The sequence below is a fragment of the Camelus dromedarius genome, chromosome X (genome assembly GCF_036321535.1).
Source record: "Camelus dromedarius isolate mCamDro1 chromosome X, mCamDro1.pat, whole genome shotgun sequence".
NCBI lineage: Eukaryota > Metazoa > Chordata > Mammalia > Artiodactyla > Camelidae > Camelus > Camelus dromedarius.
Window position 1 is genome coordinate 881658 of NC_087472.1, and position 127576 is coordinate 1009233.

Here is a 127576-nt window from a genome sequence, read left to right on the forward strand (position 1 = left end):
ATGCCCAGGAGTGGGACTCCTGGGTCCTACGGTAAGTCTATTCCTAGTCTTTATTTTTAATGGAGGTACTGGGGATTGAACCCAGGACCTTGCGCATGCTAAGCAAGTGCTCTACCACTTGAGCTGTACCCTCCCCCTGATGTATTCACTTTTGTTTCTTCTCTCTCCCTCCTCCTCTCTGACCAGCTGTAGTAGGAACTGGCTGACTAGTTCCTGCTTAGTCTTCATATCTCAGCTGAGATGTCACTTCTTTCCTGATCAGACTTTGTTAGGTAACCCTTCCTGGGTGCTCTTGTAAGACCTTAAACCTCCCCAATAGGCTACATGCCACATTATATTATAATTGTCTTTTATTTCTGTTACTCCCATCAGATTGTGAACCCTTTTCGAGGGCAGGGACCATGTCCAGAGGTTGCTAGTAGTGAGTCTTGGTATGAGGTCATTAATTCTCATATCTAAAAACATGAGAGTAGAGAAGAAGGGATGGACATGAGAAATGCTTTAAAGGAATACTTTCCCCAGTGCCTGCTCTACCATAGGTTTCTGTGATGCTTATTCAATTCAGTAGACACATTAACAGAGCTTTTTGACTGATGGGATATGGAGGGTGAGTTTGAGAAGGGATCTGACACTGATGAGTTCCTACTATGTGCCAGACTCTGGTAGAGACAGCAGAGTTGAAAACGGCATTGACTTGGAGGGGAGCAGGGCAGCTGAATGAGTTTGCCGCTGCTCAAGTGGTATTTAAGTGATGGCAAACGTCTAAACGGAGGCGCACATCTGGAGGCTTGTTGATCCTAAGCGACAGCACAGTACTCAGGAGCACAGTCAAGAGCACAGACACAGGAGGCAGACCCAGGCCTTTGGCCACAGCAGGATCTCAGATCTCATCATTCCAGTGCCACGGAGGTCCATTCAGCTGGGAAGATGAGGCCTGATCAAAGGTGGAAACCGACTGTCTCGTCATTTGGGGCAGAAGGATGACAGTGTGGTGGTACAGGAAAGGGCCCTTGGGACAATTCTGTTTGACTCACTCAAGCTCACCACTCAGTTGGTTTCTGCCTTTGGTCAGGTCTCATTTGGTGTGGACAGGAAGCTCATGGCAGGCTCATTGGCCAGAGGACTTGGTGAATCTTCGGCTGTCTTCCTTAAATATCATGTTCACAAAAGTCCAGGGTCCTGACCCATTTTGCTGAAGGATGGCCTTTTTATTTTCCCAGAAAAGGATACAGGATGCGGTGGGCTCCTGTAGTTGCTGTTGGGTTAGAGGCGGAAAGCTTTGGAGATGAGCTCGCATCAAAGGTTGTATAACCAACGTGCTCCTTTTTGACAAAAAGCTGATCCATCTGCTTTCTCTCTCACCCATAGCTAACAACAGATGAAATGAATTACCAGGAAATTGGAAGCCACAGCAAAGTGACTGAATCCATTCTCGTGGGGCTGTCCAAGCACCCTACCTCCCAGAGTGTTCTCTTCTGGACCCTGATGTTTCTCTATGTAGTAACTTTGGCAGGAAACAGCATGATCATTTTCCTGGTAGGAGTCAGTCCTCAGCTCCACACCCTGATGTATTTCTTCCTCAGCAACCTGTCTTTACTGGCTCTCCTGTTCTCTAGCAGTGCTGTACCACTGATGATGGCCAACTCTCTGCACAACTTCCCCACCATCTCCTCCAGCTCCTGTTTTGCCCAGCTCGCCATCTAAGCCTTCTTGGCACTGGCCGAGTGTTTCCTTCTCGCCATCATGGCTTATGACTGATTTGTGGCTATCTTAGAGCCACTCAGGTACAGCCTGGTTATGTCTTCTCGGGTCTGCGCTTTACTTGCTTTGTTTGCTTGGATGGCAGCCTTCCTGCTCACCATCACACCTGTTCTGCTCTTTCCCATCAGTTTCTGTGGGCATAATTCAGTCAATCACTTCTCCTGTGAAGTCCAAGCCATCTTCAAGCTGCTCTGTTTCAGCACCATTTTCCTGGAGGTTATGATGATGGTGTGTGCTGTCATTTCAATGCCAGTCCCTTTAATTTTCATCCTGATCTCTTACCTTTGTGTCCTTAGGGCTGTCTTAAGAATCCCCTCAACTGAGGCCAGGCTGAAAGCCTTTTCTACATGTGGCTCTCACCTGGCTGTGGTCACCATCTACTTTGGGACACTCATATATATTTATGTGAGACCTCAGACCAAAAAATCTCAAGAGGGGCACAAAATTGTCTCTATATTTTATGCAGCGGTGACCCCAATGCTAAATCCTCTCATCTATACCCTGAGAAATAAGGACATGACAGCTGCTCTCTGGAGAGTGATTTATGGGACCAAGTCCTGACGCCACACTCATGTGACAGAGCACTGGGCAGTAGTGGCCCTGGCAACTTTACACCTATGAGTGACATTTCTGTGGTAGGAAAGGACTTGCAAAGCATCTGAATAATGGAAGAAATCACACGAGGACAGAGATTTGATGGCATAAAAATCTAAAAGTGCTGTATGTCACGTGCATCCTAAATAAAACAAAATGCAAGTGCCATATGAGGAGAAGTAAGATAGTCAGTGTTCTCTGTATACAAAACCCCTTGCAGATCATTAAGACACAGAATAAATCCTCCAGCAACCAAACGGCCAAAGGACACAAACACGCGATTCAGGAAAGAAAAAACATTCACCCTTAAACAACCACAAAGTATCTCTTTTCATTTATCATATTCACAAAAATGAAAAATATTTATAGTAGACAGTATGGGTGAGAGCTTGGGAAAATACCATTGGGGCATGTAAACCGGCACCGATTTTGGAAGGCAGTTTCGGCAGTTACAAAAAGCAAACATCTGGGTGACCCATTTGGCTGGGGAGCTGGCCCTCAGCTGGAAGCAGCCTTGCCCTCTGAGACCCTTGGGATGGCTCTGGAAATATCCACACACGAACAAGATGTCAACCTCTGCCTTTTGGAGACTCCCGCGACTGCACATGTGCGGTGCTTGCCCCTGCTGCCCTCCTAACACCGGGGGCACCTTGGGGAAGAGGAAAGCAGTTTTTCCCAAAGGCAGCTCCTCCACCTTAGAAATGGCGCCTCTCGGTGGTTGGTCTGGAACACGTGCTCTTCTTTCTTCAGACTAGGGGATATATGGAGGCCCTTGCTTTTCATAGCTGTGGCCTTTAGTCATCAATTCCAGGAAAGGAGAAAAGACCCACTGTTATGAACTGAATGTTTGTGCCCCAACTCGTATGTCGAAGCCCAAAACCCTAGTGTGGTGGTATTTGGAGATGGGGCCCTAGTCTGATGGCATTAGCACCCTTGTAAGAAGAACAGACACCAGAGTGTGCTCTCTCTCTCTCCACCACGTACCATGTGGGGACACAGGAGAAGGCAGCCATCTGCAAGCCAGGATGCGATCTTTCACCAGAAACCGTACCAGCTGGTGCCTTGATTGTGGACTTGCCCGCCTCCGGACTGGGAGAAAGAGATGTCTGTTGTTTCAGCCACGCAGCCTATGCTGTTTTGTTATAGCAGCCTGAAGAGACTCGGGCAGATAGTAAAAGAACAGACCGAAATCGTACATTGCCATGCCACCCAGATGCATCTGTGTCACAGAAATACGGATATGCATATGTAACACATTTGTGCAAGAATGCTTGTTAAAGTGCTGTTTGGACTTGTGAGAAATTTGAATAAAAGCCCTAAGTGTCCATCAATAAAGCAATCTTTAAATAAACTACAGTACATCCATACTATGGAACTCTATACAGCTAAGGATGGCCCTACTCTATAGGGCTCTGGTTCTTCTGTGACCAGAACATTACCTGGCTACTGGGATATATTCTTTTTGTGATGAGGTCAGAAGTGCAAGAAGGGTGGCCATAATGCTTCCTAAGGCCCAGGATCAAATTAGCACATTGTTATTTCTACCCAGAAGAAACCATGAGTAGTAACACAACATATTTGACTATGGTAGAGAAACAACTAAAGATAAATAGGCAAGGAAAAAATAATCATAATTTCTGTAAAGACCAAGTGTCGCTGCCGAGGAAAAACATCCATTTTGGAGAGTTTAAGAAGAAAGAAATTTATTACATTGGTATTAAATAAACTTATATGATTCTTGGGAGAGCTGAATAAATGAACTGCACGCTGGTCTTCCAGAGAGAAATTCACAAAGTGGGACGCTGTCTGCCGCCAGCTGGTCTGGTGCAGTCTTCACCAGCAAAAAGGCTCACGGCCTGCTTCTCTCCGGGTTGGCTTGGCCTCAAACTAAGGTATTCTTTAAGTGAGTGCATCTAATTAGAAGAATCTAAATCACATCGGGAAACCTACCTGCAAAGGAGTCTGGGGAGGCACACTGGAAGGGGCTTGGGGTGGCCAACACATTTCTGTTGTCGGAAGACACAGAGATCACATTAGTATTTATCTCCCCACAGGTTTTGTCTACACATCTATACATATAGGTAAACTTTCATGCTGTCATCTTTCTCCCCTCTTCCTATTGTGTGCTACTCAGTCTTTCTCCCTGCCCCCTTGCCACGCCAAGCTAGCTGTCACTTTGGGATCACTGCAATTGCTTTTCTTCTGTTTGGAACCTCTGGCCCCAGACCTTCATTTCGTTTCCTTCTTTCCTTCCGTCTTAAATTTTGTGTGTAAAATATTTCAAACATACAGAAAAGTTTTACAGAATAGTGTAACAAATACTCACATATCCACCACACAAACTTAATCATCCTAACATTTAACAATATTTTGCTTTAGAACTTTCTGACAGCATGACTACTTTAAAATGAATAGCCACCATACCAAAAAAAAAAAAGATAACACAAACAAATGAAAGGGTAAGCTGCAAACTGGAAGAAGATATTTGCTATGCATCAAACTGACCAAACATTAGTACCTATATTCTAGAAAAATAAAGATTTTCTATCACCCTATCAGGGAGAACATGATGTCAACAGGCCTTACCACTGGGGAAGTTAACTTGGACCACTTGAGTTAGGTGGTGTCTGGCAGGTTTCCCCAACTGTAAAGGCACTATTTTTTCTTCAGCAAATCCTTCATCTCCCGGAGGAAGGCATATCAAAGAACTTGTGGACACGCTTGACACTGTGCATCTCTCCCACTTCTTGAAGTTTCACTCGCTCATTTTAACAGCCCCTGGTGAGTTTTGCCAGCAGCTATTATTACGCTGGTGTTCTATTGGTGATTTTTTTTTTGCAAAGATACAATAATTTGTTTTATGACATGTCACGTAAGTTATACAGTTCTCTCTCTGAGAGTTCCTCCCCCTGTAAGTTCGATATGTAGTACTTTCATTGCCCTTCAGTTTTAAATATTTCAGAATGTCTACCATTATTGGCTCTTTTACCAAGGAGTTATTCAGGAGTGCATTTTAATATTTCAAACATATGTGCGTTTGACTTTAAAATATCATTTTAGGGTTGTTTCAAATGTCATTGTATAATGGTCAGAGAACCTAGCCTGTATGATGTCGATTCTTTGAAATTTGTTGAATCTTCTTTTTTTTTTTAACATTTTTTATTGATTTATAATCATTTTACAATGTGTCAAATTCCAGTGTTCAGCACAATTTTTCAGTTATTCATGGACATATACACACTCATTGTCACATTTTTTTCTCTGTGAGTTATCATAACATTTTGTGTATATTTCCCTGTGCTATACAGTGTAGTCTATTCTACAATTTTGAAATCCCAGTCTATCCCTTCCCACCCTCCACCCCCCCAGTAACCACAAGTCTGTATTCTCTGTCTGTGAGTCTATTTCTGTCCTTTATTTACGCTTTGTTTTTGTTTGTTTGTTTGTTTTTGGTTTTGGTTTTTAGATTCCACATATGAGCGATCTCATATGGTATTTTTCTTTCCCTTTCTGGCTTACTTCACTTAGAATGACATTCTCCAGGAGCATCCATGTTGCTGCAAATGGCATTATGTTGTCGGTTTTTATGGCTGAGTAGTATTCCATTGTATAAATATACCACATCTTCTTTATCCAGTCACCTGTTGATGGACATTTAGGCTGTTTCCATGTTTCGGCTATTGTAAATAGTGCTGCTATGAACATTGGGGTGCAGGTGTCATCCTGAAGTAGATTTCCTTCTGGATACAAGCCCAGGAGTGGGATTCCTGGGTCCCATGGTAAGTCTATTCCTAGTCTTTTGAGGAATCTCCACACTGTTTTCCACAGTGGCTGCACCAAACTGCATTCCCACCAGCAGTGTAGGAGGGTTCCCCTTTCTCCACAGCCTCTCCAGCATTTGTCATTTGTGGATTTTTGAATGACGGCCATTCTGACTGGTGTGAGGTGATACCTCATTGTAGTTTTGATGTGCATTTCTCTGATAATTAGTGACATTGAGCATTTTCTCATGTGCTTTTTGATCATTTGTATGTCTTCCTTGGAGAATTGCTTGTTTAGGTCTTCTGCCCATTTTTGGATTGGGTTGTTTATTTTTTTCTTATTGAGTCTTATGAGCTGCTTATATATTCTGGAGATCAAGCCTTTGTTGGTTTCATTTGCAAAAATTTTCTCCCATTCCATAGGTTATCTTCTTGTTTTATTTCTGGTTTCCTTTGCTGTGCAGAAGCTTGTAAGTTTCATTAGGTCCCATTTGTTTATTCTTGCTTTTATTTCTTCTAGGAGAAAATTTTTTAAATGTATGTCAGATAATGTTTTGCCTATGTTTTCCTCTAGGAGGTTTATTGTATCTTGTCTTATGTTTAAGTCTTTAATCCACTTTGAGTTGATTTTTGTATATGGTGTAAGGGAGTGTTCTAGCTTCATTGTTTTACATGCTGCTGTCCAGTTTTCCCAACACCATTTGCTGAAGAGACTGTCTTTATTCCAATGTATATTCTTCCCTCCTTTGTCAAAGATGAGTTGACCAGAAGTTTGTGGGTTCATTTCTGGGCTCTCTATTCTGTTCCATTGGTCTATATGTCTGTTTTGGTACCAATACCATGCTGTCTTGATGACTGTAGCTCTATAGTATTGTCTGAAGTCTGGGAGAGTTATTCCTCCAGCCTCTTTCTTTCTCTTCAGTAATGCTTTGGCAATTCTAGGTCTTTGATGGTTCCATATGAATTTTATTATGATTTGTTCTAGTTCTGTGACATATGTCCTGGGTAATTGGATAGGGATTGCATTAAATCTGTAGATTGCCTTGGGCAGTGTGACCATTTTAACAATATTGATTCTTCCAATCCAAGAGCATGGAATATCTTTCCATTTTTTAAAGTCTTCTTTAATTTCCTTCATCAATGGTTTATAGTTTTCTGTGTATAATTCTTTCACCTCCTTGGTTAGATTTATTCCCAGATATTTTATTACTTTGGGTGCTATTTTAAAGGGGATTGTTTCTTTACTTTCTTCTTCTGTTGATTTATCGTTAGTGTAAAGAAATGCAACTGATTTTTGAACGTTAATCTTGTAACCTGCTACCTTGCTGAATTCTTCAATCAGCTCTAGTAGTTTTTGTGTGGACCTTTTAGGGTTTTCTATATATAGTAACATGTCATCAGCATATAATGACACTTTTACCTCTTCTTTTCCAATTTGGATCCCTTTTATTTCTTTCTCTTGCCTGACTGCTGTGGCTAGGACTTCCAGGACTATGTTGAATAGGAGTGGTGATAGTGGGCATCCTTGTCTTGTCCCAGATTTTAGTGGGAAGCTTTTGAGTTTTTCACTGTTGAGTACTATGCTGGCTGTAGGTTTGTCATATATAGCTTTTATTATGTTGAGATATGTTCCCTCTATACCCACTTTGGCGAGAGTTTTTATCATAAATGGGTGTTGAGTTTTATCAAATGCTTTTTCTGCATCGATTGAGATGATCATGTGGTTTTTGTCCTTTCTCTTGTTGATGTGATGTATTACACTGATTGATTTGCGTATGTTGAACCAGCCTTGTGTCCCTGGGATGAACCCCACTTGGTCATGATGTATAATCTTTTTTATGTGTTGTTGGATTCTATTTGCTAAAATTTTGGTGAGGATTTTGGCGTCTATGTTCATCAGTGATATTGGCCTATAATTCTCTTTTTTTGTAGTGTCTTTGCCTGGTTTTGGTATCAGGGTGATGGTGGCTTCATAGAATGAGTTTGGGAGTATTCCCTCCTTTTCAATCGTCTGGAAGAGTTTGAGAAGGACTGGTATGAGTTCTTCTTTGTATGTTTGGTAGAATTCCCCGGTGAAGCCGTCCGGTCCTGGACTTTTATTTGTAGGGAGGTTTTTAATTGCTATTTCTATTTCCTTTCTAGTGATCGGATTGTTCAAGTGTTCAGATTCTTCTTGATTCAGTTTTGGTGGACAGTATGTTTCCAGAAACTTGTCCATCTCCTCTAGGTTATCCAGTTTGGTTCCATATAGTTTTTCATAATATTCTCGTATGATATTCTGTATTTCTATTTTGTTTGTTGTAATTTCTCCATTTTCCTTTCTTATTTTGCTAATTTGTGCTCTCTCTTTTTTCTTCTTTGTGAGTTTGGCCAGAGGTTTGTCGATTTTATTTACTTTTTCAAAAAACCAGCTTTTGGTTTGGTTGATTTTTTCTATGGTCTTGTTAATCTCTATTGTATTTAATTCCAATCTGATCTTTATTATTTCCTTCCTTCTGCTGCTTTTTGGGGCTTTTTGTTCTTCTTTTTCTAATTCATTCAGGTGGTGGGTTAAATTGTTTATTTGAGATTGTTCTTCTTTTTTGAGGAAGGCCTGTATCGCTATAAACTTCCCTATTAGCACTGCCTTTGCTATGTCCCATAGGTTTTGAGTGGTTGTGCTTTCATTATCATTTGTCTCAAGGTATTTTTTAATTTCAGCTTTGATTTCCTCATTGATCCATAGTTTTTTCAATAACATATTGTTTAATCTCCATGCTTTCCTTTTTTTCTCCTTTGTTTCTCTGTTGTTGATTTCCAGTTTCATGGCATTGTGGTCAGTAAAGATGCTTGAGATAATTTCTATCTTCTTAAAATTGTTGAGGTTTCTTTTGTGCCCAAGTACATGATCGATCCTGGAAAATGTTCCATGTGCACTTGAAAAGAATGTATATCCTATTTTTTGGGGGTGTAATGCTCTGAAAATATCCACCAAATCTAGTTTTTCTATTGTAGTATTTAATTTCTCTGTTGCCTTGTTTATTTTCTGTCTGGAAGATCTGTCTAGTGATGTTAATGCAGTGTTAAAATCTCCAACTATGATTGTATTCCCATCAATATCCCCCTTTATCTCTGTTAGTAATTCTTGTATGTACTTAGGTGCTCCTGTTGAATCTTCTTTTGTGATCTAGTATGTGGCTGATTTTTATAATTGTCACCTTTCCCCTTGGAGAAAACCCTATATTCTCTATGTGAGTACAGGGTTTTTAACATGACTTTCAGATTGTTTAAATCTACATCCTTACCAATATTTTGTGCTTGATCTGTCTCTTTCTGGTAGAGGTGGGTTAGCGCACTATGATTTGCATTCTTTTTGGGGGAGTAGAAGTATTTACTTACATTTTATTACATACACAAATACACAGCTACACAGCTGTGGTCATATTAAACATCCTGGGAGTGTAGTGCAGGTTTTTAGTTTCTCTTTTTGTGTTGGTTCCTCCCTGCCCCACCACTCTGCCCACCTCCACTCTGCCTCCACATCACCCCTCCCACCCGACCCATAGATGACCAATGTCAATAACTCAATTAGTGACCTTTAATACAACCAAATACAGACATTGGTCTATGTACACTTATATAAATATACAGGTATTTTTTTGTCATTTGTGGCTCACATTATACACATTTTGGGCATGTTTTTTCCTCATTGAGTAACTAATATACATCTCTCCAAATTGACTGTCTTAGCTCTGGTTCATTCTTTTTAATGTCTGCGTAATATTTGCAGGTGTTAATTGAACTGGTTCCCTCTGTCAGTGATTCACCTCATTTCCAGTTTGTTTGTTTTGCCACCATGAGAAAAGTGGCAATGAATATCCTTTTCAAGTATATCTTTCCACCTGATATGGACCAGATGTGCAGACTCACTGCCAACATTTAGAAGGCCAGCAACTCTTACTGCTGTCAGGGAAGCAGATGAAAAAGTATTCCGGTCTATTTCAGGTGGAAATGGAAGCAACAGCACCTTTTTTGGAAAGCAGTTGGACAATATCTCTTCCTGCTGGGAATCATTCCCAGAGAATGAGAACTGCCTCTCTGCTAAGTCAGTTAAGAGCCAGAGGGTCTGGCAGGAGAGGGCAGTGGGGGAGAGGGCCCTCCCCTCCCATGCTCAGGTCTGGTGCGACATGTGGGGGTGCTCCTGAGGATGCCGGGTCTGCCGAGACCCCCTCCCCAGGAGAGCTGGCACTCCTGCCATACTGGAAGACGCTCTAGAGACCTCACTGTTGGAAAGCAACAGACACTGACTTAGGAGCTGCCTCCACTTCCTCTCCTGGCTGATGGGCCAATAGCTAGGGTTAAATAGCAGATCAGCCGACTGGGTAGGCAATGCTCATAGGGAGGAAAGAGCCTATCCACAGAAGGAATGCGGGTGTCAGCTAGCACATACTGGATACACAATAATTATCTGGCTTAGGGGCACTTTCTGAGGACACAGGATTTAATATCCCAGCAGAACCCCAGGAATTGGGGCTGACTTGCTGCCACGGTGGCTATGAGAAGCCTGGAGAAAGCCATGGAGTACAATGAGCGATATGGAAATGCCAGAGGCCCTGGCAGGTGGTAGAGCAAGGTGTCACAAGGCCAAAGGTGGTGGGCATTTACCAGCGGTGTGGGAATTTCCTCATGTGGAGTCTACCATGGGTGTTGCTTCCCAAGCCCAAGTTCAAAGGTCATGTTGAGAGCTTAAAAGCAGCCGTGGTGAGAGTTTATGCTCCAGAAATCAGCAAAGGCTAAAATCAAAGCTGACTGCTTAACATGTACTAGACCACTACCAGCTGGGTTGAGGCCAGGAGACTCCCCAGAGGCCGTGTTCTGTGGGAGGGCCCAGAGGACACCTGCTTCATGAAAGATATTGGGACTGGGCAACTGAGAGAGCACCAGCATCACTCAGCTTAGTGGTGGCCTCTTTGGAGAACAGGGATGACTACAGAAAAGGTGGTCATAGGGCTGGGCCCTGTGTTATGGTCCATCATGATGATAGGCCCCCGGCATAACAGAGGTCAGGCAGCAGCACATAAGGACCACATGTCAGGAGGCTGCCATTACCGTAATGACTGCCAGGGATGGATGGTCAGCCAAGGGGGCATGACCTGCAGGGAGTTGTGGAGACCATTAATAAAGCATGGCATCCCCAGGGCCAAAGCAGATGGGCAAGAATGGAGGAGCAGCCACCACCATACTAAGCCTCTATCCCAACTCAGTTCCCAGTCCTGAGCCAATTTTTACACCCAGAACCCACTAACTGAAGAGGTGGCTGGGTCCCCAGGAGGAAGGCCCCTGTAACACTATGACAAGCATCCCAGGCTTTCCCCAAAAGGACCTATGGCCATTGACTCAGGTGACTGTACACTGGAGAGAGGGGACTCTACGCAGACATTTAGACTATTGGGCACAGGGTCTGAGTTAATGTTGATGCCCAGAGATACAAAGTATCACCGTGGTCCATCATTAGACTGGGGATTGATGGAAGTCAGGTAATAAATGGAGTCCTGGTCAAGGTCTGGCTCATAGTGGGCCCACTGTATCTAACCAGTGGTCATTTCCCCAGTCCCCAAGTATATAATTGGAATTGAGACACTTGGCAGTTGGAGTAACCCTCACATTGGGTCCTTGACATATGGGCTTAGAGTTATCACAATGGAGAAGGCCAAGCAGAAGTCTATGAAACTGCACCCTGCCCATCTTGTTCAGGATAGTGACTCAAACACAACATGACCATGTGAAGGAGGAGGAAAAGACCCAATTGGTTTATGGTTGGGTTGGCTCAGTCTTTGTGTACAAACACAAAATGGATGGGAGCTGCATTCTAGCCACATCAAGGGGTGACCCTCAATGACAGTGTGGAGGGGAGACCTTCCTAATGGGCTGTGAGTGGAGCACCTTGTCATCCACTTGTGGGCAATGAGAAGTGGCCCCAGGTGGGAATATCCATCTGTCTGTCTATTATTGTCTGTGTCTGTCTATCTATCTAGAGTTAAATGATGGTCCCTCAAAAGATAATGTCCCCCAAAACATGTGAATGAGAACTTATTTGGAAATAGGGTCTTTGCTGATGTAATTAGGTAAAAATCTTGAGATGACATCATCCTGGATTATCCAGATGGACCTTGAATCCAATGACAAGTGTCCTTACAAGAGACAGAAGAGGAGACAGAGACACAGATGAGAAACCACATGAAGATGCAGAGATTGGAGGGATGCGGCCACAAGCCAAGGAATATCTGGAGCCAGCAGAACCCAAAGAGACTGGAAGGATCCTCCTCTAGAGGCCCTGGAAGGAGCCAAAACTTGCTAACACCTTGACTTTGGACTTCTGGCCTCCAGAATCGTGAGACGGTAAATTTCTGTTGTTTTTAAGCTGCTCATTTTGTGGTAATATGTTATGGCAGCTCTGTAATATGTATTAGCAATAGATAAATAGAACACAGATATATATGTTTATATATATATATATACATCTGTAATATGTTACATAATAATTATGATGTGAATATGATGTATTATATTTATGTATAAATTGTATATAATTTTTATGTTCTATAGGTTAATATATTGATGGTGATGGGAGGGAAGGCAGAGAGGTGGGAGAAGGCAGCAGGGCACGTGTTTGGTACTAGGGAGATGGTTGAGGTGGCTGCCCTTACTTTTCTCTAGAAGGTGAAGAGCAGTCTTCTGCTGAAGGCAGGAGAGTGATCTGGCAGCACAGTCCCAAGGATGCATAGAGCACAGAAGGTATGAAAACAACCCTGGAGATTCTCTCTGTGGGGGAGGGAAAGAGAGAGAAAATGGAATTGGTGATCAGTAATGTTTTCAAGACGAGTGCTGGGGAACTCATCTACAAAACATAAACAGACTCACAGACATAGAAAACAAACTTAGGGTTGCCAGGGGGGAAAGTGTGTAGGGAAGGATAAATTGGGAGTTCAGGATTTGCAGATACATATTACTATATATAAAATAGATAAACAACAAGGTCCTACTGTATAACACAGGGAATTATATTCAATACTTTATAATAGCCTAGAATGAAAAAAGAATATAAAAAGGAATACACACACACACACAAGTGATTCACTATGCTGTACACCAGAAATTAACACAACATTGTAAATCGACTATGCGTCAAGAAAGAAAGAAAGAAAAAGAAGAAAAAAAAAGAAGAAAGAAAGAAAGAAAGAAAGAAAGAAAGAAAGAAAGAAAGAAAGAAAGAAAGGAAGGAAGGAAGGAAGGAAGGAAGGAAGGAAGGAAGGAAGGAAGGGAGGAAGGGAGGAAGGGAGGAAGAAAGGAAGAAAGGAAGAAAGGAAGGTGGGCACTGGGTACATGAGACTTTGCTATGTCCTTTGCTATCCTCTTTAATATATTTGACATCAGAGTCACTGGGGGGCTCGGAGAAGGCATTAACCAGAGATAGGCAGGCCCTGTGAGGGTCAACCTGAGATAGGACAGTGTGAATTTATGCTGTGCCCAATCTGCCCTGCTCTGTCACTTTCTCCTGCAGGGCAGACTTCTAGACTCAGGGAAATCACACATCTATGGGCAAGAGGTGTTCACACAGTCTAGGCTTACATTCTAGTAAATCATCCAGGATAGGATGTGTGAGGGAGAGGCAATGTTAGACAGAAGAGTTTGAATGGGAAAGAGAAGAAGGGAGGTAAGTAGGAGGTGGAGGCCTGTTGGAGATGGAAAATTGTAACACTCGAAGGTCTTACAGAAACCCAGGAAGGAGCCACTCCTCTGATGTAAGGGCACTCAGCTCTAGGAAGCTTGAAACCAGCAAGTTCAGGGGAAAATATAACAAACAATTGTCATTTTCACACCACTCCATCCCCTGCTGTCCCCAAGCCATGTTAGATGTTTGGTGTGTGTCCTTGCAGATCTTTAAAAAATATGATTTCTTAAATATATGTATGCACAAACAACATACAGGATTTGTGGGGGGGGGATTTTAAATTTAGAATTGTAGCTTACTCTATATCCTGTTCTGCATCTTGCTTTACAGTCATCAGAATGCTTTTGAAATCTAGTTAACACAGTCTCGTTCATTCCTTTCCACTGTTGTATTTTAATCTAAGGAATGAATATGACCTGTGGCATCTATCCATTTCCTTACTCATGGGAATTCAGATTTTTCCTAGTTTTTCTTATCAGCAACATCGTTGGGTTGTGTCCTTATACACATCAGGTACCAGTGTTTCTCTAGATGTATCAGACTCTGCTGGATCGTAGAGAGAGTGGCCATTTTCAGTTGTAAAACTTGCAGTTCAAGGCAGGGCTTTGGAGCCAGAATGCCTCATTTCAATCCTGCTGGTTATACGACTTCACGGGCTGAATGACCCACTCAGTGTCTGTTTCCTCACCTACAGAAGGAGATAAGAGTACATACTTCCATCATAGGATTGTTTCAGGTTTAGTTAATATTTATCTGTGGCATTGAGAAGGGTGCCAGGAACCCAAGTGAGGGTTGCATAATTTGCTATTCATAGATTCTGCCACATTACCTGACAAGTGGCTGCTCCAATGTACATGCCCCCCGGCAGTGCACACAACCACTGGTTCCTTCATAACCTTGGCAAGTTTAGCAAATCAGATGAGTGAAGAATGATTTGTGCTTTCAGTATTATTGATTATCACATCAGTAATTATTGGTTATTGATGGTAAGCATTAGAATTCCCTGCCATTTGAATTAAGTCAGGGATTGGTAAACTATGAGTGTAACTTAACAGGACCCTATTGTCATTGGTGACCATCTGGTATTTGTCATGGCCTTTGCAAATGCTTAACTGTACAATAGCTTAAAGATTCTTTTCTCAGGCTCTTGCTGACCAGAGTTAGGCTGGAGAGGAGGGAGCCTTGGGTGGTCCACCCAACCCCTTTGTGGTGCCCTGCTTTTGCCCCCAGTGCCCTCTTCTTGACCCCAACACCTCAGAAATGGCAGTTGGGTGTTTTGTGCATCTTGCTGTGCATAACTTTCCCCATCTGTGCATGTCTGCAGTTATTTTTAGCCCCTTATGGTTTCCTCGTATCCTGTTATTCAAGGTGCAGGTCCCAGCCTGCAGCAAGAGGTCTCAAGCCTCAGCCTGCCTAAAATGCTGAAAGCATTTATCAACCTGGTTTTAAACTGCACAAGTTTTTCTCTAGAGTATTTTTTCACCAACCCCCTTCCTAAGCACCCTTTGCCTGAGGCACAAGAAGGGTTCCAAAGCGGGAGGTGAACTTCCTACCATCAGAGGGAAGGGGACCACTGCATCTGCAAAAACAACAACTTTGCAACAATGTGTTACTATGTGTACCATTTCTGTGGAAACTAGCTCCGCCCGTTGAACTGTTGAACTTTTACTGTAAAACCCTCTGCCTTCTTTCCCCAGCAGGTTCACAGTCTTGGAGGCATTAGCCACTGTGATCCCGTTTGCCTGGCAAAGAAATAAAGCTGCCTTTTCTACTTCATCCAAAACTCTGTCCTCGAGTCTCAATTCAGTAAGTGGGGTGCAGAGGCTGTGTTTCAGCAATATGGCCTGTGGCCCAAATGTAGCTGGCCGGCAAGTTTGTGCTGGAGCAGATTAGTGTACTTACTGGATAAGGCGACTTTCCTACCACAACTTTAGAGGCAGGCAAGTTGCAATGGGTCACTTGGTCTGCAGAGTAGAAACTATTTCTTGTCTGATGGGTCACAGAAGAGCTTTCCAACCCTGCTTTGCCTCGTTTGCATCCTCCGCTCCTTCACCTGGTGGGCTGCTAGCTCCCTTTCAGAATATGGGCAACTCTTTTCTGACCTGGACTGCTTCACACTCGCCACTGCATTCGGCCCTCACAAGCCCCAGTGGGAAGGGCTGCCACTTCCGCGTTTTAGAGATGGGAAACTGAGGCTTGGAGGCTGAGGCACCAGAGGAGGCAGAGCCAGAGCCTTAGAACCTGGAATTCGGCCCCCTCCCCCCCCCCCACCTCTTCAATCGTTGCTCTCCGGGCAACAGCGTGCCCCTCGCCGGAGGGCGGCCACGCTGCGCGTGCGCAGTGCTGCTAGGTTTTAGGCACTCCACCCCGACCCGACGGCTTCCAGGGGGCAGTGAGGGGCGTGCGGTCCTGGCCGGCCTGCCACAACTCTCTGGAGAAATGAGCTCCTCCGAGGATGATGAGGTGTCCGATCGGGAGCGCGTCTGGCCCAGGGCACAAGGAGGGTGGTGGTGAGGACAGGGCGCATGGACTGGGATCCCTGGGGTGGTGGAGGTGACAGTGGCCTGTGTGAGGGGTCCCACAGGGTGGTCAGGACGAAGGCAGCCTGAATGGAGAGTGGCCTGGATGAGGGGACATCAGGGTGGCGAAGGCCCGGCAGCCTGCTGGGGAGGGTCTCCCAGGAGGACAGAGGAAGCTCAGGACTGGGGACATTCTGAAAGGGAGTGACTAAAAGTGGGTTGAGAGGGGCTGTGGGTCTCCAGGGACCAACTTCGCCAGACCAGCAGCACTCAGACCCGGAGCCCTCCGACCTGCCATCGGATGAGTTCCCCATGACACAGCTCATGAGGGTGGGCATTGTCCTCGAAGAAAGAAGCCAAGTCAAGTCCAGTGGCTTGGATGATTCTGGAGATAGGCCCAGACCGGGCATCCTTGGTGGGCCGGGCACTTTCCTGTCCTCTGTTCCTCCCGCGTGAGCTGCAGCCGTGCAAGGGCAGTTTACCAGAGAGTTCGACATCTCTTCTCCCAACAAGTCATCATCTAAGAAAATGCCGAGCACCATCAGCGGGAAGAGAGGGGACAGGCCCAGCCACCTGCCATGGGCCACGCCTAGGAAGGAGGCGCTTCAGGAGAAGAAATCTCCAGGTGGCAGTGTCTCAAAAGTTGTCCTGGGGAGAAAACCCCAGGCCTACCTCCCAGGGGCCCCCTGGCACCGGCCGCCTTCCCGCCAGTCTCTGGCCTTCCAGCGCTTGGGAGCGCTGAGGAATGCCCCTGGGTCCCTCTGGGGCTCACGGAGCCCAAGCACAACACCGGGAAGACGCCTGTGCCCAGCAGGGCCAAGGAATGGGAACTGGTGGCCCAAGGAGCCTCCCCCCATGATAAAGAGCCAGCCTCAAAGGGACCAGTGAGTAGACACCCCACCCCGGTCTGCACCCCGACACACTCCACTGCTCACGTGCTCTTTCTGTTCTTTGAGATTGTCACTAAGATGCCAAATTGGGGTCACTGTAATCGAATCAAATGCTTCCTACGTCCCAGGTGCTGTTTTTGGCCTCATCCCCAGGGAGGGGCTGGGAAGGAGCGGGGCTGGCAGCCCATTAGCACCAGCCTCTCTGGCTAACTTAGGGTGACAGTGCTCAAGAGATTAGGTTTTTACTTCTCATCTCTTCCCTGCCTTACCCCAGGCCCTGAACACACACACACAAACACACATATCACTCATCAGTCAGAAATGTGTGTTTTAGCTTACAGCAAATAGGCCAGGGCCATCTCACTCATCCATGCATCATGGAGGATACAACAGTGGGAACCCAAGTACCAAGACCTCTCAGGTTCCAGGAAACTCAGAGCTTTTGGCCATGGCCCATGGAGGCATCAAGTCCGGAGGGTCCCCACCCTCAGGTAAGTCTACAGAGTTCGGTTTATAGGGAGGGGAGAACTCTGGCTCCATCACTGCGAGGACCTCAGCAGACCTGTCTGCCCACCCTGACAGCTCTCCCTTGGGGAACAGTGTAGGCAAGTCTGGCCTGGAGCCACAGCTCCCGGCTCCCAGGAGGGCAGGCTCAGAGGGAAGGGCAGAACTGCCGGGGCACCTTGTGCAGGAGGATGGGGCTGCCTCACTGCCCGCCCTGCTGGGCCCTTCCCGCCTCTCTTCTGGGCTTGGGAGTTAGATTTTGTGTTCTCTTTCTCAGTGACCGAAGGCCCTTTCTCTCCATCTGCCACGACAGGAAATGAAGCAGTTACCCCCTGGAGCACAAAGCTGACCCCAAGTAAGCGCTCTAGTCTAGGCAGCGGCGCCTGCATCTGGGTTAAAGGACTTGTTGCTCCCCTCTCGCCCCCCACCCCGGGGTGGGGGAGGCTACCTCCTTTCCACCCAAGGGCTCTTTCCGGTGTAACCACTAGCCTTTGGGGTGGGGGTGGGTACCAGGGAGGGAGGTGGGGACCGGAGGCTGAGACTGGACTAACCAGTGCCCTCTTCCCTTCCTCTGGGTTAGTGTCCTGCGCTGCAGATGGAAATCGGAAATCGGCAACCTGAAAGGCCAACTCGGCCTGAGCGGCCTCTGCCTGGGGCAGGGCAAGACCGGCGTCTCAGTGCAGAACGTGCAGAGGTGGGGGCCGGGGTGGGGGGCGTCGGCCCGGGGCTCCGCATTCTCCTGGGAGGGAGGCCGTCCAGCCTGACCCTGCGGCCCTCTGTGCGTTCACATCTCTCTCCCCCTCCTCTGCCTCTGTCTCCATTGAGAAATACATTGTTTGAAGCACATGTGCACCATGCCAACAAGCCCTAGCCACCTCATCTCGGCTCATTTGGAGAGACCACATTTATTTTCTCCCTTAGCCACTGCTTGGCAGGGACTGCGCCTGTTCTCACGGAACCTGAACGACGCTGCCGCACGCCGAAGCCGGACAGCTGCTCACAAGCTGTGCTTGCGTTTAGAAAACACATCCACCTTTATCTTGAGTGATGGGTGGGCGAGCCAGTCCCAGGGCCACGTCTCGCCGAGTTGGGGAGCAAGGGGGGCTCAGGTTGCAGAGTTACAGGCACATGGGGAATTTCTGGATCTCTGCGCCTGGAGCGTCTGGAGGTGCCTTTCTCCCTTCCAGCGGCCACGCAGTACCTCACTGACAAGTTCCAGATCCTTCGGTGTGAGTGGTGCACATTCCATACCCCTTCCCACAGTCTTGGTGGGGAGGGTGGCGGGCGGCCCAGCCAGAGGCTCCCCGCTGACTCTGCCATCTTCGCAGGTCGAACGTGGCACACTGTACACAGCCCCAGACAGTACCTTTGAGTCCAGGAGCTACAGCCCCTCTGGTTCCCCGCTTCTGCTCACCTGACTCTCATTGGAAGGGCCCGCCCTGCTGCCCTGCTGGGGCTTCCCTCTTCCTAAGGTTTAGCACAGCCTTTGTCCCCGTGCACTGCAGTTTTGAATTAAAGCACTTCTCAGATCCCATGGCCCACCTTCTCTCTGAGGGGTTCCTGGGGGGCCAGGGGGCCTGGGCCTGGGCTGGGCTCTGGCCCGTGTGCGCCGCGCTGGGCTTCCTCATCCCCTCTTACCAGGGTCTCATTGCCAACAGCCCTCTCCCAGAGCTTCAGCCCCTCCCCTCTCATTTGGATCTTTGCTCTTCCTGTCCCCTCCCCCAACCTCTGTGCAGGTGGCCGGTGGCCTCTCCTCCCTGGTCCCCGCTTCCCAGGCCCAGCCTTTTTTCTGCATTCATCACCTCCCATGGACACCACGCACACAGACAACTCAGCCAGAGCTGCCACGTCAATCTCAGTTCCTCTTTCATTCTTACCTGTCACTTCTTGCTCCTTAGTTTCTGTAGAGGGCGGGGGCAGAGTCACAGCCCAGCAAGATGCACAGCAAAAACGGGCACGTGACTGTTACACTGGCTCTGTCTGGGTCGACTGAGGAGACCTGCCCAGAGGCACTTAGAAAAGAATGGTCAGGGGTTCATAGCTTTCATGTCCCAGCCATGGCTGCCACTGCAATCTGGGTCCAGGTCCCACCCTGCCACCCTGTCAGGGCTCCACGTCATCCCGGGCTGCCCTGAGAATGGCAGGCCCACTGCCCAATGTCCCCATGCCTGTGGGCCTGGGCCCCCACATCTGTGTCCAGCCCCCAGTGTGTCTCCTTTGCTCGTATGTGCTCCGTCATCCTGTCAGACTTCGCTTACACAACACAAGCTCAGAGAGAAAACAGTTAAGAATTTCGAACACCAACAGTGAGTGTTGCACCAAGCCAGAGGGCTGGGGGGGGCCTTCTGACAGCAGGGCCCCTGGCAAAAGTTGCACACCCAGAAAGCCAGCCCTGGTCACATCTAATGACATCTAATAACAAGGGAAGCTGGGTGGGCGTCTTTAGCTGCGTGCTGATGTGCACAGGGGATACCTGAAAGAGATCTGTTTCCAAAAGGAAGGAGAGACTTGATCTGGAGGGTAATTTGAAGTCAACTAGTCAGGAAGAACGGGGGACACACAATCTTTGCTCCACAGCAATGGGCCGAAGCCCTCTGGTCAGGAAGAACACAGACACTCCCCCTGCAGTGGGGCAAGGTCTTTCGTTGGCCCATCAGGCAACCACTGGTCTGTCCTCTGGGAAAGATGTGTCCTCACACTGTCCTCTGTAGCCACTGGCTTTGTTATCTGGAGGTCTCTCCTTATCAATCTGTCCCTGAGGGCCAGGCCTGAAGTGAGCATCAGAAAGGATGCCCTGCTTGGAGGCTACATAGTGTTAGCGGCCTGCTACCTACTGGGGCACGGTGGTTTCTGTAGGGTCTGATCAGTCACTGGCTTTGGCAGGGCCAACTTGCTGTGTCTTTGGCTAAATGGTTCCTCCTAAAGACTGGTTGGCTTCCAGCCACTTCAACACACACAAATTACTAACCAACAAAGGTTTCAGGTCTGCAGCAGACAGCATCACCCTTAGAAGAACTGCATCCTTCCCCAGCTCTGCGCGCCAACTGCCTGTTCTACTAAGCTCCTCTTTCTCTTATACGGCTCCTCTGAAAGTGGCCAGAGACCGCCAGCATATCCCCAACATTTCAACTCTCTCTACCAGTTCCCCCAACATTTCAGCCCTGGACGGCATGTCAGCTGCCTTCCAAGCTTCTGTGGTAGGCAGTTGTTTTATCTTCTCAACTGTGCTGAAGAATATGTCACATACAGTAAGCTGCATCCATGAATGTGTATTTTTTGACAATTTCGGAAGGTTGTGTGTGCCCAGGAAACCAGCACCAGAGTAGCATCATGCTCCTTCCTCATGGCACCCAACTTGCAGCAGCCACTCATCTTCTGCCTTTCACCGTGGATATGTTGGCATTTTACATGAAAGGATCATCTGGTACACAGTCTTACATGTCTGACTACTTCCGCTTAGCATACTGACTTTCACATTCATCCACATTGTAGTTTTTATCAGTAAGTTGTCCTTTTTATCACTGAGTGTCGGGTGGACACGCCACATTCAGAGTGTTTCCAGCTCTTGGCTATTTTGCCTGAAGGTACTAGACACATTCGTGTACAAGTCTTTGTGTGGACATACAGCTTTCACGTAGCTTAGATAAACATCTAAGACTGCAATAGCTGGCTTCTTTGGGAAGCGTATGTTTAACCTTTCAAGAAACAAGCAAGCTGTACCATCTGGTACCCTAACAACAATGTGGAAAAGTTCAGTCCCTGCACATCCTGGTCAACACTTGGTTTGGCCAGTCTTTTTTTTTTTAATTTAAATTTTTAAAAATTTTATATTATTAAGTATGCAGCAGTTTCTCATTGTAGGTTTACTATGCATTTCCCCAATGACACATGATGCCAGGTCTGGTGGAGCTGATGATGAAAGCTGGCTAGTGTCAACAAAAATGTCACTTTCTCTACAGTGGTGGTGGCAGGGAGAGAGAGACACATCAGCTTTCACATCTTCCCAGGAGCTGGGCTAGTAGTCAAACCAGCAGGACAGAACCAAGGGGTCTCCTCGACGGACTCTTCCTCTTTGGTTGGAGAGGAGGCTTGGGGTGACAAGAAAAAGGAGGCACTTAATTGAGATGGGGTCTGTCCTGCTCATCTCCGCTGTGGTTCACGTCTATTTCTTTCAACTAAGCCTCAGAATCTTACACTTTTCCCTCCCTGGAATTGGAAAGCTCAGCGCTGAGCCACAGCCTGCGGTGCACGTTTCCAACAATATCATTGTGCGGAAGTTGGTTGGTCTGAATATGGAACTGAAAGATCCTGCAGAGGTGGGAAGCAGGGCTGGGAAAACCAGTCACTAAGGGGTGGGTTCTAGCCCTTGGGGCTAGATTTCTTCCCCCAATCAGAACTTGCCTGGATGTCTAAGCTGCCAGAAACCTCAGTTGGAAAGTAGCTGCTAAAACTTCCTGGCTCTGACAGCAGACTGCCGGGTTACTGCCCAGGAGATAACCACTGCAGCCATCATCAAAGCCTTTGCCTGAGGAACCAAGCACACCTTCTCAAGTCAGGCTCTTATTATTTATTGTCTTACATAAAGTGATGACCTCAAAATATTTTTAACATGTAAGTCTATGATTCATGATCACTCCTGTAATGCTTTATAGGTGACAAAACAACTGACAGAAAACACGTTCTATTTTACTGCCTTTCACTGCACTTTTGTTCCTACCGCTGGCACAGCAGTCCCACATCCTCATGTGCCACGGGGCCCGGCAAGCTACATCGGCAGCCCTGCAGGCAATTACGTTCTGCCAAAGGGGTGTGAGCCTGGACAACATGCGCAGTTACTGGGTCAAGGAAAGTGCATTTTAATTTATACTTCCTGTCAGCTGCACCTGCCTCCTCTCTAGCCCTTTTCCCTGGTGGGGGAATAGCCACATCTGGAGCTGCTGGATCAGCTGGAACAGCTGGAGCGGTCTTGGAACTAGAGATACAAGTCACACGTTAGTTATCAGCCCACCAGTTCTTCAGCCAGTTTCCTCAGATGATCTCATGATCAGAGCATCCCATCGGCCAGGGACCACCTTCCTGCTGACCTCTGCTTGAGAAACAGACTCCATCTTTGGAGTGTATTGTGGGCTCTCTTGTTCGAGCTGCCTAGACCAAGCGCAGGACCCAGCAGAGACGGCAGCTTCTGTGTATCTGCTCTGCTTCTTCCATTTATTAATAAAGTTTCCCCCTGGGATTTAAAAAATTGAGATATAATATACATAACATAAAAGCCATTTTTAAAACATTTTTTATTGAGTTATAGTCATTTTACAATGTTGTGTCAAATTCCAGTATAGACCACAATTTTTCAGTTATACATGAACATATATATATTCGTTGTCACATTTTTTTCTCCGTGAGCTACCATAAGATCTTGTGTATATTTCCCTGTGCTATACAGTATAATCTTGTTTATCTATTCTACAATTTTGAAATCCCAGTCTATCCCTTCCCACCCTCCACCCGCTTGGCAACCACAAGTTTGTATTCTATGTCTATGAGTCTGTTTCTGTTTTGTATTTATGCTTTGTTTGTGTTTTGTTTTTTTTTTTTAGATTCCACATATGAGCGATCTCATATGGTATTTTTCTTTCTCTTTCTGGCTTACTTCACTTAGAATGGCATTCTCCAGGAACATCCATGTTGCTGCAAATGGCGTTATGTTGTCGGGTTTTATGGCTGAGTAGCATTCCATTGTATAAATACACCACTTCTTTATCCAGTCATCCGTTGATGGACATTTAGGCTGTCTCCATGTCTTGGCTATTGTAAATAGTGCTGCTATGAACATTGGGGTGCAGGTGTCATCCTGAAGTAGGATTCCTTCTGCATATACACCCAGGAGCGGGATTCCTGGGTCATATGGTAAGTCTGTTCCTAGTCTTTTGAGGAATCCCCATATTGTTTTCCACAGTGGCTGCACCAAACTGCATTCCCACCAGCAGTGTAGGAGGGTTCCCCTTTCTCCACAGCCTCTCCAGCATTTGTCATTTGTGGACTTTTGAATGATGGCCATTCTGGCTGGTGCGAGGTGATACCTCATTGTAGTTTTGATTTGCATTTCTCTGATAATTAGTGATATTTAGCATTTTTTCATGTGCCTATTGATCATTTGTATTTCTTCCTTGGAGAATTGCTTGTTTAGGTCTACTGCCCATTTTTGGATTGGGTTGTTTGGTTGTTTCTTATTATGTCATATGAGCTGCTTATATATTCTGGAGATCAAGCCTTTGTCGGTTTCATTTGCAAAAATTTTCTCCTATTCTGTAGGTTGTCTTTTTGTTTTACTTGTGGTTTCCTTTGCTGTGCAGAAGCTTGTAAGTTTCATTAGGTCCCATTGGTTTATTCTTGCTTTTACTTCTATGGCTTGGGTAGACTGTCCTAGGAGAACATTTTTGAGATGTATGTCAGATAATGTTTTGCCTATCTAGGAAGTTTATTGTATCTTGTATTTAAGTCTTTGATCCATTTTGAGTTGATTTTTGTGTATGGTGTAAGGGAGTGTTCTAGCTTCATTGATTTACATGCTGCTGTCCAGTTTTCCCAACACCATTTGCTGAAGAGACTGTCTTTATTCCATTGTATATTCTTCCCTCCTTTGTCAAAGATTAGTTGACCAAAAGTTTGTGGGTTCATTTCTGGGCTCTCTATTGTGTTTCATTGGTCTATATGTCTGTTTTGGTACCAATACCATGCTATCTTGATGACTGTAGCTCTATAGTATTGTGTGAAGTCTGGGAGAGTTATTCCCCCAGCCTCTTTCTTTCTCTTCAGTAATGCTTTGGCAATTCTAGGTCTTTTGTGGTTCCGTATAAATTTTATTATGATTTGTTCTAGTTCTGTGAAATAGAACTGGGTAATTTGATAGCAATTACCTTGGGCAGTATGACCATTTTAACAATATTGATTCTTCCAATCCAGAAGCATGGGATATCTTTCCATTTTTTTAAGTCTTCTTTAATTTCCTTGATCAGTGTTTTATAGTTTTCCATTCACCTCCTTGGTTAGATTTATTCCTAGGTATTTTATTACTTTGGGTGCTATTTTAAAGAGGATTGTTTCTTTACTTTCTTTTTCTGTTTATTCATCGTTAGTGTAAAGAAATGCAACTGATTTTTGAACATTAATCTTGTAACCTGCTAACTTGCTGAATTCTTCGATTAGTTCTAGCAGTTGTTATGTGGACCTTTTAGGGTTTTCTATATATAGTATCATATCATCTGCATATAGTGACACTTACCTCTTCTTTTCCAATTTGGATCCCTTTTATTTCTCTCTCTTGCATGATTGCTGTGGCTAGGATAAAAGCCATTATTTTAAAGTGCACAAGTCAGAAAGTTTTTAGTATATTCACAGTTCTGCAACCATCACCACTACCTAGTTTCAGTACACATTCACCACCTCCAAAAACCCCTGTGCCCATTAATAGTCACTACCCATTCCTCCTTCAGCCTCAGCCCCTGAAAACCACTCATCTGTTTCTGTCTCTAGGGAATTGCTTATTCTGGGCATTTCATGGGAATGGAATTATACAATATGTGGTCTTTTGTGCCTGGCTTCTTTCACTGAGCATAACGTTTTCAAGGTTCATCCATCCATGTGGTAGCACGTGTCTGTACTTCATTCCTTTTTAGGGCCAAACAATATAATATTCCATCGTATGGTTAGACCACGTTTTGTTTGTCCATTCATCCACTGGTGGGCATTTGAGCTGTTTCTACTTTTTGACTATTATGGATAAAGCTGCTATGAACAATCACGTACATGTTTTATCGCAGACGTATTTTTGTTAAGTACTCAATGTTTGTGTCCCCCGCCCCAGATTCACATGTTGAAGCTCTAACCCCCAATATGTGGACATAGGGCCTTTGGGAAGTAACTAGATTTAGCTGAGGACAGGAGGGTGGTGTCCTCATGATGAGATGAGTGCCGTTACAAGAGGTCAGAGAGCTTGCTTGCTTTCTCTCTCTCTGCCATACGGAGACACAGCAAGAAGACAGCGGTTTGCAAGCCAGGAAGACAGCTCCCACCAGGGACTAAATAAGCTGGCACCTTGATCTTAAACTTCCAAGCCTAGCAAACTGTGAGAAATAAATGTCTATTGGCTAAGCCACCCACTCAGGTATTTTTGTTATAGCAGCCCCAGCTAACCTATACAATTTTCAATTCTTTATCATTATAAAATGTCTTTCTTGGTCTCTTGCAACAATTTTTACCCTAAAGTCTATTTGTATTAATATATGCATTTTTACTCCCTTTGGTTACTCTTTGTATGGTGTATATTTTTTCCCATTTTCTATTTTCAACCTATTTGCATCTTTGAACCTAAGGTGTATCTCCAGTAGACAGTATATAGTTGAATCACGATTTTTTGAAATTCATTCTGCCAATCTGTGCCCTTTAATTTGAGTATTTAATCCATTTACATTCAATGTAATTACTAATAAGGTAGGATTACATTTGCCACTTGGCTATTTGTTTTCTATATATATGTATTTTTTGTTCCTCTATTTCTCCATTATTGTCTACTTTTTTTGTTAAATATTTTCAGGTGACCATTTAAGTTCTCTTGTTTCTTCTACTAAAGTTTTTGAATTATTTTCTTAGTGATTGATTCCTGGTGATTACAAATAGCATCTTAACTTTTAACAGTTTTCAGATTTATGCTAACTTAATTTCAACAGCATATATAAATTTGCTCTTATATAGTTCTCTCCCCTCCTCCCTCTCTTGTGCTATTTTTCATCATATGCATTACATGTATAAGTTCATTGACACTGTTTTATAATTACTGGTTTATGGAGTGGTTTTTTTGAGTCAGATAGAAGAAAAGAGTCACAAACAAACAAACAATTATACTGTCTTTTATGTTTATCTCTGTAGTTGATTTTACATACCTTTTCATTTCTTTGCATGTCTCTTAGTGTTTGGTTGAAAACTGAACATTTAAAATATTTTAATGTGTCAACTCTGGAAATCATATTCTGTCCCCTTCACAGATTTTATTGTTGCTACTGTTTATGAGTTTTCTGAACTAATCCTGTAAAGTTTGTACTCTTTGTCATGTGTGGTCACTGGAGTCTCTGCTTGGTTAACTTAGTGGTCAGATAATGACTGGACTGGTATCTCTTTCAATTCCTAAAACCAACGTGTCTCCCGATCTTTGCCAATGAGCTCTTCACTACTCAGCCAGGCAGTTTACAACTCTGTCTTAGCTTTCACTTCCTAGTTGAATAGAGCTTCAGGTTTAGCCAGATTTGAGAGCTTAAGGTCTTCTCAGATCTTTCCCGAGTATGTACCTAGTCCTGGGCATGCACACAACACTATGCATGTTGTGGCCTTTTGGATTCTCAGGAATATGTCAGAGTTTTTCAAAGCCCCCTGTGGACATCTTGTTTCCCAGCTTTTCCTTTTAAGCTTTTTGGTTAGCCAATTGTTTTCCCAACTGTTATCCACTGCCTCAGATGGCCACAATGTTAAACTATTGCCTTTGATTGTTTCTGACTACCCACCCCCGACCAGGGAAAGGCTTTTTGCACTGGATAAGCTCCAACTGGGGTCAAAAAGACAGCCTTTGAGTGATGTCTTCCAGGGAACTACCAGATAAGTCAACTAACAATGATTGTCTCAGAATGAGACTTTGAAGGCTCTTCAACCCTGTACTACCTTCTCCAGTGTCTGATAAGCTTCTGGTTTTCACCATGATGGTAGGTTGCCAGTTTTCAAGGCTACTGCAGAGCTGGGGATAGGAATGAGACAAGTTAAAATGCCACAAAACTCACTGTTCTTACTGAGATTCACCTGATGATGCTGAAGCTGTTGGCCTGTGGACCACTTTGAGAACCACTGGATGGAAATGAAGTATGCAAATGGAGACTAAAGTGAGGCTAAGTGTCCTCTACTACAATACAAACACACAATTGGTCTCCTTTTTTTCCTTTACTAAATTCTGACCACTGAACCAACGGTATATGAGAAAGAGAGGTGTTCTCTGACTTGGTTGGACAGTAAAGGATGGGCCTGCCCCAAGGGATCTCTCAGTGTCTTTTCAAACCTGTGCTTACAAGGAGAAACACCTTTTCTAAATATAGTTTATTTTAAATCCCTGCTTGCCCAGTGCGTTGGGAGGAACATATTGGAAACATGAAAACATTTCTCCTTCCCAAGGGCAATTACACCACTTGTCTGTAACAAGTACTTCTGAGAATTGCCCTCCTAAGATCCTAGGAGTCCCTGAAGCTCTTTGGTTTTAACTCTTCCAACAGCAATCCCAGCCTCCTCTTGCCACCTTCTGGCCTCATGCCCACAGCTCTGCTCTCCTGTTTCCATGGATCAAGGCTTCTGAGAGTTCCCTGGATTCCTTGTCAGGAACTTCCTGGTGAAAAGGACAGCTGGTTTCCACAGGTAGCAGTGAACCCAGGTGGAAGGCTGGGTGCCTATCTGCCTATGAGGACCTGGATCTTGGCAGTTTGTCTTCTGTGGAATCAGGGGAAATTCTGTCCCCCTTTCCCTTCTGGGCTGATGAAATGGAGAGGGCCTTGGAGTAGGACAGCAGCCACTTCCTGGGACACTGTAGGAAGGAGACTTGTGGGTGTGGCAGGGGCTCCAAGGATAGAAGACACAGGCACAGAGATGAGGAGCTGGGAAGGAAGTGAAGGAAAGCTTCTGGCCAGGGGCTTGAACTTGCACCAGGAATGGCAGCTGGTGTTTCCTCCAGGGCTGGGGACGGAGCAAAATCCCTTTCCTGACAGAGGAGCAGAGTGTGGTTGGCCCTGAGGACAGAAGGCCATATATATGCCTCAGGATGCTGAGCTGACTCTGGTCACTCTGTGGCATGGTGGGGGGCTTTGGGTTCTCTTCCGGGGCATCAGGGCCAGGAGCAAGAGTGGTCTTGTGTTCCTGGACAGCCAGCCAATCCAGGCCTTCCAGATGACCCAGGAAAAGGAGCTGTCATCAGGGTGTGCCAAGGCTGAGCCTCCAGGTCTCAAGCTCAGTGATAAGGCCTTGTTGGCAGCTGTGTGAAAAGCATCCAGAAGAAGCCTCAACAGGGTGTCTCAGAATGGGGCACCCAATGGGGAAACTGGGGCCCACAGTCTGGCCTTCCCCTGGGCCAGGTCCCAAGGCCAGCTATGCCTGTGACACCAGATAGGGTTAGTCAGGCTCTGAGCAACAGACTCTTGTAACCAAGCTCATGGACCCCATCATACCAACCCAGGTGACACAAGAAGACTTGTGGTTGGGTAGACTTGGATTTGGCATTGGGTATTCAGCAGGCAGATGTCAGGACAGACAATTCTGTGGAGGAAGGGGCAGGTTCTGGCAAACCTTTCAACATATTTTAGGTTCTTTTATCAAACCTAATGCACAGGAGACATAGAATGTACACCAGACTCCAGGCCTCAGGGGTCCACTAGCTCCACTGACTTTCACCTCCACGGATCGTCCCCTTCCTCACCTGCCATGGAGGGAACAGACCTGGCAGTAGCTACACCCATGGCCTTCTCTCCTTCACTGCAGGAGCTTTATTCTGATGGCATACCACATCTGTTTCTGCTTCTAAAGCTTCTCCACCCAAACGCAACAAGTAATGGAGCATGTTTACTGCCAGGCACTGTTTCAGGGGGCATATGCAATTATTCAGTGTCCCATTCTGTGATGGAGATGCTGCCATCGTCCGCGGCACCGCGGTGGACAGCCTGTCTGCCACTAATGGACATTTGGGCTCTTGCCAATCAGTCTTTTCACTGTCATAAACATCGCCGCAGTGAAGACCCTCCTGCATCGATCACGTGCGCCTTTGGGTCGGATTCTTAGAAGCGGCACCAGTGCAAAGGGAGTAGTAGGCGGTGCCCGCGTCTCCTCCACCCCAGGCGGGGTTTCTCCTCCCCCAGGTTCCCCGGAGCCTTGCCCCAGGTGAGGGGTGTCCCGCCTGGGGGCTGGGGCCTGCTCTCTGTTAAGAGTGAGTTTGAGCATCTTTCCAAGCTTGCAGGGTCCTTTCCAGTTCTTCTGGTATGAACGGCTCGCCCGTTTCTTCTGCCCATTTTTCTGCTGAGCTGTAGTCTTTTCTCCTCGGTTTATAGGAGCTCTTGGTTGTTAGTGGGACCTGCTCCTGCATGTGGTCGAAGTTGCGGTGATCTTTTCCTACTGTCTTGGTTCCGGTGTGTTTTGGACTCGAGTTTGTTGTCTTCGTGCGGTCACATTTCTCCACTGTTCCTCCACGGCCTGGGCTCTGGAGTTGTCGCGGCCACCTCTTGGTCAGATGGACGGACGCTTCCCACACACATCCTTTTCCTTTCCTTTTCCGCACGCTGTGGCGGGTTCATCTCCCATGCCCCGCACTGGCCGCCAGAGCCCTGGCCCTGCCAACACAAGCCACTTGGCAACCTCTGGCAGATTATCAACACCAGGGGACCTGGCCTTGTTGTTTCACAGGACTTGATCCTTCCTAGGCTGTCAGGGCCGTGGGCATCACCCTTGCAGCTGTAGTAAGGAGAGGACATTTGCCCCTCGGTGCCCTGGCCTCCCCGCACGCCTGCAGGCTCCCCTGGTTGGGGATCGGGTGTCGCCCATCCAGCCCTGGGTTTTCTCCAGGGCTCCCTGCCCTGGGGCAGCGAGAGGGCGGACTAGAGTCAGGCTACAAGTCTCAGGCTGGAAGACAGCCCAGCCAGCAGCCTGTTCTGAAAACAAGCCTGGGCTGGGGGCTTTCTTGGCCTCTGTTGGGGCGGGAGGGTCTGTTCCGTGTCCGGAAGCCCAAGTGTCTAATCGCACCGTGTCCTTCAGGAGAGCACAGGCAGGTTTTCTGCTCACGCGCGCTGCGCTTCCATCCTGACCCTGCAGCTTTTCTACAAGAGCTCTTTCCACCTGGGGGGAATGGAGTTCTTCCCTAGGGCTGCTGTCATGACCACAAACTTGGTGCCTTAAAACATCAGGAATTCCTTTTTTCAAGGTTTTGGAGGCCAGCAGCGTGAAGTCTGGGTGTGGGCGGGCTTGGCTCCGTCTGGAGGCCCTGCAGGAGTCAGTCCCAGGCCTCTCCCCCAGCTCCTGCTGCTTGTCCTTGGAGTTCCTTGGCTGGCAGCTATGCTGCTCCAGCGTCTGCCTCTATGGTTACGTGGCCTTTTCTCTTCTTCACAGAAGCCTGTGTCTTCTGTTGTGTCTCTTACAAGGACACCAGGCATTGGGTTTAGGACCCCTGTGTTGTCCAGGATGCTCTCATCTCGAGATCCTCACCTTCCTCACACCCACAAAGACCCCCTGCCCAAGTAAGCTCACCGTCACAAGTGCCGCGGGTCAGGATGGGTGCATCTCCCTGGGCTGCCATTCAACCCAGAGCAGGGGTATCTTCTGGGGCGACAGATTAGGACAGATGCAGTTGAAGGCAGGTGTCCCCAGGAGCTGCAGCTCAGTTTGAGGGCCTGTTCCCCGGAGTGACGGTGGCTACGGGGCTGCAGAGGCCCATGGTGCTCTGTGGTGAGGAAAGCTGGAGTTTGGCGTGGGGAGGGCCCTGGCCAGCTGGGGGACTGTTCTTAAGACATCTCATCTCCAGCTGAACACTGCTGGGGCCAGCGGACGTGGGCAGGAGCAGGGGGTGGGCCGCGGCCCGACAGAGCTGTTGGACCGCGCACACCCTGGGCAGTGGCCACTGGCTGTGCAGGGACGGGCTCTGTGCTTCTGGGGGGGGGGGGGCACAGGCACGTAGGCGCCCTTCGGTGCCCAGCCCCCCCCCCCTTCTGGAGGGGGGCTGACGCCCGGGAGCGGCGAGAGAGGTGGACGTTCTCTCCCTGAGGAGCTTCCTTGGGCTTTGGCGGTGGCGGCTGCCCGGTGGAAGCAGCTGGGAGCTTGACAAAGGTCCCTGCCGGGGCCCCGGGCCACCTGAGCAGGCGTCGGCTGGGAACCACCATCCTTTTGAACCTTCTCTTCCTGGAGGCTGGGCGCCCCTGCTACCTGCCTCCTTCCTTCTGCGGGCCGACGGTGCATTAGAGACCAAGGATGTTAAACCAGGTCGTTCGCCCAGAGGGGAGGGATTCCACCTTCTTGCCGGCTGTCCTTAGGCTGGCCTTCCGGAACCAGAGGTCGGATTCCTCCCAGGAGGGAAACAGCCTGCCTCGCTAGCTGTGGTCCCTCGATCTTCACGGCCGTGTGGAGGAGAAATCCAGATGACTGATCAGATGAGCTCAGTAAGAAAGCATTTCTCCCTCCCTGAGAGAAAGTAATGTCCAAATAGCAAGAAGCGAAGGCTTCCGGTGCCCCGCCGGCAAGGTGCAGGGACAGGCCTGGGATGTTGCCTGTTCCATGAGAGTGGCCGGGCGGGGTGGACTGGGCACTTCGAAGCCTCCTCAGTGTCCTTAACTGGGACAGACGGGGACTCACAGTGACTTCGGCCCCGTGCCAGTGCTCACCACACCCTCGTCTGTAGCTGCCAAAGACCCTGGTGACATCAGAGGCCGTGCTTCTGGATGACATGGGCACGTGTGGCCAGTGCTGTGGACACCTCGTCACCTGCAACACACTCTGTAGCATGTTGGTGTGAAAAAGCCAATAGACAAAATCACGTAGAAAGTGTGACCCCAATAAAAACGTAAAAGCTGCAGGTGCCCAGACGGCCACCCTCGGGACGCTTGTGGGTGCTCGGATCACCTGTGAGGAAGTTCTCCTCGTGTGCTGATGTCTTGTCTAGATGCGTGGAATTTACACGTATCACTTGGATACCTAGAAAAGATACGTCCCAGTGCAGTCGGCCTGGCATAGGTGGGCTCGGGGGCCTTGTCTGCACTAGTGGCTGGTGACAGAGCACCCCAGGACGGGGTGGGGGCAAACCACAGGGGTGTCTTGTCTCCCAGTTCCAGAGGCGGAGTCCAGGATCGAGGTGCAGGCAGGGTCGGCTCCCTGGGAGGGCCCTGAGGGCTGGACCTGTTCCAGGCCTGTCCCCTCGGCTTGAAGACGCCGTCTTCTCCCTGTGTCTTCTCATCTTCTTTCCGTGCCTGGCTGCGTCTCCAAGTTTCCCTTTTGAATACGGACACCAGTCCTACGGGAGCAGGGTCCACCCTAGTAACCTCACCTGAACTGGGCCACTTCTGTGAAGACCCCGTCCCCATACACGGTCACATGCTGAGGCGGTGGGGGTGAGGACTCCCACGTCTCTTCTTCGGGGGGGACACATTTCAACCCATTACCCACGGGGAGTCTAGCCCCGTTTTACAGGAGGCCTGAGGCGGCAGCGAGTCTGTTCCTTCCCGTTGGGAAATGCAGCTGCAGCTCTGCCGACGTCATGACCAGGAGGCCTTCCGTCGGCAGCTGACGACGGACACGTTAGAGAGGGGACAGGCCTGCGCGAGAAGAAGTGATGTGTCCCTGCGCGGGCTGCCGAGGCCCTGGGGCGGCGAGGGGGGCTCGCCGGGGAGGCCTTCCCGGCTGCAGTTTGATGGGGGGCTAGTGACTTTTCCTTTCTGAGCCTCAGGCCCCTCATCCAGGAAATGGGAACCTCAAAGTTTGGACTTCCGCTTGAGTCGTCCCTGAGAGCAGGCAAGAGTTTGCACATTTTCCCTCCACTTCACGGAGTGTCTCAGTCTTTGGTAGGGGTGAAGCCGTGGGCGAGGGCTGCTCTCTCGTGACCTTGCCCAAGGTTGAGCTGGGATGCACTCGCTGAGGTAGAAACCACAAGCCTCCAGAGCAGACATCTCAACCTGCAGTCAGAGCACGTGCTACAGCATGAGGCGGGGTGTCCAGAACTCCAGGCGTGTGGAGTCGGGAGCGTGCTCCCGGGGCGTGCCATCCTGGGCCTTCGCTGACTTGTCTCATTTAATTTGCAAACACTTCTTTGGCCCCGTCGAGGTTAGCAGTGTCTAGATACTCAGACAGCTGCACACTGATCTGCGCTTGTACTTCCCCCACTAACCCTCACACTGGAGAGCAGCTGAGCGCAATCAACTGAACATCGGATGGAGAGCAAAGGTGACTTTGTAAGCGTCTAGCAAGACTTGGGGGCTGACGCAGGCACTCTAAACACGGTCCTCCGTGACGTGGGTTCCAGGGCTCTTGGTTGGATTAGCTGCTCTGCTAAGCACAGGGTTGGCAGACCCCATGTTTCATTCAGGGAGGAGAAGCCCCTGCTTTAAGAAATCAGGAAGAAGTGAGACATTGCACCCTGAGCCATACTCTCCGGTGTGCTCGCACAGCACGTGGGTTTGGGGCAGACCCGGGGGTTGGTCCTGGAAGTGCTTGTGTTACCAAGTCATGGGCCAGCACTGATGGCGACTCAAGTTCCTCAGAGCTTGGCTTCTAGGAGCACATCCCCGGGGACTGTGCCATGTCGCCCAAAGCAAACCGCGCGCACACGCTGGCCGCTGACTGCTCGGGAGGCTGTGTCAGGGTGTCCGGACTGCCTTCCACTTGTGCTCCCAAAGCAAATTCCGGTTCTGTGAACCTAAAAGCGCAGAGTTCCAAACCAGCAATTCAGTCTTTAAAAGCTGAGTTAGAAATTTGATTTTCGAAGCTGTTCTCCAAACACTCTGTGGTATGGGTGTTTGTTTTTTAAAAAAATTGCACAGTACACATCACATCAAGTTTACCATCTTAACCATTTTAAGCGTGCACTTGAGCAGCACTGAGCACATTCCTATTGTACAACCATCACCACTGTCCGTCTGCACGACTGTTTCGTTCTGCTAAACGGAGCCTCTGTCCCCGCTAGACACGAGCGCCCTCCTGCCATCCTCGTCTCTCTCCCAGGCCAGCAGCACAGCACCAGTGTCAGCGAGAAGCACAGCGGGACTTCGGGGAAAGGCCTAAAGCAGGTTTTACCTGGCAACTGGTGACAGCAGGGGAGGTGCTGAGCGCAGATCTGATCTGCGCAGACACGCTGGTCTTCCAAAGGGACAGTGAGGTGGGGGACAGCAAGCAGGGGCTCAGGTGACAACTCACAGAGGGTGGGTCAGGGTCCATGCGACGAGGTGGGTGGCAGTCATGGGAGCTGGGGTTCCATCCGGCCCGGAGACCGGGAGACCGAGGCTCCCGTCCTTCCAAGGATTCCATCTCAAAGGAATGGCTCTCAGGTCCCCGGGAAAGACTCTGCTGGGTTGTAGGAGGTACAGAGACATCTCAGAGGGACAGAGGCTGGATTCACAGGTGGGAGCCGTCTGCAGAAAGGCTCTAAGGGGGGGGGGGTGGCTGTGTCAGGGGTTGGCTAGAACTAATAGTGAATTCTTTTGCCAGCCCTGTCTCCTCAGGCAGGAACTCGCAAGGGGGCTGGGCCATCCCAGGGATGTGACCTTAGGCTGCTCGAAGGCATTCAGTGTTGGCCATCCCTGAAAGCCAGGAGCTGAATGGAGTGTTCCTGCCAAGAGTTCTTGTAGTTCTTGACGTCACCTCCTTTCCCTTTCCTCGAGTGTGTCTTAAGGCCTTTGTCCCTGTTGGCCCCCCTATGGAGAGTGTGCCCTGTCCCCAGTCTCTGCATGGCTGATTTCTGTTGTTCAGCTTGAAGCTGAAGCATCACCTCCTTCATCTAAAGTCTCCATTGTAAGTTTGGGATTTGTAGATACAAACTACTATGTATAAAAGAGATAAACAAGGACCTACTGCACAGCACAGGGAACTCTATTCAATACCTTGTAGTAACCTACAATGAAAAGGAGTATGAAAAGGACCATGCACATGTATGACTGAATCACTGTGCTGTACACCAGAAGCTAACATAACATTGTAAAGCAACTACACTTCAATAAAAAAATAATAAAGCCTCCATTGTAAATCCATTGCCCTGTTTGAATTCCAGATCTTTTTTGGTTTGTTTTCTATCTCCCTCCATGAGAGGGAGAGCAGCGGCCTTGTCCGTATCAGTGGGGCAGAATCCTCTGGAACAGTGCTCAGCACAGAGCGCCGCTCAGTGCGTATTTACAGAAGGTCCATCAGGATTCCCGTGTCCGTGTTTCTGCAGACATCACCCCGTCCTGCCAAATGGACCTTGACAGAAATGACTGTGTTAACGTGGTAGAGATGATGACACTGAAAACCTCTTTTAGGGACCGTGTGACTTAACTTGGAGGGAATTTAAGCATCTATAGCTCTTATTTTTCTGGAGTAGACCATGTTGGCTATGCACAGGCCGGAACACCGACTCTGGGCTCACCCGGACAAGTCCTGCCCGTGCCCCTTCTGTAATCTCTCTGAGCTGTAGTTTCCTCATCTGTCAAACGGGTAGAATGCCGTCTGTGTGCTGCACAGTTACTAATGAGATGATGCATGTAACATACCTAGGGCAGGGCCCAACCCGATGTAGCAGGGAAGGCTGGAAAAGCAATTCCAGTTGAGGCCATGCCAAAACACTAGATTTTCCAATACATTATTATAACTATTCTGAACGTGAATTAAAGTTTTGTTTGAGGAAAGTCAGCTGGTGGTTTTTAGGATGGAGGAGTTCGGGAGAATTGGGGAGTGACTGCTCACGGGTACATCTCTTTTACAGATGATGAGAATGTTCTGAAATTGGTTGTGGTGATGGCCGCATAAATCTATTAACATCCTAAAACCCAGTCAGCGGTTCACTTTAGATGGGTGAGTTGTATGTGATAAGCAACAAGGATATATTGTACAGCACAGGAGCTAGGGCCAATACTTTATAACTTCACGTGGAGTGTAATGCATAAAAACACTGAATCACTACGTTGTGCACTTGAAACTAATATAATATTGTAAACAAACTGTAATATACTTCCAGAAAAATTAATAAATTGGACCTTTTCCCTGATGCAGGGGGCGGCAAGTGTTTCTCTCTGGAATAGACTCCTTTTCCGTGTATGGACCCGCCCTCCCTCCCACCATGGCTTCCAGCACGGCACGCTACCGTCCATGGACCTACTCAAGACCTAGTCACCATCGCAGTCTGCACACAGAGGCTCCACTGACCTAGATTTGAGGCATTTCCCTGGCCATCTGGGGCTCCGTGCACTACTGAACCGAGGAGCGAGGGTCTATTCCAACCTTTGTACAGTGAGCCTTCTTCTATTGCACAACTATTCTTATATATGTCTCTGCAACCTGCCAGGGAGCCCCTGAGGGAGGGAGGTGTCCAGGCTCCCCTCTGGATCCCCTGGGCCAGACAGGCAGGTGAGAGGAACAGGCATAGACCAGGTCTTACTGAGACCGCCTAAACAGAGCCAGTGAGGGATAGAGAGGAACTGGGAGGGAGGGACAGTGGGTTGGGGACGTCCCACCCAGGGAAGGGGCAGCTACTGCCTGGGCCTCTGCCCCTGGGGAGGGAAGGCTGCTGGGCCTGGATTTGGAAGGCCATGGGGCGGGGATCAAGTGGCCTGGATGGAAGTACCTGCCCCCTGCCCCCTCCCTGGGCTCCAGCCCTGGTCCAGTCACTTCCCACTGCAACAGTGGTCCCCGGCGGAGACACTCCACCCCTCATGCTGCGGTCCCTTCTCCTCCCCGCCCAGCCATCCCCTCCCCCCGCCTGCTGTACCTTTCCTGTTGACTTGACCCCCTTCCAGACACAGAAGTAGACCAGCACCCAGCAGGCCAGCAGACACAGGGCCACCTCCCAGTTGAGGGCCCCTGGCACCTCCAGCCCCCCAGAGAGCCGCAAGACTTTGTTCCTGGGGGAGGGAGAGCGCATGAGGGCTGTGCTGGCCGAGGGCAAAGAGACGCGGAGCTGGCCCGGGCGTGGTGCTCCCCCTCCTGCAGCCCTTGAGTCCAGCTGCTCCGACCTGTGCACCTGGGCCCAAGCCTGCAGCCTGGACGGTGTCCCTGCAGCACGTGTGCCTGGAGCCCACGAGCCCCTGGCGGCCCGGCCCCACGCCATCCCCGGCACGCGCGGCAGCGGCAGCGGCAGCGGCAGCGGCAGCCTCGCTCCCCCAGGCCGGCAGGCACAGCCGCGCCGCATCCCTGGCTCATCCCCCCGGGGCTGGGCCCCCACCCCCGCCCCTGCAGACTTGAGCTGTGGGCGGGGGGCCAGAGGGACAGGCCGGGCGTGGCCCAGAGGCGCCTGACTCACTCCCAGAACTCGATGACAGGGGACCGGCGGTCGGCAGGCTGGTCAGACATGAGGGTGGCCCGGCTGGCACCACGGCAGAGACTCCGAGGTGCACGGGGCTCGCTCTGGGTGCGCAGGCTTGGCGGGAAACGGCCACGTGCCCACAGACCTTGTTGGGCGCGCGTCTGTTTGGGCATGCGCACTGGGGCGCTCGAGCCACACCACGTGAAGGGGAGGAGCGTCGTTCGGAGGTCTCATTGGCTAAGCAGCTTATGGGGTGTCTGGGCCCGAGGCAGGGCCAGTCTAAAGGGACCAGACCGTGTGGGTGTCTGTTTGCGCAGGCTCACTAGGTTTACACAGCGCTCTACGGGCTGGCGCTTCATAAGGGAGCGCCCATTGGCTAGAGAGCCTACGGGGTCTCCAGGGTCTGTTGGCGGGAACCAATCACGAGCCAGGAGGCGGTGCCAGGGGTCTGTTTGCGCAGGCGCCCTGAGAATCCCGAGTTGCACTGCTTGCGAAGGGGTTGAGTTTTGTGACGGGGCACGTTGTCCTTCAGCTACTCCTCATAGCGACGGTGGGAGGATCCAAGATGGGGTCTGACGCGGATGGCGGAGGAGCCGTGAGGGCAGCAGATGCAGGCGCAGGTGCCGCGGTTGTTGCAGTGGAGGCAGCCGGTGGTGGCCAGGGCGCGCCAGGTGGCCCTGGCGACCTAGGTGGCCCCGGTGAACCCATCCACCCTGGTGACCCTGGAGACCCTGGCGACCCTGGCGACCTCGACGGCCCAGGTGCTCCCGGAGGCCCCGGTGTCGCAGGAGAGGCGGATGGTGCAGCCGGTGGCATTCCCCAGATTGAGCGGGCACCCCAGGCACCAGGGCCTGGTGGAGATGCAGCACCCGCGGCTGGAGGTCCGGGTAATCAGCTGCTTCAGTTGTATCCTATTTGAGGAGCCCTGGCGGGCTGGGTGGCCGGGGGATGGGGCTGGAGGTGGTTTGGGGGGGTCTTGCAGGCGAGTAGGGCCTGAAGTGTAAAAGGAGGGTACTCTTGGCTGCTGGGGGGTATGGGCCAGGGGTGGTCTGGGCTGACAGAGGGTGGCAATGGTGAGGCAAACCAGTCTGCCGTGAACCAGAGGGTAGGGGCTGTGACGTCCAGGCTGGCCTCAGTGTATAGGGTGGGAGGTTGGGGATGGCCTAAGGGGCGGCCTGGGAGGCAGGCGGGTCTCAGCGAGGAGGAGGCCAGCGGCGCAGGCAAAAATCAGTCGTGTGGATGGTGCCTTAACCATATCTCCACCAGCTTCTTCACTGTGCCGTTCCCGTCGCCCGTGGAGGCGGAGATCGCCCACTGGTTCCTGACTCCAAATGTGGAACTGCAAGGGCCAGTTCAGGAGGAGTTCAGTGTGAATGGCAGCGTCCTGGCTGTGTCAGTTCTACAGTGGGCCGGGGAGGGGCTGGTGGCAGGTGGCCAGAGCCAGTCTCCGCCCAGGTGGAGCTGTCATGGAGCCAGGGAGGGGTGAAGTCTAAGGAAGAAACGTGGTGCTGTGGTGCTCTGGGATTGTCGGTGTGAGGGGACAGGGGGAGGAATGTGCTTCCCCTCCTCCTAACGAATTTTATTTTTCCCTCCCTTTTAGCCGATTGACTGCTGAAGACCCTGGCCAGCTCCGAACTTCCATCGCCTCCTGCCTTGACCAGCTTTTCCTGGTGATGCAGGCCATGCAGTGCTTTGTGCCCCCGAGTTTTGCTCAGCCTCAGCAGGGCAAGGGGGGCTAACCTAACTGATGTGTCCCGCTCTAAGCACCCTTCCCCAGGGCACTGCTCTCTGCAGTAGTTGCCGCTTTGTTATTGGGTTCTGATCTTTTGCCTCTTCTGGCCCTTGCGCACTCAGGGCCCATGTATTTTGTTTGGCAATTAAACGTTTGTTAATTACAGAAAATAAACCTGAGCTACTGCTATTCTACTGCACCTCCTAGTAGTCTTGCGTTTGTCCTCAGGTTGGAGGGGAGGTTCTGGGGTTCAGATATTCAAGTAGTACAGTGTAACTGAAGACAATGTAAAAATGGAATAAAAAGAAAATTGTGGCCTGCCATTCAACGTGATTAGCTCCCTCTAAAATATCTTGTATCCTGCAACCTTGCTGAGCTCACTAATTAATTGTAATAGCTCTTTTACAGTCCCGTTGGACTTTCTACGTACACAGTCATTCTGTCGGTAAATAAAGGCACTTTTCTTTCTTTCTTTCCAGCCAATGCCATTTGATTGATTTCTGTCATAATGGATTGGATTTTCCTGCTTTTTTGCATGCCTGGTAATTTGAGATTGGATGCCAGGCGTTATAAATTTTCCCTTGGGTGCCGGATATTTTTCCATCCCTAAAGTTATTCTTGAACTTTGTTCTGGGATCCTGTTAAATTACTTGGAAACAGTTTGATCCTCTTGAATCTTAAGATTTACTATGTGGGACCAGAGAAGATCTTAATGTAGGATTAATTTAATTAACTTCCAGTCTTCAATGCTAGGGAAGGCTATAGTTAGAAACAAAGACTCTTACCCATGATTACTTAGGGTGGCAGTAAAATCTATCTGGACATTTCACTGGCATTTTCTATTAAAATTAAAGGTGTGCGTTTCCTTTAACCCACCTTTGGGAATCTATCATTAAAGAAAAAAGAAACACACACACACACACACACACACACACACAAAACCTCTTGCATATGCGAACAAGGCAGAATTGACCACAATGTGAATTACAGCATTGTTTGTCATTGTGAAAAATGGGTCGAATGTACATCAATGGGGAAAACGTTTAGGAAATCATGGTAAGTCCGTCCTGGAGGAATAGCATATGGCAGTTGAAGAGCAAGAAACAGATATGAAAACAGATTAAACGAGTTGCATCATTTCCCCTGCTGATGTACATTCTACTAACAAGAGCTATGCTTCTGATGGAATTGACTTCACCTCTGATTCCAGGAGTGGGCATGTGGCTCAGGCCTGGCCCATCGGAGCACTGCTTTCCTCCCGCCATGGTGATCCCATCCAACTAGTGACACTTTCGGGGCTGCAGGGGGTAGCCTGGTAATGGACAGAGGGGAAGCTAGAGCCAGAAGAAGGCAAATCTCAGAGAATCAAATCCTGGATCCAGCCATGCCTGAAGACAGAACTACCTCTGGACCTTTGAGTTACACAGACTGAGAAATTCTCCCTTTGGTTTAAGCCAGTGTGGATATTTTGATTCTTTTCTTTTCTTTTCTTTCTTTTCTCTACTTGCAATAGAAAAATCTTGACTATTATTGAGTTGAGGGATCATAATGTTATTTTTTATTTAACTACTGCGGTGAGAGGACTTTGCCCTCCTTTATTACTTCAGGAGAGAAATGAGCCTATTTTCTTCCTAAGGGATTGGCTCCTTGCTAAGAAACCATCAAGCCATATGGTAGGAAAGGGGACAAATTAGTTTTTGTGGGTAAGACTCCAAAGAAGAGAGGGAGGGACTTCAAGGGGCAGCTGGAGGAAAGGACAAAAGCTGGAGAAGGGGCACAAGACTCAGTCCTTTCCAGAGAGTACTCCCCACACTTCCCCAGAATTGTGAAGTTAATTCACCTGGGGGATGAGACCTTAGTCTGATTCTCCTTCCCTCACCCAGAAAAACCCAGAATCATTTTGCTGCTCTGGCTCTATAGATGGACTGCTGAAGCTGCTAGGTTTGCTCTAAAACCTCTCAGGTCTTATAATTCCTCAGATCCAAATCCTCCAGCGGGCTCCCTCTCACTCAGAGTTGAAGTCAAAGCCTTACAGTGGCTCCCAAAGTCCTATGTGATGGTGCCTGCAACCTCTCTGGCTTCATCCCTTCCCCTTTCGCCCTTGCCTGTTCGGATCCAGCCACACAGGGCTCCTTTCCCCTTCTGCAAAACTAGACCCATTCGTGCCCCCAGGGCCTTTGCACTGGCTTTTTCTTGTCTGGAACTCTCTTCACCCAGAGTTGCACCTGAATCACCGAAATGTCCCCCTATGTGAAGTTGTGTCCTGCTTTCTCCTCACTTGCATTACTTACCAGGTGTTGGGGGAGGTTAGAGGTAGGTAAATGTATCACAATGGAGGTACAGCTGGGCCAGCAAGGTGTTCCAGATTTTAAGGAGTTTGGGTGCAGTGAAGCCACTGAGGAGTTTTGAACCGAGCTGCGACATGATCTGCCTTTCTAGCTCCACTTCACTTAGTTCTGGGGTTTTATCTTGTTCTTTCATCTAGAACACGTTCCTCTGCTGCCTCACTTTGTCTAAGCTGCTATTTGTATTTTTTAAAAAAAAAAAAAATATATATATATGTTTTTAAAGCTTTAAAAGGGTAATACACTATGGTCAAGCGTGGCTTATTCTAGAAATGCAAGATTGGTTTAACATCATCTATGTAACCTATCATATTAACAGAATAAAGGAGAAAATCCACATGTCCATCTCAGTAAGTGCAAAACAGCACACCGACACAATTCAGCACCCAATCATGATTTAAGACAAAATAGCAAACTAGGACTAGAAGGGCTACCTCTCGGTGTCAGAGCTGCCGAGGTAACACAAAGCAGTCAAGCACTGGAGGGAGCGGCACTTTGCTCACATGGAGAAGAAACGGGGCAAGATAGCTTCAGTAGTGGGTGCTGGCCTCTCACGGCCAGCAGGTCCCTCCTGGCAGCCTGTGCAGAGCCACTGACCTGACTGCACTTACCTTGTGCTGCAGAATAAACGAAGGCCCTTGTCCCCTCCCTTCAGGACACAGATACAGCAATGGGGTTGGCTAGTTGCCATATGTTGCACATACTTAAGCAGAACAAAGGAGTACACATTGAGTCTGAAACTGGGAAAGATATCCCCACACAAGGTAATAGGTCCAGCACAGGCTGTGAAGGTATTTTATTTCTTGGTAAGGAAGTGTTCCAGACCAAAGGCCCATTCTTATGTGGCTGAGTGGGGGTCAAAAGGCTGCATGCATGAGACTGCCTTTCCCAACACTATAGCTAGCATCATAGTGAAAAATAAAATGTTTTTCTTGTAAGATCAGAAACAAGGGGAGTGATGTCATCAAAATGGTGAAATAGGAGCTTTCTACCGTCTTCCTTATTAACACCACCAATTCTGACACCCATCCAAAGACGAGAATGCCTATGCAGAAGTCGAGGAGTCCAGCAGAGAAGTTCCAGCATGCTGTTGGAGCAAAAGAAACCCACGACTGGATGCACTAATGATGATAAGAGGAGCACTTTCACTTTACCTGTGTCATCCCTCCACCAAGGCAGCAAAGCTCAGTGCCGTCTTAGCCAGCAATTTCTCCCACAGGGGAAAGGGAGAACATGTGAGTGAGCACCTGGCTTCTCCAGCTGTGTGGGATACAGCCAAACAGACCCACTTCTTTCTGATTCCATCAAGAATACTGAGTGTGCTGCATGACCAGGGGGCAGGGAGCAGCTAGAAGAACAGTGCCCAGGGCTCTTGGAAGGTATAATAGGGATGTGGATCGTACTAACCACATCAAGGACTCAATCAGGAAGCCAGCTCATGAGCCGCTGGGGATGCCTCACCTGTGGGTACCCCTAGCTAGCCCGTGGGCACCCCTAATGCTCTGCTGACCTCGCCCACACACATCCTACCTCATGTTCAGCTCTCTGTGCGTGCACCTGAGGGCAGCAAGTGTGAGCCTTTGTAGACAGCTAGGGAGCATGTGCAGAAAGCTGTCCAGGCTTTGTGGATTGGGAGAAAGCATGCAAAGGTGAGCATTTGTCACTGCCTTAGGGAAGACGAACAGATGACTCTCAGCCCTCGGTGTGGCTTTTGAGAGAAGGCATGTAATCTGAATAATTCCCCCTCAAGAGGAAACAAGAAGTGTGGAGCAGGAGTATCCATAGAAAAGCTCTAAGAAAACCTCAGAACCCCTAACAGGGCTGATAAAATGTATTTCTCTCCTGAAGCCAGTCATTAAAGACTGGAGGGGGTGACTGCTTATTCAAATGTGAAGACAGCAATGCAAGACATAAAAACTCAAGGAAACATGACATCACCAAAGGAACACAATAATTTTCCAGTAACTGACTCCAAAGAATCGAGACCTGCAATTTTCCCAATAAAGAATTCAAAATAGTTGTTTTCATGAAACTCAATGAGTTACAAGAAAGCATAGAAAGAAAATTCAACAAAATCAGGAGAACAACACATGAACAAAATGAGACGCTTAACAGAGAGATAGAAATCATAAAAAAAGAACCAAACAGAAATTCTGGAGCTGAAGAATACAATGAATGAAATGAAAAACGGAATAGAGAGCATCAACATCAGACTTGATCAAGCAGAAGGAAGTATCTGTGAAGTAGAAGACAGGTCATTTGAAATTATCCAGTCAGGAGAGAATAAAGAAACAAAGAATGAAAAAGAGTGAAGAAAGCCTGCATGAAATATGGGATACCATTAAGAGAAACAACCTATGCATTATTGGATACCCAGGAGTTGAAGGGAAGGAGAAAGGAGCAGAAAACTTATTTAAAGAAATAATGGCTGAGAATGCCCCAAATGTGGGGAGAGATTTGGACATCCAAGTTCATGAAGCTCATAGGTCCCCCCAAAACTGCAACTCAAAAAATCTTCTCCAAGACACATTATTACAAAACTATCTAAAATCAAAGACAAAGAGAAAAAAAAAAAATTAAAAGTAGCAAGAGAAAAACATCCGTACATAATAGGGAACCTTCATAAGGTTGTCAGTGGATTTCTTAGCAGAAACCTTGCAGACCAGAGGAGAGTGGGATGATATATTCAAAGCACCAAAGGAAAGTGCCAATCAAGATTACTGTACCTAGCAAAGTTGTCCTTCAGAAATGAAGGAGAGATAAAGACTTCCTCAAACAAACACAAGTTAAGGGAGTCCATCACCATTAGATCTGTCTTACAAGAAATGTTGAAATAATTTCTTCAGTCTGAAATAAGAAGATGCTAATTAGTAAAATAAAAGTTTATTAAAATACTGATAAAGGTACGTGTATAGTCAAATTCAGAATACTCTAATACTGTAATGAAGTGGTGTGTTAAATACTTAACTCTAGTATAAAAGTTAAAGTACAAAACTATTAAAATAGCTATAGCTACAATAATTTGTTATAGAAACACAATATAAAATGATGTAAATCATGACATTAAAAACATAAATGTGGGAGGGAGAAGTAAAACGTAGTGTTTTTGTATGCATTGAAATTAACTTGTTATCAGCTTAAAGTGGGCTGTTATATTTATAAGATGTTTTAAGTAAGTTACCTCATGGTAACCGTAAAGCAAAAGCCTGTAGTAGATACACAAAAGGTAAAGAGAAGTGAATCAAAGCATACTACCACATGAAATCATCAAAGCACAAAGGAAGGGAGCAAGAAAGAAAGAAAGAAGCAGGGGAGCTACAAAACAGCCAGAAAAAAGTAAGATGGCATTAGTAACTCTTTACCTATCAATAATTACTTGAAACATAAATGGATTGAGTTCTTCAATCAAAAGACATTGAGTGGCTGAATGGATTAAAAAAAAAAAAAGATTCGCCTATACATTGCCTACAGGAGATTCACTTCAGCTTTAAGGACACACACAGGCTCAAATGAAAGTATGAAAAAATATATTCCATGCAAATGGAAACCAAAAGAGAGCAAGGACAGCTACATTTATATCAGACAAGATAGACTTTAAGTCAAAAGCTGTAACAAGAGACAAAGAAGGTCATCCTATAATGATAAAGGAGTCAACTCATCAAAAGGATATAACAATTGTAAATATACATGCACCCAACATTGGATCACCTAAATATATTAAGCAAGTACTAAGAGATCTGAGGGAAAAAATAGACAACAATACAGCAATAGCAGGGGACTCTAATACCTCACTTTCAACAATGGACGGAGCATCCAGATAGAAAATCATTAAGGAAACATTGGACTTGAACTATACCTTAGACCAAATAGACCTAACAGACATATACAGAATATTCCATCCGACAGCGCTAGAATGTGTGTTCGTCTCAAATGCACAGAACACGTTATCCAGGATAGATCATATGTTAGGTCACAAAAGAAAGCAAATTTTAAAATATTGAAATCACACCGAGTAACTTTTTCAACTACAATGATACGAAACTAGAAATCTGTAATAGGAGGAAAACTGGAAAGTTCCCATATATGTGGAAATTAAATACTATACTCCTGAAAAACCTGTGCGTCAAGAAGAAATTGAAATGGAAATAAATATCTCAAAACAAATGAAAATGGGAATACAACATACCAAAACTTATAGGATGCAGCAAAGTAGGTCCAAGAGGCACATTTATAGCAATAAATGCCTAAATAAGGAAAAAGGAAAATTTCAAAGAAAAAATCTTAACTCTACACTTCATGGAACTAGAAAAAGAAGAACAAAGCAAACCAGAATTAGCAGAAAGAAGGAAATAATGATCAGAGCAGAAATAAATGAAATAGAGACTAGAAAAAGATAAAAAGATAATAGAAAAGATAAACAAAACAGAGAGTTGGTTTTTGAAAAGATAAAACTGACAAATTTTTGGTTAGACTAACAAGAAGAAAAGAGATAAGTCTCAAATAAATAAAATTATAAATGAAATTTTATAAACGAAAGAGGCATTACGGCTGATACCACAGAAGTCCATAGGGTCATAAGAGACTGCAATGAACAACTGTATGCCAACAAATTGGATAATCTAGAGGAAATGAATAAATTCCTAGAAACAGGCAACTAACCAAGACTGAATCACGAAGAAATAGAAAATATGAACAGACCAATAACAGTAAGGAGACCGAATCAATAAGATGTGATAAGACACACACACACACACACACACACACACACAGAGGAATATTATTCAGCCACGAGGAAGAAGGAAATCCTGCCATTTGCTACAACATGGATGAATCTTCAGGGTATTAAACTAAGTGAAATAAGTTCAGATAGAGAGGGACAAGTACTGTACTGCATGATCTTACTTATATGTGCATTCTAAAAAGGTGGAACCTACAGCAATAGAGAATAGAATAGTAGTTGCCAAAGGTTGGGGTGTGGGGGAAATAGGGAGATGTTGGTCAAAAGGAACAAAGGTCATAATAAAGGTTATAACCAGGAGGTTATAAGATGAAGAAGTTCTGGGGATTTAACGTAGAGCATGTTGATTATAGTTAACAATACTGTATTATATATTTGAAAGTTGCTTAGAGAGTAGATCTTAAATGTTCTCACCACAAAAAAGAAATGGTAATTATGCGAGGTGATGCCTGTGCTAAGTAACCTTATTGTGGTAATCATTTCATAATGTATGTGTGTAGCGAATCATCACATTACACACCGTAAACTTACACAATGTTATAGGTCAACTGAAAAAATGCACAGCCTAGAAGTTGAGACTTACGTTTATTCGAGGACCTTACTGAGGACTATAGCCCGGAAACAACCTTGGATAGTTCTGAGGAACTGTTTCAAAGAGGTAAGGGAGGAGCCATGATATATAGGAGTTTTTGCTTAAAGAAGTATTAGAACATCAAAAGATTACTGCTAATCACAAAAACAGACATCTCAAGTTAAGATTTTTATTGCTTTTCTATGTATGAAGAATGCAAGAGTCTGGGTTTATTGAAACTATTCCTTTGATATGCATCTGGGGCCAGTATCCTGTTTTTCTCCATCCTAGATTCCCCTCACAGGGCACTGTTGGAGGCGGCTGCAGTGGTTGATGGCTTGATGGCTTGATGGCTACAACATCCTTTGTTTACTGAAATGACAGGCAGCATTCTTTGTGCACAGTAGGAAAAATAACAATGACTAAAACCTAATTAGTTAAGCCTTCAAATCTATGTGTTTTAAAAATGAACTGAGTGAAGCCAAAAAAAAAAAAAAAAGTAGATGAGAGCTTAAAAGACGGAAATTAAGGAAATTAATAAAGAAATTTTTTTAAAGGAAAAAAGATTCACCCAGCATCTTTGAAAATAGAAACAAACAAGGCAATCTGCTGGAAAATCAATAAAGAAAAAAGATGTAAGTTACCAATAAAAATGTTAGGAATGAAAAGACATAATTATGGGTACAGCAAAAAGTCAAAAATAGTAAGACAATTGAATCAATAAACCCATTTCAATATATTTAAAAACAAATTATCCAGAATAGTTCTTCTAGAGAATAAAAAGAAAAGTGATTGCTATTAGTGAGTGAGCCTGTGTCTCTAGGATGTCCTTTTACAAGTCCTTCTCAGTTATCGTCTCAGTGTTCCTACCAGGATCCAGCAGCATCTTTGATTCCTAGGAAGCTGTGATTCTCTCTCCATCCATCTCTTCAGATTTTGGAGCAGCAGTTTCCCTGGTAACCTCTGTTCTCTGCTGGATCTAAGAAGAGTTGTTGCTTTTCAGTTTATTCAACTTTTTATTTGTTGTCAGGAGAGGAGTGACAACTTCCAAGCTCTTAACCTGTCAGACAAGACCTTTACATGTGGGTATTTATGCAACAAATTTGAAAGCTTACATCCACACAGAAACCTCCACACAAATGTTTATAGCAGCTTTACTCATAGGTGCCAAAAATTGGAAGCAAAGAAGATGTTTTTCAGTAGGTGAATGAATAAACAAACTGTACTATATCTCTACCATGGGCTATTATTGAGCCATAAAATGAAATGAGCTACCAAGCTATGAAAAGACATGGAGAAACTGCGCATGGATGTTGGTAGGTGAAAGAAGCCAGTCTGAAAAGGTAACATAGTGTATGACTCTATCGTTGTTAAAAAGACAAAACTATAGAGACAGTAAAAGACCAGGCACAAAAGACCAAATATTGTATGACTCCACTTATATAAAATATATAAAATAGGCAAATTCATAGAGAGAAAGCAGATTAGAAGCTACCAGGAGCTGGGGACTATGCTAATAAAAAGTTATTGCTTAATGGCTAAAGAGCTTCTGTTTGAGGTGATAAAAAGGTTTTGGAAACAGATAGTTGTGGTGGTTACACCACCTTGTGAGTATAATTGATGCTAATCAGTTGTACACTTAAGTATGATTGAAAGGCAAAATGTGTGTGTGTGTGTGTGTGTGTGTGTTTATTTGCGTGTGTTGTGTGTGTTAGTCAGTTCGGGCTGACCGCTTAAGCCACATTCAACACATTTTCACAGTTCTCTCTATGGGCACAAGTTCAAGGAGTGCATCTTGTTGTTCACTCTGCCTGGAAGGAGGTGGATAAAAGTGTGTACCTACTGTGGTCATTGAGGAGTATGTGATAGCTTGTTAAAATGGTCAGGACTTTGAAGGAAGAGGACCGGAAAATTGACAGCAAGGTGGGCTGGGAAAGAGACGTACAACTGGATTTCCAGGAATGGGCCCACAGAGTGAGGAAATGTGCATCCCTTGGGAATGCTCACCAAGCAGTAGCCACCGCAGGGGAGTCTTTCAATAGTCAGGTAGATAAGATGATCTGTTCTGTGGACGTCAGTCACCTCCTTTTCCCAGCTGCCCAATTCTTGTTTGGTGGGCTCGTGAAAAAAGAGGACGTGGAGGACACAAGTGGAAGCTATGCATGGACTCAACAACATGGTCTTCACCTCAGCAAGGCTGACCTGGGTACTATTACTACTGCGTGCCCAACCTACCAAAAGTAGAGTCCCATATATGGAGTCATCCCTCAAAGAAATCAGCCAGCTACCTGGAAGAAGTTTGCTTATATTAGACCCCTTCCTCATGCAGGGGGGCGGCAAGTGTTTCTCTCTGGAATAGACTCCTTTTCTGTGTATGGACCTGCCCTCCCTCCCGCCATGGCTTCCAGCACGGCACGCTACCGTCCATGGACCTACTCAAGACCTAGTCACCATCGCAGTCTGCACACAGAGGCTCCACAGACCTAGATCTGAGGCATTTCCCTGGCCATCTGGGGCTCCGTGCGCTACTGAACCAACGAGCCAGGGGGTCGTGGTGTTGGCTGGGGTGACGGAGCCTGATGATCAAGAGGAGAGCCCTGCTGCTACGGAGCAGGGCTGGGGAAAGGCGTGCCTGGGACCCAGAGAATTTGGGGGGGTCCCTCCTAGTACCACTACGTAGGACAGTAACATTTGGCGGAAGGTGGGGGCAAGTCCTTCTGGACGGGACCCGCAAGGGCTCAGCCCCTCAGGAATGACGGCTTGGCGCACCCCATGCTGATCAGCTGGATGCTGGCTGAGGGCAATAGGTACAAGGGAATGGATAGTCCACGGCAAAAATGGAAAAATACCACCTCTGGCCTCATGCCTAATTGCAGAAACGAGGACTGTAATGCTTGTGCCCATTTTATTTCTTGTTTCATACGTTATAAAAGTTTGCGTTAGCCGGTCTCCTCCTCCTCTCCCTAACTTCCCTCTGCTGTTTTATAGCGGATGAGTTGGTGGAAGTTAACTTCATAGTTCAATCCACGGCCTATAGGCTGTCCCCACGATACGATGAATGAACTAGAGGTGGCAGGCGCGCCCCACTGAGAAGGGTAAGACTGTGAGCCGCTGGTGTCGGGGAGACAGTGGGTGTGTTTGTGTTTGTTTGGAGGAGAGACGCATCGTGGTAGACAGGAGACTGACTTTGGCATTGTTGTCGGAAAGCTTGCATGATGGATTAACACACGTTAAAGCCCTTGAAACAGCATCTGGAACGTAGTGAGTGTTTGCTGTTACTACGTATTAAAAGCAGAGGTATAGATGTGGAGGAGTCAAAGGGAGCACTGTGGTGGATTCTGTGGCCTGGCCCCTCAGCTTCTGGTCCAGCCTTCGTGTGGTGAGCCTCCTTCTGCTGCACACGTTGGAGAAATAAAAGCTGCACCTCCCTGGGCCCTTTTGGAACTGGCATTCTGGATGCGGTCAAGTTTGGCCAGCTCGTCGCACTCACATGTGGTCTGGAAGGCCACGTGAGACGGAAATCTGCTTCCGGGTGCTCTTGCCGGGAGTCACGGAGACGTGGGTTTCCGTGTGAGCATCAGAGTGTCTGTGTGGGGTGAGAGGCAGGGTGAGAGCAGTGGTGCGCTTCGCCACCTCGGACAGCCGACGGGTGGCATCTCTTTGCAGCTCGGCATTCGGTGACGTCACGTTGGTAGCCCGAAATCGGCCGCGGTGGGAGTGTGTACACCACGGAGGTCCGTGAAGCCTCTGGGGAGCCCATTGTTAGAGGTTCGGCAGCACGCCCCTGGGTCCAAGGCTTCCTGCCTTGTGGCCCGTGCGGGTCTAGCCGCCGCAGTGTGGCTCTGGAAGCCAGCCAACGTCCTGGGACTTGGACCATCGCCAGAGGCAGGGGTTCCCAGAACCACGGGTGGGGTCAGCAGCTTGCCGATTCTCCTCCTTCCTTGTGGCCTGGGTACCAGCTCCCTGAGAGGTCAGTTCTGTGGCGCTCTGGGTCGTCCCCAGAGCTCAGCCTACATTCCATTCTTGGCGCTCTTTAAATGATTCTGTAAGCACCTGGTTCTGTGTGTTCAATTCCCCGTGTAAAGCCAGCGCCTGGTTCGGTGTTCGATTCCCTGGGTAAAACCCGCCGGACAGGTTTGAGGTATCTGCAAATGAGCCCTGACTGATACACGAGGTGCCCCAAGTAATGCTCAGATGCCCGCATCTACCCTTGGAGTGCTAGTCGGGGCACCGGCAGGAAGATTAAAAGTGTTGAACCGAGGGGCGTTTAACGAAAGGACTGTCTGGAGATGTGCGAGGAGGGGAAGGGACCCGACCAGCAGTGCTGAGCGGGAGCTGCCTCATGCGGGCTCTGGGGAGCTGAGTGTTAAGTTGCCAGAAATCTGGGAGCAGTGTTCAATGCGGCCATTACTAGAATTTATTTTATTTTATTTTCTAAACCACTTCACTGACGCGCGTTTGACATGTACCCCCGCCCACACCCCTCGGCTTCCTCGCGAAGCTGTGTTTGCGCAGGCGCACTCGGGGGAGCGCGCAGTGCTCGGGAGCGGGGCTTCGTGAGGGAGCGCAGCCTCTCCAGCGCCGCCGAGCCGACGGGGTCTCCGGGGCGGCCCGTGGGCGGTGGGGCGGGCTGGGCGGCAACCAATCACACGCCAGGAGGCGCGCCTGAGGTGAGTTTGCGCAGGCGCACTGGGTATCTTTGCGCACGAAGGGGCGGAGCTTCGCGAGGAGCCTCAGTCGGCCAGCAGTGGGCGGGGAGAGCGGTGTCTCCGCGTCGGGTGTCTGAGGGGGACGGCGCGGCAGCCATGCAGGCCCCACACGACGGCGCGGGCGGAGCGGCGGGCGGTGCTGGAGGCCATGGTGGCCGCGGAAATCCTTATGAGCGGGGTGTTCCTGGTGGCCCTGCTGGTCAGCGTGGTGTGCGCGGAGGCGGTGGTGCTGGTGCTGCACCTCTCGGGAGAGGGCGAGGCGGAGAACCCGCGCCTGCCGCCAGACGGCCAAGGATCCTAGTTCATCAATTGTATCTTTTAGGAGGAACGGACTGTGGCCAAGGAGTGTGGAGTGGGCCGGGGGAGCACGAGGGGTGAGGCTGTTCAGGAAGGGGCGCAAGTAGGGATTGGTAGCAGCTAGAAGGGAAAGGCCGGACATCAGGAGGAAGGTCAGAGGTCAGAGCAGCGCTCGCGCGCGCGCAGGCGTGTGTGTGTGTGCGTGTGCGTGTGCGTGTGCGTGTGCGTGTGTGTGTGTGTGTGTGTGTGTGAGAGAGAGAGAGAGAGAGAGAGTGAGTGTGTGTTGGGGGTGGGGGACGGCCTGAGGATGCAAGAGGCAGAGAAGAAGGCCGGAGGGGGTAGGAGGAGACTGGGCTGGGGAGACAGTGGCGGGGCCGTGGTTGGACTGAGGAGATGAACAGGCCCCCGGGGCCTCCTGTGACTGGGCACAGGGGGTGGGGGTGGGGGGCTGTGAGCGGTCTGAGGGCTGCCTGGGGGGAAAGCAGGCCTGGAGGCTCGAGACCAGAGGCACAGGCAGATGACTGGTCTGTTGTTGACAGATGGAACCTTAACCACTTTTGCAGCACCATGAGAGTGCCGTTCCTGTCTCCCATAGAGGCAGAGGTGGCCCGCAGGTCCCTGGCTCCTCGTGTGGAACCTCATCTGCATGCCATTCGGAAGGAACTGGCAGTGATAGGCAGCTTCCTGGTCGTGTCAGTTCTAGAAGGGCCCCTGGGCTGGGGGTGGGGGTGCGGGATACGCTAAGAGCCCACCTCAGACCGGGGACTGTTTTAATGGAGATGCGAAACCGCTCAGTGTGGGGTCTAAAGGGAGGGTGGGCTGGACTGGGTCTCGGCAAGAGTTCTCACTGCCAGCTTGATTTTCCTCTCCCCTCACTTTTAGGAGATGGACTGCTCGAGATACTCGCCTCCTTGGACTTTCCTTCACTTCCTTTCTTGACCAGCTTTCCCTGGTGGTGCAGAACATGCAGCGCTTTGGACCCCTGTTTCCCCCTAAGTCTCTGCCAGGAAAAGGGGGCTGAAGCCCAACCTTGTGTCCCATGCCAGGCAGTGCTTCCTTTCCCAAGGCATTGATTCCCGCAGTAGATACCACTTTATTCTTGGAGTCTGCTTTTTCTTTTTGGCCTATATGGGCCCATGGGTGCTCAGGGCCCATTTGTTTTGTTTCCTTGTTGCTGGGGAAGGGAGATGATTAAATGTTTGTTACTGCAGAAAATCAAACTGAACTACTGTTCTGTGTCTGAGTGTTTTTTCAGCTACAGAATCTGCTTATTTACTTTCTTTTCTCCTTAGATTGGAGGGAGTGGAGGTCTGGGATTCAGATACTAAAGTAGTACTAGGCCATTGAAGACAATGTAGGAAATGGGAGAAAATGAAAATTAATTAAGTCTTGCCACCCAGCACTAAATACTATCAACGTTTTGGAATATTTTCTTAGTTTTAAATTCTTTTCATTTAACATACGAGCCTTTCTCTAAAAATCCTTCCAAACCATGTTTTTGAATGGATGCATAAAAGAGGCATTATAATGTAATTGGTGACAGTTCAAATTGCTCTTTTTTTCTCACTATAGGTAACGATTCAATGGACTCTTTGTACATGTCTTTGCGTGAATGGTTATTTCCTCAAGATAGATTCCAAAAGGTAGACATACTGAGATAGAAGTTTATTTTTCTGTTTATTTTTTTTTAAACTCTTGATCTGCAGCACACAGTGGCTCTTCAGAAAATGCACTCTCCCGCCAGAATTCTGGTTTCCCCATGTCTGTGTCACCATTGAGTTAGTTTCCTGCCCAAATAAACTGAGTGTGCATGAGAAGATAGGAATTTTGTGGCTGACTGGCCTTGTTTCAGATCAGCGAAGAAAAGGGCTGGGACAATTGCTTAAGTGTTTGGGCACGGGAGTTAGCTCCCTCTAAAATACCCTGCAGTCTTGCTAAACTCACAAATTAGTTCTAGTCACTCTTTTGTAGATTCCGTTTGACTTTCTCCATAGATGATCTTGTTATCTGGGAATAAAGGGAAGTTTTACTTCTTCCTTTCCAATCTGGATGCCTTTTATTGACTGATCTCTTTACAGTGGGTTGGGTTTTAGTTAATATTTGCATATCAAATGTTTTTCTGATTGGATAACAGACCTTGTATAGTTTACCTTGGGTGCTATATATTTTTGGATTTCTAAACATATTCTTGGACTTCATCTTCAAGTGCTGTGGTTGCTTGGAAACAACTTGATTCTTTAGAATCTTGCTTTTAAGATTTGCTACGTGGTACTAGGGCAGCTTTTAGTGTAGAATTATCTTCCGACAACGGAGGCAAGACCCTTCTGAGTACCCTTCTGAGTGCCCTTCCTCATGCCTCTTGAATGACAAGGTTCCCATTCTGGCCACTGGGGACAGGGGTCACCTAGGTCCTGCTGGAACACTGCACAAAGCTACCTTTCACCCTTTCTGGCAGCCCTCTCCCAGGCCTGGGGTAGTTTCCTCACACACTTTTGTTGCTCGGTGTCCCCTGAAGACTCAAGGGGGACCCTCTGCAGATCTCCAGCATCCTCTTGGCTTGCAGCTCTCGATCTACAGCCTGCCGGGCTTGAGGGCCTGATTTCAGTGTGATCCTCCCTCCCTCACCCAGCAAAGCCTAGAATCAGTCTACTGCCTTGGCCTGACAGATGAACCAAAGCTGCTGGGATACTTTAAAACATGTCAGATCGCATCACTCTTCCGTTAAAAAGTCTCCAAAAGGGACTCTTGCTCAGAGACAAAGCCAAAGACCTTAGAGTGGACTGAGAATCCAGGTGTGGTCCAGCCCATTTCCCCTCTGACCTCACCCACTCCCACTCTGTCACATGCTCATTCTGGTTCAGCCACGCTGGCGTCCTTAGCCTTTCAAAAATGCCAGGCCCACTCTTGCCTCAGGGCCTTTGCCCTGGCTCTTTCCTGTCAGGAACTCTCTTCCCCTGGGTTCCAGCTGGCTTACTTCCTGATCTCCTTCAGGTCCTCAAAAGACACTTCTATCTCAGCAGAAGCTTTCATGGTGACACTAAAAAATTGCATCCCGCCTTTCCCGCCCTCTGCGTTACTTACTACCCCTGCAGTACCCCCAGCTCTTGGAACAGTGCCTGCCTGGAACAGAATGGTCACAAACACAATCTCTCCATAACCAGGTCGTGACCTCAAACCCAGGTCTTGTCAATTACCATACTCTTGGTCCAGAACATTTCCGGACGGCCCCAGTCTCCTTTCACCCTTCCTAACACATGGGGAATAAATGGTAGCTGGGAGCACAGTCATTGCGATGCACTTGGGACAGTAAAGAGTTGACAGATATGAAGGCGTTTGGGTGCTGTGAAGTCACTGGACGGTTTTGAGCCCCGTGGGGACAGGATACACTCTGTTTCTTACCAGGAGCCCAGTGCCTCCCATGTCGAGAATAGGCCGAGGGCGGCTGGGGCAGAAACGGGGACACTGGCTTCCAGGTAAGAGACAAGGGCGGCCTGGACCCGTCTGGGGGCCGTGGAGGTGGGGAGAAAGAAACAGACTGAATGGACCTGGAAGATGGAGCCACCAGGACTTGCTGATGGAGTGGCAGGGCCCTGGACCTCCTCAAATCCTCAGAAACCCTGCAGTGAGTCACCCTTCCTCCCGCACAGCGGGTCCAGCTGAGCCAGAGTCCAACCGTCTCCCCACCTGCTTCCACGTGCCTGGAACAGCCACCTCCCCCCCACCCCCCGACAAAGGCGCACACCGGCTGCATTCTCGCAACTTTAATTGGAGGGGAAAAAAAATTACATGGACAAAGAAATCCTCATGCAAGAAGGAAAAAAGGAGCAAATTGGGTGTCCAGGCCCGCGGGACGGGGTCCGCTTCCTCAGAGGAGGCAGAAGAGCAAAGGAGTAAGGCACTGCTGCCTCGGCCCCGGCCCCTCGGGCAGGCCCAGGACCAGGACCAGGACGGGACAGGGCAGCGGAGGGGGAGGGTCTGGGCGCGCGCAGACCACACGGAGGGATGTGGAGGTAGGGCCCGGAGAAGGAGGGGCAGGCCCCGGACGGACGAGCCTGGTTACAGCTCCCGAGGCGCTCAGGGAGAACAGGGCCCTGGGAGGAGTTTCCAGTCCCATCCCCGAGAGGCTCGGAGGGGCTTCCTCGGCCCCCTCCCCTTGGCACAGCCACCGTCGGAGGGCAGCTTCGGGGTCATCACCCACCCGGAGTGCTGCTGGTGCCCAGGCCCCCTCTCGGAGTGGGTGGGGGCAGCCTCGGCCAGGGTGAGGGGCCAGAGGCCAGGCCAAGGCTGACTGTCACAGGGGAGCCAGGGGGCGCACGGAGAGGAGGTGCGTGTATCTTGGAGCATCCCCGGGGAGGGCGTTGGGGGAGGGGATTCACAGATGGAGATGGTGAGGAGAGATAAATTAAATAAATAGGTGGTCGGGGTATAAATAGTAAAGGGGTCAGGGGCCGTCACGACGCCTGCGCACGAGGGCGGGGGGTATTGCTGCTGCCGGGGTGGGGGGCTTAGTCCTGTCACCCCTCCCCACACAGGGCCCAAGGCAAGGCACTAATGAAGGGGACCCGGGGCGCCGGGGGCATCTTGGCCCGATGTCCTTTCCTGCGCCCCGGGCCCAGGGCTCAGCCCGAGACCCAGGCGTGGGACGCCCCCTTCCCGGGAGGGACGCGAAGACGGCTCAGGACTGAGAAGCCCCCTCCTCACCGGTTCCGCCACCCTTAGCTGTTGCCGGACACGAGGCTGATGATCTGTTCCAGCTTCTGGCGCAACTTATGCTTCCGACAAGAGGCATCTCGGTCCAGAGCGGTGAGCACCTGGGGGAGGAGGGCCCGAGCTGGGCTCTCGAGGAGGGGTTGCCCCTCTCGGCCCAGCCCCCCCACTCCCCAGCAGGAGTGCTGTCCCCCTCTGCCTCCCTCTCCCCACCGGGGCCCTGGGCACGTGGGCGGGGCTGCAACCTCTCTGAAGCCTCAGCAGACATCCTCCCGCTGCTCCTCAACCCCAAATCCTCCCCCAGTGCAGAACTTTCTCCTCCTGGCCACAGCCCGAGCGCAGCCCTGGGGGCCCTCCCAACCCCCTCGGACTCCGCTCCGCTGCCGGCTGCCCCTCTTCTCTGCCCGCTCTGAGTGTCCCAGGGCTCTCAGTGCTGGCGCCGCTTCTCCCTCTACAGTGGCCCATGGCCCCCACCCCTAGCCTGGTTCGCTCATCTGGGCTCAGTGTTTTCAGGGCCCTGTCCTGACTCACACGTTCTTCCCTCCATCCCAGACGTGTCCCCACACTCCAGACTCATATCCCGCTGCCAGACAGACATCTCCACTTGGATGTGAAATAGATGTGTCAAGATGAGGTCCTCCACTGCAGCGTTCAGCCACGTAATAACAGTACCGAGTGAAATAGCCCAACACAGCTACAGAAACCAGAGAATAAACCTTACATGTACGTTTGTCAAATGTTTTTATAAATACATCTGTGTTCTCTACATGTATAGAATATCAAATCTTTGTCACAATTGGAAAACACTTTTATTTTCCTTCACATTGCTTCATTTTACCTTTGTTCATGGTCCTGCTCTATGTACAAGTTTAAAATTTTTAAATATGATTAAATGATCATTTTTTTAATAACTTCTGGATTTTGTTTCCCATGAAAACCTCTGCCCATTATAAAATTATGAAAATGTTCATCTGCAGCATCTTGTACCGCTTTAAGTGTTTAATCTCCTGGGAATGTATTTTGGTGAGAAATGACATTGGGATCTAACTTTGTTTTCCCTCCAAAGTGCTAGTCGGCTGTCCCAGCACCGCTTAGTGGATAATCCAGATTTCCCCACCAAATCCTAAACCCCCATCTGGGGTTATTCTTGCACATTTGTCCAACCAGCGGATATGGGTTGGGTGATTCCAGGATGGCCTCTGTGGAAATGAGCTGGAGAATCCTGTAGGGAAGGTAGGGAACGGGGTTGGGAGACAGAGGGAGAGTCAGAGACAGAGTCAGAGAGCCTGTTGCAAAGGAAACCTTCTGGAATGCTGGGAGGGAAGGTCACAGACCGTCAGCTGGGTGACATTTTGGATGTGTCTGTGGTCCTCTGGGCCTTCCAAATCATCTCCAGTATCCCCATGACAACTGTGAGGAACCCACTCCTTGCTAACTGGTGTCTTACACTCATGACAGAGCCTTGGTGGGGCGGGAATCCGACTACCACTGTAATTGAGTGGTTTCAGGGTTCTTTTCTAAGTTGGGTTTTCTTGGCATCGCCACACGCTGGCTCCATGCACTAAGCGACCCCACTGGCCAGCTTGCGGGGAGGCTGTAAGGTTCCCTCTGGGTCGGGAGGCAATAAAGTCAAGACTGGGGCTGTGCCTCCCAGGCTCTAGGTTACCTGAGACCATCAGAAGTGCCTGTCCACTGGGGTCACAGTTACAAATGGCTTCATGGCAGCGTCTACCCAAACCCCTGAGTTTCCCCTCCGAGAACAGGCTGCCCCATCGCCCACTGGAAACAGCGGGCTTCACTGCCCCCTCCCCTCCAGTGTGCACGGGGGAGTCGCTCGGCCTTCCCCAACCTGACCCAGTAATAAGTGCAAGTCACCCAAATCACCCTGCATTTCCCGAGTCTGTTGCTTGAAACCCACCTGTGCTAGTCTGCATAGTTGGAGCACCTTGGCTGTTAAGAGACGGAACGCAGCTGGGACTAGGTGAGGGGGCTCACTGCAGGGACAGGGAGGGGCGCACAGAATTGACTGAGGGGCTGACAGGACCCAGAGCACCCCTGGGGGCATCTCGTGGCAGGAACTCAGACTGGCTCTGCAAGGAGCTGCTCTCAGAGACTCAGCTCCAACCACTTTCCATCTCTGTGTGGCTCTGCCTCCACTTCCAACTCCCCGAGAGACTCTGATGGGCGCAGTGTGGGTGACCTTCCCAAGGCTGCAGGGAGAGGACCAGAGGAGGACGCCAGAGAGGAGTTGGGGTCAACGGATTACAGTGGCTTAGCGGTCTGCCACGGGGACACTAAAGTCTCTGGATGAGGTGGGAGTGGGACAGAGAAGGGACTGAGAGCCTGTAGCAGCGTCCCCATAAATGCAAGAGTGGAGAATGGTTCGTTTCCGAGACAGCAATGAGCAAGGGGGCTGGACAGGAGCCTCAGTGGGCAGAGTGTTCTAATTTTTTCCATGAGTTTGTTTTTTTACTGCAGTGAAATTCACATAACGTAAATTAACCATTCTAAAGTGTACATTGCAGTGATATTTAGTACAGTGTTGGGCAACTACCTCCTCTGCATGGTTCCAAACGTTTTCATCAGTTCCAAGAAGACCCTGTACCCATTAAGCAGTCACTCTCTATTCCCCCATCCTTGCCTCTGGCCGCCACTAATCTGCTTTGTGTCGCTGGATTTGCCTCTTCTGCACATCAGTGGAATCATACAGTATATGGATATGGCCTCTTGTGTCTGGCTTCCTTCACTGAGCATGATGTTTCCAACATTTGCTTCCGTGTTTCAGCACGTGTGAATAGTCCATTAGTTTTCGTGCCTGAATAACATTCCATTGTACGGCTATACCACATTTTGTTTATCCGTTCTTCAGCTGATGCACTCGTGACTTGTGCTGGCTATTATGAGTAGTGCTGCTATTCATGTGCAAGTTTTTATTTGAACACCTGTTTTTCATTCTTTTAGTTATATACCTAGGAGTAGAATTACTGACTGGTTCATATAATAATGTTCTGTATACTTATTCAAGAATCAGAATTCTATTTAATGCCAAAGCCTGCTACACTCTTAGCCATACGTGTCTAAGTAAATGACGTGCACAACTGCTCTAGCTTTTTCAAGATCCTGTGGTTATTTGGGGTCCTGTGCAGTTCCCTGTGAATTTTTGGATCAGCTTTTCCATTTCCACAAAAAGTGCTGTTGAGATTCTCCTGAGGATGGCATTGAGTCTGTAGACCACGTGGTGAGTATTGCCATGTTAACAGTATGAAGTCTTCCGACCCATGTACATGGGAAGTTTTTTCATTTAATTTCCATCTTCTTTAATTTCTTTGAACAATGTTTTGTAGTTTTCAGTGTACACGTCTTGCACCCCTTCGGTTACATTTACTCTAAATGTTTTCATCTTTTTGTTGCTATTATAGATGCTATTATTTCCTCGATTTCATTTTTGAAGCGTTCATTGTTAGCATGTAGAATTTCAACTGATTTTTGTGTGTTGATCTCATGTCCTGCAACTTTGCTGAATTAGATAAATAGGTCTAGTAGTTGTGTGTGTGCGTGTGCGCGCGCGTGTGTGTATTCTTTAGGGTTTCATAGGTAAGAGCAAATCATCTGTGAATAGAGATAATCATGCTTCTGACATTCCCATTTAGATACTTATTCTTGCCTAATTGCTCTGGCTAGAAATTCCAGTACAATGTTGAATAGAAATGAGGAAAGTGGGCATCCTTGTCTTCTGCCTGATCTTTTTTAAGGCAGGTGTTTACAGCCATAAATTTCCCTCTGAGCACTGCTTTCACTGCCTCCCGTCAGTTTTGGTATGTCATTTTTTCTCTCGTTTTCACTCATCCCAATGTGTTTTCCAACTTACCTGTGGTTTCTTCTTTGACCCCTTGTTTGTTTGAGAGCGAGTCACTTAATTTTCACACGTTTGTGACTTTGCCAGTTCTCCTCCTGGGACTGATTTCTAGTCTCGTTCTATTGTGGCTGCGGAGCGTGCTATGTATGGTTTCAGTCTTTTAAGCTTTACTGAGACTTGCTTTGTGGCCTGTTCTGGAAAACATTCCACATATTCTGCTGCTGTTGGGTGGTGTATTCTGTACACGTGTGTTAGGTTTGGTTGGTTTATACGTTGTTCAAGTCCTCTGTTTCTTCACTGATCTGCTGTCTGGGTGTTCTATCCGTGATTGAAGGTAGAGTATTGAAGTCACCAACTATTATTGTGGAACTGGCTCTCTCCCTTCAACTCTGTCAGTGCTTGCTTCATGTATTTTGGGACTTATTGTTAGGTGTGTATACGTTTACACTAGTTATATCTTCTTGACAAATTGACCTTTTAATCATTATATGATTTTTGTCTCATGACAGCTTTTGGCTTAAAGTCTATTTTATCTGATATTAATGTAGTCGCCCCAGCTCCCTTTTGGTTATTATTTGCATGGAATATTTTTTTCATCCCTTAACTTTCGACCTGTCTGTGCTTTTGGCTCTAAAGTGAGTCTCTTGTACACAGCCTGTAGTTGGGTTGTGTTTTGTAGGTGCATTTTGCCAGCCTGCTTTCATCTGGAGCATGTGATCCACCTACATGTAAAGTAGTCATTGATGAGAGAGCACTTCCTTTTGCCACTGTGCTTCCCCCGTGTGTCTCATATCTTTTTTGTCTGTCAGTTCCTCCATTAGTGCCTAATTTGGGTTAGATAGGTAGTTTCCAGATACCATCTTTATTCCCTTCTCTTTTATTTCACTGTATATTTTCTTAGTGGTTTCCCTGGGGATTACAATGAACATCTTTTACTTATACAATCTAGGTTGAATCAGTGCCGACTTTGCTTCAAGAGTATACAAAAAGTATGCTCCTCTACAGCTCCACCTCCCCCTCTTATGTGTTTATTGTTGCAATTTACATCTTGATACACTGTGTGCCCATTAGCATTGTTTTATGCTTTTGGTTTTTTAATCATTTATGAAAAGAGAGGAGTTAAACACCCAAAATACATTAAGATTGACTCTTATATTCGCCTCTGTGTTTACTCTTACTTACGGTCTTTATTTCTTTGTATGACTTCAAGTTACTGTCTAGTGTCCTGTCACTTCAGCCTGAAACACTCCCTTCAGCACTGCTCGCAGGGTTGATCTACTAGCAGTGAATTCTCTCAGATTTCGTTTGTCAGGGAATGCCCTAAGTTCTTCTTCATTTCTGGAGGGAAGTTTTGCCAGATAGAGAATCCTTGGTTGACAATTTTGTTTTCTTTCAGAACTTCCAATATGTCACCCCACTGCCTTCTGATCTCCATGGATTTTGATGATAAATCGTCAGTCTGACTGAGGATCCCTTGTACATAACAAAGTGCTCCTCTCTTCTGCTTTCAAGATTCTCTATTTGTCTTTTGAGTTTGAGTGTAATATGTTTTGGCATGGATCTCTTGGTTTTTATCATATTTGGGATTCATTGAGCTTTTTCTTTTTCTTTTTAAACATTTTTTTTTAATTGAGTTATAGTCATTTTACAATGTTGTGTCAAATTCCAGTGTAGAGCACAATTTTTCAGTTATACATGAACATGCATATATTCATTGTCACATTTTTTTCTCTGCCAGCCACCACAAGATCTTGTACATATTTCCCTGTGCTATACAGTATAGTCTTGTTTATCTATTCTACATTTTGAACTCCCAGTCTGTCCCTTCCCACCCCCCGCCCCCTGGGCTCATTGAGCTTTTTCGATGCGTAGATTCACGCTCTCATCAGTTTGGGGCATTTTTTGGCCATTGGTTATTCAAACAGCGTTTTGGGCCCTCTCTCTCTTTCCTTCTCCTGGGACCCCCACAAGGCATATGTTGGCCTGCGTGATAGTGTTCCACAGTGCTCTTAGGCTCCGTTCATTTTTCTTCATTCTGTTTCCCTTTCTGCTCCTCAGACTAAGTAATTTCACTTTTTATCTATCGTCCAGTTTACCGATTCTGTCTTCTGCCTGCTCATATCTGCTACTGAAGCCTTATCATGAATTATTCATTTCAGTTTTTGTACTATTCAGTTTCACATCTTCTGTTGGGTTCCTGTTTATAATTTCTGTCACTCTATTAATATTCTCTACTTGTTGAGACAGTGTTCTCCTCATTTCCTTTAGCTTTTTGAACATATTTAAGAAAATCAACTTAGCCTTTCTCTAGTAAGTCCAATGTCTGTGTCTCTTCATGACGAGTTTCTGCTAATTTATTTTCCTCCTATGAATGGGCCATATTTACTTGTTTCTCTGCATGCCTCATAATTTTTCATTAAAAACTGGACATCTTGAGTATTACAATGTAGTAACTCTGGAAATTGGATTCTTCCCCATCCTCAGAGTCTGTTTTGTTGCTTTCTGTGGGTTGTGGTTGCGTATTGGTTGGGTGACTTTCCTAAACTATCTTCCAAAAACTATGTTTTATCATGTGTGGTCTCTGAAGTATCTGTTCCTTAAGCTTTTGGTCAGCTGGTGGATTGGCAGAGATTTCCTTAAACACCTGGAGAGGGGGAAAAGGAACGGAAATGAAGAATAAAATACTCTCCTGGTCTCTGCAGATTGGCTCTGTGTTGGGGCACTCCTTCAATGCTTAGCCAGTCTGTTTACAACTCTGCCTTTGTCTCCATTTCTTATGTATGTTTTTCTGAGCCTAAATATCAGCTGGAGGAGGTGACAGCTTACAGTACTCTCAAGTCCCTTCTGAGCATGAATCCGGCCCTAGGCATGCACATGACTTTCTAGATTCCACATTATAAGCAGGAGCTTTTCAAAGCCAATATTCCCGAAGGTAACTTTACCCAATGTTTCTTCCAAAGGTTTGCTGTGTCTTTTGTTTGTCCCAGCTATAATCTTTTGCCCCAAGAGGCAGTGGCGTGTTCGTTGTTTTCAAGAAACACTCTCTTAGCTGCTTTTCTGCCCTGAGAGAGTTGAGTTGGGTGAACCAAGGCCAGTGTCTTGAGTCAGTTCTTCAGCGAATCCCCAGATAGGTCCAAACAGACAGAAACAATTCCTTGGGAACAAAGTCTGCTCTTTGCTCCTGCCTCCTGAGCCAAGTATCACATTGGGAACGTAGGCTGCCGTCTTCAAGACTGCTGCTGTACTGGGAAGGGATGTTGGGGGAAGGCTAAAGTTAAGACACCAGGAAGTTCTACTGCTTTTAAGTCACCCTTTCTTGCTTGGTTGCTGGGAACACTTGATGAGTTTTATGAGTTCTGACAGCATTGACTCTGACCATCTTTGCTAACTTTTTCACTGTCTCTGTGGAGGGACAGGCCCTTGGAGCTCCCAACTTCTGCTGCTTTTGCTGAAGTCCTTCTTGGGCTTTCTTTTTCAAGAGGAGAGGAAAGACTGTGCTGAAGAGTAGCCCTGGGAGCGAGGAGAGGCCACTGACCCTGCCTTCGGACCCTGAGGTACATGGGGGGCGAGAAGAAAAGACAGCCTACCTTGGAGAGAACTGCGAGAAGGTAGTGTCCTCAGGGTACAGAGCCAAGCCTCCTTTATGGTGGAAGGTAGAGGGACTGCTTTGAGAAGAGACCGATTACAAATTAAGAGTTCCAGAGGGCCCAGTGAAGGTTGCGGTCTGAGGGGAGAGGCCAGGATGAGGCAGCTGGGTTGGGGGGAAGGATGTCCAGGCTCTGGTGCTTTGAGATGAGGCTTTGATTCCAGTCTCACTAAGGGTTTTAAATATCAAGTAGGAATGCCAGATTTGACAAGTGCCATTTTAGCATCCATTACATGTATTACAAAGTCTTGTCTTTCTGTCAGCTTGTGTGATTGTTTGCCTTGATAGATGTCATAATGTCAATTATTCATAGATTCCTATTTGATGCCTTAACCCTTCAATATACTGCTGGGCTGGATTTGAATGTAGTGAAGATTTTTGCCTCATTATTCTTTTGTGTGTATGCTGCTGTTACCCAATTTTAATTTCAGAGTTATGCTAGCTTGAGGCCATGCTGACTCAGTGGTGAGCCAGAGAAATGTCATTCCTTCCCTTGTAAACTTTTACTATTTGAGTAAGGGGTTAGCGGGTTGACAATCTGACAAATTAAAAGAATTTCCTCTTAAAGTCATCTGGGTTAAAAGCATGTGGTTTATTTTTGGTGGAGGTCCATAGAATCTTCTTCAGTTTCTTCCAGGAATGTTTATCTATTCATCATCACCTCTTCTCGGGTCAATCTTTTAAAATCAGATTTTACTACGTTTTCTGCCTCATCTGAATTTGAGATTTTTGAGTGTAGATCTGTCTATCTAGTGGAATCCTACTAGCCTTTGTGGATTCCATGACGTGAGCTTGAGAAGGAGAGACAGACACAGGGACATGACGCCTTAGATGAGCCCTCACGTGAGAAGGCCTCATGAGCCTTGAACCCTAACTGTGCTTGTGCCTCAAACTCAGCCCATCACGGAGGCCTCCTGAAAGACACATTAACGTCCATGGATTATCATTTGGGAAACTGACACGTGTTTATCGTTGAAAAAGGATGCAGGTATAGACGTCACGCCCCAGAGATAGCCACTGTTGGTTAGCGTTTTCGTGACCATCTTTTCGTGCGTCTTTCTGTGCATATGTACATGTGAGCACGTATGTCTCTGTCTATGTCTACGAAGTAGATGTGTCTAAGTGCGCGCGCACACACACAGAATTTTGCCTAATGGTCTTCGCCCAGACTCTCACGCGGATGAAATTAAAAGGCCCACAGGGGTCCAACCAATGCACAAGTCAACCCACTTCCACCCACTCTCCCCAAACCAGGCCCTATCTTTTCAGTTCTCTTGGTCTTCTCTGCCTGGTGTTCCTTTCCTCCTGGGGAAGCAGGCGGGGCTCCCGCCCTGAGGGAGAGCTTCCACTCCGCCCTCCTGCACTCTGTGGTGACCAGGCAGAGCCACAAGTCAGTCTTGTCCTTCCTACCCCAGGTTGGCGTTCCGCCCCGAAACGTCACAAAGGACGATTTCAGCGGTGCTGAAGGTCCCCAGGTTGCCCCTGTCTTGCTGGCACACGTGTTTCCAGTGCCTGTTTGCAGAAGCCAGCAGCATGGTGAAAGGCAACCTGAGTGTCACCCCAGAGTTTCTCCTCCTGGGACTGTCAGAGGTGCCTGAACACCAGCCCTTCCTCTTCTGTCTGTTCCTGACCATGTACCTGGTCGCCGTAGTGGGGAACCTGCTCATTGTCCTGGCCAACAGCGCCACCTCCACCCTCCACATCCCCATGTACTTCCTCATAGCCAGCCTGTCCTGCGTTGATGTCTGCTTCACCTCTGTCACTGTACCAAAGATGCTGCTAAACATGCACGCCCAGAGCCAATCCATCTCCTACGGCCGGTGCCTCGCCCAGATGTATTTTCTCATCTTGTTTCTAGAACTGGACAATGTCCTCTTGGCACTGATGGCGTATGACCGATTTCTGGCCATATGTCACCCTCTTCACTACACCACCACCATGAGCCCCAAGTTCTGCATCATGTCAGTGTCCGTGGCTCTGATTGTCACAAATGTCTATCCCCTGGTCCACACCCTCCTGATGAGTACGCTGTCATTCTGTGCAAGTGTCAGAATCCACCACATTTTCTGTGAGCTCTACGCACTGTGAAGCTCTCCTGCTCAGATACCCACACCAGTGAGCTGGTCGTCTACACCATGGGGAGCTTTCTGTTTGTCTGTCCCTTCCTCTTTCTCTCTCTCTCTCCTACGTACGCATTTTCTCAGCCATCCAAAGGCTGCGTTCTTCCCGGGGCAAGCTGAAAGCCTTTTCCACGTGCAGTTCCCACCTGGCTGTGGTGTCACTATTCTATGGGACCCTCTTCGGGGTGTATCTGCGCCCTTCCTCCTCCTACACAGCCGAGGACTCGGCGGCCACGGTGCTTGCTGTACGTGCTCGTGGCCCCCATGCTCAACCCCTTCATTTACAGTCTCAGGAATAAAGACATGAAGGGGGCCCTGAGGCACCTCCTGAGCTGGAGGAAGGGCTGGTCTTGGTGACGGTGGGACAGAGATGCCCTGTCTCCTCCTTGCCTTCGGGTTGGAGGGGACTGTCCCTGAGACGGAAGTCTCAGGTGTCCAGCGCCCCCCGAGTCTCTGCTGTCCTCACGTGCATCTGCTCACCAACCAGCCCTCCCTGCGTGACTCTGCTGTGCCAGGCCATGGTGGGGGGTGGGGGAGGGGGCAGCTCGCTTGCGTGAAGACTCGGTTTTCAATTCACTCTATACGTCTTTCTAGATCTATCCAAACCCCGACTGCCCCGTGCAGTTTTACTGCGAGTGGAATGAAACACAAGTAACGGGGCATGTTTTGTGCCGGGCACCGCTTTCAGGGGGCGTATGCAATTATTCAGTGTCCCAAACATTCTGTGATGGAGACGCTGCCATCGTCCGCGTCTTCTAGATGAGGGACGTCGTCAGAGAAGTGGCAGCATTCTCGCTTCGGCTTGGGTGGGACTGGTTTGTTGGATGGAACTGAAGAGGTTCCTGTCGCTCTCAAGAGAACAAAATCTGCAATTGGAGGCTGTCGCCAGTAGGTGGCAGTACATGCACGGGCACGGGCTGTGACGCCCCCAGGAGGCTTGGGAGCTGCGGGGAGAGAGATGGGTGGGGTGCCCCTTCCGACTCCGGCGTGGGTCGTGGTGGGTCAACACACTGCCCGGGCCACAGACATCCCCGCCGACGTCACAGAGTACACTCCCAGTGCAGGCGAAGGCACTGCGTTCACCGCCATTTCTCGACTGGTGCGGGTGACAAGAACTGCAACTGTGTGGCCGAGAGTCTTTTCCAGGATGGACACAGCCATCGTCCGTCCCACGTGCTCTGCTACAAGATGGGCTTTTCCCGCCTCCTCTTGAGAGGTGGGGGTCTGTATCCCCGACGCCCGAATCTGGGCTGGCCTGTGCCTGCTTGCTCCCGTGGAGTAGAGAGGAAGAGATGCCGTGTGACTTCCAAGGCTGAGTCATGGAAGGCGGTGCAGCTTCAGGACTGTTCCCTGGACGAGGTGCTCTGGGATCCCTGAGCTGCCTGTAAGAGGAGGCAGCGTCCGAAGGTCGCAATGATGCGAGGAAACCAAGCTCCTTGGAGGGGCCACGTGGAGGTGCGCTGGTCCACAGAGCCCAGCCTTCCAGTTGTCCCAGCCAGATGGGGGACAGGTGGGTGAGGGGGCCCTCGGAGGATTCTGGCCCCCACCTGCTTGAGTCTTCCCAGCCGAGGCCCCAGACATCACCGAGCGGAGAAACCAGGTGCCTAGTTTGCCCTGTCCCAACTCCTGACCCGCAGGGTCTGTGTGCACAATAAATTGGTGTGGTTATGATACAAAGATACAATAAAAATCAATACGGTTTAGGCATGAGAGAGAGGGTGAAAACTAAATATTTAAAAAGCAAATCAATTTTGACTCCAGATAAAATGAGACAATTTCTAGGAGTATCTTAATTTCCAAAATTGACTTAAGAAGAGATAGATAGCTTCTTGACGCCAGTACTAAAGGGAAAATTTGAAAGGTGGCCAAAGATTTAATCCAAGGAGAAAGAGAGATCGAGTCCAGTTTATTTGATCAAAACTTCAAGAAGCAAAATATTCCCATGTTATTGAAAAGGTTAAAGAACATGGAAAAGATATCAAGTATACCAATTTAATCTTTAAAATCAATATGACTGACATCAATCTGGAAACGAACATTGCACATGTGCTTGCACACACATTCACATACAGAGAGAAAAAGAATCAGAGACCAAAAAAATCACCTGTTAAAAGACTATCACACCATGACTTACTACTCGCTTTGCCTTTTTTTAGCACTTACCGATACTTGAAATTTATATATATATACAAATATAATGTTTTTAATATATATATATATAATTTTAAGCTCTTTTTTCCTTTATCCATGAGTCCGGAGATTTTTTTCTGTCCTATTCATGTGACATTAGTAGGTGTTCAGTAAATATGGTTTGAATGAAGGACTGAAAGAATGTAATTCACTACACCGATATGTTGATTAATACGTATGTGAGGTGGTTACATATTTATCTTAACTGATTTTTCATTGATAATGATAATCAATCATTAATTGATTCTCTTTGTAAATTATCAACAGCAATGCAATAGAAAGTGGACAAGGAAGTGAACAGAAACTCACAGAAAAAGAAATACAAGTGGTTTTTAAACATAAGAAGAGAGAATCAATGTCATTCATAATTTGAGAAATACAAATTAAACTCACACTGAAATTCCCCTTTTCAACTCTCAGACACCAAAATCCAAAAAGATATAAAAATAATTTCCTGAAAAAAGACTCCAGACTTGCAGCGTTTTATGGGAAAGTTCTACTTTTTAATGTTCATGGAATATACACATACCATAATATGGTGTAGTCCAAAGATGGAAAACTCACACATTTTTAAGAAGCTGCTATGACCCTGATCCCGAATCATCTTCCAAAAAACAGAGAGGAAACCTATGAGATGTGGCCAAAGTCATATTCATAGGAGAAATAACAACCTTAAAAGGACTCAGTATAAATTGGTGTAGTATGGCAATTCTTGGCGGCTCCTAGGTATCTTCATTGGTGAGATCTGGCTTATAATAGCCTTTATAATAAACAAGGAATTGTAAGTGTGTTCCTAAGTTCTGTGAGCCATTCTAGCGAAATATGGAAACTGGGAAGGGGATCATGGGAACCACCTACTGACAGCCAGTTTGTCAGAAGCATAGAGGGCCCCTGAGACTTGCAAGTGGCATCTAAAGTGGGGGACAGCCTTGAGGGACTGAGCTTTTAACATGTAAGGTCTGAGCCTCTGGTAATCTAGGCTTCTATGAGAAAAATCTTCAAAATCTGCACATATATTTATCAGTTTCAGCCCTCTTCTTTATTTGTAGATCCAAATCCATATCTGGTATGTATTACTTTACTTCAACCTGAAGAACTTCCAGTAACATTTCTTAAGGTTAAGTTCAGTTGGTGAAAACTCTCTGATTTTGTTTTTTGTTTCTGAAAATGTCTGTGTTCCTTCTTTATTTCTGAAATATATTTTCACAGGATGTAAAACTCTAGATTGACAGTTTTGTCTGTTTCAGCACTGTACAAATTTTATTAGTATCTTCTGGTTTTCATAATTTCTGGCAAAAAGACTATAGTAATTCTTTTTTTAAGCTGTGCAATTTTTTATTAAGATATAATTGACAGCTAACATTATATTAGTTTCAGGTGCCAACATAATGATTCAATATCTGTATATATTGTGAAACTTTCTAATATACAATACAGTACTATTAACTCTAGCCACCACGCTGCACATTAGGTCCCTAGGTCTTATTTATTTTATAGCTGGAAGTCTGTACCTTTGGACCACCTTTGCCCATTTTGCCCACCCTCCATCCCCTGCCTTTGGCAACCACCAATCTGTACCTATGAATTCAGTTTTTGTTTGTTTGTTTTAAGATTCCAGGTGTAAGTCAGATCATATGGCATTTATCTTTCTCTGTCTGATTTAGTGGGGATAAATACCCAGAGGTGGGATTGCTGGATCATGTGGTAGTCCTATTTTTGCTTTTTTTAGGAACCTCCATACTGTTTTCCATAGTGGCTGCACCAATTTACATTTCCACGAACAATGCACGAGAGTTCCCTTTTCTCCACACCCTCACTAATCTTTGTTATTTCTTGTCTCTTTGATAATTGCCATTCTAATAGGGATGAAGTGATGTCTCATTGTGCTTTTGAGCTGCATGTCCAGGGTAATTAGTGATGCTGAGCATCTTTTGTATGTCCCCGTTGGCCATTTACACGTATTCCTTGGAAAGATGTCTATTCAGGTCCTCTGCCCATTTAAAAAAATCAGACTGTTGTCTCGCTATTGAGCTGTAGGAATTCCTTCTGTATTTTGTACATGAACCCCTTATCAGATTTGCAAGTGTCGTCTCCCACTCAGTAGGTTGCCTTTTCACTTTGGTGATGCTTCCTTTGCCATGCAGAAGCTTTTAATTTAACACAGTCCCAGTTTATGTTTGCTTTTGTTGTCTTTGGTTTTGGTGTCAAATCTAAAAGAAAAAAAAAAACTATTTCACCAAGGCTGATGTCAAGGAGCTTACTGCCTATGTTTTCTTCTAGGAGTTTCATGGTTTTAAGTCCTACATGCAAGTCTCAATCCATTTTGAGTTAGAAAGAATTTAAATGTAGCTAGTGTTCTACAGCCCTTGTATATCATGAGGGAGAGAAAAGATACTGGTTATCTTTAGACTTAGAAAAGTGAAATATGCATGTAATAATCTCTAGGGAAAGAAACTTAAAACTAGGAGGGAAAACTGTGTACTTACAAACTAATTAAAAAAATGAAAATATAAAACATACTACATCCAGGAACATCCATGTTGCTGCAAATGGCGTTATGTTGTCGGGTTTTATGGCTGAGTAGTATTCCACTGTATAAATACACCACTTCTTCTTTATCCAGTCATCCGTCGATGGACATTTAGGCTGTTTCCATGTCTTGGCTACTGTAAATAGTGCTGCTATGAACATTGGGGTGCAGGTGTCATCCTGAAGTAGGGTTCCTTCTGGATATATGCCCAGGAGCGGGACTCCTGGGTCGTACGGTAAGTCTATTCCTAGTCTTTTGAGGAATCTCCATACTGTTTTCCACAGTGGCTGCACCAAACTGCATTCCCACCAGCAGTGTAGGAGGGTTCCCCTTTCTCCACAGCCTCTCCAGCAAAATTTGTCATTTGTGGACTTTCGAATGATGGCCATTCTGACTGGTGCGAGGTGATACCTCATTGTAGTTTTGATGTGCATTTCTCCGATAGTTAGTGATCTTGAGCATTTTTTCATGTGCCTATTGGTCATTTGTATTTCTTCCTTGGAGAATTGCTTGTTTAGGTCTTCTGCCCATTTTTGGATTGGGTTGTTTGTTCTTTTCTTATTATGTCGTATGAGCTGCTTATATATTCTGGAGATCAAGCCTTTGTCGGTTTCACCGTTTGCAAAACTTTTCTCCCATTCTGTAGGTTGTTGTTTTGTTTTGCTTATGGTTTCCTTTGCTGTGCAGAAGCTTGTAAGTTTCATTAGGTCCCATTTGTTTATTCTTGCTTTTATTTCTATTGCTGTGGTAGACTGCCCTAGGAGAACATCCAAAAGAAATGTAGAACAGTTGTGACAAATAGAAAACCAAAATAAGGTGGTAAGATGCAAATGCAAATATGTCAGTAATTATGTTAATTGTATGGTCTCATTCATCTAGTTGAAAGGCAAATATTGCTATTCAGGATTAAAAATTCCAACCACATGCTCTTTACCAGAAATGTCTAAAATATAAATAAATTTTGAAAGCAGAGGGATTGAAAAAACAAAGAAATTCTAACCAAAAGAAAAATAATAGAATGATAATATATCAAACAAACTAGATTTCAAGGCAAAAAGCAGTAGATGGCGCATCTCTGACTCTAAGGTCCATGAGGACAGACTTGTTTTCTGCTTGTTTCACTGCACCTAGAGCAGTGCCTGGCGTGTAATACATGCTCAATAAATACCTGTGCCTAAATGAACGGATGACCTTCATCCTGATAAAGTATTAATTCACCAGGAGGACATGACTGTCTGAAATGAGTGTGTGCCTAATAACACACCTTCAAAATATGTAAAACAAAAATTGACAGAACTATAGACAGAAAAAGATAAATCCACTATTAGAGTGAGAGATTTACCACCTCTATCTGGTGGTCCACGAAAGGATCAGACTGGGGGGAGGGTGTAGCTCAAGTGGTAAAGTGCGTGCTCAGCATGCATAAGGTCCTGGGCTCAATCCCCAGGACCTCTTCCAATAATAAGGAAATAAATAAACCTCATTACCTCCCCCCCCAAACCTAAATAAATAAATCACTCTACAAAAAATTTTTTAAAAATTAATTTAAAAAAAAGATCAGACAAAACAATCAATAGGATACAGGTTCTTGAGAAGAGACCATAAGAGGCAAGGCTGAAAATAGGAAGAACAGTTGGGATGCTTTACAAAAGTCCAGATGAAAGATGGTGATGTCTTGGGCTGTGGTGGTAATAGTAGAGATGGTAATAAGTGTGGAAATTCTGGCTATGTTTTAAAGATAGAAAAAACAGAATTTGCTGGTGGCTTAGATGGATTCTGGGAGAAAGAAAGGATTGAAACATAATTTCAGGGATTTAGACCTGAGCAACTAGGTGACTGGTATTGCATTTATTGAGACTGAGGTAAATGAGGAATCAGGAGGTTTTGACAAGGGCTGTGCTGGTAGGTCAAGAGATGGGTTTTGGGCACATCTCAAGATTGATGTGTCTATGAGCTATCCCAAGCAGGGATGTGAAGCCACAAGTTGGCTATTTAAACCTGGAATTCAGAGAAGAGTCTGGGAACCAAGATATAAAGGTGGGAGTCATCACCATGTAGACGGCATTTGAAGTCATGGGAGTGGATGAGAGAAGATGGAGAAGCGAGACAAAGACTGCCAACTTTGTGAGGGGAATTCAGTGAGGGGAGGTCTTTATGACAGGGGGGAGAAGCAATCGTGTTCTGAGGCAAGGTGCAGTATGGAAGCCCTTTGTTAGCGGAGGTGAGGGAAACAAGGCGTTTGTGAGGGGACAGATGGAAGTAAAGAACACTGGGAGCGGTGTAAGGGGCGTAGTTTGGTGAAGTGAGGCGAGAGAGAGAAGACCACTGTGAAGAGAGAAGGAGCAAAGGTCTCTGTGAAGGGAGCTGATGGAACAAAGGATTTTGTCAGGCGAGATGAGAAATAGAAGGATGTTCTGAGGGAAAGTGAGGGGTGTTATTTCTTTGTGAGTGGAGAGGAGGGAGGGAAGTCCTTTGTGAGGGGAGGGGAGATGGAAAGAATGTTTGAGGTAGATTCAGGATGATGCCTATGAGAGAGGAGGTGAAGGAAAGAAGGTCTTTGTGAGAGAGGTGAGGGATCCAGTCTAAGAGAGCTGGACACCTTATGTCTTATTTCACTGATAAAAAAAAAAAAAAGAAAAAGACAAGCAATAAGAACAGACTATGCAGCTCCAATCAAAAGACTAAAGTTGCATCCAAAAAAATAAAATGCTTAAATCTGACCGAGGAAGTGAAAGACTTATACATGGAAAACTACAAAACATTGACTAAGGAAATTAAAGATGACTTAAAGAAATGGAAAGACACCCCATGTTCTTGGATTGGAAGAATTAGTATTGTTTTTTAAAAAATTACTGAGTTATAGTTGATTTACAATGTTGTGTCAATTTCTGGTGTACAGCACAATTCTTCAGTCATACGTGAATATACATAAATTCATTTTCGTATTCTTTTCCACCATGAGCAACTGCAAGATATTGAATACACTTCCCTGTGCTACACAGTATAAACTTTTAAAATCTATTTTCAGTATCTGCAAATCTCAAACTCCAAGTTTATCCCTTCCCACCCCCCTCCCTCCTGGCAACCACAAGTTTGTATTCTATGTCTGTGAGTCTGTTTCTGTTTTATATGTAAGTTCATTTATCTCATTTTTTTTAGATTCCACATATGAGTGATATCATATGGTATTTTTCTTTCTCTTTCTGGCTTACTAAACTTAGAATGACATTCTCCACGGCATCCATGTTGCTGCAAATGGCATTATGTTGGGGTTTTTTTAATGGCTGAGTAGTATTCCATTGCATAAATATACCACAACTTCTTTATCCAGTCATCGGTCGATGGACATTTAGGTTGTTTCCATGTCTTGGCTATTGTAAATAGTGTTGCTATGAGTTAATACTGTTAAAATGGCCATACTACCCAAAGCAAGCTACAGATTTAATGTGCTCCTTATCAAATTACCCATGACATTTTTCACAGAACTAGAACAAATAATCCTAAAATTTATATGGAATCACAAAAGGCCCAGAATTGCCAAAGCATTACTGAAGAAAAAGAATAAAGCTGGGGGAATAACCCTCCCAGACTTCAGACACTACTACAGAGCTACAGTAATCAAAACAGCATTGTACTGGTACAGAAACAGACTTTTGGATCAATGGAACAGAATAAGGGCCCCAGAAATAAATCTACAGACTTTTGGTCAGTGAGTCTTTGACAAAGGAGGCAAGAATATACAATGGAGTAAAGACAATCTCTTCAGCAAATGGTGTTGGGAAAACTGGATAGCAGCATGTAGATCAATGAAGTTAGAACACTCCCTCACACCCTACACAAAAATGAACTAAAAATGGTTTAAAGACTTAAATATAGGACATGATAAACCTCCTAGAAGAAAACACAGGCAAAACATTCTCTGTCATAAATCTTAGCAATGTTCTCCTACGACAATCTACCCAGACAATAGAAATAAAAGCAAAAATAAACAAATGAGACATAATTAAACTTATAAGCTTTCGCACAGTAAAGAAAATCATAAGCAAAACAAAAAGACAACCTACAGAATGGGAGAAATTTTTGCAAAAGATATGAGACTGACAAGGGCTTAATTTCCAGAATATATGAACAGCTCGTACAACTTAATTAGAAAAAAACAAACAACCCAATCCAAAAATGGACAGAAGATCTAAACAAGCTATTCTCCAATGAAGACATACAAATGACCAATAGGCACATGAAAAAATGATCAATATTGCTAATTATCAAAGAAATGCAAATCAAAACTACAATGAGGTATCACCTCACACCAGTCAGAATGGCCGTCATTCAGAAGTCCACAAATGATAACTGCTGGAGAGGGTGTGGAGAAAGGGGAACCCTCCTACACTGCTGGTGGGAATGCAGTTTGGTGCAGCCGTTACGGAAAACAGAATGGGGATTCCTCGAAAAACTAAAAATAGACTTAACCATATGATCCAGCAATCCCATCCCTGGGCATATACCCAAAAGGAACTCTAATTCGAAAAGATACATGCACCCCAACATTCATAGAAGCACTATTTACGATAGCCAAGACATGGAAACAACCTACATGTCCATCGACGGACGACTGGATGAAGAAGATGTGGTATATTTATGCAATGGAATACTACTCAGCCATAAAAATTAGTAAAATAAAATAATGCCATTTGCAGAAACATGGATGGATCTGGAGGTCGTCATTCTAAGTGAAGTAAGCCGGAAAGAGAAAGGAAGTACCATATGAGATACTTACATGTGGAATCTAAGAAAAAGACAAATGAACTTATTTATAAAACAGAAACAGACTTACACAGACAACAAACCTACGGTTTCCAAAGGGGAAAGGTGGGGGGAGGGATAAATTAGGAGTTTGGGATTAACAGACACACTCTACTATATATAAAATAGATAAACAACAAGGACCTACTGTCTAGCACAGGGAACTATCTTCAATATCTTGCAATAACCCATAACGGAAAAGAATCTGAAAAAAAATGTATGTATATATACGTATAACTGAATGACTTTACTGTACACCAGAAACTAACATTGTAAATCAACTGTACTTCAATAAAAAAAGGGAAAAAACCTCACTCAGAATCTATTCTAACAAAGTTAGATAGACGTACATAAGCACACAACTATATCCGTGGTTTAATTTCTACTTCAAAGGCTACCACCGAGTTCTTCGAGGCCTAGTGCAAATCTCTTTGTGTTTCTTTATACTCGTTCCCTAAGGTACAAAACGGGGATTGTAGCACCTACTACCGATGAGAACAGCAAAATAAATGGCCTCCTTATGTATGTTCAAAATACGGTCATTATCAAATTGGGTGGGAAAAAAACCTGAGAAGGGGGTATGTTGTGTCAGTTAAAAGAGTGGTTCAGGGTGTGCCAGCGTTGGTCATAAACAATAATGAATGGTTATTTACTCCTTAGAGCTTATGGAAGGTAGCAGAAGCAAACTGGCCTGCAGTTACCTATGGCAGCTACATTATACAAACACTGAAGTCACCTTTAAAAAAAGTCTAAATAAGAATCTGCATTTCCAAAACGCTCCTCTAACCTGGCCCAGTAAATTAAGTCAAAACCGATGGTATGAAGTAATGTTGGTCACACCCTCCTCCCCCCTACCCTAAATCCAACTGTTTCATTTTAAGAGAAACATTTGGCCTAGGTTGACTCAAATCTTTGAAAACAATGATTAAAGATTTCTAGAACGTACACTCTGTCTTCCATGAAAAGAATCACTCTAAAATGTGTACTACTTTTAAACAATTTATTCCCTTCCTTGTTGAATTGAAAATAAACAGTGGACACAATTATGTACTCGAACTTGATAGAAATTGTTCTGCCCTTTTTTCCTTCAAAATCACCAGTGTCTCCTCTTGATCTGAATGTTCATTTTCTTTATCAGACTTGTAATTAAAATTTTTTTTTGTTTTTGAAGGGAAGTAATTAGGTTCATTTACTTATTTATTTAATGGAGGTGCCAGGGCTTGAACCCAGGACCTCCTGCGTGCCAAGCACGTGCTCTACCACTGAGCTATACCCTGCCCCCGGAATGTTCATTTTACTATCTAGCCTAAAGTCCATCAGATGCAAGTTAAGTATAAAATTACAGAAGCTCAGCATTAGAAAGGATTTTAAGGGTCATCTAGTCCTGTCTCTTCTATGATTTACACCTCTCTCTTGAACATTCCTGCAAAGCGGTGTTGGAACGATGCCAATAGCCCACAGGAAGTCCATCCCAACTTCAACCAGGCCCTGACTGTTTGCCGTCAGCCTTTTCTGGGGGCATGGCACCCAGAACTGAACACGAGATTCCAGATGCAGTCCAACCAAGAGAAGGAGACTCTGGGGCTGGAAGTATTGAAGGACAGATTGCTTAGAACATATGCCAGCCAAGCCGGCTACACTCCCACAGCTCTAAAGCGCTCAGGAGGTGAGTATCGCAGCCCACTGGCAATGCGTTTCACTCACGACCCTGCACACGCTACTTGCAGTCTTCATTTCCTCATCTTTAAATGAGGTTGGGACGTTGTTGTGAAGATGCATAATGAAATATGTAAAGTTTGGTGTCTGGCCCAAACAAGGTGCACACTGAATGGTCAGCAGCATAATTCTTACCTCAGTTTCAGGAATTGCCAATCTTTAAAGACAGCATTGTGAAATATACTAAGAGGAAAAAGCATGCTTAAAACAATGCACTGCTCTTTGTTGACGTTGAAGTGCTTTTGAGTGATCAAAAACACCAGTTCTTACTTTTCTAGGCCTGTACTTGTTGACAATACGGGAGATCGAACTGAATCCATGCTGGCCTTTGGACATACTGGGGAGGGTTTTCTTTCAGAATAAAAATCTGATATCAGCCCTTTTAGCTGTAATTTGTCTTATAAAGCAGGATGTTAAAATCAACCGGCTATTTGAGCTTGCAAGCCTTTTAGAATCAGATATGTGCAAATTCAGTGCAGTTGCAAGAGTCTTGGCGTTCATACCATAAACCATCGCCTATTCAGAATGATAGAGACATAATTTAAGCCCAAAAGGAAGAATCTTTTTTTTAACTGAGAAGAAGTTAACATAAAATCCACCATTCTAAAGTGAACCATTCAGTGGCATTAAGTACATTCAAAATGTGGTACAGCCATCACCGCTACCTAGCTCCAAAGTATTGGGGGAGGGTGTAGCTCAGTGGTAGAGCCTATGCTTAGCATGCACAAGGTCCTGGGTTCAATCCCCACTACCTCCACTAAAAAGAGTTAATTAAAACATAAATAAGTAAACCTAATTACCCTCCTCCAAAAAAAACTAAAAAAAAAAAAAAGAGAGAGAAACAAAAGGTTTTCATCACCACAAAAGACCAAACTAACAAGCAAACAAACCCATTAAGCTGTCACACCCTTTTAGCAGTCATAATCCCTTCCCCCCTGCCCCCAGCCCCTGGCAAACACCAATCAGCTTTCTGACACTATAGTTTTACCTATTTGGGGATATTTCGTATAATGGAATCACACAATATGTGATGTTTTCTGTCTGGTTTCAGTCACTTAGCATAATTTAAAATTTCTTGTATGCTTCTTCTTTGTCCATTCATGTGTTGATGTGCACTTGGGATGCTTCCATGTCTTGGCGATTTTAAGTGGTGCTGCTGTTGATAGCACGGTGTATGTATGTTTTGAATTAACGTTTTTGTTTTTCTCAGATGTATGCCCAGGAGTGGAACTGCTGGGCCATGCGGTGGTTCTGGTTTTGGGTTTTTGAGAAACCTCCATATTGTTTTCCATAGTGGCTGCACACTTACATTCCCACCAACAGTGCACAGGGGTTCCCTTTTCTGCACGTCCTTGCCAACATTTGTTATTTGTGTTCTTTTTGATGATGGCCGTTCTGACAGGTATGAGATGACATCTCATTGTGATTTTGATTTGAATTTTCCTGGTATTAGTGATGTTGAGCAACTTTTCATGTTCCCGTTGACCATCTGCATCTCCTCTTTTCGAAAAATGTCTGTGCAGTTCTTCTGCCCATGTTTTAAATGGGTTGTTTGTTTGCTTTTTAATGGAAGTACAGTTGATTTAAAGTGTTGTATTAGCTTCTGGTGCACAGCATGGGTGGACCTGGAGGGCGTTGTGCTGAGTGACATGAATCAGACAGAGACAGACAAATACTGTAAGAGATCACATACACGTGGAATCTTAAAAAAAAATACCACAAACTAGTGAGTATAACAGAAAAGAAAGAGACTGACAGATGTGGAGAAGGAACTAGTGGCGGCCAGTGGGGAGAGGGGAGGGGGAGGGGCAAGAGGTGCAAGCTCTCAGGTATAAACTAAGCTACCAGGATGGACTGTACACCACGGGGAACACAGCCAGCATTGCATAATAACTATAAATGGGGTACAACCTTTAAAAATTGTGAATTGCTGTATTGTATACCTGTGCCATATGATATTGCACATCAACTATACTTCAGTTTTAAAAATATGGTATTATAGTATAAATAAATAAATAAAAATGGTTTGAATAAATAAATAAAGTTTTTAAAATAAATAAATAAATAAACCTAATTGCCCCAGCCCCCCAAAAAAGAAAAAATGTAACAGGAAAAAAAATTGTAACAGGATTTACTAATCATTCCTCACATTCCATTCATCCCCTATTTTTAGGTGCCAAATTTTAAATGCCTACATGAACTTCCAGCTAAGGATAGTAATTCTTAGTATTCTAACAGTTCAGTGAGGCCAAGGGACTTTCACCAGTGGAATGTGAATGGTAATGATGTGGTTTATTTCCAGGTCAGCATAATGTGTTTGAGGTTTTTTCCCATGTTGTCACATGTATTGGTACTTCACTCCTTTTCATGACTGCTTAATATTTCACTGTTTGGAATAGACCACATTCTGTTTATCTGTTCATCCACTGATGGACATTTATGTTGTTTCCACCTTTTGGTAGTGTGAATAGTGCTGCTATGAACATTGCTGTACACGTTTGTTTGAGTACGTGTTTTTAATTCTTTGGGATCTACAGCTAGGAGTGGAGTTGCTGGGTCAGACGGCAATTCTGCGCTTCAGCTATTGTGGAACCACCACACTGTCCTCCACGGTGGCTGTACCATTTGTATTTCCACCTTGAATGTAGGAGGGTTCCAATCTCTCCACATCCTTGTTATTTTCCTTGGTGCTTTGTTTTGTTTGTATGCTTTTTTGCTTTTTTTAATATATATTTTTATCGAAGTATAGTCAGTTTACAATGTTGTGTCAATTTCTGGTGCACAACACAGTGCTTCAGTCATACATGAACATACATATATTCGTTTTCATATTCTTTTTCACCATAAGTTACTACAAGAAATTGAACATAGTTCCTTGCAGTATACAATATAAGCTTGTTTATCCTTGTGTGTTGATCTTGTACTCTGCCACTTTGCTGATTTTGTTTAATAGGTCTACTGGCATTCCTGTGAATTCTTTGGAAATTTCTCTATAAAGGACCATGTGGTCTGCGAACGGTGGTAGCTTTACTTCTCCCTTTCCAATTTGGGCGTGTTTTCTTTCTTGTTTAATTGCTCCGGCTAGGTCTTCCAATACAAGGTTGAACAGAAGTAGTAGATCTTAAATGTTCTTAACACACAGACAATGGTAATTCTGTGAGGTAATGGAGTTGTTAACTAATTTTTTGTGGTAAGCATTGTTGACATATATGTGGGGGGGGGTGGGGGTGTGTGTATGTGTGTGTGTTAAATCATGACTTTGTATACCTTACATTTACACAATGTGGTGAGCCAACTATATTGCAGTAAAGCTGGGGGAGGAAAGGGGCGGTGAGTGTGGGCATCAATGTCTTGTTCCCGTTCTTAGGAGAAAACTTGTCAGTCTTTTCACGATTGAGTATAATGTTATTTGTGGAATTTTCGTAAATGATCCTTATCATGTGAGGAAGTTCCCTTTATTCTAGTTTTCTGAGAACTTTTATCATGAAATATATTTTCATGATAACTGTTAACAAAGATTCTGGTGTGCTGTGTGAACTTTCAGTCTATGGCTTATTCACAGTCCATGGCGGTGTCAAGCCGCCTATTTTTGTGGGTAATCTCTTATGCAGCCACAGTAGCTGGAATGGACAGCTATGGTTACTGCAGCCAAACAGCAAAATAATGTCCGCTCTTCTTTCCTGCAAACTGACTGTGTACGGCTCCTTCTTCCATTCACTTTACTCATGTTCGCTCCAGTTTCTTCTCATGACAACCCAGCCAGGTAGGAACTCTTCCCGCCTCTAGTCTCCAGACCACAAAGTCTAGGTCCAGAGCTGGTAGGCTGTTGGTCAAAGGTCACACAGTTCTCCAGGGAAGGGGCTACGACTGGATCCCTGCAGCTGAGCTCCAGAGCTTGCTTCCTGCGTGGAGCCCACCCCTGATTCTTCTTCCAGGACCCCACCCGTACTGGGTGCACAGTGAGGCCCAGGGCCCGGAGCACAACAGCAGAGGATGGTCTTATCAGATTTTAGTAGTTACCTAGGACATGTGCTGAGGGACCTTAAAGAGGTCTACAGTGTTTGAATTATTTTCCTTGAAGTAAGATTACTTTGGGAATCATAAAAAAAAAAGAATCAAGTTGCAGACTATTGAAAGGACGCCAGCCATGTCTGCCTCCTGAGCCCAGGCCCTGACCGAGGTCAAACATTATGAGAGAACTTCAATCTGAAATGGAACTGAAGGAGAGAAAATGGAAAATCTGACGCACACGCCCTCAGGAAAACAAAACTCAAGCCCTGAGAGACTGATTCCCCATAAATGCCTGATTTACAGAAAATGATAATATTGGAATTTTCTTAAAGGAAAGGTCAGGGGTTGCCTCCTATCAACCTTGGCAAGTTTTGCTAGTGGTTTCTAGAGGCTTGAACAGGAAGTGACCCAGGTCAGGCTGGTCTCACCATATAAGGCAAATTGAGTTTTGTGTGTATGACTGGACTGGTTTTGTCAGCTTGGTAAATTTCAGTGCTAGTCTCCATTTGTTTTTCCTTTTAACAGACTATAACTGAATTGTCCCCTCTTTCCATTTCCTACCCATAAATACAGCCTACCTCAAACCCTCAGTGGACTCACCATTAGCTTGCCTGTAGTTTGCGTGTCCCAAATTGCAATTTTTCTGCTATTTCCGAATAAACTCATCTCTTTTTTTTTTTTTTTGAAAATTTTGAGTTTGCCTCCGTTGACCTCTTTATTTGCATTAGTAACACAAAGCTCTAGCCTCCCAAACTGAAAGGATGCTTGCGTCTCTTCTCGCTGGTGCCAAGAGAAGGCCGGGATTGACATGACCTTATTTTCTTAGAGTCTGGAGCACCTTTCAGACATTCAAGCACAAGTACTCGGACCTGAGATTCTGAGCAAGCGACAATGCATCTCAGGGCAGCAACAGAACAGATCAGCAAAAACATTAGAAGCATTAAATGAAAACAGCAGTTCTTATTTCAAACAGTTTTCACGAGGTTCGAGCTCTTACTGTGAGCAAGTGCCAGCCCCAGCGGTGAACTCTCACCATCCTGCATGCCCGACATGAACAGGGCAGCAAAAGAGACGGTGACAAGGCCAGGTCTGGAGTGCCAGGGAGAAGGACAGAATTTGTTCAGGACAGGAGAGACCAAGACAGGAGGAATAGGAAATACGGTATAGCCCACCTGAAACCTATCAGTCTTTCCTCATCCCCACCTGCCACCGTTCAATGGTTACTTACTGCCAAGATTCCTCACATGTATGTGGATACATATGTGTTTTTACCTTCGTTGGCTTTTCATTTTAAAACTGACAACTGCTCACCATAAAAATCCCATGATACAAAAGCATAAAAGGCGGAAAATGTAATTCCAGACATCCCCTTCCCGCAGTCTTTTCCTGTGGCAGGAAGCATTTGAAGATGTCCGCGTAGACTCGCATCCCTGCTGTGCACACCCAGTACCAGCTCCTGCCCTTGAGGACAGGACTGTGAGTGGGACGGCGCGAGCAGCCCGCCACGTGTGTGGCTGTCAAGTGATGTCAGCAACTCTCCTCTCACAAACCAGCAACTTCTTCCTTCATCAAGCTTTTCTCTAGTGGGACATTTTTTACTTGTTTCTGGAGTCCTGTACGTGTTGATTCCGACAGTTTTTGCCAGCTCATTGGTTGCATTTGGGGAGGAATGGAGCCCTTTGTTAGCAACATCATCCAGAACATCCATGCATTATATTTTAATCACTAAATAGCCAAACTGCCAGAAATGAACAGAATTGAATAGAAGCATGATGGAAGAATGAGGAGCGGAAGCAGGGTGGATAGTGCACAGAAGAGCTGAATTCTATTCATCAGTAATTAATCTCTAACAAATAAAAGTCAAGACAGAAAGACAAAAAGAGGACAAAGGAGCAAAAAAGAGAGAGGGAGAAAGGGAAAGGGTCAGTGAGAAGGAAGAATAATGGTGGGAAGGAAGGAAGAAAAGGAGAAGGGAAGGAAGGGGAAAGAAAGAAGAGAGAGAGAAAGAAGGAGGAGGAGGAGGAAGGAAGGAAAGAAAACAAACAGATCCCTGTTGTAGTCACTACAGCTGCCACATGCTTGTCAGGTGAGATTTTTCATCATCAGTCTTCATCGTCATCATCATCACGACCACCACCACCATCCCCACCGACAGCACCTCCCTCCCTCCAGCCCACAACGTCGGAGCTCTCCAAGTCCCACAGTGGCAGACTGTATGTAAAGGCATATGGAGTACCAGGACCCGGACTTCCCTCCCAGTTGAAACACTCCCAAAACCCAGACAACAGATATAAACTACAGGTTAGGAGACGTTGGCCATCAGGTGGTGAAGGACAGTGATCTCTGGGAGCTGGGAACAAATGAGTAAGTCCTGCCATTGCCCCAGCTCACTGTCAGGAGAGGGAGTTTCCTGGTAGAGCCCCACAGACACCCTGAGTTTAGGAGGTGGAGCTGAAATTCTGAGCCCTAGCGCTGGCGAGGCAGAGGGCCGGAGAGGAGAGAGTAGCAGACGGAGAGAGCCCTGCGTGCGGGTACACGGTCTGCTACGATTCTCAGACCACCGATCAGCACAAGTGTATGAGGAAGCTATGTGGGGACTCTCAGAAAGGATAAAAGGTAACGATGCCCAGCGCTCAAGCAGGACAGGGACTAGTGGCTGTCCCCACTGGTCAGAATGGCAAACCTCATAATTTCAGGAAGCATCAGGCAGAGAGTTCAGCGCCCTCTGCCTCAATAGTGTGGGGGAAAAAATGAATCCTATACTGCAGCAAATCTTCAAAGCAAGGATCAGGAGGTTCAAACTGTTTCCATGTCACTTAACAGCATCCCGGAGCAAAGCTATGACTATATTTAGGAACATAAAAAGTAACCAGCACCCAAAGTAAGATCATACTGTCTGGCATCCAATCTAAATTTATCATCATGCAGAGAAGTGGGAAAATCCAACCCATAATGAGAAGAGAAATCAAGCAATAAAAGGCTTCCAGATGGGAAAGAAAGAAAAACTGCCTTTATTTGCAGACATGATCACCTAAATAGAAAATCTGATGGATTCTACGAAAGAGCTACTAGGTAATCAAGGAATTTAGCAAATTTGCAGGAACACCACATTTTAGGGCTACTGTAAGAATGCATACAAATTAAAAACCGGAGGCTTAATTCTCCCTGTTAAAAATAAGGGAAGAAGTGCCCCCCTTTTTTTCTTGAAGCATTTACTTTAGAAAACTTGCAAATTCTTTCTGTGTCTCTTTGAATGTATGCCTATATTTTAAAGGCTAAAAAAAGCCTCTTTTCAGCTTTATGACCCAGGAATGTCTTTTAAAGACCTAGGAAACATCTTTTTGGAATGTAAACGTCAAGTAAGATAATACTCCTTTCTCCCAGTTTCTGTGGGAGGGTAGAAGCCTGACTTCAGTGGGGATCTGGTTCCAGATTGTAAAATTAGCTCCTGTTATAAAGATATGAGATGTTTATCCTTCCCTTGGATAAAGCCAATTGTAGTAGTATGCCCAAGCTACTACAAGAGAATACTGATCCCTCGACCCATGCTGAGCGGGCTAAACAACAGGAATTTATTTTCTCACATTTCTGGAGGCTACAAGTCCACGATTGAGTGCCAGCAAATTCAGCTTCCGGTGAGAACTCTCTTTCTGGCTGGCAGACGGCCACCTTCTGTCATTGCCTTTCCTCAGTGTACATGCAGAGAGAGAGAGATGAGAGAGCGAGAGAGCGAGAAAGAGAGAGAGAGAACACTCTCAGGCATCCTCCTATAAGAACAGTAATCTTTATTGGACCAGGGCCTCATTCTTATGACCTCATTAACCTTAATCATGTCCTTGAAGGCCCCATCTCCAAATACAGCCATACTGCCATACCAGGGTTAGGGCTTCAACTATGGATTTGGAAGGGGCAGGGGTGGGGTGGGGCACATTCAGTCCAAAACACCAAGTAACTAAACATACAGTTGCCACAGTTTCCAGGCAAACTTAGGATGAATTCTATGTGAGACCTAGTGGTGTCAAGTCCTCTTACTTGAGGACATGTGTGTAATGAGTGGTAGCTGTTTGGTTATAAACAAAAAAGGCGAGACTTGTCTTTGGAATCTCTTAGCAGATTGCCTGTGCCGTGCGTCACATCCTATGCAACGCCTACTCAGTAATAAAACTAGCTTTCTTCTACTTTTGTGGAGACACTTTCTGGGTTGGCAGAAGATTTTGTTCTATTATTTATTTCTTAGCTACTAAAAGTACCTGAAATGCGCCCTCTTCATAGTTGAGGAGAGAGGGCAGAGTGGCAGGGAAACAGGTATTGTACATACCATTGTACATCCATTTCAAAGAGGCTCCAACAAAGGTTTCAAGATACAAAAGGACCTGGGAGTATAGAGAAGCCACTGGAAAGCCAAGATTGGGTTTCTTTTTTTGTTTTGTTTTTTTTGGTGAGGGATTGAACCCAGGACCTCACACATGCTATGCAGGCACTCTGCCACTGAGTTAGACCCCTACCCCCAAGACTGGGTTTCTTATCAACCTTCTCTTCTCAATTCCTGGAGTCAACTTTTCCTGCGCTTGTCCATTGCTGCATTTTTCATTAGTCACATAGACATTCATTCCCTGGAGTGATCAGAAGGAAAACACTATCCCAGCATCCTGGTGGCTCCACGTGGCAGTGCTGAGGTGGGTGTGATACCATGGCTAAGAAGAGTGGGTGCTTGAATCAAATAGACCTAGATTCAAATCCAGCCTCCACCACTTCCTAACAGAGTGATCTGGAGAAAGTTACTTAGTCTCCGAGCCTCAATTCCTCACCTACAAAAGGTATAAGGTTAACACTGAGCTTACCAGGTTGTTGTGAGAATTATATGTACACAAGGGGATTTAGGGTTTTAATTACATTTTCCCAAGATTATACTACACTGCCTTCCCCTCACCCCTGAAACACTTAACCAAGTGTCCCAGCACTTTTATTCTCTGATCTGAAACAAGGCTGGTAAAGCACAAAATCCTTATTCTAGTGTTTCTGGAGTCTTTCTTCTGCTCATACAAACTGAGGTGAGTTTTTTTTTGTTTTTTGTTTGTTTGTTTTTTATCGTGGCAGGAAACAGATCCTGCAGTGAGAGGGATGTGAGAAAACCAGCATTTTGGTGGGGGTAAGCACATTTTCTGGAGAGCAATTTTGTATTGTAGATATACCTCGCAGAATCTATATTAAGAAAACAACCATTCATGCAGAGACTTATGTACAAGAATTCCGTTGAAACATTATGTACAATGGGGGAAAAGTGAGAACAATTTAAGTGTTGAGCAATTACATTATAATGCATCTTTTATGCATCCATTCTTCAGATGTTTCTGAAGAATTTTTAGAAAGAGGTCAAGCCAAGATGTTGGATGAAAAAACTTCAGGAAAAAAAGTAATGCCAAACTTGAAAAACCCTACTTCTTTATATGATTGTCATACATTTACTGCATACCTACAACTCTAAAACTATAAAAGTATTCCGAAATGCCGACAGTAGTCAATGACAAACAACAGGCCCGAAATAATTTTCAGTGTCTTCCATTTCCTAAATTGTCAATTGTTTTGTACTACTTGAATATCTGAACCCGAGAACCTCCCCTCCCACCCCAGGACAAAGGCGAGAAAATCTGGATGCTGAAAAGAAACACAGACATGAAATATTAGCTCAGTTTTATTATTTATGATTAGCAGTATTTAAGCACCAATCAAAACAAGTGGGCACAGAGTGCCCAAGTACCCATACAGGAAACAGCTAGGGGGTGGCAACTACTGGAAAGATCATGGCTCTCGGGAAGGATGCACTGCCTAGGACAGGACACTCTTGTGATCTCAACCCCCTTTTCCGGGCTGAGTCTTAGCAAAAAATGGAGGCACAAAGTGCTGCATGGTCTGCACCACTATGGAAAGCCGGTTGAGCAAGGAGGCGACGGAAATTTGCAAGATGCCAGAGTCTTCAGCAGTTAATCGGCTAAAAGCGAAGGGAAAAGAAAATCACTCTAAAGGTGATGGCTTCTGGCCTTCCTCACTCCAACCCCTACACCCCACAGGTGGCCATTCGCCATGCTCTTCCGTGTCTCCCTGAGCAAGGCCCTCAGGCTGCGACAGACCCAGTGCCCCACGCCCCTCCTTGGACCAAGCCTACAGTCTCCCCGTCTCTAATAGAGCTCCCTTCAGCAGAGATGGGCCCAGCTTCCCGCTCCCCACCCACTCGCCCGTCTAGACAACTTACATAACCAGGTCACTGCCGATCACCGTGAGCTCCCTCTGAACATCCCCGAGGTAGGGTTCAGCACCCGGGGTCAGGTACCTGCGGGCCACCTCCGCATCCATGCAGGACAGGAAAGGCACCATGAGGGTGCTGATGGAGATTCGGTTCAGGTGCCATCCACATGGACTTCATGGTTCGGGGCCCCTGGCCCGTCTGAGGCCCGCCTTCTTCCCCGCCTCCCCTCAGGTAACCCCCGAACCCTCAGGCCACCCCCCTCCGTCCAGGCAACTCCGCTTCTCCCACAGGCTGCTTGGTCCAGCCACCTTTGGTCCCCCTACTCCCTTCTGTCCCTCGTGGTGCAGCCCAACCTCTGAACCCTCTCCTGCTCACTCTCCGGCACCGCTGCCCCTCACGCTGCCCATCCTCCAGCCCCTACCGACCCCGGGGGCACCTCGTAAAGGATACAACTCGAGCATCGGGCTTCCCGGGGCTCCACTCAAGGCGGAGGCCTCTTCACCCTGCGCTGCGGCCAGCGACGCCCCCTCGACCTGGGGGGCTCCCGCGGCCGCAGCGCCCTCCTCTCCTGCGCCGTCCCAGCCTCCATGGCCTGTGGGGCCTCCAGGGCCACTGGGCGTCCCTGCACCGCCCGCCGCTCCGCCCGCGCCGTCGTGTGGGGCCTGCATGGCTGCCGCGCCGTCCCCCTCAGACACCCGACGCGGAGACACCGCTCTCCCCGCCCACTGCTGGCCGACTGAGGCTCCTCGCGAAGCTCCGCCCCTTCGTGCGCAAAGATACCCAGTGCGCCTGCGCAAACTCACCTCAGGCGCGCCTCCTGGCGTGTGATTGGTTGCCGCCCAGCCCGCCCCACCGCCCACGGGCCGCCCCGGAGACCCCGTCGGCTCGGCGGCGCTGGAGAGGCTGCGCTCCCTCACGAAGCCCCGCTCCCGAGCACTGCGCGCTCCCCCGAGTGCGCCTGCGCAAACACAGCTTCGCGAGGAAGCCGAGGGGTGTGGGCGGGGGTACATGTCAAACGCGCGTCAGTGAAGTGGTTTAGAAAATAAAATAAAATAAATTCTAGTAATGGCCGCATTGAACACTGCTCCCAGATTTCTGGCAACTTAACACTCAGCTCCCCAGAGCCCGCATGAGGCAGCTCCCGCTCAGCACTGCTGGTCGGGTCCCTTCCCCTCCTCGCACATCTCCAGACAGTCCTTTCGTTAAACGCCCCTCGGTTCAACACTTTTAATCTTCCTGCCGGTGCCCCGACTAGCACTCCAAGGGTAGATGCGGGCATCTGAGCATTACTTGGGGCACCTCGTGTATCAGTCAGGGCTCATTTGCAGATACCTCAAACCTGTCCGGCGGGTTTTACCCAGGGAATCGAACACCGAACCAGGCGCTGGCTTTACACGGGGAATTGAACACACAGAACCAGGTGCTTACAGAATCATTTAAAGAGCGCCAAGAATGGAATGTAGGCTGAGCTCTGGGGACGACCCAGAGCGCCACAGAACTGACCTCTCAGGGAGCTGGTACCCAGGCCACAAGGAAGGAGGAGAATCGGCAAGCTGCTGACCCCACCCGTGGTTCTGGGAACCCCTGCCTCTGGCGATGGTCCAAGTCCCAGGACGTTGGCTGGCTTCCAGAGCCACACTGCGGCGGCTAGACCCGCACGGGCCACAAGGCAGGAAGCCTTGGACCCAGGGGCGTGCTGCCGAACCTCTAACAATGGGCTCCCCAGAGGCTTCACGGACCTCCGTGGTGTACACACTCCCACCGCGGCCGATTTCGGGCTACCAACGTGACGTCACCGAATGCCGAGCTGCAAAGAGATGCCACCCGTCGGCTGTCCGAGGTGGCGAAGCGCACCACTGCTCTCACCCTGCCTCTCACCCCACACAGACACTCTGATGCTCACACGGAAACCCACGTCTCCGTGACTCCCGGCAAGAGCACCCGGAAGCAGATTTCCGTCTCACGTGGCCTTCCAGACCACATGTGAGTGCGACGAGCTGGCCAAACTTGACCGCATCCAGAATGCCAGTTCCAAAAGGGCCCAGGGAGATGCAGCTTTTATTTCTCCAACGTGTGCAGCAGAAGGAGGCTCACCACACGAAGGCTGGACCAGAAGCTGAGGGGCCAGGCCACAGAATCCACCACAGTGCTCCCTTTGACTCCTCCACATCTATACCTCTGCTTTTAATACGTAGTAACAGCAAACACTCACTACGTTCCAGATGCTGTTTCAAGGGCTTTAACGTGTGTTAATCCATCATGCAAGCTTTCCGACAACAATGCCAAAGTCAGTCTCCTGTCTACCACGATGCGTCTCTCCTCCAAACAAACACAAACACACCCACTGTCTCCCCGACACCAGCGGCTCACAGTCTTACCCTTCTCAGTGGGGCGCGCCTGCCACCTCTAGTTCATTCATCGTATCGTGGGGACAGCCTATAGGCCGTGGATTGAACTATGAAGTTAACTTCCACCAACTCATCCGCTATAAAACAGCAGAGGGAAGTTAGGGAGAGGAGGAGGAGACCGGCTAACGCAAACTTTTATAACGTATGAAACAAGAAATAAAATGGGCACAAGCATTACAGTCCTCGTTTCTGCAATTAGGCATGAGGCCAGAGGTGGTATTTTTCCATTTCTGCCATGGACTATCCCATTCCTCTTGCCCTCAGCCAGCATCCAGCTGATCAGCATGGGGTGCGCCAAGCCGTCATTCCTGAGGGGCTGAGCCCTTGCGGGTCCCGTCCAGAAGGACTTGCCCCCACCTTCCGCCAAATGTTACTGTCCTACGTAGTGGTACTAGGAGGGACTCCCCCAAATTCTCTGGGTCCCAGGCACGCCTTTCCCCAGCCCTGCTCCGTAGCAGCAGGGCTCTCCTCTTGATCATCAGGCTCCGTCACCCCAGCCAACACCACGACCCCCTGGCTCGTTGGTTCAGTAGCGCACGGAGCCCCAGATGGCCAGGGAAATGCCTCAGATCTAGGTCTGTGGAGCCTCTGTGTGCAGACTGCGATGGTGACTAGGTCTTGAGTAGGTCCATGGACGGTAGCGTGCCGTGCTGGAAGCCATGGCGGGAGGGAGGGCAGGTCCATACACAGAAAAGGAGTCTATTCCAGAGAGAAACACTTGCCGCCCCCCTGCATGAGGAAGGGGTCTAATATAAGCAACCTTCTACCAGGTAGCTGGCTGGTCCCTCTGCAGAGAGACGCTCCTAGGGCCTTGCTGTCATTAAGCGGGGTAAGCATCACGAGAAGTGCCCAGAGCAGCCTTACTGAGCTGAAGCCTAGGTTACATCATCCTTCCCCGAAGTGCTTTCCCAATTATGCTGCCACTTGCTTCCCTAAAGTCACAAGCGTCATTGAGGAACAGAAAAGAGAGCTGGTTTCCCTTTAGTGGGAAGGAGAGACGAAGTAGACCTTCCTTCTGTCTTCCTTTGAAACATGCCCTTATTTCATGTGCCAGTGGGGCTGCGCACAGATTTAGGGGTTGGGGGGGCGTGAAGCCCTGGTGCAGACGCCCCAAAAGTTGAGTCCCTGAGATGGAGAGAGGAGGAAGGAAGCATTCCCTGAGGGAGAGTCAGCACTGTTCACAGAGAGATGCTGAGCTTCTAGAAGTCTGTGCCTCTAGGTTTCTGAGTTGGTACCCACATACGTGCCTACAAAGACGTCTGCCGGAAGAAATCGGAAAATGACAGGCAAACCTATCTGTCTTGTCGGTGAGGATGGTGTGGAAGCAAGTGGGTGACTGGCGGCCCGAATGGCTTGTGTCTTGAGGAAGCATCTCACTATCTCACTGAGCAGAGTCACCAGAGAGACCCCAGGGCTCAGTTTGTCTCTGTCAGTCCCATTATTTGTCACTTTCTAGTTGGCAGCTGGGTTTAATCTCTTAGGCATGTGTCAGAGTGACCTTCAGCGAGACACCAGAAGCACAACCTGCAGGGCCTCCTTGACCTCGGTCAGGGCCTGGGCTCAGGAGGCAGACATGGCTGGCGTCCTTTCAATAGTCTGCAACTTGATTCTTTTTTTTTTATGATTCCCAAAGTAATCTTACTTCAAGGAAAATAATTCAAACACTGTAGACCTCTTTAAGGTCCCTCAGCACATGTCCTAGGTAACTACTAAAATCTGATAAGACCATCCTCTGCTGTTGTGCTCCGGGCCCTGGGCCTCACTGTGCACCCAGTACGGGTGGGGTCCTGGAAGAAGAATCAGGGGTGGGCTCCACGCAGGAAGCAAGCTCTGGAGCTCAGCTGCAGGGATCCAGTCGTAGCCCCTTCCCTGGAGAACTGTGTGACCTTTGACCAACAGCCTACCAGCTCTGGACCTAGACTTTGTGGTCTGGAGACTAGAGGCGGGAAGAGTTCCTACCTGGCTGGGTTGTCATGAGAAGAAACTGGAGCGAACATGAGTAAAGTGAATGGAAGAAGGAGCCGTACACAGTCAGTTTGCAGGAAAGAAGAGCGGACATTATTTTGCTGTTTGGCTGCAGTAACCATAGCTGTCCATTCCAGCTACTGTGGCTGCATAAGAGATTACCCACAAAAATAGGCGGCTTGACACCGCCATGGACTGTGAATAAGCCATAGACTGAAAGTTCACACAGCACACCAGAATCTTTGTTAACAGTTATCATGAAAATATATTTCATGATAAAAGTTCTCAGAAAACTAGAATAAAGGGAACTTCCTCACATGATAAGGATCATTTACGAAAATTCCACAAATAACATTATACTCAATCGTGAAAAGACTGACAAGTTTTCTCCTAAGAACGGGAACAAGACATTGATGCCCACACTCACCGCCCCTTTCCTCCCCCAGCTTTACTGCAATATAGTTGGCTCACCACATTGTGTAAATGTAAGGTATACAAAGTCATGATTTAACACACACACATACACACACCCCCACCCCCCCCACATATATGTCAACAATGCTTACCACAAAAAATTAGTTAACAACTCCATTACCTCACAGAATTACCATTGTCTGTGTGTTAAGAACATTTAAGATCTACTACTTCTGTTCAACCTTGTATTGGAAGACCTAGCCGGAGCAATTAAACAAGAAAGAAAACACGCCCAAATTGGAAAGGGAGAAGTAAAGCTACCACCGTTCGCAGACCACATGGTCCTTTATAGAGAAATTTCCAAAGAATTCACAGGAATGCCAGTAGACCTATTAAACAAAATCAGCAAAGTGGCAGAGTACAAGATCAACACACAAGGATAAACAAGCTTATATTGTATACTGCAAGGAACTATGTTCAATTTCTTGTAGTAACTTATGGTGAAAAAGAATATGAAAACGAATATATGTATGTTCATGTATGACTGAAGCACTGTGTTGTGCACCAGAAATTGACACAACATTGTAAACTGACTATACTTCGATAAAAATATATATTAAAAAAAGCAAAAAAGCATACAAACAAAACAAAGCACCAAGGAAAATAACAAGGATGTGGAGAGATTGGAACCCTCCTACATTCAAGGTGGAAATACAAATGGTACAGCCACCGTGGAGGACAGTGTGGTGGTTCCACAATAGCTGAAGCGCAGAATTGCCGTCTGACCCAGCAACTCCACTCCTAGCTGTAGATCCCAAAGAATTAAAAACACGTACTCAAACAAACGTGTACAGCAATGTTCATAGCAGCACTATTCACACTACCAAAAGGTGGAAACAACATAAATGTCCATCAGTGGATGAACAGATAAACAGAATGTGGTCTATTCCAAACAGTGAAATATTAAGCAGTCATGAAAAGGAGTGAAGTACCAATACATGTGACAACATGGGAAAAAACCTCAAACACATTATGCTGACCTGGAAATAAACCACATCATTACCATTCACATTCCACTGGTGAAAGTCCCTTGGCCTCACTGAACTGTTAGAATACTAAGAATTACTATCCTTAGCTGGAAGTTCATGTAGGCATTTAAAATTTGGCACCTAAAAATAGGGGATGAATGGAATGTGAGGAATGATTAGTAAATCCTGTTACAATTTTTTTTCCTGTTACATTTTTTCTTTTTTGGGGGGCTGGGGCAATTAGGTTTATTTATTTATTTATTTTAAAAACTTTATTTATTTATTCAAACCATTTTTATTTATTTATTTATACTATAATACCATATTTTTAAAACTGAAGTATAGTTGATGTGCAATATCATATGGCACAGGTATACAATACAGCAATTCACAATTTTTAAAGGTTGTACCCCATTTATAGTTATTATGCAATGCTGGCTGTGTTCCCCGTGGTGTACAGTCCATCCTGGTAGCTTAGTTTATACCTGAGAGCTTGCACCTCTTGCCCCTCCCCCTCCCCTCTCCCCACTGGCCGCCACTAGTTCCTTCTCCACATCTGTCAGTCTCTTTCTTTTCTGTTATACTCACTAGTTTGTGGTATTTTTTTTTAAGATTCCACGTGTATGTGATCTCTTACAGTATTTGTCTGTCTCTGTCTGACTCATGTCACTCAGCACAACGCCCTCCAGGTCCACCCATGCTGTGCACCAGAAGCTAATACAACACTTTAAATCAACTGTACTTCCATTAAAAAGCAAACAAACAACCCATTTAAAACATGGGCAGAAGAACTGCACAGACATTTTTCGAAAAGAGGAGATGCAGATGGTCAACGGGAACATGAAAAGTTGCTCAACATCACTAATACCAGGAAAATTCAAATCAAAATCACAATGAGATGTCATCTCATACCTGTCAGAACGGCCATCATCAAAAAGAACACAAATAACAAATGTTGGCAAGGACGTGCAGAAAAGGGAACCCCTGTGCACTGTTGGTGGGAATGTAAGTGTGCAGCCACTATGGAAAACAATATGGAGGTTTCTCAAAAACCCAAAACCAGAACCACCGCATGGCCCAGCAGTTCCACTCCTGGGCATACATCTGAGAAAAACAAAAACGTTAATTCAAAACATACATACACCGTGCTATCAACAGCAGCACCACTTAAAATCGCCAAGACATGGAAGCATCCCAAGTGCACATCAACACATGAATGGACAAAGAAGAAGCATACAAGAAATTTTAAATTATGCTAAGTGACTGAAACCAGACAGAAAACATCACATATTGTGTGATTCCATTATACGAAATATCCCCAAATAGGTAAAACTATAGTGTCAGAAAGCTGATTGGTGTTTGCCAGGGGCTGGGGGCAGGGGGGAAGGGATTATGACTGCTAAAAGGGTGTGACAGCTTAATGGGTTTGTTTGCTTGTTAGTTTGGTCTTTTGTGGTGATGAAAACCTTTTGTTTCTCTCTCTTTTTTTTTTTTTTAGTTTTTTTTGGAGGAGGGTAATTAGGTTTACTTATTTATGTTTTAATTAACTCTTTTTAGTGGAGGTAGTGGGGATTGAACCCAGGACCTTGTGCATGCTAAGCATAGGCTCTACCACTGAGCTACACCCTCCCCCAATACTTTGGAGCTAGGTAGCGGTGATGGCTGTACCACATTTTGAATGTACTTAATGCCACTGAATGGTTCACTTTAGAATGGTGGATTTTATGTTAACTTCTTCTCAGTTAAAAAAAAGATTCTTCCTTTTGGGCTTAAATTATGTCTCTATCATTCTGAATAGGCGATGGTTTATGGTATGAACGCCAAGACTCTTGCAACTGCACTGAATTTGCACATATCTGATTCTAAAAGGCTTGCAAGCTCAAATAGCCGGTTGATTTTAACATCCTGCTTTATAAGACAAATTACAGCTAAAAGGGCTGATATCAGATTTTTATTCTGAAAGAAAACCCTCCCCAGTATGTCCAAAGGCCAGCATGGATTCAGTTCGATCTCCCGTATTGTCAACAAGTACAGGCCTAGAAAAGTAAGAACTGGTGTTTTTGATCACTCAAAAGCACTTCAACGTCAACAAAGAGCAGTGCATTGTTTTAAGCATGCTTTTTCCTCTTAGTATATTTCACAATGCTGTCTTTAAAGATTGGCAATTCCTGAAACTGAGGTAAGAATTATGCTGCTGACCATTCAGTGTGCACCTTGTTTGGGCCAGACACCAAACTTTACATATTTCATTATGCATCTTCACAACAACGTCCCAACCTCATTTAAAGATGAGGAAATGAAGACTGCAAGTAGCGTGTGCAGGGTCGTGAGTGAAACGCATTGCCAGTGGGCTGCGATACTCACCTCCTGAGCGCTTTAGAGCTGTGGGAGTGTAGCCGGCTTGGCTGGCATATGTTCTAAGCAATCTGTCCTTCAATACTTCCAGCCCCAGAGTCTCCTTCTCTTGGTTGGACTGCATCTGGAATCTCGTGTTCAGTTCTGGGTGCCATGCCCCCAGAAAAGGCTGACGGCAAACAGTCAGGGCCTGGTTGAAGTTGGGATGGACTTCCTGTGGGCTATTGGCATCGTTCCAACACCGCTTTGCAGGAATGTTCAAGAGAGAGGTGTAAATCATAGAAGAGACAGGACTAGATGACCCTTAAAATCCTTTCTAATGCTGAGCTTCTGTAATTTTATACTTAACTTGCATCTGATGGACTTTAGGCTAGATAGTAAAATGAACATTCCGGGGGCAGGGTATAGCTCAGTGGTAGAGCACGTGCTTGGCACGCAGGAGGTCCTGGGTTCAAGCCCTGGCACCTCCATTAAATAAATAAGTAAATGAACCTAATTACTTCCCTTCAAAAACAAAAAAAAATTTTAATTACAAGTCTGATAAAGAAAATGAACATTCAGATCAAGAGGAGACACTGGTGATTTTGAAGGAAAAAAGGGCAGAACAATTTCTATCAAGTTCGAGTACATAATTGTGTCCACTGTTTATTTTCAATTCAACAAGGAAGGGAATAAATTGTTTAAAAGTAGTACACATTTTAGAGTGATTCTTTTCATGGAAGACAGAGTGTACGTTCTAGAAATCTTTAATCATTGTTTTCAAAGATTTGAGTCAACCTAGGCCAAATGTTTCTCTTAAAATGAAACAGTTGGATTTAGGGTAGGGGGGAGGAGGGTGTGACCAACATTACTTCATACCATCGGTTTTGACTTAATTTACTGGGCCAGGTTAGAGGAGCGTTTTGGAAATGCAGATTCTTATTTAGACTTTTTTTAAAGGTGACTTCAGTGTTTGTATAATGTAGCTGCCATAGGTAACTGCAGGCCAGTTTGCTTCTGCTACCTTCCATAAGCTCTAAGGAGTAAATAACCATTCATTATTGTTTATGACCAACGCTGGCACACCCTGAACCACTCTTTTAACTGACACAACATACCCCCTTCTCAGGTTTTTTTCCCACCCAATTTGATAATGACCGTATTTTGAACATACATAAGGAGGCCATTTATTTTGCTGTTCTCATCGGTAGTAGGTGCTACAATCCCCGTTTTGTACCTTAGGGAACGAGTATAAAGAAACACAAAGAGATTTGCACTAGGCCTCGAAGAACTCGGTGGTAGCCTTTGAAGTAGAAATTAAACCACGGATATAGTTGTGTGCTTATGTACGTCTATCTAACTTTGTTAGAATAGATTCTGAGTGAGGTTTTTTCCCTTTTTTTATTGAAGTACAGTTGATTTACAATGTTAGTTTCTGGTGTACAGTAAAGTCATTCAGTTATACGTATATATACATACATTTTTTTTCAGATTCTTTTCCGTTATGGGTTATTGCAAGATATTGAAGATAGTTCCCTGTGCTAGACAGTAGGTCCTTGTTGTTTATCTATTTTATATATAGTAGAGTGTGTCTGTTAATCCCAAACTCCTAATTTATCCCTCCCCCCACCTTTCCCCTTTGGAAACCGTAGGTTTGTTGTCTGTGTAAGTCTGTTTCTGTTTTATAAATAAGTTCATTTGTCTTTTTCTTAGATTCCACATGTAAGTATCTCATATGGTACTTCCTTTCTCTTTCCGGCTTACTTCACTTAGAATGACGACCTCCAGATCCATCCATGTTTCTGCAAATGGCATTATTTTATTTTACTAATTTTTATGGCTGAGTAGTATTCCATTGCATAAATATACCACATCTTCTTCATCCAGTCGTCCGTCGATGGACATGTAGGTTGTTTCCATGTCTTGGCTATCGTAAATAGTGCTTCTATGAATGTTGGGGTGCATGTATCTTTTCGAATTAGAGTTCCTTTTGGGTATATGCCCAGGGATGGGATTGCTGGATCATATGGTTAAGTCTATTTTTAGTTTTTCGAGGAATCCCCATTCTGTTTTCCGTAACGGCTGCACCAAACTGCATTCCCACCAGCAGTGTAGGAGGGTTCCCCTTTCTCCACACCCTCTCCAGCAGTTATCATTTGTGGACTTCTGAATGACGGCCATTCTGACTGGTGTGAGGTGATACCTCATTGTAGTTTTGATTTGCATTTCTTTGATAATTAGCAATATTGATCATTTTTTCATGTGCCTATTGGTCATTTGTATGTCTTCATTGGAGAATAGCTTGTTTAGATCTTCTGTCCATTTTTGGATTGGGTTGTTTGTTTTTTTCTAATTAAGTTGTACGAGCTGTTCATATATTCTGGAAATTAAGCCCTTGTCAGTCTCATATCTTTTGCAAAAATTTCTCCCATTCTGTAGGTTGTCTTTTTGTTTTGCTTATGATTTTCTTTACTGTGCGAAAGCTTATAAGTTTAATTATGTCTCATTTGTTTATTTTTGCTTTTATTTCTATTGTCTGGGTAGATTGTCGTAGGAGAACATTGCTAAGATTTATGACAGAGAATGTTTTGCCTGTGTTTTCTTCTAGGAGGTTTATCATGTCCTATATTTAAGTCTTTAAACCATTTTTAGTTCATTTTTGTGTAGGGTGTGAGGGAGTGTTCTAACTTCATTGATCTACATGCTGCTATCCAGTTTTCCCAACACCATTTGCTGAAGAGATTGTCTTTACTCCATTGTATATTCTTGCCTCCTTTGTCAAAGACTCACTGACCAAAAGTCTGTAGATTTATTTCTGGGGCCCTTATTCTGTTCCATTGATCCAAAAGTCTGTTTCTGTACCAGTACAATGCTGTTTTGATTACTGTAGCTCTGTAGTAGTGTCTGAAGTCTGGGAGGGTTATTCCCCCAGCTTTATTCTTTTTCTTCAGTAATGCTTTGGCAATTCTGGGCCTTTTGTGATTCCATATAAATTTTAGGATTATTTGTTCTAGTTCTGTGAAAAATGTCATGGGTAATTTGATAAGGAGCACATTAAATCTGTAGCTTGCTTTGGGTAGTATGGCCATTTTAACAGTATTAACTCATAGCAACACTATTTACAATAGCCAAGACATGGAAACAACCTAAATGTCCATCGACCGATGACTGGATAAAGAAGTTGTGGTATATTTATGCAATGGAATACTACTCAGCCATTAAAAAAACCCCAACATAATGCCATTTGCAGCAACATGGATGCCGTGGAGAATGTCATTCTAAGTTTAGTAAGCCAGAAAGAGAAAGAAAAATACCATATGATATCACTCATATGTGGAATCTAAAAAAAATGAGATAAATGAACTTACATATAAAACAGAAACAGACTCACAGACATAGAATACAAACTTGTGGTTGCCAGGAGGGAGGGGGGTGGGAAGGGATAAACTTGGAGTTTGAGATTTGCAGATACTGAAAATAGATTTTAAAAGTTTATACTGTGTAGCACAGGGAAGTGTATTCAATATCTTGCAGTTGCTCATGGTGGAAAAGAATACGAAAATGAATTTATGTATATTCACGTATGACTGAAGAATTGTGCTGTACACCAGAAATTGACACAACATTGTAAATCAACTATAACTCAGTAATTTTTTAAAAAACAATACTAATTCTTCCAATCCAAGAACATGGGGTGTCTTTCCATTTCTTTAAGTCATCTTTAATTTCCTTAGTCAATGTTTTGTAGTTTTCCATGTATAAGTCTTTCACTTCCTCGGTCAGATTTAAGCATTTTATTTTTTTGGATGCAACTTTAGTCTTTTGATTGGAGCTGCATAGTCTGTTCTTATTGCTTGTCTTTTTCTTTTTTTTTTTTTTATCAGTGAAATAAGACATAAGGTGTCCAGCTCTCTTAGACTGGATCCCTCACCTCTCTCACAAAGACCTTCTTTCCTTCACCTCCTCTCTCATAGGCATCATCCTGAATCTACCTCAAACATTCTTTCCATCTCCCCTCCCCTCACAAAGGACTTCCCTCCCTCCTCTCCACTCACAAAGAAATAACACCCCTCACTTTCCCTCAGAACATCCTTCTATTTCTCATCTCGCCTGACAAAATCCTTTGTTCCATCAGCTCCCTTCACAGAGACCTTTGCTCCTTCTCTCTTCACAGTGGTCTTCTCTCTCTCGCCTCACTTCACCAAACTACGCCCCTTACACCGCTCCCAGTGTTCTTTACTTCCATCTGTCCCCTCACAAACGCCTTGTTTCCCTCACCTCCGCTAACAAAGGGCTTCCATACTGCACCTTGCCTCAGAACACGATTGCTTCTCCCCCCTGTCATAAAGACCTCCCCTCACTGAATTCCCCTCACAAAGTTGGCAGTCTTTGTCTCGCTTCTCCATCTTCTCTCATCCACTCCCATGACTTCAAATGCCGTCTACATGGTGATGACTCCCACCTTTATATCTTGGTTCCCAGACTCTTCTCTGAATTCCAGGTTTAAATAGCCAACTTGTGGCTTCACATCCCTGCTTGGGATAGCTCATAGACACATCAATCTTGAGATGTGCCCAAAACCCATCTCTTGACCTACCAGCACAGCCCTTGTCAAAACCTCCTGATTCCTCATTTACCTCAGTCTCAATAAATGCAATACCAGTCACCTAGTTGCTCAGGTCTAAATCCCTGAAATTATGTTTCAATCCTTTCTTTCTCCCAGAATCCATCTAAGCCACCAGCAAATTCTGTTTTTTCTATCTTTAAAACATAGCCAGAATTTCCACACTTATTACCATCTCTACTATTACCACCACAGCCCAAGACATCACCATCTTTCATCTGGACTTTTGTAAAGCATCCCAACTGTTCTTCCTATTTTCAGCCTTGCCTCTTATGGTCTCTTCTCAAGAACCTGTATCCTATTGATTGTTTTGTCTGATCTTTTTTTTAAATTAATTTTTAAAAAATTTTTTGTAGAGTGATTTATTTATTTAGGTTTGGGGGGGGAGGTAATGAGGTTTATTTATTTCCTTATTATTGGAAGAGGTCCTGGGGATTGAGCCCAGGACCTTATGCATGCTGAGCACGCACTTTACCACTTGAGCTACACCCTCCCCCCAGTCTGATCCTTTCGTGGACCACCAGATAGAGGTGGTAAATCTCTCACTCTAATAGTGGATTTATCTTTTTCTGTCTATAGTTCTGTCAATTTTTGTTTTACATATTTTGAAGGTGTGTTATTAGGCACACACTCATTTCAGACAGTCATGTCCTCCTGGTGAATTAATACTTTATCAGGATGAAGGTCATCCGTTCATTTAGGCACAGGTATTTATTGAGCATGTATTACACGCCAGGCACTGCTCTAGGTGCAGTGAAACAAGCAGAAAACAAGTCTGTCCTCATGGACCTTAGAGTCAGAGATGCGCCATCTACTGCTTTTTGCCTTGAAATCTAGTTTGTTTGATATATTATCATTCTATTATTTTTCTTTTGGTTAGAATTTCTTTGTTTTTTCAATCCCTCTGCTTTCAAAATTTATTTATATTTTAGACATTTCTGGTAAAGAGCATGTGGTTGGAATTTTTAATCCTGAATAGCAATATTTGCCTTTCAACTAGATGAATGAGACCATACAATTAACATAATTACTGACATATTTGCATTTGCATCTTACCACCTTATTTTGGTTTTCTATTTGTCACAACTGTTCTACATTTCTTTTGGATGTTCTCCTAGGGCAGTCTACCACAGCAATAGAAATAAAAGCAAGAATAAACAAATGGGACCTAATGAAACTTACAAGCTTCTGCACAGCAAAGGAAACCATAAGCAAAACAAAACAACAACCTACAGAATGGGAGAAAAGTTTTGCAAACGGTGAAACCGACAAAGGCTTGATCTCCAGAATATATAAGCAGCTCATACGACATAATAAGAAAAGAACAAACAACCCAATCCAAAAATGGGCAGAAGACCTAAACAAGCAATTCTCCAAGGAAGAAATACAAATGACCAATAGGCACATGAAAAAATGCTCAAGATCACTAACTATCGGAGAAATGCACATCAAAACTACAATGAGGTATCACCTCGCACCAGTCAGAATGGCCATCATTCGAAAGTCCACAAATGACAAATTTTGCTGGAGAGGCTGTGGAGAAAGGGGAACCCTCCTACACTGCTGGTGGGAATGCAGTTTGGTGCAGCCACTGTGGAAAACAGTATGGAGATTCCTCAAAAGACTAGGAATAGACTTACCGTACGACCCAGGAGTCCCGCTCCTGGGCATATATCCAGAAGGAACCCTACTTCAGGATGACACCTGCACCCCAATGTTCATAGCAGCACTATTTACAGTAGCCAAGACATGGAAACAGCCTAAATGTCCATCGACGGATGACTGGATAAAGAAGAAGTGGTGTATTTATACAGTGGAATACTACTCAGCCATAAAACCCGACAACATAACGCCATTTGCAGCAACATGGATGTTCCTGGATGTAGTATGTTTTATATTTTCATTTTTTTAATTAGTTTGTAAGTACACAGTTTTCCCTCCTAGTTTTAAGTTTCTTTCCCTAGAGATTATTACATGCATATTTCACTTTTCTAAGTCTAAAGATAACCAGTATCTTTTCTCTCCCTCATGATATACAAGGGCTGTAGAACACTAGCTACATTTAAATTCTTTCTAACTCAAAATGGATTGAGACTTGCATGTAGGACTTAAAACCATGAAACTCCTAGAAGAAAACATAGGCAGTAAGCTCCTTGACATCAGCCTTGGTGAAATAGTTTTTTTTTTTCTTTTAGATTTGACACCAAAACCAAAGACAACAAAAGCAAACATAAACTGGGACTGTGTTAAATTAAAAGCTTCTGCATGGCAAAGGAAGCATCACCAAAGTGAAAAGGCAACCTACTGAGTGGGAGACGACACTTGCAAATCTGATAAGGGGTTCATGTACAAAATACAGAAGGAATTCCTACAGCTCAATAGCGAGACAACAGTCTGATTTTTTTAAATGGGCAGAGGACCTGAATAGACATCTTTCCAAGGAATACGTGTAAATGGCCAACGGGGACATACAAAAGATGCTCAGCATCACTAATTACCCTGGACATGCAGCTCAAAAGCACAATGAGACATCACTTCATCCCTATTAGAATGGCAATTATCAAAGAGACAAGAAATAACAAAGATTAGTGAGGGTGTGGAGAAAAGGGAACTCTCGTGCATTGTTCGTGGAAATGTAAATTGGTGCAGCCACTATGGAAAACAGTATGGAGGTTCCTAAAAAAAGCAAAAATAGGACTACCACATGATCCAGCAATCCCACCTCTGGGTATTTATCCCCACTAAATCAGACAGAGAAAGATAAATGCCATATGATCTGACTTACACCTGGAATCTTAAAACAAACAAACAAAAACTGAATTCATAGGTACAGATTGGTGGTTGCCAAAGGCAGGGGATGGAGGGTGGGCAAAATGGGCAAAGGTGGTCCAAAGGTACAGACTTCCAGCTATAAAATAAATAAGACCTAGGGACCTAATGTGCAGCGTGGTGGCTAGAGTTAATAGTACTGTATTGTATATTAGAAAGTTTCACAATATATACAGATATTGAATCATTATGTTGGCACCTGAAACTAATATAATGTTAGCTGTCAATTATATCTTAATAAAAAATTGCACAGCTTAAAAAAAGAATTACTATAGTCTTTTTGCCAGAAATTATGAAAACCAGAAGATACTAATAAAATTTGTACAGTGCTGAAACAGACAAAACTGTCAATCTAGAGTTTTACATCCTGTGAAAATATATTTCAGAAATAAAGAAGGAACACAGACATTTTCAGAAACAAAAAACAAAATCAGAGAGTTTTCACCAACTGAACTTAACCTTAAGAAATGTTACTGGAAGTTCTTCAGGTTGAAGTAAAGTAATACATACCAGATATGGATTTGGATCTACAAATAAAGAAGAGGGCTGAAACTGATAAATATATGTGCAGATTTTGAAGATTTTTCTCATAGAAGCCTAGATTACCAGAGGCTCAGACCTTACATGTTAAAAGCTCAGTCCCTCAAGGCTGTCCCCCACTTTAGATGCCACTTGCAAGTCTCAGGGGCCCTCTATGCTTCTGACAAACTGGCTGTCAGTAGGTGGTTCCCATGATCCCCTTCCCAGTTTCCATATTTCGCTAGAATGGCTCACAGAACTTAGGAACACACTTACAATTCCTTGTTTATTATAAAGGCTATTATAAGCCAGATCTCACCAATGAAGATACCTAGGAGCCGCCAAGAATTGCCATACTACACCAATTTATACTGAGTCCTTTTAAGGTTGTTATTTCTCCTATGAATATGACTTTGGCCACATCTCATAGGTTTCCTCTCTGTTTTTTGGAAGATGATTCGGGATCAGGGTCATAGCAGCTTCTTAAAAATGTGTGAGTTTTCCATCTTTGGACTACACCATATTATGGTATGTGTATATTCCATGAACATTAAAAAGTAGAACTTTCCCATAAAACGCTGCAAGTCTGGAGTCTTTTTTCAGGAAATTATTTTTATATCTTTTTGGATTTTGGTGTCTGAGAGTTGAAAAGGGGAATTTCAGTGTGAGTTTAATTTGTATTTCTCAAATTATGAATGACATTGATTCTCTCTTCTTATGTTTAAAAACCACTTGTATTTCTTTTTCTGTGAGTTTCTGTTCACTTCCTTGTCCACTTTCTATTGCATTGCTGTTGATAATTTACAAAGAGAATCAATTAATGATTGATTATCATTATCAATGAAAAATCAGTTAAGATAAATATGTAACCACCTCACATACGTATTAATCAACATATCGGTGTAGTGAATTACATTCTTTCAGTCCTTCATTCAAACCATATTTACTGAACACCTACTAATGTCACATGAATAGGACAGAAAAAAATCTCCGGACTCATGGATAAAGGAAAAAAGAGCTTAAAATTATATATATATATATTAAAAACATTATATTTGTATATATATATAAATTTCAAGTATCGGTAAGTGCTAAAAAAAGGCAAAGCGAGTAGTAAGTCATGGTGTGATAGTCTTTTAACAGGTGATTTTTTTGGTCTCTGATTCTTTTTCTCTCTGTATGTGAATGTGTGTGCAAGCACATGTGCAATGTTCGTTTCCAGATTGATGTCAGTCATATTGATTTTAAAGATTAAATTGGTATACTTGATATCTTTTCCATGTTCTTTAACCTTTTCAATAACATGGGAATATTTTGCTTCTTGAAGTTTTGATCAAATAAACTGGACTCGATCTCTCTTTCTCCTTGGATTAAATCTTTGGCCACCTTTCAAATTTTCCCTTTAGTACTGGCGTCAAGAAGCTATCTATCTCTTCTTAAGTCAATTTTGGAAATTAAGATACTCCTAGAAATTGTCTCATTTTATCTGGAGTCAAAATTGATTTGCTTTTTAAATATTTAGTTTTCACCCTCTCTCTCATGCCTAAACCGTATTGATTTTTATTGTATCTTTGTATCATAACCACACCAATTTATTGTGCACACAGACCCTGCGGGTCAGGAGTTGGGACAGGGCAAACTAGGCACCTGGTTTCTCCGCTCGGTGATGTCTGGGGCCTCGGCTGGGAAGACTCAAGCAGGTGGGGGCCAGAATCCTCCGAGGGCCCCCTCACCCACCTGTCCCCCATCTGGCTGGGACAACTGGAAGGCTGGGCTCTGTGGACCAGCGCACCTCCACGTGGCCCCTCCAAGGAGCTTGGTTTCCTCGCATCATTGCGACCTTCGGACGCTGCCTCCTCTTACAGGCAGCTCAGGGATCCCAGAGCACCTCGTCCAGGGAACAGTCCTGAAGCTGCACCGCCTTCCATGACTCAGCCTTGGAAGTCACACGGCATCTCTTCCTCTCTACTCCACGGGAGCAAGCAGGCACAGGCCAGCCCAGATTCGGGCGTCGGGGATACAGACCCCCACCTCTCAAGAGGAGGCGGGAAAAGCCCATCTTGTAGCAGAGCACGTGGGACGGACGATGGCTGTGTCCATCCTGGAAAAGACTCTCGGCCACACAGTTGCAGTTCTTGTCACCCGCACCAGTCGAGAAATGGCGGTGAACGCAGTGCCTTCGCCTGCACTGGGAGTGTACTCTGTGACGTCGGCGGGGATGTCTGTGGCCCGGGCAGTGTGTTGACCCACCACGACCCACGCCGGAGTCGGAAGGGGCACCCCACCCATCTCTCTCCCCGCAGCTCCCAAGCCTCCTGGGGGCGTCACAGCCCGTGCCCGTGCATGTACTGCCACCTACTGGCGACAGCCTCCAATTGCAGATTTTGTTCTCTTGAGAGCGACAGGAACCTCTTCAGTTCCATCCAACAAACCAGTCCCACCCAAGCCGAAGCGAGAATGCTGCCACTTCTCTGACGACGTCCCTCATCTAGAAGACGCGGACGATGGCAGCGTCTCCATCACAGAATGTTTGGGACACTGAATAATTGCATACGCCCCCTGAAAGCGGTGCCCGGCACAAAACATGCCCCGTTACTTGTGTTTCATTCCACTCGCAGTAAAACTGCACGGGGCAGTCGGGGTTTGGATAGATCTAGAAAGACGTATAGAGTGAATTGAAAACCGAGTCTTCACGCAAGCGAGCTGCCCCCTCCCCCACCCCCCACCATGGCCTGGCACAGCAGAGTCACGCAGGGAGGGCTGGTTGGTGAGCAGATGCACGTGAGGACAGCAGAGACTCGGGGGGCGCTGGACACCTGAGACTTCCGTCTCAGGGACAGTCCCCTCCAACCCGAAGGCAAGGAGGAGACAGGGCATCTCTGTCCCACCGTCACCAAGACCAGCCCTTCCTCCAGCTCAGGAGGTGCCTCAGGGCCCCCTTCATGTCTTTATTCCTGAGACTGTAAATGAAGGGGTTGAGCATGGGGGCCACGAGCACGTACAGCAAGCACCGTGGCCGCCGAGTCCTCGGCTGTGTAGGAGGAGGAAGGGCGCAGATACACCCCGAAGAGGGTCCCATAGAATAGTGACACCACAGCCAGGTGGGAACTGCACGTGGAAAAGGCTTTCAGCTTGCCCCGGGAAGAACGCAGCCTTTGGATGGCTGAGAAAATGCGTACGTAGGAGAGAGAGAGAGAAAGAGGAAGGGACAGACAAAAAGAAAGCTCCCCATGGTGTAGACGACCAGCTCACTGGTGTGGGTATCTGAGCAGGAGAGCTTCACAGTGCGTAGAGCTCACAGAAAATGTGGTGGATTCTGACACTTGCACAGAATGACAGCGTACTCATCAGGAGGGTGTGGACCAGGGGATAGACATTTGTGACAATCAGAGCCACGGACACTGACATGATGCAGAACTTGGGGCTCATGGTGGTGGTGTAGTGAAGAGGGTGACATATGGCCAGAAATCGGTCATACGCCATCAGTGCCAAGAGGACATTGTCCAGTTCTAGAAACAAGATGAGAAAATACATCTGGGCGAGGCACCGGCCGTAGGAGATGGATTGGCTCTGGGCGTGCATGTTTAGCAGCATCTTTGGTACAGTGACAGAGGTGAAGCAGACATCAACGCAGGACAGGCTGGCTATGAGGAAGTACATGGGGATGTGGAGGGTGGAGGTGGCGCTGTTGGCCAGGACAATGAGCAGGTTCCCCACTACGGCGACCAGGTACATGGTCAGGAACAGACAGAAGAGGAAGGGCTGGTGTTCAGGCACCTCTGACAGTCCCAGGAGGAGAAACTCTGGGGTGACACTCAGGTTGCCTTTCACCATGCTGCTGGCTTCTGCAAACAGGCACTGGAAACACGTGTGCCAGCAAGACAGGGGCAACCTGGGGACCTTCAGCACCGCTGAAATCGTCCTTTGTGACGTTTCGGGGCGGAACGCCAACCTGGGGTAGGAAGGACAAGACTGACTTGTGGCTCTGCCTGGTCACCACAGAGTGCAGGAGGGCGGAGTGGAAGCTCTCCCTCAGGGCGGGAGCCCCGCCTGCTTCCCCAGGAGGAAAGGAACACCAGGCAGAGAAGACCAAGAGAACTGAAAAGATAGGGCCTGGTTTGGGGAGAGTGGGTGGAAGTGGGTTGACTTGTGCATTGGTTGGACCCCTGTGGGCCTTTTAATTTCATCCGCGTGAGAGTCTGGGCGAAGACCATTAGGCAAAATTCTGTGTGTGTGCGCGCGCACTTAGACACATCTACTTCGTAGACATAGACAGAGACATACGTGCTCACATGTACATATGCACAGAAAGACGCACGAAAAGATGGTCACGAAAACGCTAACCAACAGTGGCTATCTCTGGGGCGTGACGTCTATACCTGCATCCTTTTTCAACGATAAACACGTGTCAGTTTCCCAAATGATAATCCATGGACGTTAATGTGTCTTTCAGGAGGCCTCCGTGATGGGCTGAGTTTGAGGCACAAGCACAGTTAGGGTTCAAGGCTCATGAGGCCTTCTCACGTGAGGGCTCATCTAAGGCGTCATGTCCCTGTGTCTGTCTCTCCTTCTCAAGCTCACGTCATGGAATCCACAAAGGCTAGTAGGATTCCACTAGATAGACAGATCTACACTCAAAAATCTCAAATTCAGATGAGGCAGAAAACGTAGTAAAATCTGATTTTAAAAGATTGACCCGAGAAGAGGTGATGATGAATAGATAAACATTCCTGGAAGAAACTGAAGAAGATTCTATGGACCTCCACCAAAAATAAACCACATGCTTTTAACCCAGATGACTTTAAGAGGAAATTCTTTTAATTTGTCAGATTGTCAACCCGCTAACCCCTTACTCAAATAGTAAAAGTTTACAAGGGAAGGAATGACATTTCTCTGGCTCACCACTGAGTCAGCATGGCCTCAAGCTAGCATAACTCTGAAATTAAAATTGGGTAACAGCAGCATACACACAAAAGAATAATGAGGCAAAAATCTTCACTACATTCAAATCCAGCCCAGCAGTATATTGAAGGGTTAAGGCATCAAATAGGAATCTATGAATAATTGACATTATGACATCTATCAAGGCAAACAATCACACAAGCTGACAGAAAGACAAGACTTTGTAATACATGTAATGGATGCTAAAATGGCACTTGTCAAATCTGGCATTCCTACTTGATATTTAAAACCCTTAGTGAGACTGGAATCAAAGCCTCATCTCAAAGCACCAGAGCCTGGACATCCTTCCCCCCAACCCAGCTGCCTCATCCTGGCCTCTCCCCTCAGACCGCAACCTTCACTGGGCCCTCTGGAACTCTTAATTTGTAATCGGTCTCTTCTCAAAGCAGTCCCTCTACCTTCCACCATAAAGGAGGCTTGGCTCTGTACCCTGAGGACACTACCTTCTCGCAGTTCTCTCCAAGGTAGGCTGTCTTTTCTTCTCGCCCCCCATGTACCTCAGGGTCCGAAGGCAGGGTCAGTGGCCTCTCCTCGCTCCCAGGGCTACTCTTCAGCACAGTCTTTCCTCTCCTCTTGAAAAAGAAAGCCCAAGAAGGACTTCAGCAAAAGCAGCAGAAGTTGGGAGCTCCAAGGGCCTGTCCCTCCACAGAGACAGTGAAAAAGTTAGCAAAGATGGTCAGAGTCAATGCTGTCAGAACTCATAAAACTCATCAAGTGTTCCCAGCAACCAAGCAAGAAAGGGTGACTTAAAAGCAGTAGAACTTCCTGGTGTCTTAACTTTAGCCTTCCCCCAACATCCCTTCCCAGTACAGCAGCAGTCTTGAAGACGGCAGCCTACGTTCCCAATGTGATACTTGGCTCAGGAGGCAGGAGCAAAGAGCAGACTTTGTTCCCAAGGAATTGTTTCTGTCTGTTTGGACCTATCTGGGGATTCGCTGAAGAACTGACTCAAGACACTGGCCTTGGTTCACCCAACTCAACTCTCTCAGGGCAGAAAAGCAGCTAAGAGAGTGTTTCTTGAAAACAACGAACACGCCACTGCCTCTTGGGGCAAAAGATTATAGCTGGGACAAACAAAAGACACAGCAAACCTTTGGAAGAAACATTGGGTAAAGTTACCTTCGGGAATATTGGCTTTGAAAAGCTCCTGCTTATAATGTGGAATCTAGAAAGTCATGTGCATGCCTAGGGCCGGATTCATGCTCAGAAGGGACTTGAGAGTACTGTAAGCTGTCACCTCCTCCAGCTGATATTTAGGCTCAGAAAAACATACATAAGAAATGGAGACAAAGGCAGAGTTGTAAACAGACTGGCTAAGCATTGAAGGAGTGCCCCAACACAGAGCCAATCTGCAGAGACCAGGAGAGTATTTTATTCTTCATTTCCGTTCCTTTTCCCCCTCTCCAGGTGTTTAAGGAAATCTCTGCCAATCCACCAGCTGACCAAAAGCTTAAGGAACAGATACTTCAGAGACCACACATGATAAAACATAGTTTTTGGAAGATAGTTTAGGAAAGTCACCCAACCAATACGCAACCACAACCCACAGAAAGCAACAAAACAGACTCTGAGGATGGGGAAGAATCCAATTTCCAGAGTTACTACATTGTAATACTCAAGATGTCCAGTTTTTAATGAAAAATTATGAGGCATGCAGAGAAACAAGTAAATATGGCCCATTCATAGGAGGAAAATAAATTAGCAGAAACTCGTCATGAAGAGACACAGACATTGGACTTACTAGAGAAAGGCTAAGTTGATTTTCTTAAATATGTTCAAAAAGCTAAAGGAAATGAGGAGAACACTGTCTCAACAAGTAGAGAATATTAATAGAGTGACAGAAATTATAAACAGGAACCCAACAGAAGATGTGAAACTGAATAGTACAAAAACTGAAATGAATAATTCATGATAAGGCTTCAGTAGCAGATATGAGCAGGCAGAAGACAGAATCGGTAAACTGGACGATAGATAAAAAGTGAAATTACTTAGTCTGAGGAGCAGAAAGGGAAACAGAATGAAGAAAAATGAACGGAGCCTAAGAGCACTGTGGAACACTATCACGCAGGCCAACATATGCCTTGTGGGGGTCCCAGGAGAAGGAAAGAGAGAGAGGGCCCAAAACGCTGTTTGAATAACCAATGGCCAAAAAATGCCCCAAACTGATGAGAGCGTGAATCTACGCATCGAAAAAGCTCAATGAGCCCAGGGGGCGGGGGGTGGGAAGGGACAGACTGGGAGTTCAAAATGTAGAATAGATAAACAAGACTATACTGTATAGCACAGGGAAATATGTACAAGATCTTGTGGTGGCTGGCAGAGAAAAAAATGTGACAATGAATATATGCATGTTCATGTATAACTGAAAAATTGTGCTCTACACTGGAATTTGACACAACATTGTAAAATGACTATAACTCAATTAAAAAAAAATGTTTAAAAAGAAAAAGAAAAAGCTCAATGAATCCCAAATATGATAAAAACCAAGAGATCCATGCCAAAACATATTACACTCAAACTCAAAAGACAAATAGAGAATCTTGAAAGCAGAAGAGAGGAGCACTTTGTTATGTACAAGGGATCCTCAGTCAGACTGACGATTTATCATCAAAATCCATGGAGATCAGAAGGCAGTGGGGTGACATATTGGAAGTTCTGAAAGAAAACAAAATTGTCAACCAAGGATTCTCTATCTGGCAAAACTTCCCTCCAGAAATGAAGAAGAACTTAGGGCATTCCCTGACAAACGAAATCTGAGAGAATTCACTGCTAGTAGATCAACCCTGCGAGCAGTGCTGAAGGGAGTGTTTCAGGCTGAAGTGACAGGACACTAGACAGTAACTTGAAGTCATACAAAGAAATAAAGACCGTAAGTAAGAGTAAACACAGAGGCGAATATAAGAGTCAATCTTAATGTATTTTGGGTGTTTAACTCCTCTCTTTTCATAAATGATTAAAAAACCAAAAGCATAAAACAATGCTAATGGGCACACAGTGTATCAAGATGTAAATTGCAACAATAAACACATAAGAGGGGGAGGTGGAGCTGTAGAGGAGCATACTTTTTGTATACTCTTGAAGCAAAGTCGGCACTGATTCAACCTAGATTGTATAAGTAAAAGATGTTCATTGTAATCCCCAGGGAAACCACTAAGAAAATATACAGTGAAATAAAAGAGAAGGGAATAAAGATGGTATCTGGAAACTACCTATCTAACCCAAATTAGGCACTAATGGAGGAACTGACAGACAAAAAAGATATGAGACACACGGGGGAAGCACAGTGGCAAAAGGAAGTGCTCTCTCATCAATGACTACTTTACATGTAGGTGGATCACATGCTCCAGATGAAAGCAGGCTGGCAAAATGCACCTACAAAACACAACCCAACTACAGGCTGTGTACAAGAGACTCACTTTAGAGCCAAAAGCACAGACAGGTCGAAAGTTAAGGGATGAAAAAAATATTCCATGCAAATAATAACCAAAAGGGAGCTGGGGCGACTACATTAATATCAGATAAAATAGACTTTAAGCCAAAAGCTGTCATGAGACAAAAATCATATAATGATTAAAAGGTCAATTTGTCAAGAAGATATAACTAGTGTAAACGTATACACACCTAACAATAAGTCCCAAAATACATGAAGCAAGCACTGACAGAGTTGAAGGGAGAGAGCCAGTTCCACAATAATAGTTGGTGACTTCAATACTCTACCTTCAATCACGGATAGAACACCCAGACAGCAGATCAGTGAAGAAACAGAGGACTTGAACAACGTATAAACCAACCAAACCTAACACACGTGTACAGAATACACCACCCAACAGCAGCAGAATATGTGGAATGTTTTCCAGAACAGGCCACAAAGCAAGTCTCAGTAAAGCTTAAAAGACTGAAACCATACATAGCACGCTCCGCAGCCACAATAGAACGAGACTAGAAATCAGTCCCAGGAGGAGAACTGGCAAAGTCACAAACGTGTGAAAATTAAGTGACTCGCTCTCAAACAAACAAGGGGTCAAAGAAGAAACCACAGGTAAGTTGGAAAACACATTGGGATGAGTGAAAACGAGAGAAAAAATGACATACCAAAACTGACGGGAGGCAGTGAAAGCAGTGCTCAGAGGGAAATTTATGGCTGTAAACACCTGCCTTAAAAAAGATCAGGCAGAAGACAAGGATGCCCACTTTCCTCATTTCTATTCAACATTGTACTGGAATTTCTAGCCAGAGCAATTAGGCAAGAATAAGTATCTAAATGGGAATGTCAGAAGCATGATTATCTCTATTCACAGATGATTTGCTCTTACCTATGAAACCCTAAAGAATACACACACGCGCGCGCACACGCACACACACAACTACTAGACCTATTTATCTAATTCAGCAAAGTTGCAGGACATGAGATCAACACACAAAAATCAGTTGAAATTCTACATGCTAACAATGAACGCTTCAAAAATGAAATCGAGGAAATAATAGCATCTATAATAGCAACAAAAAGATGAAAACATTTAGAGTAAATGTAACCGAAGGGGTGCAAGACGTGTACACTGAAAACTACAAAACATTGTTCAAAGAAATTAAAGAAGATGGAAATTAAATGAAAAAACTTCCCATGTACATGGGTCGGAAGACTTCATACTGTTAACATGGCAATACTCACCACGTGGTCTACAGACTCAATGCCATCCTCAGGAGAATCTCAACAGCACTTTTTGTGGAAATGGAAAAGCTGATCCAAAAATTCACAGGGAACTGCACAGGACCCCAAATAACCACAGGATCTTGAAAAAGCTAGAGCAGTTGTGCACGTCATTTACTTAGACACGTATGGCTAAGAGTGTAGCAGGCTTTGGCATTAAATAGAATTCTGATTCTTGAATAAGTATACAGAACATTATTATATGAACCAGTCAGTAATTCTACTCCTAGGTATATAACTAAAAGAATGAAAAACAGGTGTTCAAATAAAAACTTGCACATGAATAGCAGCACTACTCATAATAGCCAGCACAAGTCACGAGTGCATCAGCTGAAGAACGGATAAACAAAATGTGGTATAGCCGTACAATGGAATGTTATTCAGGCACGAAAACTAATGGACTATTCACACGTGCTGAAACACGGAAGCAAATGTTGGAAACATCATGCTCAGTGAAGGAAGCCAGACACAAGAGGCCATATCCATATACTGTATGATTCCACTGATGTGCAGAAGAGGCAAATCCAGCGACACAAAGCAGATTAGTGGCGGCCAGAGGCAAGGATGGGGGAATAGAGAGTGACTGCTTAATGGGTACAGGGTCTTCTTGGAACTGATGAAAACGTTTGGAACCATGCAGAGGAGGTAGTTGCCCAACACTGTACTAAATATCACTGCAATGTACACTTTAGAATGGTTAATTTACGTTATGTGAATTTCACTGCAGTAAAAAAACAAACTCATGGAAAAAATTAGAACACTCTGCCCACTGAGGCTCCTGTCCAGCCCCCTTGCTCATTGCTGTCTCGGAAACGAACCATTCTCCACTCTTGCATTTATGGGGACGCTGCTACAGGCTCTCAGTCCCTTCTCTGTCCCACTCCCACCTCATCCAGAGACTTTAGTGTCCCCGTGGCAGACCGCTAAGCCACTGTAATCCGTTGACCCCAACTCCTCTCTGGCGTCCTCCTCTGGTCCTCTCCCTGCAGCCTTGGGAAGGTCACCCACACTGCGCCCATCAGAGTCTCTCGGGGAGTTGGAAGTGGAGGCAGAGCCACACAGAGATGGAAAGTGGTTGGAGCTGAGTCTCTGAGAGCAGCTCCTTGCAGAGCCAGTCTGAGTTCCTGCCACGAGATGCCCCCAGGGGTGCTCTGGGTCCTGTCAGCCCCTCAGTCAATTCTGTGCGCCCCTCCCTGTCCCTGCAGTGAGCCCCCTCACCTAGTCCCAGCTGCGTTCCGTCTCTTAACAGCCAAGGTGCTCCAACTATGCAGACTAGCACAGGTGGGTTTCAAGCAACAGACTCGGGAAATGCAGGGTGATTTGGGTGACTTGCACTTATTACTGGGTCAGGTTGGGGAAGGCCGAGCGACTCCCCCGTGCACACTGGAGGGGAGGGGGCAGTGAAGCCCGCTGTTTCCAGTGGGCGATGGGGCAGCCTGTTCTCGGAGGGGAAACTCAGGGGTTTGGGTAGACGCTGCCATGAAGCCATTTGTAACTGTGACCCCAGTGGACAGGCACTTCTGATGGTCTCAGGTAACCTAGAGCCTGGGAGGCACAGCCCCAGTCTTGACTTTATTGCCTCCCGACCCAGAGGGAACCTTACAGCCTCCCCGCAAGCTGGCCAGTGGGGTCGCTTAGTGCATGGAGCCAGCGTGTGGCGATGCCAAGAAAACCCAACTTAGAAAAGAACCCTGAAACCACTCAATTACAGTGGTAGTCGGATTCCCGCCCCACCAAGGCTCTGTCATGAGTGTAAGACACCAGTTAGCAAGGAGTGGGTTCCTCACAGTTGTCATGGGGATACTGGAGATGATTTGGAAGGCCCAGAGGACCACAGACACATCCAAAATGTCACCCAGCTGACGGTCTGTGACCTTCCCTCCCAGCATTCCAGAAGGTTTCCTTTGCAACAGGCTCTCTGACTCTGTCTCTGACTCTCCCTCTGTCTCCCAACCCCGTTCCCTACCTTCCCTACAGGATTCTCCAGCTCATTTCCACAGAGGCCATCCTGGAATCACCCAACCCATATCCGCTGGTTGGACAAATGTGCAAGAATAACCCCAGATGGGGGTTTAGGATTTGGTGGGGAAATCTGGATTATCCACTAAGCGGTGCTGGGACAGCCGACTAGCACTTTGGAGGGAAAACAAAGTTAGATCCCAATGTCATTTCTCACCAAAATACATTCCCAGGAGATTAAACACTTAAAGCGGTACAAGATGCTGCAGATGAACATTTTCATAATTTTATAATGGGCAGAGGTTTTCATGGGAAACAAAATCCAGAAGTTATTAAAAAAATGATCATTTAATCATATTTAAAAATTTTAAACTTGTACATAGAGCAGGACCATGAACAAAGGTAAAATGAAGCAATGTGAAGGAAAATAAAAGTGTTTTCCAATTGTGACAAAGATTTGATATTCTATACATGTAGAGAACACAGATGTATTTATAAAAACATTTGACAAACGTACATGTAAGGTTTATTCTCTGGTTTCTGTAGCTGTGTTGGGCTATTTCACTCGGTACTGTTATTACGTGGCTGAACGCTGCAGTGGAGGACCTCATCTTGACACATCTATTTCACATCCAAGTGGAGATGTCTGTCTGGCAGCGGGATATGAGTCTGGAGTGTGGGGACACGTCTGGGATGGAGGGAAGAACGTGTGAGTCAGGACAGGGCCCTGAAAACACTGAGCCCAGATGAGCGAACCAGGCTAGGGGTGGGGGCCATGGGCCACTGTAGAGGGAGAAGCGGCGCCAGCACTGAGAGCCCTGGGACACTCAGAGCGGGCAGAGAAGAGGGGCAGCCGGCAGCGGAGCGGAGTCCGAGGGGGTTGGGAGGGCCCCCAGGGCTGCGCTCGGGCTGTGGCCAGGAGGAGAAAGTTCTGCACTGGGGGAGGATTTGGGGTTGAGGAGCAGCGGGAGGATGTCTGCTGAGGCTTCAGAGAGGTTGCAGCCCCGCCCACGTGCCCAGGGCCCCGGTGGGGAGAGGGAGGCAGAGGGGGACAGCACTCCTGCTGGGGAGTGGGGGGGCTGGGCCGAGAGGGGCAACCCCTCCTCGAGAGCCCAGCTCGGGCCCTCCTCCCCCAGGTGCTCACCGCTCTGGACCGAGATGCCTCTTGTCGGAAGCATAAGTTGCGCCAGAAGCTGGAACAGATCATCAGCCTCGTGTCCGGCAACAGCTAAGGGTGGCGGAACCGGTGAGGAGGGGGCTTCTCAGTCCTGAGCCGTCTTCGCGTCCCTCCCGGGAAGGGGGCGTCCCACGCCTGGGTCTCGGGCTGAGCCCTGGGCCCGGGGCGCAGGAAAGGACATCGGGCCAAGATGCCCCCGGCGCCCCGGGTCCCCTTCATTAGTGCCTTGCCTTGGGCCCTGTGTGGGGAGGGGTGACAGGACTAAGCCCCCCACCCCGGCAGCAGCAATACCCCCCGCCCTCGTGCGCAGGCGTCGTGACGGCCCCTGACCCCTTTACTATTTATACCCCGACCACCTATTTATTTAATTTATCTCTCCTCACCATCTCCATCTGTGAATCCCCGCCCCCAACGCCCTCCCCGGGGATGCTCCAAGATACACGCACCTCCTCTCCGTGCGCCCCCTGGCTCCCCTGTGACAGTCAGCCTTGGCCTGGCCTCTGGCCCCTCACCCTGGCCGAGGCTGCCCCCACCCACTCCGAGAGGGGGCCTGGGCACCAGCAGCACTCCGGGTGGGTGATGACCCCGAAGCTGCCCTCCGACGGTGGCTGTGCCAAGGGGAGGGGGCCGAGGAAGCCCCTCCGAGCCTCTCGGGGATGGGACTGGAAACTCCTCCCAGGGCCCTGTTCTCCCTGAGCGCCTCGGGAGCTGTAACCAGGCTCGTCCGTCCGGGGCCTGCCCCTCCTTCTCCGGGCCCTACCTCCACATCCCTCCGTGTGGTCTGCGCGCGCCCAGACCCTCCCCCTCCGCTGCCCTGTCCCGTCCTGGTCCTGGTCCTGGGCCTGCCCGAGGGGCCGGGGCCGAGGCAGCAGTGCCTTACTCCTTTGCTCTTCTGCCTCCTCTGAGGAAGCGGACCCCGTCCCGCGGGCCTGGACACCCAATTTGCTCCTTTTTTCCTTCTTGCATGAGGATTTCTTTGTCCATGTAATTTTTTTTCCCCTCCAATTAAAGTTGCGAGAATGCAGCCGGTGTGCGCCTTTGTCGGGGGGTGGGGGGGAGGTGGCTGTTCCAGGCACGTGGAAGCAGGTGGGGAGACGGTTGGACTCTGGCTCAGCTGGACCCGCTGTGCGGGAGGAAGGGTGACTCACTGCAGGGTTTCTGAGGATTTGAGGAGGTCCAGGGCCCTGCCACTCCATCAGCAAGTCCTGGTGGCTCCATCTTCCAGGTCCATTCAGTCTGTTTCTTTCTCCCCACCTCCACGGCCCCCAGACGGGTCCAGGCCGCCCTTGTCTCTTACCTGGAAGCCAGTGTCCCCGTTTCTGCCCCAGCCGCCCTCGGCCTATTCTCGACATGGGAGGCACTGGGCTCCTGGTAAGAAACAGAGTGTATCCTGTCCCCACGGGGCTCAAAACCGTCCAGTGGCTTCACAGCACCCAAACGCCTTCATATCTGTCAACTCTTTACTGTCCCAAGTGCATCGCAATGACTGTGCTCCCAGCTACCATTTATTCCCCATGTGTTAGGAAGGGTGAAAGGAGACTGGGGCCGTCCGGAAATGTTCTGGACCAAGAGTATGGTAATTGACAAGACCTGGGTTTGAGGTCACGACCTGGTTATGGAGAGATTGTGTTTGTGACCATTCTGTTCCAGGCAGGCACTGTTCCAAGAGCTGGGGGTACTGCAGGGGTAGTAAGTAACGCAGAGGGCGGGAAAGGCGGGATGCAATTTTTTAGTGTCACCATGAAAGCTTCTGCTGAGATAGAAGTGTCTTTTGAGGACCTGAAGGAGATCAGGAAGTAAGCCAGCTGGAACCCAGGGGAAGAGAGTTCCTGACAGGAAAGAGCCAGGGCAAAGGCCCTGAGGCAAGAGTGGGCCTGGCATTTTTGAAAGGCTAAGGACGCCAGCGTGGCTGAACCAGAATGAGCATGTGACAGAGTGGGAGTGGGTGAGGTCAGAGGGGAAATGGGCTGGACCACACCTGGATTCTCAGTCCACTCTAAGGTCTTTGGCTTTGTCTCTGAGCAAGAGTCCCTTTTGGAGACTTTTTAACGGAAGAGTGATGCGATCTGACATGTTTTAAAGTATCCCAGCAGCTTTGGTTCATCTGTCAGGCCAAGGCAGTAGACTGATTCTAGGCTTTGCTGGGTGAGGGAGGGAGGATCACACTGAAATCAGGCCCTCAAGCCCGGCAGGCTGTAGATCGAGAGCTGCAAGCCAAGAGGATGCTGGAGATCTGCAGAGGGTCCCCCTTGAGTCTTCAGGGGACACCGAGCAACAAAAGTGTGTGAGGAAACTACCCCAGGCCTGGGAGAGGGCTGCCAGAAAGGGTGAAAGGTAGCTTTGTGCAGTGTTCCAGCAGGACCTAGGTGACCCCTGTCCCCAGTGGCCAGAATGGGAACCTTGTCATTCAAGAGGCATGAGGAAGGGCACTCAGAAGGGTACTCAGAAGGGTCTTGCCTCCGTTGTCGGAAGATAATTCTACACTAAAAGCTGCCCTAGTACCACGTAGCAAATCTTAAAAGCAAGATTCTAAAGAATCAAGTTGTTTCCAAGCAACCACAGCACTTGAAGATGAAGTCCAAGAATATGTTTAGAAATCCAAAAATATATAGCACCCAAGGTAAACTATACAAGGTCTGTTATCCAATCAGAAAAACATTTGATATGCAAATATTAACTAAAACCCAACCCACTGTAAAGAGATCAGTCAATAAAAGGCATCCAGATTGGAAAGGAAGAAGTAAAACTTCCCTTTATTCCCAGATAACAAGATCATCTATGGAGAAAGTCAAACGGAATCTACAAAAGAGTGACTAGAACTAATTTGTGAGTTTAGCAAGACTGCAGGGTATTTTAGAGGGAGCTAACTCCCGTGCCCAAACACTTAAGCAATTGTCCCAGCCCTTTTCTTCGCTGATCTGAAACAAGGCCAGTCAGCCACAAAATTCCTATCTTCTCATGCACACTCAGTTTATTTGGGCAGGAAACTAACTCAATGGTGACACAGACATGGGGAAACCAGAATTCTGGCGGGAGAGTGCATTTTCTGAAGAGCCACTGTGTGCTGCAGATCAAGAGTTTAAAAAAAAATAAACAGAAAAATAAACTTCTATCTCAGTATGTCTACCTTTTGGAATCTATCTTGAGGAAATAACCATTCACGCAAAGACATGTACAAAGAGTCCATTGAATCGTTACCTATAGTGAGAAAAAAAGAGCAATTTGAACTGTCACCAATTACATTATAATGCCTCTTTTATGCATCCATTCAAAAACATGGTTTGGAAGGATTTTTAGAGAAAGGCTCGTATGTTAAATGAAAAGAATTTAAAACTAAGAAAATATTCCAAAACGTTGATAGTATTTAGTGCTGGGTGGCAAGACTTAATTAATTTTCATTTTCTCCCATTTCCTACATTGTCTTCAATGGCCTAGTACTACTTTAGTATCTGAATCCCAGACCTCCACTCCCTCCAATCTAAGGAGAAAAGAAAGTAAATAAGCAGATTCTGTAGCTGAAAAAACACTCAGACACAGAACAGTAGTTCAGTTTGATTTTCTGCAGTAACAAACATTTAATCATCTCCCTTCCCCAGCAACAAGGAAACAAAACAAATGGGCCCTGAGCACCCATGGGCCCATATAGGCCAAAAAGAAAAAGCAGACTCCAAGAATAAAGTGGTATCTACTGCGGGAATCAATGCCTTGGGAAAGGAAGCACTGCCTGGCATGGGACACAAGGTTGGGCTTCAGCCCCCTTTTCCTGGCAGAGACTTAGGGGGAAACAGGGGTCCAAAGCGCTGCATGTTCTGCACCACCAGGGAAAGCTGGTCAAGAAAGGAAGTGAAGGAAAGTCCAAGGAGGCGAGTATCTCGAGCAGTCCATCTCCTAAAAGTGAGGGGAGAGGAAAATCAAGCTGGCAGTGAGAACTCTTGCCGAGACCCAGTCCAGCCCACCCTCCCTTTAGACCCCACACTGAGCGGTTTCGCATCTCCATTAAAACAGTCCCCGGTCTGAGGTGGGCTCTTAGCGTATCCCGCACCCCCACCCCCAGCCCAGGGGCCCTTCTAGAACTGACACGACCAGGAAGCTGCCTATCACTGCCAGTTCCTTCCGAATGGCATGCAGATGAGGTTCCACACGAGGAGCCAGGGACCTGCGGGCCACCTCTGCCTCTATGGGAGACAGGAACGGCACTCTCATGGTGCTGCAAAAGTGGTTAAGGTTCCATCTGTCAACAACAGACCAGTCATCTGCCTGTGCCTCTGGTCTCGAGCCTCCAGGCCTGCTTTCCCCCCAGGCAGCCCTCAGACCGCTCACAGCCCCCCACCCCCACCCCCTGTGCCCAGTCACAGGAGGCCCCGGGGGCCTGTTCATCTCCTCAGTCCAACCACGGCCCCGCCACTGTCTCCCCAGCCCAGTCTCCTCCTACCCCCTCCGGCCTTCTTCTCTGCCTCTTGCATCCTCAGGCCGTCCCCCACCCCCAACACACACTCACTCTCTCTCTCTCTCTCTCTCTCTCTTTCTCTCTCTCTCTCTCTCTCTCACACACACACACACACACACACACGCACACGCACACGCACACGCACACGCACACGCACACGCACACACACACACGCCTGCGCGCGCGCGAGCGCTGCTCTGACCTCTGACCTTCCTCCTGATGTCCGGCCTTTCCCTTCTAGCTGCTACCAATCCCTACTTGCGCCCCTTCCTGAACAGCCTCACCCCTCGTGCTCCCCCGGCCCACTCCACACTCCTTGGCCACAGTCCGTTCCTCCTAAAAGATACAATTGATGAACTAGGATCCTTGGCCGTCTGGCGGCAGGCGCGGGTTCTCCGCCTCGCCCTCTCCCGAGAGGTGCAGCACCAGCACCACCGCCTCCGCGCACACCACGCTGACCAGCAGGGCCACCAGGAACACCCCGCTCATAAGGATTTCCGCGGCCACCATGGCCTCCAGCACCGCCCGCCGCTCCGCCCGCGCCGTCGTGTGGGGCCTGCATGGCTGCCGCGCCGTCCCCCTCAGACACCCGACGCGGAGACACCGCTCTCCCCGCCCACTGCTGGCCGACTGAGGCTCCTCGCGAAGCTCCGCCCCTTCGTGCGCAAAGATACCCAGTGCGCCTGCGCAAACTCACCTCAGGCGCGCCTCCTGGCGTGTGATTGGTTGCCGCCCAGCCCGCCCCACCGCCCACGGGCCGCCCCGGAGACCCCGTCGGCTCGGCGGCGCTGGAGAGGCTGCGCTCCCTCACGAAGCCCCGCTCCCGAGCACTGCGCGCTCCCCCGAGTGCGCCTGCGCAAACACAGCTTCGCGAGGAAGCCGAGGGGTGTGGGCGGGGGTACATGTCAAACGCGCGTCAGTGAAGTGGTTTAGAAAATAAAATAAAATAAATTCTAGTAATGGCCGCATTGAACACTGCTCCCAGATTTCTGGCAACTTAACACTCAGCTCCCCAGAGCCCGCATGAGGCAGCTCCCGCTCAGCACTGCTGGTCGGGTCCCTTCCCCTCCTCGCACATCTCCAGACAGTCCTTTCGTTAAACGCCCCTCGGTTCAACACTTTTAATCTTCCTGCCGGTGCCCCGACTAGCACTCCAAGGGTAGATGCGGGCATCTGAGCATTACTTGGGGCACCTCGTGTATCAGTCAGGGCTCATTTGCAGATACCTCAAACCTGTCCGGCGGGTTTTACCCAGGGAATCGAACACCGAACCAGGCGCTGGCTTTACACGGGGAATTGAACACACAGAACCAGGTGCTTACAGAATCATTTAAAGAGCGCCAAGAATGGAATGTAGGCTGAGCTCTGGGGACGACCCAGAGCGCCACAGAACTGACCTCTCAAGGGAGCTGGTACCCAGGCCACAAGGAAGGAGGAGAATCGGCAAGCTGCTGACCCCACCCGTGGTTCTGGGAACCCCTGCCTCTGGCGATGGTCCAAGTCCCAGGACGTTGGCTGGCTTCCAGAGCCACACTGCGGCGGCTAGACCCGCACGGGCCACAAGGCAGGAAGCCTTGGACCCAGGGGCGTGCTGCCGAACCTCTAACAATGGGCTCCCCAGAGGCTTCACGGACCTCCGTGGTGTACACACTCCCACCGCGGCCGATTTCGGGCTACCAACGTGACGTCACCGAATGCCGAGCTGCAAAGAGATGCCACCCGTCGGCTGTCCGAGGTGGCGAAGCGCACCACTGCTCTCACCCTGCCTCTCACCCCACACAGACACTCTGATGCTCACACGGAAACCCACGTCTCCGTGACTCCCGGCAAGAGCACCCGGAAGCAGATTTCCGTCTCACGTGGCCTTCCAGACCACATGTGAGTGCGACGAGCTGGCCAAACTTGACCGCATCCAGAATGCCAGTTCCAAAAGGGCCCAGGGAGGTGCAGCTTTTATTTCTCCAACGTGTGCAGCAGAAGGAGGCTCACCACACGAAGGCTGGACCAGAAGCTGAGGGGCCAGGCCACAGAATCCACCACAGTGCTCCCTTTGACTCCTCCACATCTATACCTCTGCTTTTAATACGTAGTAACAGCAAACACTCACTACGTTCCAGATGCTGTTTCAAGGGCTTTAACGTGTGTTAATCCATCATGCAAGCTTTCCGACAACAATGCCAAAGTCAGTCTCCTGTCTACCACGATGCGTCTCTCCTCCAAACAAACACAAACACACCCACTGTCTCCCCGACACCAGCGGCTCACAGTCTTACCCTTCTCAGTGGGGCGCGCCTGCCACCTCTAGTTCATTCATCGTATCGTGGGGACAGCCTATAGGCCGTGGATTGAACTATGAAGTTAACTTCCACCAACTCATCCGCTATAAAACAGCAGAGGGAAGTTAGGGAGAGGAGGAGGAGACCGGCTAACGCAAACTTTTATAACGTATGAAACAAGAAATAAAATGGGCACAAGCATTACAGTCCTCGTTTCTGCAATTAGGCATGAGGCCAGAGGTGGTATTTTTCCATTTTTGCCGTGGACTATCCATTCCCTTGTACCTATTGCCCTCAGCCAGCATCCAGCTGATCAGCATGGGGTGCGCCAAGCCGTCATTCCTGAGGGGCTGAGCCCTTGCGGGTCCCGTCCAGAAGGACTTGCCCCCACCTTCCGCCAAATGTTACTGTCCTACGTAGTGGTACTAGGAGGGACTCCCCCAAATTCTCTGGGTCCCAGGCACGCCTTTCCCCAGCCCTGCTCCGTAGCAGCAGGGCTCTCCTCTTGATCATCAGGCTCCGTCACCCCAGCCAACACCACGACCCCCTGGCTCGTTGGTTCAGTAGCGCACGGAGCCCCAGATGGCCAGGGAAATGCCTCAGATCTAGGTCTGTGGAGCCTCTGTGTGCAGACTGCGATGGTGACTAGGTCTTGAGTAGGTCCATGGACGGTAGCGTGCCGTGCTGGAAGCCATGGCGGGAGGGAGGGCAGGTCCATACACAGAAAAGGAGTCTATTCCAGAGAGAAACACTTGCCGCCCCCTTGCATGAGGAAGGGGTCTAATATAAGCAAACTTCTTCCAGGTAGCTGGCTGATTTCTTTGAGGGATGACTCCATATATGGGACTCTACTTTTGGTAGGTTGGGCACGCAGTAGTAATAGTACCCAGGTCAGCCTTGCTGAGGTGAAGACCATGTTGTTGAGTCCATGCATAGCTTCCACTTGTGTCCTCCACGTCCTCTTTTTTCACGAGCCCACCAAACAAGAATTGGGCAGCTGGGAAAAGGAGGTGACTGACGTCCACAGAACAGATCATCTTATCTACCTGACTATTGAAAGACTCCCCTGCGGTGGCTACTGCTTGGTGAGCATTCCCAAGGGATGCACATTTCCTCACTCTGTGGGCCCATTCCTGGAAATCCAGTTGTACGTCTCTTTCCCAGCCCACCTTGCTGTCAATTTTCCGGTCCTCTTCCTTCAAAGTCCTGACCATTTTAACAAGCTATCACATACTCCTCAATGACCACAGTAGGTACACACTTTTATCCACCTCCTTCCAGGCAGAGTGAACAACAAGATGCACTCCTTGAACTTGTGCCCATAGAGAGAACTGTGAAAATGTGTTGAATGTGGCTTAAGCGGTCAGCCCGAACTGACTAACACACACAACACACGCAAATAAACACACACACACACACACACACACACATTTTGCCTTTCAATCATACTTAAGTGTACAACTGATTAGCATCAATTATACTCACAAGGTGGTGTAACCACCACAACTATCTGTTTCCAAAACCTTTTTATCACCTCAAACAGAAGCTCTTTAGCCATTAAGCAATAACTTTTTATTAGCATAGTCCCCAGCTCCTGGTAGCTTCTAATCTGCTTTCTCTCTATGAATTTGCCTATTTTATATATTTTATATAAGTGGAGTCATACAATATTTGGTCTTTTGTGCCTGGTCTTTTACTGTCTCTATAGTTTTGTCTTTTTAACAACGATAGAGTCATACACTATGTTACCTTTTCAGACTGGCTTCTTTCACCTACCAACATCCATGCGCAGTTTCTCCATGTCTTTTCATAGCTTGGTAGCTCATTTCATTTTATGGCTCAATAATAGCCCATGGTAGAGATATAGTACAGTTTGTTTATTCATTCACCTACTGAAAAACATCTTCTTTGCTTCCAATTTTTGGCACCTATGAGTAAAGCTGCTATAAACATTTGTGTGGAGGTTTCTGTGTGGATGTAAGCTTTCAAATTTGTTGCATAAATACCCACATGTAAAGGTCTTGTCTGACAGGTTAAGAGCTTGGAAGTTGTCACTCCTCTCCTGACAACAAATAAAAAGTTGAATAAACTGAAAAGCAACAACTCTTCTTAGATCCAGCAGAGAACAGAGGTTACCAGGGAAACTGCTGCTCCAAAATCTGAAGAGATGGATGGAGAGAGAATCACAGCTTCCTAGGAATCAAAGATGCTGCTGGATCCTGGTAGGAACACTGAGACGATAACTGAGAAGGACTTGTAAAAGGACATCCTAGAGACACAGGCTCACTCACTAATAGCAATCACTTTTCTTTTTATTCTCTAGAAGAACTATTCTGGATAATTTGTTTTTAAATATATTGAAATGGGTTTATTGATTCAATTGTCTTACTATTTTTGACTTTTTGCTGTACCCATAATTATGTCTTTTCATTCCTAACATTTTTATTGGTAACTTACATCTTTTTTCTTTATTGATTTTCCAGCAGATTGCCTTGTTTGTTTCTATTTTCAAAGATGCTGGGTGAATCTTTTTTCCTTTAAAAAAATTTCTTTATTAATTTCCTTAATTTCCGTCTTTTAAGCTCTCATTTACTTTTTTTTTTTTTTTTTTTGGCTTCACTCAGTTCATTTTTAAAACACATAGATTTGAAGGCTTAACTAATTAGGTTTTAGTCATTGTTATTTTTCCTACTGTGCACAAAGAATGCTGCCTGTCATTTCAGTAAACAAAGGATGTTGTAGCCATCAAGCCATCAAGCCATCAACCACTGCAGCCGCCTCCAACAGTGCCCTGTGAGGGGAATCTAGGATGGAGAAAAACAGGATACTGGCCCCAGATGCATATCAAAGGAATAGTTTCAATAAACCCAGACTCTTGCATTCTTCATACATAGAAAAGCAATAAAAATCTTAACTTGAGATGTCTGTTTTTGTGATTAGCAGTAATCTTTTGATGTTCTAATACTTCTTTAAGCAAAAACTCCTATATATCATGGCTCCTCCCTTACCTCTTTGAAACAGTTCCTCAGAACTATCCAAGGTTGTTTCCGGGCTATAGTCCTCAGTAAGGTCCTCGAATAAACGTAAGTCTCAACTTCTAGGCTGTGCATTTTTTCAGTTGACCTATAACATTGTGTAAGTTTACGGTGTGTAATGTGATGATTCGCTACACACATACATTATGAAATGATTACCACAATAAGGTTACTTAGCACAGGCATCACCTCGCATAATTACCATTTCTTTTTTGTGGTGAGAACATTTAAGATCTACTCTCTAAGCAACTTTCAAATATATAATACAGTATTGTTAACTATAATCAACATGCTCTACGTTAAATCCCCAGAACTTCTTCATCTTATAACCTCCTGGTTATAACCTTTATTATGACCTTTGTTCCTTTTGACCAACATCTCCCTATTTCCCCCACACCCCAACCTTTGGCAACTACTATTCTATTCTCTATTGCTGTAGGTTCCACCTTTTTAGAATGCACATATAAGTAAGATCATGCAGTACAGTACTTGTCCCTCTCTATCTGAACTTATTTCACTTAGTTTAATACCCTGAAGATTCATCCATGTTGTAGCAAATGGCAGGATTTCCTTCTTCCTCGTGGCTGAATAATATTCCTCTGTGTGTGTGTGTGTGTGTGTGTGTGTGTGTGTGTGTCTTATCACATCTTATTGATTCGGTCTCCTTACTGTTATTGGTCTGTTCATATTTTCTATTTCTTCGTGATTCAGTCTTGGTTAGTTGCCTGTTTCTAGGAATTTATTCATTTCCTCTAGATTATCCAATTTGTTGGCATACAGTTGTTCATTGCAGTCTCTTATGACCCTATGGACTTCTGTGGTATCAGCCGTAATGCCTCTTTCGTTTATAAAATTTCATTTATAATTTTATTTATTTGAGACTTATCTCTTTTCTTCTTGTTAG

General features: G+C 46.4%; 3 protein-coding genes, 2 long non-coding RNA genes and 1 pseudogene across 5 annotated transcripts; 3 read left to right on the forward strand and 3 right to left on the reverse strand.

The window, feature by feature from the left end:
* Window positions 1-38270: 38270 nt before the first annotated feature.
* LOC116150753 (cancer/testis antigen 1-like) lies at window positions 38271-39656 on the forward strand. Its single transcript, XM_064482816.1, has 3 exons — window positions 38271-38678; window positions 39039-39164; window positions 39373-39656. The coding sequence occupies exons 1-3, from the start codon at window positions 38338-38340 to the stop codon at window positions 39509-39511; spliced, it is 606 nt and encodes a 201-aa protein (XP_064338886.1). The 5' UTR covers window positions 38271-38337; the 3' UTR covers window positions 39512-39656.
* A 12233-nt stretch (window positions 39657-51889) lies between these two features.
* On the forward strand, window positions 51890-53274 carry LOC105087102 (uncharacterized). The gene is made up of 3 exons (XR_010379454.1): window positions 51890-52178; window positions 52728-52856; window positions 53047-53274. It is a non-coding gene; the product is annotated as an uncharacterized LOC105087102 (long non-coding RNA).
* Window positions 53275-65906: 12632 nt separating this feature from the next.
* On the forward strand, window positions 65907-66850 carry LOC135320177 (olfactory receptor 1D2-like; annotated as a pseudogene).
* A 20619-nt stretch (window positions 66851-87469) lies between these two features.
* On the reverse strand, window positions 87470-88732 carry LOC105106642 (EKC/KEOPS complex subunit LAGE3). The gene is made up of 3 exons (XM_031445466.2): window positions 88438-88732; window positions 87994-88122; window positions 87470-87732 (listed from the first exon to the last, which is right to left on the reverse strand). Exons 1-3 carry the CDS (start codon window positions 88653-88655, stop codon window positions 87594-87596), a joined length of 486 nt encoding a protein of 161 aa, XP_031301326.1. The 5' UTR covers window positions 88656-88732; the 3' UTR covers window positions 87470-87593.
* Window positions 88733-106596: 17864 nt separating this feature from the next.
* Window positions 106597-107942, reverse strand: LOC105087104 (olfactory receptor 7G3). The gene is made up of 3 exons (XM_031446194.2): window positions 107453-107942; window positions 107111-107271; window positions 106597-106761 (listed from the first exon to the last, which is right to left on the reverse strand). Exons 1-3 carry the CDS (start codon window positions 107940-107942, stop codon window positions 106597-106599), a joined length of 816 nt encoding a protein of 271 aa, XP_031302054.2.
* A 12651-nt stretch (window positions 107943-120593) lies between these two features.
* On the reverse strand, window positions 120594-121997 carry LOC135320215 (uncharacterized). Its single transcript, XR_010379459.1, has 3 exons — window positions 121709-121997; window positions 120993-121121; window positions 120594-120802 (listed from the first exon to the last, which is right to left on the reverse strand). It is a non-coding gene; the product is annotated as an uncharacterized LOC135320215 (long non-coding RNA).
* Window positions 121998-127576: the final 5579 nt, after the last annotated feature.

Excerpts from the sequence above, each read along its gene's own strand:
- LOC105087104 (XM_031446194.2), bottom strand. The coding sequence starts at position 107,942 with ATGGTGAAAGGCAACCTGAGTGTCACCCCAGAGTTTCTCCTCCTGGGA. Across the intron at positions 107,272-107,452 it reads GGTCCACACCCTCCTGATGA|CCATCCAAAGGCTGCGTTCT; the intron begins GTACGCTGTCAT and ends GCATTTTCTCAG. Across the intron at positions 106,762-107,110 it reads CGGCGGCCACGGTGCTTGCT|ATCTATCCAAACCCCGACTG; the intron begins GTACGTGCTCGT and ends ACGTCTTTCTAG.
- LOC116150753 (XM_064482816.1), top strand. The coding sequence starts at position 38,338 with ATGGGGTCTGACGCGGATGGCGGAGGAGCCGTGAGGGCAGCAGATGCA. Across the intron at positions 38,679-39,038 it reads GGTAATCAGCTGCTTCAGTT|CTTCTTCACTGTGCCGTTCC; the intron begins GTATCCTATTTG and ends TATCTCCACCAG. Across the intron at positions 39,165-39,372 it reads AATGGCAGCGTCCTGGCTGT|CCGATTGACTGCTGAAGACC; the intron begins GTCAGTTCTACA and ends CCTCCCTTTTAG.
- LOC105106642 (XM_031445466.2), bottom strand. The coding sequence starts at position 88,655 with ATGCAGGCCCCACACGACGGCGCGGGCGGAGCGGCGGGCGGTGCAGGG. Across the intron at positions 88,123-88,437 it reads GGAAGCCCGATGCTCGAGTT|CACCCTCATGGTGCCTTTCC; the intron begins GTATCCTTTACG and ends AATCTCCATCAG. Across the intron at positions 87,733-87,993 it reads ATCGGCAGTGACCTGGTTAT|CCGATTAACTGCTGAAGACT; the intron begins GTAAGTTGTCTA and ends CTTCGCTTTTAG.